This window comes from Mytilus edulis, chromosome 9, assembly GCF_963676685.1.
Source record: "Mytilus edulis chromosome 9, xbMytEdul2.2, whole genome shotgun sequence".
Lineage (NCBI taxonomy): Eukaryota > Metazoa > Mollusca > Bivalvia > Mytilida > Mytilidae > Mytilus > Mytilus edulis.
In genome coordinates, this window is record NC_092352.1 from 60403947 (window position 1) to 60516210 (window position 112264).

At 33.1% G+C, this 112264-nt stretch overlaps 4 protein-coding genes across 7 annotated transcripts; all 4 read left to right on the forward strand.

Annotated features, from left to right (window-relative positions):
* Nucleotides 1–6065: 6065 nt before the first annotated feature.
* LOC139488703 (uncharacterized) lies at nt 6066–24348 on the forward strand. 3 transcript variants are annotated; one of them, XR_011656066.1, is made up of 7 exons: nt 6066–6240; nt 15269–15446; nt 16900–16994; nt 17125–17199; nt 21475–21489; nt 22668–22948; nt 24138–24348. XR_011656066.1 is itself a non-coding variant. In XM_071274521.1 (6 exons), the coding sequence occupies exons 1-6, from the start codon at nt 6186–6188 to the stop codon at nt 24281–24283; spliced, it is 564 nt and encodes a 187-aa protein (XP_071130622.1). In that variant the 5' UTR covers nt 6067–6185; the 3' UTR covers nt 24284–24348. The 3 variants fall into 3 exon arrangements, 2 of the variants coding, with proteins under 2 accessions (XP_071130622.1, XP_071130623.1); XM_071274521.1 differs by lacking the exon at nt 22668–22948 and having other exon boundaries at nt 6067–6240; XM_071274522.1 differs by lacking the exons at nt 21475–21489; nt 22668–22948 and having other exon boundaries at nt 6067–6240.
* A 20970-nt stretch (nt 24349–45318) lies between these two features.
* Nucleotides 45319–47698, forward strand: LOC139488714 (citrate synthase-lysine N-methyltransferase CSKMT, mitochondrial-like). 2 transcript variants are annotated; one of them, XR_011656067.1, is made up of 2 exons: nt 45319–45459; nt 47055–47190. XR_011656067.1 is itself a non-coding variant. In XM_071274534.1 (2 exons), exons 1-2 carry the CDS (start codon nt 45869–45871, stop codon nt 47678–47680), a joined length of 708 nt encoding a protein of 235 aa, XP_071130635.1. In that variant the 5' UTR covers nt 45827–45868; the 3' UTR covers nt 47681–47698. The 2 variants fall into 2 exon arrangements, 1 of the variants encoding a protein (XP_071130635.1); XM_071274534.1 differs by lacking the exon at nt 45319–45459 and adding an exon at nt 45827–45950 and having other exon boundaries at nt 47055–47698.
* A 1370-nt stretch (nt 47699–49068) lies between these two features.
* LOC139488709 (ATP-dependent RNA helicase DHX58-like) lies at nt 49069–69134 on the forward strand. Its single transcript, XM_071274529.1, has 14 exons — nt 49069–49163; nt 52809–53466; nt 54207–54242; nt 54897–55178; nt 55774–55932; nt 56143–56231; nt 56729–56995; nt 58329–58491; nt 59475–59570; nt 60355–60545; nt 61934–62078; nt 63252–63476; nt 66888–67055; nt 67895–69134. The coding sequence occupies exons 2-14, from the start codon at nt 52833–52835 to the stop codon at nt 68491–68493; spliced, it is 3054 nt and encodes a 1017-aa protein (XP_071130630.1). The 5' UTR covers nt 49069–49163; nt 52809–52832; the 3' UTR covers nt 68494–69134.
* Nucleotides 69135–80787: 11653 nt separating this feature from the next.
* LOC139488710 (ATP-dependent RNA helicase DHX58-like) lies at nt 80788–109098 on the forward strand. The gene is made up of 13 exons (XM_071274530.1): nt 80788–81438; nt 82245–82280; nt 85225–85506; nt 86137–86295; nt 86438–86526; nt 87245–87511; nt 92780–92942; nt 93340–93435; nt 95059–95249; nt 96235–96379; nt 96963–97187; nt 106836–107003; nt 107669–109098. The coding sequence occupies exons 1-13, from the start codon at nt 80808–80810 to the stop codon at nt 108265–108267; spliced, it is 3051 nt and encodes a 1016-aa protein (XP_071130631.1). The 5' UTR covers nt 80788–80807; the 3' UTR covers nt 108268–109098.
* The last annotated feature ends 3166 nt before the right edge of the window (nt 109099–112264 follow it).

The following is a 112264-nucleotide window of genomic DNA, read 5'->3' on the forward strand; positions in this document are numbered from 1 at the left end:
AAGATATAGTTTGTCTACATATCGTAAATAAATTAACAGAGAAACATATTCCACTGAGTATATATATTTATTCTACCACTGCATCTCGTATAATACGATAATTTTTCTCTCCCGACAGTGACATTTCAATATTTTAATACATTGGCAAGCCTTGCGTTTCTTCAATATGACCATTTAACTGTCTTCGCCCCTCTCTAAACTGTCTTTGAGTGAAGACATATCATATCACACGCGATGCAGTGATGAAATCTTTAGTATATCTCAAATGTGCCATATGAACTAATGAAATGTTACCTGTCACTGAATCTGAATATGACAGGTATCCAGCCAAAAGCTTATTGATAATCCATGTTAGTGTATAACAAATAAAGGCGATAGATATTATACAAAATTCATTTGACCTATCACATTACTACCATATCCATATGAGTAGATGGTACGAATACATATCTAAGCCATTTGTTTAAAATTTATTTTTTTGAAAGTCAATGAATTCGTGTAATTAGTTCCAGATACAACACAGAGCACTTTTTTTTAAACATTGTCAGCATTTAATTGCAGATTTCATAGATTCTAATGATTTTTATATTATTCATTGGCATGGGCTATGGATTGGGTGCTTATTGAGGCATACACTAGGGTACAATATAATGTCATTAATACATTACGTGAAAACTTCAATAATGTTTATTAAAGTTAAGTTGTGGGCTATTTAAGTTCTATTATAGATGCTTGACAGGTCTATGTTTATGTCAGCTGATTCTCTTATTCATACTGTCAAAAAATGACCGTAGAAGAATTTTGCTATTATTTTAAGATTTTGTTTGGTCAAAACGCCAATTCCATCACTGCATATGTTTACGTCTCGTGCTGTCAAATGTTTACGTTTCAGCATTTATGATCAAAGTCAATCTAAAACAATCGCATCGTGCACACGAACTATATAAAGAGTTTTTTTTTTTCGATTAACGATCATGCACACATTTTGTTGTTGAGAAGGCGTACCATTCCGTTTTCCTATCAGGTTCGAAAATCATATACCCATTTGCAACGGCGACATTAAATAACTGTATTCGATTCTTAATTATACTGAGGTATTACAAAGTTGAAAATTAACAGTCGTTGAACACAATACATTATACACCGATTGCTCATTTAGATCTTCTCTACGCGTTACACGAATGAATTCGATCAGTTAGAAATACTGTGAGCATAATCCCAAAAGACCCCCTTCACCAATCATAATCATAGATAAAATAGATAAGAATAAATAAAAGATTATACTCCGTTTGCCGTAATTATGTTTCACACATCGTGGTACCAATTGCCACAAATCATAGATAATTTGGCAATATTAAGCCTACCTCAAGTTTAGTAGTTATGGCCTTTTTTTTCAATGAGGAATCGTCAAAAGTGTGAAAACGAACAGTTTCCAACAAATAAATTTCCAAAACTCTGTGACATGTGTAATGTCATATCATAAATTAACGAAATTTCAATAGGTATAAACAAGTCAACAAATTTATAAAGTCGAAAGGGAACTTATGTTAGTACATAAAAACAATTCAATAAACTTTCATGACAATTTCTCATGGCATTTTTGAGCTCTAATCAGAAAACTACAAAATCTCCCTTTTTCAGTAAATAAAATGACATAAGTCGGAAACGTAGAAACTGATTTTGTTTTTAATTGAATAGGAGCTTACGTCAAAAGCAATTTACAAAATTGCATGAAATTTGGTGAAATTATTTTTAAGTTCTTGTCCGAAGTACTGAAGACACGCAGACGGACAACATTATACCATAATACTTTCGACAAACTGAGTATAAAAAGAAAGGACAAAAGGACAAACAACAGTATACAAAACACAACATAGAAAACAGAGTAACACGAACCCCACCAAAAACCTAGGTGATATCAGGTACCCCTTACAGTACTTGATAAATTCTAGTTCACTCGTACATTTAGGCGGGAATTAAAATCATTTAACGTGTCTAAACTGATAACATTTAATTAATGCTAAATTCTGCTTGAATTTTATGTTTTCTTAATGTTTGGGAAGGAAATCCAAAGTTCGCCGGAAAGTGCTTCTGCAAGAAGTCATTATAGGCGGGAATTTGATAGTACCACAAACAACTCTACAGCTGATGATTTCTCGTTATTTCGAGTCTTAAACCAACCCACAAGTAATCCTGTCTTTCAATTCAAATTTGTTAACCATACAACATTGTACAAAGCAGTGTGAGTTGACTATACTGTGGATTCAATTATTTTTGTTGGTACCAATTTTCGTGCATGTTCGTGGACAGTTATTTTTTTTTATTTTTTAGACACAAACGAGTATGAAAACGAGTCAGAACAAGTTTAAAATGAAAAAGGTTCACTTGAACATGTTGTAAATAGTTAACCTTTTGGGCAAAAAATAATCTTTTATTTACCTGAAAGTTAAAAAAAGTTTTACCTATACTTCAATCTGTAATGTATGTTAACCGATATTTTTGAAGAAAAAGATATCTGCTTTTGCAGACAAAGATTTTGTTAAACGTACAAAATTTATATTTTTTAAATTTTTAGCTATTTATTGGAAAGTAGAATACTTCAGCTACATAAATATGGGCTGTTTTGACAATACACTGCACACATATCGTGTACTAGCATCATTAAGTCATGCTTAATTACTGAAATTCGCTCATCAGAAGACAAAACAGAAATCAATGAGACAACAAAATTATGTGTCCACACTTGTTATTCAAAAACTAAAAATTTACTTACAATTGTTTATATATTTTTTTAAATGAAATTATGTAATCAAGGACGTTGTAATGTGCAACATGTTGGGAAAGGACACTAACCTTAACTCAACTAAGGTATACAAAGTTTTTGTTAACATTGTCTACTGAATTTATTTGGTATAAGCGAACAGTTTGGAGCAAGCAATATGCACTCAAAAATGTTGGTATATTTGATGTTCTTCATGTTTGAAATTTCTGCAGGTAAGACATTAGTTTAAATTTTTTTAATTTCAAAAGAACAATTTGTTTGTGAAATATATGTCTATACAAATAATCAATGTGTGATTTGTTCGATCTCAGTTCTTCGTTGATCGAAATTCAATTATGATGTCAATTGATTTTGATTTACCAATATGTTGCTATTGTTCCCATGTCCGATGACATCACATATCTCTAACTATTTGTTTTTGGCAGTTCATTGAACTTGTTGAAAGGTAAAGATATAGTTTGTCTACATATCGTAAATAAATTAACAGAGAAACATATTCCACTGAGTATATATATTTATTCTACCACTGCATCTTGTATAATACGATAATTTTTCTCTCCCAACAGTGACATTTTAATATTTTAATACATTGGCAAGCCTCGCGTTTCTTCAATATGACCATTTAACTGTCTTCGCCCCTCTCTAAACTGTCTTTGAGTGAAGACATATCATATCACACGCGATGCAGTGATGAAATCTTTAGTATATCTCAAATGTACCATATGAACTAATGAAATGTTACCTGTCACTGAATCTGAATATGACAGGTATCCAGCCAAAAGCTTATTGATAATCCATGTTAGTGTATACAAATAAAGGCGATAGATATTATACAAAATTCATTTGACCTATCACATTACTACCATATCCATATGAGTAGATGGTACGAATACATATCTAAGCCATTTGTTTAAAATTTATTTTTTTGAAAGTCAATGATTTCGTGTAATTAGTTCCAGATACAACACAGAGCACTTTTTTTAAAACTTTGTCAGCATTTAATTGCAAATTTCATAGATTCTAATGATTTTTATATTATTCATTGGCATGGGCTATGGATTGGGTGCTTATTGAGGCATACACATAGGGTACAATATAATGTCATTAAAACATTATATGAAAACTTCAATAATGTTTATTAAAGTTAAGTTGTGGGCTATTTAAGTTCTATTCTAGATGCTTGACAGGTATATGTTTATGTCAGCTGATTCTCTTATTCATACTGCCAAAAAATGACCGTAGAAGAATTTTGCTATTATTTTAAGATTTTGTTTGGTCAAAACGCCAATTCCATCACTGCATATGTTTATTTCTCGTGCTGTCAAATGTTTACGTTTCAGCATTTATGATCAAAGCCAATCTAAAACAATCGCATCGGGCACACGAACTATATAAAGAGTTTTTTCGATTAACGATCATGCACGCATTTTGTTGTTGAAAAGGCGTACCATTCCGTTTTCCTATCAGGTTCGAAAATCATATACCCATTTGCAACGGCGACATTAAATAACTGTATTCGATTCTTTATGATACTGAGGTATTACAAAGTTGAAAATTAACAGTCGTTGAACACAATACATTATACACCGATTGCTCATTCAGATCTTCTCTATGCGTTACATGAATGAATTCGATCAGTAAGAAATACTGTGAGCATAATCCCAAAAGACCCCCTTCACCAATCATAATCATAGATAAAATAGATAAGAATAAATAAAAGATTATACTCCGTTTGCCGTAATTATGTTTCACACAACGTGGTACCAATTGCCACAAATCATAGATAATTTGGCAATATTAAGCCTACCTCAAGTTTAGTAGTTTTGGCCTTTTTTTCAATGAGGAACCGTCAAAAGTGTGAAAACGAACAGTTTCCAACAAATAAATTTCTAAAACTCTGTGACATGTGTAATGTCATATCATAAATTTATAAAATCAAATTAACGAAATTTCAATAGGTATAAACAAGTCAACAAATTTATAAAGTCGAAAGGGAACTTATGTTAGTACATAAAAACAATTCAATAAACTTTCATGACAATTTCTCATTGCATTTTTAAGCTCTAGTCAGAAAACTACAAAATCTCCCTTTTTCAGTAAATAAAATGACATAAGTCGGAAACGTAGAAACTGATTTTGTTTTTAATTGAATAGGAGCTTACGTCAAAAGCAATTTACAAAGTTGCATGAAATTTGGTGAAATTATTTTTAAGTTCTTGTCCGAAGTACTGAAGACACGCAGACGGACAACAGTATACCATAATACTTTCGACAAACTGAGTATAAAAAGAAAGGACAAAAGGACAAACAACAGTATACAAAACACAACATAGAAAACAGAGTAACACGAACCCCACCAAAAACCTAGGTGATATCAGGTACCCCTCATAGTACTTGATAAATTCTAGTTCACTCGTACATTTAGGCGGGAATTAAAATCATTTAACGTGTCTAAACTGATAACATTTAATTAATGCTAAATTCTGCTTGAATTTTATGTTTTCTTAATGTTTGGGAAGGAAATCCAAAGTTCGCCGGAAAGTGCTTCTGCAAGAAGTCATTATAGGCGGGAATTTGATAGTACCACAAACAACTCTACAGCTGATGATTTCTCGTAATTTCGAGTCTTAAACCAACCCACAAGTAATCCTGTCTTTCAATTCAAATTTGTTAACCATACAACATTGTACAAAGCAGTGTGAGTTGACTATACTGTGGATTCAATTATTTTTGTTGGTACCAATTTTCGTGTACGTAGGAAAACTTGCATGTTCGTGGACAGTTATTTTTTTTTTAGACGCAAACGAGTATGAAAACGAGTCAGAACAAGTTTAAAATGAAAAAGGTTCACTTGAACATGTTGTAAATAGTTAACCTTTTGGGCAAAAAATAATCTTTTATTTACCTGAAAGTTAAAAAAAGTTTTACCTATACTTCAATCTGTAATGTATGTTAACCGATATTTTTGAAGAAAAAGATATCTGCTTTTGCAGACAAAGATTTTGTTAAACGTACAAAATTTATATTTTTAAATTTTTAGCTATTTATTGGAAAGTAGAATACTTCAGCTACATAAATATGGGCTGTTTTGACAATACACTGCACACATATCGTGTACTAGCATCATTAAGTCATGCTTAATTACTGAAATTCGCTCATCAGAAGACAAAACAGAAATCAATGAGACAACAAAATTATGTGTCCACACTTGTTATTCAAAAACTAAAAATGTACTTACAATTGTTTATATATTTTTTAAATGAAATTATGTAATCAAGGAAGTTGTAATGTGCAACATGTTGGGAAAGGACACTAACCTTAACTCAACTAAGGTATACAAAGTTTTTGTTAACATTGTCTACTGAATTTATTTGGTATAAGCGAACAGTTTGGAGCAAGCAATATGCACTCAAAAATGTTGGTATATTTGATGTTCTTCATGTTTGAAATTTCTGCAGGTAAGACATTAGTTTAAATTTTTTTAATTTCAAAAGAACAATTTGTTTGTGAAATATATGTCTATACAAATAATCAATGTGTGATTTGTTCGATCTCAGTTCTTCGTTGATCGAAATTCAATTATGATGTCAATTTATTTTGATTTACCAATATTTTGCTATTGTTCCCATGTCCGATGACATCACATATCTCTAACTATTTGTTTTTGGCAGTTCATTGAACTTGTTGAAAGGTAAAGATATAGTTTGTCTACATATCGTAAATAAATTAACAGAGAAACATATTCCACTGAGTATATATATTTATTCTACCACTGCATCTCGTATAATACGATAATTTTTCTCTCCCGACAGTGACATTTCAATATTTTAATACATTGGCAAGCCTCGCGTTTCTTCAATATGACCATTTAACTGTCTTCGCCCCTCTCTAAACTGTCTTTGAGTGAATACATATCATATCACACGCGATGCAGTGATGAAATCTTTAGTATATCTCAAATGTACCATATGAACTAATGAAATGTTACCCGTCACTGAATCTGAATATGACAGGTATCCAGCCAAAAGCTTATTGATAATCCATGTTAGTGTATACAAATAAAGGCGATAGATATTATACAAAAATCATTTGACCTATCACATTACTACCATATCCATATGAGTAGATGGTACGAATACATATCTAAGCCATTTGTTTAAAATTTATTTTTTTGAAAGTCAATGATTTCGTGTAATTAGTTCCAGATACAACACAGAGCACTTTTTTTTTTAAACATTGTCAGCATTTAATTGCAGATTTCATAGATTCTAATGATTTTTATATTATTCATTGGCATGGGCTATGGATTGGGTGCTTATTGAGGCATACACATAGGGTACAATATAATGTCATTAATACATTATATGAAAACTTCAATAATATTTATTAAAGTTAAGTTGTGGGCTATTTAAGTTCTATTATAGATGCTTGACAGGTCTATGTTTATGTCAGCTGATTCTCTTATTCATACTGTCAAAAAATGACCGTAGAAGAATTTTGCTATTATTTTAAGATTTTGTTTGGTCAAAACGCCAATTCCATCACTGCATATGTTTATTTCTCGTGCTGTCAAATGTTTACGTTTCAGCATTTATGATCAAAGCCAATCTAAAACAATCGCATCGGGCACACGAACTATATAAAGAGTTTTTTTTCGATTAACGATCATGGACACATTTTGTTGTTGAGAAGGCGTACCATTCCGTTTTCCTATCAGGTTCGAAAATCATATACCCATTTGCAACGGCGACATTAAAGGGAAATTCCGCGATTTTTTACTTATCATCTAATTATGTTCATCTTAACATAAAAACACATTTGCAAAGTTTTAAATTCATATTCCTTCTAATAACGGAGAAAATCAAGTATTTGTAACTTTTTTGGTTGAATTCTGGAGTGGGTCGTGACGTATTAGCCCGATTTATTGAATTCTGGGAAAAAATAAAATCTGTTTAACTCTTATAGCTTATCGACAATATACGTAATTAAAAGCGCACAGCTGACAAATGGTCGAAGTTATGAACCACAATATAAGAATGAACGAAAATGAATATGCATATACCGTTTTGTATTGATTGAATTAAACTCCTATAAAATTATCTCTAGTAAATGTTTTTGAATAAATTTAATTAATTATTGTTGAGATTTTTTTCATAAAATATTTATTGAACATTTTTACTGATATTGAACTGAAAATATTTCAGTTCTATTTACCGTTATTGTTTTGATAATCATTTCAATGCAACTAATGTGTGAGCAGAGTGTGTATATTATTTTGTAAAGGTCACTGTATATTTCTCGGCTTGAGGTCAATTCGTTTACCTTGTAGCTATTTAGCCGCAGGCCAGTGTGAGTTCAAGCGTACACAGGTATAAATGTTGTTATTTGGAAAGGATAAACAGAAAGGATTAGAAAGAGTATGCTGTCACGATGTTAATACACTAAGATTTAATACACGATGAGAATAAAGATACAATAATTAAATTGTGTAAATTAATTGAAAATAAAATTCAGATTCGTAATTCCGAAAGTGTATAAAAATAAAAGGAAACAATTTTTGATTACTTTCTTAGCGGCAATTGGCGTAAAGATTCAAATATGAAGCAAAAAATAGTAGTTTTAATCTTTTATAAAAACTAAATGCAATATTACCAAATTTGATATACCATTGTACATCTGTTTGATATCATTGACTTTACCGGAATTTCTTAACTTGTATTCAAATCTGGCTGTGTTTAAATGCTAATAAAACTATTGCAATTTTAAAGTTTTTAATTGACAAAAAAATACAACATACAACATGCATGATTTTTTTTTAGTTTCTTTTTAACATTTTATTCTTACATCATTAAATTCATTTGACAATCATTTACACGAACTTTTTGTGAAAAGAATATCAATTATCTAAGCTAAGGCATTATTTCTTTTGAGGATTTTTGAGGATTTTTTTTTAAATTCTATGATAATATTTGTGCAATGTTGAACATGATAGCCGTCATTAATCCAAATAAGTAATACAGTAGTTGTAATAAAAGTTATATTTTAGTCATGCATAACTGATATTGACGAATTTATAATAGTTCGTCCATACATCGTTGTTCTTGAAACAATCATTATTAGTATACATGTAAGTTTCCTGACGTATAAGAGCCATTGAGGATGAGCTCCAGAGAAATCAGACTAGTGGCGTTTCGTTCGTTTGTTTGTTGGGAAAGGAGAGGAAATGCAACCGCTTGTACAGATAAACGACAGAATTACCATACAATCATTTATAGTCAACACAATCAGAAAGAGTTCCCATCGTTAGACGGGGAATATGAAGGCTTCCAAGAATGAACAAGTGACATGTCTAACTCTGAACAGTTAGAAAACAGACTATCGACATCGACCGCTTGTTCTTAATATTTGAAACTGTTTCTGTTTCTGTTATTGAATACCAAGAAAGAAAATAAATCCCGAAATTAATTTGAAACTTTGATACTCAAAAGTTTCCCAGCAAAATATTCACATTCCCTGGGGATAATTAGTGCTCGTCCAGTGGCATATATAACAATTGTGATGACGAATTACTTCCTTTGTTCGAGAACAATCTTATTGAAATATAAATCTGTGATTTTACTAGGTCCACAGCTTCAATGAACCAAAGCAAAAGTTATACATCGACCTGTATTTAAATCAAATTGGTTCTCTTCTTCTTCTGGTATACAATAGTCTATCGACATTCGATGATTACATACTGTTGGCATACGTGGACTAGTCTATTTACAACACTTTTACCCCTATTTATTTAAAATATATGTTTTTTTCTTATGTTCAATGTATACATGTATATATTTTAAATTGCGCTATAGTTCCGTAACTTTCTATCCAGTCGTATAAACGAATCGTCGGCAAGTGCGTACATTTTTTTAAATCAATATTTCTGGTCTGTTCCAATCTGTCCTTCACTATTGACAATGACTATATATTACATTTTCCCAAATTCACCCTTGGAAAAAATATTTAAATAGATTTTAATTTCATCAAATCTTATTTTTTGGGTATTATTTATATGTTTATGAATTATATTCTTTACACCAGAAATGTTATTTATAAACAAGCGTATGAGTTTAGTAATGACAAGTAAGACAGAGTTGTATATTATTCATCTGATAGTTCAAAATAGAAAGTTATAAGTTATAAGTTATCAGCCCTGTACACTGATCAATACCTGCAGAAGTGAAACGATGCATGAACTTGCAAGCCCGACAGGAAATCGCTTGAATACCTGGACGTGTCACCTCACAGCCCTCACAATACCTTTGGAAGTAATACCTTTAGCCATGCTGGTGATCAGATGAGGGAAGATCAAAATATATTTGTTTATTACTTTAAAGAATTATGAACAAATTAGATTTTCGAAAACAATTTTCACGGAACACTTATTTATGATTTCAACTTTGACTTTTCACCTAATTCCAATATCAACAGTTTAAAAACAACAGACCATGGTAATTTAAAAAAAGTAAGAATATTTTTCGTTTTTTTAGTTAGTTAGTCGGATAAAACAACCGTACGATTGACAAGATATCGACACGCAATTACGACTACATCGGTTACTGTAGTTTTGTTTCTTTGTGGTTTATAGACATATCGTTTTTATTAATCGGGAAAGAAGACAAAATGGCGGATCGCAGAGAATTGATACTCTAAATTTAAAATCGATGGTGATCGCTTATCTAGCGGAATAAAACTTTAATATCTATGAATTTGAGCATTTTTATACAGAATAAACATAATATCAATTTTTGATTTTTTTGCGAAGTTTCCCTTTAAATAACTGTTTTCGATTCTTTATTATACTGAGGTATTACAAAGTTGAAAATTAACAGTCGTTGAACACAATACATTATACACCGATTGCTCATTCAGATCTTCTCTATGCGTTACACGAATGAATTCGATCAGTTAAAAATACTGTGAGCATAATCCCAAAAGACCCCCTTCACCAACCATAATCATAGATAAAATAGATAATAATAAATAAAAGATTATACTCCGTTTGCCGTAATTATGTTTCACACACCGTAGTACCAATTGACACAATTCATAGATAATTTGGCAATATTAAACCTACCTCAAGTTTAGTTGTTGTGGCCTTTTTTTCAATGAGGAACCGTCAAAAGTGTGAAAACGAACAGTTTCCAACAAATACATTTCCAAAACTCTGTGACATGTGTAATGTCATATCATAAATTTATAAAATCAAATTAACGAAATTTCAATAGGTATAAACAAGTCAACAAATTTATAAAGTCGAAAGGGAACTTATGTTAGTACATAAAAACAATTCAATAAACTTTCATGACAATTTCTCATGGCATTTTTGAGCTCTAGTCAGAAAACTACAAAGTCTCCCTTTTTCAGTAAATAAAATGACATAAGTCGGAAACGTAGAAACTGATTTTGTTTTTAATTGAATAGGAGCTTACGTCAAAAGCAATTTACAAAGTTGCATGAAATTTGGTGAAATTATTTTAAAGTTATTGTCCGAAGTACTGAAGACACGCAGACGGACAACAGTATACCATAATACTTTTGACAAACTGAGTATAAAAAGAAAGGACAAAAGGACTAACAACAGTATACAAAACACAACATAGAAAACAGAGTAACACGAACCCCACCAAAAACCTAGGTGATATCAGGTACCCCTTATAGTACTTGATAAATTTTAGTTCACTCGTACATTTAGGCTGGAATTAGAATCATTTAACGGGTCTAAACTGATAACATTCAATTAATGATAAATTCTGCTTGAATTTTATGTTTTCTTAATGTTTGGCAAGGAAATCCAAAGTTCGCCGGAAAGTGCTTCTGCAAGAAGTCATTATAGGCGGGAATTTGATAGTACCACAAACAACTCTACAGCTGATGATTTCTCGTTATTTCGAGTCTTAAACCAACCCACAAGTAATCCTGTCTTTCAATTCAAATTTGTTAACCATACAAAGCAGTGTGAGTTGACTATACTGTGGATTCAATTATTTTTGTTGTTTTCGTCATGTTCGTGGACAGTTTTTATTTTTTTATTTTTAGACACAAACGAGTATGAAAACGAGTCAGAACAAGTTTAAAATGAAAAAGATCCACTTGAACATGTTGAAAAAAATTAACCTTTTGGAAAAAAAAATCTTTGATTTACCTGAAAGTTAAAAAAAAAAAAGTCTTACCTATACTTTAATCTGTAATGTATGTTTACCGATATTTTTGAAGAAAAAGATATCTGCTTTTGCAGACAAAGATTTTGTTAAACGTACAATCGAAGATATGATATGCATGGAAGTCGCTAAGAAAGTTAGCACGGTTCCTGTTGCTGTTTATCGTTTATTGATGTCGGTAATCTCGTGTGGCAAGGAAAGGCTGAGTCTTTACCTGAGAAATGCTAATGAGTACGAAGTGTTATCTAAATGTAAATATCAGAGTATAAAAGATACCGAAACGTATGCAGCAAAGAAAAAATTACATGTAAAAGAGTAGGTGCAGTAAGACCCCATTTTGGCCCCAAATATAGCAGTTTTACAAAATTGTTAAAATATAAATTTTTAGCTATTTATTGGAAAGTAGAATACTTCAGCTACATAAATACGGGCTGTTTTGACAATACACTGCACACATATCGTGTACTAGCATCATTAAATCATGCTTAATTACTGAAATCTTCACATTCTAGCATTTGAGTAAAATTTCAGACGGTTTTCGTCTTAAATGAATGTGGCCGCATTCGTCTTAATTCTTAATATTTAAATATTAGTTGTATTTGATGATAATACATAACATATATACAGGTTGAGAGTGAACACGGATGCGGCCATTTTCATTTTTGACAAAAACCATCTAAAAAGTTACATATTATGGCATATTTGATAGATTTTTCATATAAAGCTTGAATTTAATCGTCTGAAATGACTAGAGGAGTTCAAATCTTTCACATAAACTAATTACATCGACTGAAGGGGACACTTTACTGTTTAAAAAGTGTCCATAATCTTTCATCTGATGAACCTGACAATTGGAGTCAAAACGGGGCCCTACCGGACGTACTCCTTTGTTTTTTTTGAGACACGGGTGCCATCATATTGTTATGCATGTTGAATCACAAAATTTTCTTGGGTTTCCATGGCAAAGTGGCAATAAAGTTAAATATCACACTTTTACAGCTTTACCTTATGGGTAAAGATCAGATTGTATTTTGTTCATTAAAATGGAACTCGCTCTAATTAATATTGGTGTAGTAAAGGAGTCAAAATGATAGAGTATCTAGATGATAGTCTTGGATTTGAAGATTTTATTGTCTGCTGTTTTTTTTCAAAATTATAAAAACAACTGTTTGGAAGGCACAAAAGAGGTAAAATTGTCTTGGATGTGCATAAGATCTACTGAGGGGTATTTCAAACTCAACCGAAATCAAAATGTTCAATGTGTTTAGCTTTATCCATGTTTTTGCTTTAGTACGTCCTAGTAAATCCTAATAATATGACTGCAAGGAAAAGTTGGATAACCAACAAAACATGAAAAATGGTTGATGAAAGAAAATTAAAAATAAATTAGGAGGTGAAAATAAGAACGATTAAAAGCGAGATTAAATGGTGAATACAAACAGAAATATAAAGGTGTTAATAAAAGTAAGTGGTACAATATGATGGTTGAAGATACAGAAAAAGCAGCTAAAAATGGCAGGAGCAAAGAGCTATATAACATCATTAAAATTAAACAGGTGAAAGAAAAAGGCAATACACAGGAGTAAAAGTAAAGAAGGAACACTGACAAGTGAAATAAACGTTATACTGGACTCTCTTCATCCAATTTCAGAGGAAGATGTAGATCTGCCTGAAAATATAATAGACGAGATTGAATTAGGAGAATGGACAGCTGAAGTTAAAAGAGCATTGAAAAAGACACAAAATGGAAAGTCAGCAGGAATAGACAGTGTAATTACAGGGCTTATAAAGGCAGACATCAACCTAACAACAGAGAAAATAGCAGAAATATTTAATAGTCTATGGGAAAAAGAAAATGGCCATCAGATTGGAGAAAACGTATGATTTTAAAGATCTTTAAGAAGAGCGATATGACAGATGATAATAATTAGAGGGGAGTGTCTTTTTTACCTGTTTTCTGTAAAGTAATATGCAGAATGCTGATAGAAACAATAGAAGAAATAGACAAATCGTTAAAGAATTAGCAGGCAGGTTTTAGAGCAAATAGGGGAACAACCCAACAGATTTTTATCCCCCGAAACATACACGAGCAAGCAATGAATAAAGGTCAGCTGTATTCATACTTTTTATAAGAGAGAGAGAGAGTCTATGAAAGATCATGAAGAGCTATGGAATACGAAATAAGATCATAAGAACCATAAACGAAATATATACCAGATTTAAGTGTACCGTCATCAATCAGGGAGAAATATCAGAATGGATTATGATAAAATCAGGAGTGAAACAGGGTTGAGTAATGTCAGTGTTTTTTCTCCCTTCTAGAGATAGACGTAATCATGCAAACAACAACTGCAGACAAAGCCAGAGGGATAAGAATAAACTTTCATACTGTTCTAAATGACATCGACTTTGCTAAAGACATAGCACTTCTTTCCCTAAAAACCTAGCGCCATTTACGAGAAATTAACAACAGAAGCTGAAAGGATTGGCATGAAACTAAACCCCAAAAAGTGTAAAACTCTGAGATCCAGGCATACAAAGAGCAAAGAGCTGATAACATTGTACAACGATAAAGAGGAAGATGTAAACAGGTTCACATATCTGGGAGCTGTTATTGACAAAGAGGGAGGAGGAAGTAGCGACACCGAGAACAGTATACATTAAGCAAGTGGGACATTCCATCGCTCAAGAAATATATGGTATACGCAAGGAATTGGCCGAATTCAAAAATACACCTGTATAAATCATTAATTGACCTGTATTAGTGTATGGATGTGATACAATCGTATGTTGACCCAAGACAATTAATTGAATGTTGAATTAAAAGCAAAAAGATGAAAATGTCAGTTGTCGTTTTGCTAATCTTTGTTGTATCATGTCTTCCGAATACAGGTTAGTCTCGAAAGAAAATTGTGTTGCCTTTACGCAATGTCTATTAAGTAACTTTTCATTTTTAAATAAAGTGTGCCAAAGAATTTAAATTCCGACAAAATCTACAAGAAAAATATGAAGTAGAAATAACGTACCGCAATGAGGTGGAGGTCACTTTAAAAAGAACAGGTTTTTGGTAAGAATTTAGGTGTGTCACTATTCATAAAATAGAAAACTGTACAATACTTTTATGATGTTGATAAAATATGGATATGTTCATTACTGAAGCCAGTAGGAAAAGCATAATTGCCTATAAACATTTTCTCACACTTGTTTTTATTTTATTCGTAGCTCGAAAGTGGTAAATAAAAGACATAAACGACAAGGAAAAGTTAATACATATTTTATATTTCAGTGAATACATACCCATGTTTTTACCCATGTAGTAGACAAAACAGAACATTCACAAGCTTAACCGACGGAATGACTTCAAATTTCAGCACTGGAGATCCATCAGTTTTTGTATCAAGGAAGCAGAATACCGTCTTTTACTTTGAATGCTATGAACGTTCCGGCCCATTTATCATAATACGGTACATTTTAATATAGATCATGTTTATCAGCAAATACCATTCGTTCTCATACCTTAAGCGTGTGTATTCCTTTGTAATGACATACATATTTTGCAATGTATCATTTTTCATTTTTATTATTCTGGTTTATCATTCAACTTTAACTTTTGGAAGCACAGACCTTTTACTTATATACTTTGTATATATAACATCCCAATTACCAAAATAAGGTAAATTATTATTACTAGAAAGACCACACTATCTACAAATATAAAAAGATAAACGTTTGCAAAGTTTCCATAAAAATGATCAATTCTTATGTGTAGCATATGCATTATGTAGTGTTTTGCACAATTAATCATGCGTCGATTCTGAAAACTAAAAACTGTATGTACTAGTGTAAATTATTTTTTTATGTGGGTTGAATGTTTAAGTATTTTGCCAATTCCGGTCTGTGATTTTGTCAGATGAATTTTTGTTTGGTATCGATCTGATGAGTTTCAATTGATTTTTTATAGTTTTTACTTTTGTTGTATTGGTACACAACTGACACAAGTAATATTAATCTATAGTTCTTAATTTCTATGTATTTCAGTCTCTTGTGGAGAGTTGTTTAATCATACCCCATTTTCTTATATATATAGTCATATGATACTCAGCTCAATAACCATCGTTCATGGTACAAAACCAACAAAAACTGTCCTCTCACGAGACATCTTCGCTCATAGGAACATCCTTTTGATAATATTACTTTCCAATTAACAGAAATCACTGAGTGGTACACCACGGCGTGAAGGAGACGAGAAACTTTTGGATCGACCAGTTCCACACTTTAGAACCTGATGGTCTTAACGAAAAAGACGAGAAAAGATACAGGAACGATAAGAGTAACCAAATACACAGCACCGTCCTGTTTATGCTGTAATATTGGCCAATGGACGTTGCAAACTTCAACCACCATTTTGTAAACAATCTTGAACTTCATCCAAACTGTGTATTATTTACAACACAGCTAAATTCGTGTGCGACATGTACATTGTACATGTACATTGAGCTGCAAAAGTTCTTAACACAAACAGGAAAAATTATATAAGTCTGAAAGATTGTGTAACAATACCGATAAATAGATGGAAAACAAAACACTAAAAAGTGTTGAATATCATTGCACAAAGATGGAAAAACTGAACAGATGATATAAATTATACAATAATTGCAAATATTTCTGCTCAACAAATGGCCTTCTTCGATGACAAAAGTTTTAACAATAATGATATATAATGTATAAGGTGTAAACATAGATCAGTAATAATACAGGTAAGTTTTGGTCGATTGATTTTAATCCAAAATCCTGAATATAATATATGTATGTACAAATTAATCATATTATATCATACTGAGAATTGAATCCAATCATCAAACATTTCAGCAAACACAAAATCAAAATCAGACTTAAACCAATAAATTAATTTTTCAGTCGTTTAGTTGATGGCAGACATGAATACAGATGTCTAAAAGATACAGCCTTCGAAACATCGTACGACGTCGTTGTTTGGTATGAAACTGAATGGAGTGAGTATAATTATTGTCATGTGAATAAATATATTAGGCATCTATAAAAGTAGAAAATGTATGAGTTATCTGTAATTATACATTATATATGAATAAGCCTTAGCTGAAATGAGTCTTTCTTTTTATTCAGAACATTTCCAGTTGCCTCCTTTAATATGCGATGTTTGTAATGGTACAGGATTTGGAGATGTTCGTGTTTTTAAAGGTAGGACTATTGCATTACCTTTATAATAAATACTGTATAATTGTTGTACTAAGAATCCAATCTGACGACGGTAAGTTAGATTCCAAAACGACAGTTAATTCTTATTGCCTCAGTTCGATCTAATTTCTATTTCTTTCAAATATAAGTCCAGATCCTTGGTATTTAATCGACGAATTTTTTTCTTGAACATGGCAATGACACCTTTTCAAAGTTGCAGATAAAGAATTAAGAAGAATATAGATAGGACCACTTTGTACAAAAATGAAATTTACAACTACTAGTGAAAAAAAAGGAAATTTACAATTATTAGTAAATTAATTACGACTTAGTCGCGTCTTTAAAAAAATCATGCATGACATATATTAAGGAGACTTTTGATAAAAAAAAATTATGCCGTTCAAAAAAGCCTTTGAATATAAGCACAATTATGAGATAAGTTTTTTAAAGAAGGTATTTACTAAAATAACAATAATTGACCTCATCTTATCCTGTGATTGTACTTGTTTTATTTGGTCTTCTTCAATCTTGATCTCTTTTCAAAACATGTAATATTTTTTTCAAATAAATAAAGTAACCATAAGTCAATATCGTTATGTAAAGCCTTTTTTTTTGTCCAAAGAATTATAAAATTAAATTGTAATTTGAATCGTTTAGACCATATTCTCAAGATGAATATTGGTAATAAGTTTTAGTATTTCAACTTTGCGTCACAACTTAGAACGTTTGTATTATTTACAACTGCAGAAACTGCTGAAAAGCATTAATTTAAAATCATTCTTTTAGTAATGTGTGATATTTTATTCTTTTGAAGAAAAGGGAACATTTTTTAAAAGAATATAAACGGGTTTATTTTAATTCCAATTGTGCAAACTACAGGTTATTTGCAAAGTTTTAAATATTAACATGATTAATAAGCACAGGATATTCAAACCCATGACAGCTAAATGCAAAGATGAGGATAGGATGAGTTCTTAGTTAGAATTCACTAATAAAGATTGAGGGTCGGATCATTATTATGGGCCGGCACTAAGCCAGTCTATTATATGATATGGGTTTGAGATTGTTACATGAGTTTCTGCGGATCTACATTATTACTTTCTGCGATATATGAAAATTAAAGATTTTAAGTAATTGAAATAAACACATTTTTTTTAAATCAAATTTCATTAAAATTTAGATACCAAATATTTATAACAATGAATGTTCATTGTTTTATTCTGCACAGAATGCATGACCCGTATTTGGGGATATCCCAAACCATGTTATTTTTAGAAATGTAAAGAAGGTACCACGTTCTTACAACAACTCGCCGTCGGAACAATGGAAATTATTGATAGTTAGCGTTATTTTCTCAAAATAGTCATTTTCTATTCAATTTTGATTATTATATATACAGTTTTCATCATTCAGAAAAAAAAATCATAATAAAGATATCTTTAATTTCAACGTAAACGATCTTGGGAGTTTTTATAGGTAACATATCATGTTTCAGTAACTGAAAGTGATTTTCAAACCTCTCTCAAATATTCACTTATTTTTTGTTAATACTTTGCAATTTTCCTGCAGAATTCATGGTTAAATGTCATACAAAGCTACATTCCTATTTTTATGACTGTTTGTTGATACTTTTTAATTACACTAAAACCGAATAGAAATGAAAACATTATGTTTGGGATTTCTCAACATTTACTGAGATGAATTATTTGAAATGTGTTTGCTCTAAGGTTTTTATATCTTATGTCAAACGATGTTTGGGAAGACATATAGTGTTTTTTCTGTCCATCTCAAAGTTAAAGCTCATCTATCTAGTTTAAGCATATTTATTTATAGTGGATTTGGAAACAAGTTATTGTAACTTATATAAATCACTTTCCACTTTGCGGGTGCAAGTGCTGTCTTGTAGCGGCATTATACTTCTCTTTTTTCGAACAAGGGTTTCTTTTACGTGCAAGACATATGGCTCTCTTTTAACACGGGTCCGCCATTTATCGTCACCTTCTCCCCGAAACGGTAATCGAACCAGGAACCTGTGTGTAAGTAGTCAAATGCACGAACCACTACACCACGGCTCTCCATTCATAGTTCATGAGATTTTGTTCATAGATGTGTCTTGAGTAACCTTTGAGTCTTCATAAAAATAAAGTTATCTTGACCTACATTTCACATATGAGTGACTCATTGAAATTTGCGTCCATATCTGAGATACAACTCGTGGAGAAATAATATTTTGTCAGTAGATGCGTCTGTAATAGTCAGAATCGAGGGTCCGGAAAAATATGTCATCTTTACATGCAATTCATTGATGTGTAAATGAGGGGAAAGGCTGCGTTTATGTCCATATCTGAGATGAGCAATACAAACATTTTGTTAGTGGATGCAACTTAATTTGATAGCCACGAGTTTCAAAATCAAGTTTTGAAAATGAATTAGATGATATTCCATTTCATTAACTATTCGATTCCATAAACTGCACAATTAAGTTATATTTTATAGCATTATCATTACTTATTGGATTGGATCAGTTTTCTTGAGGATTAAAGTCAATTCAATATACCGATTGTTTATATAACATTTTGCACTTTTTTCACACCAAAAACCTCCATAATTTCCGGCCAAAAAATTTGGTGCGTGCACCATTAAACTCTCCTGTATGCAATATTAATAAGTAAATATATTTGCAGGAATAAATACCCGATTAGCCATAGTAGGATATTAGAGAACTTTTCCAAACATCTGTGTTGCTCTTGTTCATCGTCTAATTACAAATAAAGCCCCGCTGGACATGTTTTATCAAATACTTTGGCATCAATTTCACAATTAACAACTAAAGAGTTTCTAAACCTCGGTTATTGTATAGAAAGGTATATACTATGAAAATTTGAGCGAGGGGCTTTGCCCCAAGCTCTTATTTTCATAGTATATACCTTTCTATACAATATCCAATTTAGCAAATATTTACAACTTGAGTATCCTGTAATTAGTCTATTGATATGTTTTGGCTGACTGGATGTAGCTCATTTACGTACGTAGTTTTGTAAATCTACTCACTATAATATCATGGTAAAAATGGGATTTCAAAAGGCCCTTGACTTTAGAATGTAAAGAAGGTAGCTGCTGGTGTAAGTATGTTTATTGATATGAACGAAGCATTGTTTTACTATACATGTACTAATTTACATGGTAAGATGACAAAATGAATTGACCAAGTCTCTGAAGAGCAGACAATTCTTAAATTGCAGTGAAAGCTTTACATTCTCAGGATCTTAAAAATAATTTTGACTGAAGCGGTCCGGAAACTCCATATGAGAGTTATTTCCCCTTCTGTATTTAAAATAAGTAAAATGTAATTGTTATTGGTAAACCATAAGTGATAGAGACCTAGGTTCTTTTGATTTGATGTCCTTGGTCTAAAAAAAAAAAGAAAATAGGGTGAAGGTTAAAGGTCAAGGTCATTCAAAATTTGGATTTTGGCTTATTTTCACCTCTTTTCAAACACGATATAAGATATCGACAACATATTTTTACTTAATTGTTAGTTGCGACATGCCGTAACATATACATATTGGTTTAAAATGTACGCTTACTTCTAATTAGAGTTGTCTCCCCTCTTTTATTTAAAAATATGCATATGGTGATATAACTCATGAACCAAAAATAAATAAGACCTAGGGTCTTTTGATTTGAGGTCCTTGGTTGATGACCTTGAAATTGAGCTCAAGGTCATAGGTTAAATTGACGTTCTAGATTTTGACCTTTGCTTTTTTATATGTATACATGATAAATCCATGGGACTTTTTGCATTAGGTTTCAAGCCATTTAACCTTGGAAAAGCCAACCGGAGGTGGCCTTGTGTAAACCGGAAGTAGCTCTTTTTTGTACTTTATTAATATAAAAGTATATAAAACGAGATTTTTTTGGAATCAGTGTCAAGTAAACTTTCAAATAATACCAGAAGAAACATTTTTCAAACCAGAAGTAACAAATTATCTCCCTTATTTAAAAAATATTTCATAGAAACCCTATATTTTTGGAATCAGCGTTCAATAAGCTATCATTTGACGCTAGAAATTACAGTTTAAACCGAATTTTACTACTTCCATATCAAAATACATGGTTTTTGGTGGAAAGACCTTCAATTATTCTCTAAACAATTGGCTTTTAATTGTTACTTTTATTTGTTTGTGTTGTTTGTGGTTTTTTTGTTGTTGTTTTTTTCTGATATAGAAATCAATGATTGAAAAATTATTTTAACAAATATCATTTTGTGTGTTTTAGCGGATGATGCTGCTGGTGAGTTAGATTACATTTCAATATAATAAAAACATGTAAATATCTGTGTTTGGTTCGAAACAAGTTAAGGGCATCAATTTTACAACAGCAAAATTTCATCCTTTTTGGGGGGCTAGAATACATACGTCTGTGAAACCTGACATGGTAAAAAATATGTCAGTTACTAAGTACCACTCAATCAACATGCTATATAAAACATATATTGTGTTGCCTAGTAATGATGTTTCTTTTTAACTTTATATTACGGCATAGTTTGCAGTTGTCTCAGTTAAATCGTTATAAAGATACCAGGATATGATTTGATACGCAGGACACGAGTGTGAATCCTTAAGGTAGATCATAAGTATAGACTTTTTGAGACAGAAGTTTCTTATAATTTGCCAGAATGAAGATTTTACTATGCTTTTTTCAAAAATATAATAAAATGTATGGGTCACCGTGCTATATTTCAAGCTATGAGTCGTTTAAAATTGCCCAAATTGATTGTTTATGAAAAAACTCATTTGTGTGCATAGAAAAATTCTATGAGACAGAATTTTGAAATAAATTGTGAGAAAATAGGTTTTATTATATGTTTTAAGAAAATAAAAAGAAAAAAGGGTGTCACCAAACTTGTTTTCTTGCTACAAGAAAAATTAAAAAAAATCTTTTTAGTCCAGTATAATTTATTTACCATGAATCTACCTTAAATGGCGCCCGAGAATAAATATTATGAAAGACAAATCAGCAACACAGTCTATTGTTTGATCATGGGCTTTATACGTGTTTAGGTTGTTCTAACTCCTTTACAATTTCAAATAATTGTGTGAGCGTTCCTCAAGTATTTGAATATATATTACTGGGATCAACGACTTACAATTACCGGAGATACACGATTTCACTTCGTATGATACCGTTATACATATCGAGACGGGGTATACCGGATAATTTAAAATGTTTGTTCATATACAGTATTGTATTTGCATGGTTTTATGAGAATAAACTATCTATCTAGTAAGATGAACATGATGATGAAAAAAAGGTATCAAGTTTTTGTCCGTATAAGTTTTTACTAAATAATAAGTTATTTCTATTACAATGCCTTTAATGATTATCATGATTATAAGCTTTTAAAATGCAATCTTTTTTAAGATATAATTTGAATATCTAATTTATCAATTTTATTGGTTTTTTTTCAGAATGCAAAATTGGTAAGTTAAACAAAAACATAACAAACTGCAGTTTATCTTATTACCAAAAAGTATTTCAAATAAATTTACAAAATATCATCTATACTTAAATACACATTTGTAATGAGTTCTTCAATTGCATTGAGGATTTAGAATAACCCAATTCGATGATTTAAATAAAACTAAAACATGAAATTTTAAGATAAAATATGAGAAGATAGCTCGTATTATATGCTTCCAGACAAGAAATATAGACACCGCACAAGTTGTCTTGCCACGCAAAACAATAGGTAACTTCACAACACATTCTATCACATAGTAACTTTATCTGAGTTTTCTCCCTTTAAATCTCAGTTATCGCGCCTTCTAAGACAGAAAGACACCCCATCTACCTTAAATGAGTAATTACTTACTTAAGCAGCTTCCAGTGCAAATATTAAATATATATGCAAGTCACATTTCTTAGATCTTAGTTATTCTTTAAATAGATATTGGTCAAAATGGTTCTATATTAACGATTTCTTTTATACGTTTTCATTGTTATTATAATCTTATAAATAAGTTTTATTTGTAGTAATTCATACTGGTAAGTAAAATTGATTAAACAATTTAAGTAATGACTACATTATTTGTGAGGGGTTACATTTACATTAATTCAAAGAGCTCGAGGTGTATGTGTAATAAATATAAATTACAAGCTAAAATAAATGTTAATTACTTTAAAATTCATCAAAATTACTTTATGACAAACAATAACGTCGAGATTATTTTTTATACTGCTCCACAAACAGTTTTGAAACATGATTCAATCTGTGTGATGTTTAACGCATTTAGGGAGCTACCATTTGATTTTTATGGGGGGGGGGGGCTAGGATGAAAAATTTTGTCCTGCATTTTTTTTTTAGTTGTAATCTCTGTCCTGCCTTTTTATTTTCACTCTGTTCGGTCCTGCCTTTTTTTTTTTTATAGTTTATCCTGACTTTTTTTTACCTAAATTGTCGTCCTGACTTTTTTTTTTGCAAGTGTCTCATCCTGACTTTTTTTTTACTCAAAACTCCTTCCTGCCTATTTTTTTCAAATTTCATCCTAGCTTAATGAGTAGTTTTATATCATTTTGCATTGAAGTAACAAATGACAAAATTATTATATAATAATATATTTAAATTCATAAACGAATTTGATCTCTGAAATCATACACCCATAATAATCAAGCAATTGAATTACATCTATGACGAGAATAGGAATAAGAATTACAATAGTTCAGTTAGATTTGCTAAATTAAGGGTCATACAAAAAGTTTTCGAATAACAGTTCTTTACTTTCAGTAAGATTTATTTAAAGTACTTGTCATTTATTATAAGAATAGATCCCTTCCAAATTAGTTGTTCAGTTGGTGACATTGGACACACATTTTTTTTTTCAATTGAAATCATTATTTGATTTTGTTTGTTGTTAATTTGTTACTTTTTTCTTTTCCAGAATTGGGATGCAATATTCCAAGAATATGCCCAGTCACAGATCCAAACAGACAAATTCAATGTACTGGATGTGAGGCTTCAGAAAGTTCGGATGATGGATTGTGCTGCCATGAAAAAGGATATAACAGCGGCGGCAAAAGTGACTAAAGCTCCATCTTGACTATAATTAAGACTTTCAATCTAAAAAAATAAAAGCACATTAGATTTCATAATACTTAGTTATTATTTATAGCCAGCAATCGTATAGTAGTTGTTGAATAACAAAATAGATTTATGTAAATTTCAATTACGTCGATATATGATATTCTAAACCATTTACGACAGAGACTGAATAGACATACATCCGCAATTAAAAAGTAAAATCATAAAAATACCAATATCAAAGGAAAATTCAAAACAGAAAGTCCCTTATCAAATGGCAAAATCAAAAGCTCAAACACTTCGAAAGAAAGGCTAACAACTGTCATATTCCTGACTTGGTACAGGCATTTTCTTACGTAGAAAATGATAGATTAAACATGGTTTTATAGCTGGCCACACCTCTTTCTAGTATGACCGTCGCATACAATTCAATTATGTTGATAACAATGTGTGAACAAAACAAACAGACATAACAGGTAAAATGTCAAATATATGGGTACAGCAGTCAACATTGTGTAATCGTAATTCCTATAAAAACAAACAAATATGTAACAAAGAAACACAAAATGGCATATAGACAAATCACATTAGCTAGAAATGAAAGACAAGAATACAAAAAATTGCAATAACACAATGACGGGATATAAAAGTACAGAGCCACGTCATATGTACCCAAAAGAAACACAAAAAGACATATAGACTATAACGCATGTATAAGCACATTTAATAGCAAAATGAAAGACAAAAAAACATACCTTGACGGACTTAAAAAAAAAACTAAACACTAAATTATTCTTTTTGATTTAAATTTTCAAAAATGCAATGCCTATGAAATGAATATATAGACATAAATTGTATTCAGTGTTTCATTGTCTTAATGAAGATTGCAGTGCCAAAATTGAAACGATTACATTACATTTTATGTTTAAAAAGCGTGGTATTCACTGATCACTCTTGACTGGTTTTCTCTTTGACAAAGGATTTTAGACCATAGAAGGCAGAGACTGCTTGAAACCCACAACTAAACAAATGTCAGAAAAATCTACCACTTTCTTTGCCCATGCTTTGATTTCTGTTTTGCTCTATCCGATTTGACCTCTGTCCTACCAATTGCAGTATGTTTTGGTAATTAGACTGCAGGACGTTAAATGATTTTCTACAGTCAAATCTTTTGCATTTCAGTATATTAAACACATTTGTGTGATCAATCTGTCTGCTATCATATCTTAAAACTCGGTTAACAGTGGATGTTGCAGTTACGAACCTGTCTCAAACATGGCGATGTGTAATGACGTCGACATTTTATTTTAGGTTTATTTTGTCATTGGTGGTGGTACGTACATAAAGCAAATCAGTGATCATCAGTGTATGCAGTTGTTAAAATAGTTGTTGAAGTAGATTCTAACATGCAACTGTGAAGCAACAGCATGTTGACGTATCCTGTCTGCAACGTTTGAATGACTTGATTCAAATTCTCATTGCTTTGTCCAGACAATATAGAAAAACAATTTATTTTGACTGATTTAAGTGTTGGTTTGTACTAATAGAAGAGGGACGAAAGATACCAAAGGGACAGTGAAACTCATAAATCTAAAACAAACTGACAACGCCATGGCTAAAAATGAAAAAGACAAACAAACAACAGCACACACGACACAACATAGAAAACTAAAGAATAAACAACACGAACCCCACCAAAAAACTAGGGGTGATCTCAGGTGCTCCGGAAGGGTAAGCAGATCCTGCTCCACATGTGGCACCCGTCGTGTTGCTTATGTGATAACAAATCCGGTAAATAGTCTAATTCGGTAGGTCACATTCAGGAAAGGGAAGGGGAATGTAGTTACGACGTAAGGAACATATCCGATATAATTTGTGATACGGTTATTCCATAACGGTCAACCAACTCGTGATGGCGTCCGTAAAATTTACGAAGGGATGATTTCAACTTCACCATTTGGAACTCTTGGTTTAATAGCTACCTTGTGAGCAGCAACCCTCTATCAAGAAAATCATGATAGGAAATGCAAGCACGGGAATATCGTATCAATTGGGAGATATATACCCCGTATGCAGGTGCTGCTGGAATGTTGCTACTTAAAAATAGATATAACGAAGACACAAAACTGACAAGCTTAAGGTGGTAGACCTTGGTTCAGGGAGATAACTCTTTAAATCAGTTAAGCGTTTGTAAAAGTCAAGTTCATCAATGTATTTTAAGCATTCACCTGAAACAGATTGAAAATAATCTATGTAACCTAGAGAAGCTTAAAATATATTTTTGAAAATAGTTGACACAAACGTACTGATGATTTTAAGAGTTATTTCCCTTTACCTAGGTCTACCTCCTTAAGCATTGGTTTCACATTTTGCTTTTAAAATGTTGTGCGATGACAGCGACCCAGTATGGAAGGAACAGGTTTATTTTTATATGTTTTAAACAGTACAGTGAGAAGTATGGAAAGCATGAAAAGTAATTATATGAAGGTTCCTCATGATGTGGTATAAATCAATCATCAAAATATATGATGCAGGTTTTAAGTTCGTCAGTATATTAGGGGAGATGAAATGGTAATCGATTGTATTATGTTCATGAATACATCATGAAGTCACTTTCACTGTGACTTTCATGTATATCAAACAATAAGATTTTCCTAAAAATCGGTTTCGACTCTTGTGATATAAGATTTAAAACGATTGACGCCATTAACAGTAATAATTAAAATGCGTAGGAACAGGGGACGTAACCGCTTACGAGTGACATAATATATCACATCTTTTAACATGGTATGGGACTATACAAAAGTAATAGAAGTTGATCATACCTTGACAAAACGTAGACTAAAAATGATAGGTCACCTTGCATTTTCTCAAGCTAAATGTCATCCAAAATGACACCTTGTGTTTGGGTTATACAGGAAAAATATCATTAGGTGTTTAGAAGCTAAACTAAATGATAGAATTGTAAAATAAGATATGAGAAGATAGCTTATAGAAAATGCTTTGATAATATCTGAAAATAACTTAGTCATGGTTAAAATTAATATTAGTTAACAGTAACTTCTAAAAATAAAATTTACAGCTATACATCTCAAGACAATTATCACTTCCTTTAACATAATTTTCAAGCAGTGTAAGGGAGGTAATCAAGTAATCAAACATATATATATATATATATATATATATATAAAAGTCTAAAAAAACGACCAACCAGCAAATTTACTATGTACCGGATCGTCTAGAATAGGCGATACTATGCAGATAAGGAAAATATTATATCAGTCTAAAGATATTTTATTATATTCAATATCTTTTGCATTTCAGTATATTAAACACATTTGTGTGATCAATCTGTCTGCTATCATATCTTAAAACTCGGTTAACAGTGGATGTTGCAGTTACGAACCTGTCTCAAACATGGCGATGTGTAATGACGTCGACATTTTATTTTAGGTTTATTTTGTCATTGGTGGTGGTACGTACATATATTATTTATGCAAGGTGACCTATTATAAATTTCAATTGGAATAGGATTACCTCACTTACACTGCTTTTAAATTGTCCTAATGTCCTTTAACCAGAAAAACCCTTGCCCCCCTTTTTTGCCCCTAATTGCTTAATGATTTGATCCATTACCCCCCTTAGCCATCCCTTTGTAGTATGGAAATTTGTGGTATAATAATTAAAATGCGTAGGAACAGGGGACGTTACCGCTCAGAAGTGACATAATATATCACATCTTTTAACATGGTATGGGACTATACAAAAGTAATAGAAGTTGATCATACCTTAACAAAACGTAGTATATATTGTGATATGTTCAAAATAAAAATAAAAATGATAGGTCACCTTGCATTTTCTCAAGCTAAATGTCATCCCAAATGACACCTTGTGTTTGGGTTATACAGGAAAAATATCATTAGGTGTTTAGAAGCTAAACTAAATGATAGAATTGTAAAATAAGATATGAGAAGATAGCTTATAGAGAATGCTTTGATAATATCAAAAGAAAAAGGAAGGGTCAACGTACGTTTTTTTCAAGCTAAAATACAAAATAGCAAAATTTCCTGTAGATTCCTTCAGAGAATGTCTTGTTTCAGAGTTGCATTTAGAGAAAATCTACTGTGAATAAAGTAAGAGCTACAAATAAGTCAACTTGACCAAAGTGGTGAATTGTCCCCTTATGGAGTTATTGTCCTTTATAGTCAATTATTAACAAATTTCATAAATTTTACAAAATATTTCCACTGTCACTTCTGGGCCAATTTTATTATAGATAGAGATAATTGTAAGCAGCAAGATTGTTCAATAAAGTAAGATCTACAAACACATCATTAACACAAAAACACAATTTTGTCATGAATCCATCTGTGTCCTTTGTTTAATATGCACATAGACCAAAGTGAGCGACACAGGCTCTTTAGAGCCTCTAGTTTAAATGTTATAAAGAATATTTTAATTTCACTTTTTGGACCTTAAAATGGACCAATAACAAACAGAAATCAATACTATAATACACAAATTAGTGTTCTGATACATGAACCAGATGCTCTGCAGGGCACAGCTTTATACGACGGCAGTGGTTGAACCATGAACAGTTGGGGCAGCTCGGAATTTGGATATTGATTAAATAGTTGACACAGCATAGGTTTCTGACACAGAATGAATGTGGTCTAATGAACTATAAATATTTTTAGGAAGGTAATCAAGTAATCAAACATAACATTATTCTTTAAATTTCAATTGGAATAGGATTACCTCACTTACACTGCTTTTAAATTGTCTTAATGTCCTGTAACCAGAAAAACCCTTGCCCCCCTTTTTTGCCCCTAATTGCTTAATGATTTGATCAAATGGAGCAATAACAAACAGAAATCAATACTATAATACACAAATTAGTGTTCTGATACATGAACCAGATGCTCTGCAGGGCACAGCTTTATACGACGGCAGTGGTTGAACCATGAACAGTTGGGGCAGCTCGGAATTTGGATAGTGATTAAATAGTTGACACAGCATAGGTTTCTGACACAGAATGAATGTGGTCTAATGAACTATAAATGTTTTTTTTTTGCAATTCACTGTGCTGTTGAATAGTAATCCCCTCAAAAAAAACAAATATTTGAAGAAATTTTCTTTTTAATTTCTGAAATGTAAAATGAGAAAAATTGTACCTCTCCCCACAAATTGTTATCCCTCCCCCCCAATTTGTTTTCACCTCCTCCTTTCCCGTATTCCAAAAATAATCTCAATTCAAATTTCAAATGGAGACTCCGAGTTAACAACAATAACTATTTATTTAAATACATCATAAAATATTAATATATAAAATGTCATACAGTCATGCCTCATGGTTAAAAATAGTAACTTCTATTTTTTTTTTTACAGCTAATCATCTCAAGACAACCATCATTTCTTCATAGTACATAATTCTCAAGCAGTTTAAGTAAGATAATCAAACATATATATATATATAACAGTATACTTTAAATAGAAATTTGATTACCTCCCGTACACTGCTAAGTCTGCTTTTAAATTGTCTAAATTGTCCTTTAACCAGAAAACCCTTGTTTCCCGCCCCCCTTTTTGCCCCTATTTGCTAAATGATTTGAGCCATACCCCCCCCCCCCCTTAACCATCCCTTTGTAGTATGGGAATTTGTAACACAAGTCATTGACTGAAAACTACAAAAATGCTTATATTTTGGGCCCCTTTTTTGGCCCCCCAATTAGTAAGAACCCCAAAACTCAATTCCAGCCTTTCCTTCGTAGTAATAATTTCAGAGAGATCCGTACACTTCAACACAAGTTATTGTCTGTAAACTAGAAAAATGCTTCTTTTTGGCCCCTTATTCCTACATGTTCGGGGAAATAAACCCCAAACTCCATCCCAGTCTTCCCTTTTCTTATATGGAACCTTGTGGTACAATGTCAGAGAGATCCATACACTTACACACAAGTAATTGTCCTCAAACTAGAACCAGATGATCCGCAGGGCGCAGCTTTATACGACCGCAGAGGTCGAACCCTGAACAGTTGGGGCAAGTATGAACACAACATTCAAGCTTGATACATCTCTGAATTTGGATTTTGATTAAAGAGTTGACACAGCAAAGGTTTCTGACACAGAATGAATGTGGTCTAATAATCTTAATTTTTTTGTTTTTTGCTTTTGAGGAATACACTATGCTGTTGATTATAAATCCCTAAAAAAAATATTTGACGAAAAATTCTTTTTAATTTCTGAAATCTGAAAATTTTTACCCCCCACCCTCCCCATTTTTTTTACCTCCCCCAATCACTTATTCCAAAAATAATCTAAATTCAAATTTTTAATTAAGTTGGCAACAATAACTACTCATTTAAATACATCATAAAGTATTCAAATGTAAAATAACTTAGTCATGGTTAAAATTAATATTAGTTAACAGTAACTTCTAAAAATAAAATTTACAGCTATATATCTCAAGACAATTATCACTTCCTTTAACATAATTTTCAAGCAGTGTAAGGGAGGTAATCAAGTAATCAAACATATATATATATATAACATTATTCTTTAAATTTCAATTGGAATAGGATTACCTCACTTACACTGCTTTTAAATTGTCTTAATGTCCTTTAACCAGAAAAACCCTTGCCCCCTTTTTTGCCCCTAATTGCTTAATGATTTGATCCATTACCCCCTTTAGCCATCCCTTTGTAGTGTGGAAATTTGTGGCATGGTATAATATCATACAGATTTATACATTTAAACACAAGTTATTGACTGAAAACTATAAATATGCTTAGTTTGGCCCCTCACTTATTCAAACTCCCCTTGAAGCAAGAGCCCCAAAACTCAATTCCAGCCTTTCCTTTGTAGTAAGAAACCTTGTAGTATAATTTTAGAGCGATCCATACACTTAAACACTAGTTATTGTCTGTAAACTAGAAAAATGCTTCTTTTTGGCCCCTTACTTCTTAATGTTCAGGGATATTAAACCCAAATTGACACCAAGCATTCTCTTATTTATATGGAACCATGTGATACACTGTGATAGAGATCTATACAGTTAAACATAAGTTATTGTCCCAAAACTTCAAAAATGCTTGTTTTTCGCCCTTAATTCCTAGACTGTTTGCCCCATAAACCTTAAAATAAATCCCAACCTTCTACTTAATGGCATGAACATTGTGGTACAATTTCAGAGTAATCGAAATACTTATACATAACTTATTGTTCTGAAATTAGATAAATATATGTTTTGTGCCCCTTTCAGCCCCTAATTCCTAAACCGATGGGACCATAACTCCCAAAATCAATCCCAACCTTCCGTTTGTGGTTATAAACATTGTGTTAAAATTTTATTTATTTCTATTCACTTATACTAAAGTTATTATCCGGAAACCCGCTGTCTTCGGACAACGCTGACGACGACGATGCCGTGATACCAATGCAATAAACAACAGCAACAATTTTTGTGGTCGTATATAAATGCTTGTTTTTGGCTCTTTTTTCCTAGACTGTTTGCCACATAACCCTTAAAATAAATCCCAACTTCCTACTTATGGTATTAAACATTGTGGTACAATTTCAGAGCAATTGAAATACTCATACACAACTTATTGTCCTGAAACTAGATAAATGCTTGTTTTTTGGCCCCTTATACCTAAACCTATGGGACCATAACCCCCAAAATCAATCCCAACCTTCATTTTGTGGTTACAAACATTGTGTTAAAATTTTATGGATTTCTATTTACTTATACTAAAGTTATTATCGGGAAACCATCTGTCTTCGGATGACGCTGATGACAACAACGTGATACCAATATATAACCAATATTTTTTTAATTTTTACGGTCGTATGAAAATGGTTTTTTTTTACCCCTTTTATGTTTTCAATTACTAAACAGCTACAACAATACAAAAATGAATCATATCCCAACCTTCCAACTGTGGAATCGAACCTTGTGCTTAAACTTAATAGTTTTATACAGTAAACTTAACACTCAAGTTTTTGTCTCTTCACCAGAAAAAATATTTGATTTTGGTCCCTTTTTTATCCCTAATTTTTAAACAGTACAGGCCATGAACCCCCTCAAAAAATTATTCAAATTTTGCTTTTGAAGTATGCAACCTTGTGGTAAAATTTCATTGACATCTTACAATTCTTATACGGCTACGACCATAACCCCCAAAATAAATGCCAAATTTCTTATTACCAGTAAGGTATGAAACCTTGTGCCAAAATTTAATAGAGATCTATTCACTTATACATGTTATACTCAAGTTATTGTCTGTGAAGCTGACAAACAGTCGTTTTTGAAATACCCTTTTTGCCCCTTATTACTAAACAGCTGTGACAACAAATCCTAACCTTCCTTTTTTGGTGTTATTCCATGAACCAGTAAAACTGACCTTTTTTATAACCCATTTTTCAAAACTTCCAGATCTATTTAATAGCCCTGTTACACAATACCAATCATCCTTTAATGATATGTAACCTTGTGCTAAAATTTCATTCAGATACAGGAAATAAAACTTTACGAATTGTCTAGGAACCAAAATGTCTACCTCACCTCACCTATCCTCACCTATCCTCTTCATGCCGGTTGGCATTTAAGGCCCTGATACATTGTTTCCATCTCACACGGTCTTTAGCTACTGTTCTTGCTGAAGCCCAGCTGTTCCATCCAAGTGATGTTCGTTCTGTCTCTACAGTCCGTCTCCAGGTGGTTTTGGGACGTCCAACTTTCCTTTTTCCCTCTGGTTTCCATGTCAGTGCAACTGAACATATACTGTTGGCATTCATCCTAAGTACATGGCCAATCCATCTCCAACGCCGTTCTATAACATCATCGCTTAGCTTCTTTGTTCCAGCTCTTATGTGGAGGTTTTCATTTGAAATTGTATTGGGCCATCTTATTTTCAATATCTGTCTGAGACATCTATTTTGAAAGGTGTTTAATTTCTTTTTGTCTTGTTCAGTTGTTTTCCAGGTTTCACATCCATACAGTAGGACTGATATGACTAAGCTGTTAAATAGTCTGACCTTTGTTTTAAAAGACAGTACCGATGATCTCCATATTTTTCTTAACCTGCTGAATTGGCCTTTAGCTTTCTTGAACCTGTTGTCCATATCATTGTCACAGCCACCTTTTGTTGTAACTATTCCCCCTAGGTAAGTGAAGGTATCGACATCCTCTAGGTCTTTCTCATTTAATTTCACCGGGTTGTTATTCGTGGTATTCATCCGCATTACTTTTGTTTTGGATGCGTTTATCTTTAATCCTATTTTGCTGGCATTTTCTTGAAGTTTACTTGTTTTTAACTGTATATGTTGAAATTTGGAAGATAGTAATGCTAGGTCATCCGCAAAATCAAGGTCCTCTAGTTTGGTGGTAAATTTCCATCTAATTCCTGTTTCATGGTCTTTTATTGTTTGCTTCATGACATAGTCAATGGCTATCAGAAATAAGAAGCCAGACATCACGCATCCTTGTTTTACTCCTGTTTTTACTTTGAACCAATCTGATTGTATTCCTTCATCTAGTACTGCACACTCAAATGAATCGTAAAAGAGTTTTATTACTGTGATGAGTTTGGCTGGGATGCGATAAGCTTTTAAGATGGACCATAAGCTTTCCCGGTGTATGGAATCAAACGCCTTTTCAAAGTCTACAAAGTTGATGTATAAAGGAGCATTCCATTCAGAGCATTGTTCTATGATGTTTCTTAAAGCAAATAGTTGTTCAGTGGTGCTTTTTCCCCTTCTGAAGCCAGCTTGCTCTTGTCTTAGCTCTTCATCTATACCTTCTTGTATTCTTTGGATGATTATCTTAGTGAATACCTTACTTGGCACAGAGAGTAGTGTTATGCCTCTGTAGTTGTCGCAACATGTCCGGTCTCCTTTCTTTACAATTTTAACAATTAGACCTTTATTCCACTCCTTTGGTATTTCGTTTCCAATCCATATCATATTGTAGAGCTTTAGCAAATACTTGGTGGTTGTTATTGTATCTGCTTTAAGTATTTCCGCTGTTATGCCATCTATGCCTCCTGACTTCCCATTTTTTAATTGTTTCAAGGCTTTTGTAATTTCCTCTTTTCTGATTGGGCCAGTATCAATCTCTCTTTCCTCGATTTCATAGTCTAAATTGATGTTAAGTGCTATTTCTGGTTCAGGTCTATTCAAGACTTCTTGAAAGTGTTCTTTCCATCTTTTAAGTTTTTCTTCATGGGTTGATAATAAATTTCCAGACTTGTCTTTGATGACTTGAGGTGGTTTCTGTTTTTCATTGCAAATTGTTCTAGTAACCTCATATACTGTTTTCATCATACCATTGCTTGCTGCTTTTTCTGCTTCTTCAATTAAGTTGTCTGTCCATTGCCTTTTGTCATTTCTCATACTTTTCTTTACCTCCTTGTCTTTGTCGCTATACTTGGCATTTAAACTGTTCTTGACTCTTTCTGATCTACTGTTGTTTGTTCTTTCCTTTAGTTGTCTTCTCTCGTCTACAAGTTTCCATGACTCATTGGTGATCCAGGGCTTATGCCCACGCTCTTTGAAACCTAAGGTTTTAGTTGCTGTTTCTTTATAGCATTTTGTTACTCCTTCCCAGAATGTTTCTATGTCCTCTAGTTCGTCTAAGAGTTGGAACCTGTTCTTAAGCTCGATTGAAAATGCTTTTCTTACTTCTGGACGTTGCAGTTTGGTGGTATCAAATCTCTTCCTTGTAGCATCCATTACTATTTTATGTCTTTTAAGTTTGATTCTTAATTTGCATTTGAGGAGTTCGTGATCGCTGCCAATGTCTGCTCCTCTCATTGCTCTTGTGTCCAGTATTGATGTTCTGTGTTGTCTAGTAACAAGGATATGGTCTATTTGATTTTCTGTTTTCTTGTTTGGTGATATCCATGTTATCTTATGTTTGTCTTTATGTGGAAAGATAGTGCCAGTAATAACTAAGTTGTTCCTTTGACAAATATCAAGGAGGTTTTCTCCATTTTCGTTTCTTCTTCCTATTCCATGCCTTCCCATGATGTTCTCATGACCTTCATTGTTTATTCCAACCTTTGCATTAAAGTCTCCCATTACTAAGAGGATGTCATGTTTAGGTGTTCCTGCTATGACTCTATCTAGCTGTTCTATAAAGCTTTCTTTTGTTTCATCTGTAGCATCGTTGGTTGGAGCATATACAGTGATGACACTTATTTTGATGGTTGTTGTGTGAAATCTGGCATACATTAATCTCTCAGTGATTGGCTTCCATTCAATCAGTGCCTTTTTTGCTCGGTTTGACAGCATCATTCCAACTCCTGCCTGATGTAATCCATCATTCCTGCCTGAATATAATAAGACTTTACCATTTTGAAGTGTAAGCTTTCCACTGTCTAGCCATCTGACTTCATTTAAGGCCAATATTTCTATGTTGTATCTGTCCATTTCCCTTTCAACTTCTGCAGTTTTACCTGTGGCATACATAGTTCTTACATTCCAACTGCCTAGAAGTATATTATCTTTTGGTGTACACAAGGGTGTCAGCTTGTGGACTTCCCGTGGGCTTTCATCCACCAGCGTCATGTCCCTTAAACCATGTTGTGCAGCAGAGGTGTTATCCTCATGCTGATTTCTTAATGTATCTTGGGTTTCCGTAATCATCAATTTTTTACTCTGTCTGGTGATTAGCCATACGAGAAACCTACTACCTGTAGGATGGAGTTTTGTTGTCTAGGTTTTCCTTCCCATAGACGATTGCCTACCATGGCTGACGAGTTCAATCTTCCCGGCTTTTCTTTCTGGGTCTGCTCCCATAGCCTTTGATTTTCCCAAAACTAACCACAAGGCAGTGGTACTATTTACCCATAGTTGGGACAAGGTTGATGAGTGCAAGGGCGTATCCACACGCCGATGGGCCTACACACTGCATCTCTAGGGCCCTTGCTGCTCCGAGATCCTCTACAATAATGCCTAGGATGCTAGATCCTAGTTACCATGTGCTGTCGCGAGGAGGCATTGTAGAAGTCTTGAATAGTGTAGAGGCTATGTACTGGCAGAAAGACTTACGCACTCGGCTTTCTGTTCACCTGCAATGCAGGCTAGCCAGCGGTGATAGAGAGCCTATGGCACTAACCACACTAGACGCATACACAATCCTGTGGTACAGACCACCAGCACAAAATGTCTACAGATGCAGACAACACCATAGCATAAAACTTTGTGTGGTCATTAATTGCGGTCATATAATGACCCATACTGTATGGTCTTCCATTAAAAGCCCTTACATGACATACATGTGAAGCAATTCAATCAGAAAACTAACAGTTTAATTCTTAACAAAACAATTTATATGGGGACGAAGTCCCCAATTACGGTAGAAAAATCAATAAAAAAAAAAAAAAAAAAAAAAAAAATCGGGAAAATTTCCCGAATTTTTCATTCTACTAATGAACTCAAAATCGTTAACTTTTTTTTCAGATCTAGTTCCTGTTCCGGTTTTCCCCGCATTTGCGCAGAAATCTGTCTTGTTTGCACGAGACTTTGAAAAAAAAAATATTTATCAGTCTAGTAAAATATAAGATTGGAACTCAATACAGTTTCATTTTTAATGATTGTTTGATTTGAAAAAAACGTTACCTGATGGAAGCGTTTCTTTTGTTTACATTGAATATGACGTCATAACTTAAAGAACGTCACAGCTAAATCCCTAACAACAGAACCAAAATCGGCAACGTTACGGTATTTCCGTATCCTTTATTAACATGTTTGAAGTAAAAAAATAATCCATATACAGACTTCGTCCCCATTCACAGGTTATGCCTGCCTCATATTATGGGGACGGAGTCCCCAATAACAGTAGAAAATTCAATAAAATAAATACGGGAAAATTTCCCGAATTTTTCATTATACTAATGAACTCAAAATCGTTCAAATTTTTTTTGTCGTGTTTTGAAATCCCGGACATGCGCAGAAATGTACAATGTTCTTCCTTTTTCCGGTCTCGTTTGTATGAAACTTTGAGTAAAATATATATTTATCAGTCTAGTATAAAATAGGAAGGAACGCGCAATACCAATTTCATTTTTAATAATTCCTTGATATGAAAAAACGTTACATGATGATGATAGCGTTTCTTTGTTTACATTGCATATGACGTCATAATTAAAATAACGTCACAACTAAATCCCTAACAACAGGACCAAAATCGGAAACGTTACGGTATTTCCGTTTCTTTTTTTTTAAACAAATATTTAAGTTACAAAAAAATAATTCATACAGACTTCGTCCCCATTTACAGGTAATGCCTGCCTCATAATTGAAAATTGAATACACATGAAACATATAGATACTTGTCTATTGTTTAAGTCAGTGTTGCCATCTTTTGCTTTTTTTAGAAGTTGGGTTTCTGTCTCCTTGAAGTTTATCCCCCATCTCATGTTATTTGTTATGGTAGTATTTTTATGCTTGATGTAAGCTTTTATTCATGATGTGACACATGTATCTAATGCATTCTTCGTCACTTTCATACTCAAAAATTGATATATTAAATTGGTCAGAGATAAAAGAGAGTAAAAATACACTAAAGGAACACTCAAATGCACAAGTCAATCGCTGAACATGTGAAAAAAATAGATCAAGGCAAATTTATATAAACTTTTATATATAAAAATAAGATATTTAGGTAAATCTGTTTTTTCAGATTTGTTATGATAAAACTTAGATACACATGTTAATTCACATGTCCTACAACAAGTTCTCCACCATATAAATAAATGTGTGGAATCTGCAGTTACACTGTTATCGTGTAATTATAGCTCTCAATCTGACACATTTCATATCAGTTCCATTTGCTGACTGCTCATTAGTCTCGGACCATTTTGTGCTTGTTCTGCTATTTTTTTAACAGGTAATAACTTTTTCTGATTAACTTAGTCCCAGCAATTTTTCCACCGATGGGTACATCCAATCGTCATCACTAAGATTTTTCAGCTTCTGTCGTAATTGTTTCAGTCTCTGCTCATGCATGTCCTCTGTAAAATACAGAATTTTTTTAACTGATTAATAATATATGTTTCATTGCTTGGTCTTAAGGGGGGGGGGGGGAGAGATCGAAGGGGTCCTGGTCCCGCAATCATGGGCATATAAACATGTAAATCCCAAATTTAAAAAATATTAAATCCAGCCATCCTGAAATTTATAAAAAGAAATCTCGGATCCCGAAAGGGTCATTCCTGAAATTTCAAGCTTGAAAACACCTGATCTCGACGTCTGGAAAAAGGTCATGCCCCCCTCTCTAAACTTAACAAAATGTGGTAAGATTGTCAATGAGACAGCTTCCAGAGACCTATCATAAAATGATGTAGGAGTTAAACAACTACTATAAGTCAGTGTATGTACAGACCATAAAAAAATAGCTGTACAATGGACCACATAGCAATGGGCCATTCTAGTTTATGTCTGCTAAAGGGGGATGGATGGTCCTTTCTGAGGCGTGTAAAAAATTTATACATCTTAGGGGTGTAATTTTCTTTTTTCATTTGACACGTAGATGACCCAGTCAAATATCTGATGGGTACACCCCTTGCAGTAAAAATTCTGATAGGTCAATTTTTCCTATGAAAGCCCATCCACTCAATATGAACAGAAACTCTACATCTGATACATGTAGGTCTTAATTTTTAGATCTGATAGGTAGTTTTTCATGAAGTTTTTTCTGATACGTATACAAAATATTCTCCCCATCCATCCCCACCTGTCAGAAACTAACTGGAATGGCCCAATCTATATGAGGCACTCACTAGACAAATGTAAAACAAGGAAAAACATACAGAGTTAATTATTTACAAAACAACAAACTAATATGATATACAGCATGTACAGCAACCAACAACAAGGCAAGTTCTAAATCTTTCTTTGAGATCTTAATTTTAAATGAATAAAAATCTCTTTGCTCAAGTAAATTTGTAGTGAATTTTCAATGGCATTTTTGGATGCTTAGTAAATACTATAGACATGTATATATACCTTTTTGCATTAATTTTCTACTCATTTCAGTTTCATAATCTATCTGTAACGTATTCATTAAAGACAAGGCTGAACTGCTATCTGAAAATAAAAGGATATAAAATTAATGGGCCAAGTGAGCTTTTCTCATCTATTGGGGTCCATCGTCCTGCGTCCGTAAACTTTTACAAAAATCTTCTCCTCTGAAGCTACTAGGCCAAATTTGATCAAACTTGACCACAACCATTATTAGGGTATCTAGTTTAAAAAATGTGTCCAGCGATCCGACCAATTAACCAAAATGGACGCCATGGCTAAAACTAGAACATAGGGTAAAAATGTAGATTTTGGCTTATAACTCTAAAACCAATTAAAGCATTTACAGCAGTTCTAACATTGGGTAAAATTGTTAATGAGGTGAAGATCTATCTGCTCTGAAATTATCAGATGAATCAGGCAACCCGTTGTTAGGTTGCTGCCCCATAATTGGTAATTTTAAGGAAATTTTGTCGTTTTTGGTTATTATCTTGAATATTATTATAGATAGAGATACATTTTTGTAAACTGTAAACAGCAATAATGTACAGCAAAGTAAGATCTACAAATAAGTCTCTGAAACTACTAAAACAAATTTAACCAAACTTGTCCACAGTCATCATTAGGGTTTCTAGTTTAACAATTGTGTACGATGACCCTGCCTGCGAAACAAGATGGCCGACATTGCTAAAAATTGTACATAGGGTAGGTAACATGCAGTTTTTGGCTCATATCTCTGAAACCACAGCATTTACAGTAAATCTGCTATGGATAAAATTGTTCATGAAGTCAAGATCTATCTGCCCTGAAATTTACAGGCCAATTGTTCATCTTGTTGTTGGGTTGCTGCCCCTGAATTGGTATTTTCAAGAAAATTTTGCACCTTTGGGTTATTACATGTATCTTGAATATTATTATAGATACATTCTTTTTGTAAACTGTAAACAGCAATAATGTACAGCAAAGTAAGAGCTTCAAGTAAGTCAACATGACCAAAGTGGTCAATTGACCCTTAAGGAGTTATTACCCTTTATAGTCAATTTTTAACAATTTTCATAAATTTTGTAAATGTTTGTAAATTTTTACAAAATATTTTTCCAGTCACTTCTTGGCCAAGTTTATTATAGATAGAGATAATTTTAAGCAGCGACACAATTTTATCATGAATCCATCTGTGTTGTTTGTTTAATACGCAAAATAGACTAAGGTGAGCGACACCGGCTCATAACACTTAAATATTTCTTATTTATTTGTTTGGATTTTAGTTGTTTACAAATCATGCAAATTGGGATTAGAAAAATAAAGTTATGGTCATATAGAATAATATATGCATACAGTGGCGGATCCAGCCATTTTAAAAAGGGGGGTTCCCAACCCAGAGTAAAGGGGGGGGGGGGTCCAACTATATGCTCCCATTCAAATGCATTGATCGTCAAAAAAAAGGGTGGTTCCAACCCCCGGAACCCCCCCCCCCCCCCCCCTGGATCCGCCACTGGCATACTCCTTTTCATCTTAATAAAACCTACTAACACAATGAACTTGACTAATGTAAAAATGACGATGTGGATTCATTGGTACATCATTGTACATGCAATGGTCAAACAAAAAAGTTAAAACTGGTACACATGTTGCAAAATTATAATCCTGAACCTCCTCCTTTCAGTTACAATGCATTTTGAACATTCTTGATTTTTTTTTTTATCAACAATGTAAATATATATACATGTGCATGTATTTACTGTTGCCATTATTTTAAGTCTATATGTTCTTTTCTTGTATTGTATTTATAGGGTATCAGTTCAGTTCAAGCCTAATACACTTTCGCCCCCTACATTGTATGTCTGTTCGCAACCTATATGTATGCAGCCAATTTGTATTCAAATTCCAGTTGAAGTATTTATACAGTGTACGATTATAATTCGCTTGTAATGCGCTAATAGGTTTTTTTCACCTCAGTGAACACATAATTACCGCCAAAGACATGAAAGCAATCGATAATCGATTTATTTCAAGGTGCAACGCATACCACGCGTATTAAAAGCGGATAAGGAACGAATAAATAACAGGGTATCAGTCGAGCGCTGAAACGGGTACAAATGTTCTATTAGAGTTATTTCACCTCTAAGAACCGACAGTTACCACCAGAGACACAAAAATATTTTTTTTTTTAAATTGGAACGTATAAAACACGTTTTATAAGCGAATAAGGAACGAATAAGTAACAGGATAACAGTGTACCGCTGAAACGGGTACATAGGCGCTAATAGGGTTTTTTCCCCTCTTAGAACACATAGGTACCACAAGAGACAAGAAAACAATTGAAAATCATTTTCTAAAAGGTGCAACGTATAACAAACGTATGAGACGCGAATAAGAAACGAATAAGTAACAGGGTTACAGTCGAGCGCTGAAACGGGTACATACGCGCTTATAGGGTTAAATCACTTCTTAGAACCCAAATTTACCACCAGTGACAAGAAAACAATTGAAAATCATTTTTTTTAAATGTGCAACGTATAACAGCCGTATTATACGCGAATAAGGAACGAATAAGTAACAGGGTATCAGTCGAGCGCTGAAACTTCTACATACGCGCTGATAGGGTTATATCACCTCTTAGAAACGAAATCTACCACTAGATACAAGAAAAAAATTTAAATCTTTTTTTTAAAAGGTGCAACGTATATCACGCGTATTAAAATCGATTAAGGAACGAATAAGTAACAGGGTATAAACCGAGCGCTGGAACGGGTACATACGGGCTAATAGTGTTATTTCATCTCTAAGAACACATAGTTACCGCCAGAGACAAGAACACAATTGAAAATCATTTTCTAAAAGGTGCAACGTATAATACTCGTGTTATAAACAAGGTATAAGTCAAGCTCCGAAACGATGTACACCCCGCTAACATATTTTATAGCTGACCATGCGGTATGGACTTTGCTTATTGTTGAAGGCCGTATCGTGAACTATAGTTGTTAATGTCTGTGTCATTTTGGTCTATTGCGGGGAGTTGTCTCATTGGCGATCATACCACATCTTCATTTTTATACAAGCGCTAAAAGGTGATTTCACCTCTTCGAACAAAGAACCAGATCTTCAAACATACGAATATAAAACATTTAAAAGGTAGAACGTATAAAAATCAAATAAGAAACAAATAAGTATCTAACGTAGAGCAACAGGATCGGTTGAGAACAAACACATATAAATAGGTCATAAAAAGGTCATTTTACCTCAACAAATTTAGAACTATAACCAGACATTAGAATATAAACAATTAAAAAGGGGGAAGGATATCAAAAATCGAATAAGTAACGAATAAGGAATAAGTAATAAGTAACGAATAGGCAATAAGGAATAAGTAACGAAAAGGTAACGAATAGGGAATAGGGAATAGGTAACGAATAGGTAGCGAAAAGGTAACAAATAGGTAACGAATAGGGAATAGGTAACGAATAGGTAACGAATAGGGAATAGGTAACGAATAGGGAATAGGGAATTAGTAACGAATAGGTAACGAATAGGGAATAGGGAGTTAGTACCGAATAGGTAACGAATAGGGAATAGGTAACGAATTGGGAATAGGGAATAGGTAACGAATAGGTAACGAATAGGTAACGAATATGGAATAGGGATTATGTAACGAATAGGTAACGAATGGGGAACAAGGAATTAGTAACGAATAGGGAATAGGGAATAGGAAACAAATAGGTAACGAATAGGGAATATGGAATAGGTAACGAATAGGTAACGAATAGGGAATAGGTAACGAATAGGTAACGAATAGGTAACGAATAGGGAATAGGGAATAGGTAACGAATAGGTAACGAATAGGGAATAGGGAATAGGTAACGAATAGGTAACGAATAGGGAATAGGGAATTAGTAACGAATAGGTTACGAATAGGGAATAGGGAATTAGTAACGAATAGGTAACGAATAAGGAATAGGTAACGAATAGGTAACGAATAGGGAATAGGGACTAGGTAACGAATAGGTAACGAATAGGGAATAGGAAATTAGTAACGAATAGGTAACGAATAGGGAATAGGGAATTAGTAACGAATAGGTAACGAATAGGGAATAGGGAATTAGTAACGAATAGGGAATAGGGAGTTAGTACCGAATAGGTAACGAATAGGGAATAGGTAACGAATAGGGAATAGGGAATAGGTAACGAATAGGTAACGAATAGGGAATAGGAAATTAGTAACGTATAGGTAACGAATAGGGAACAGGGAATTAGTAACGAATAGGGAATAGGAAATAGGAAACAAATAGGTACCGAATAGGGAATAGGGAATAGGTAACGAATAGGTAACGAATAGGTAAGGAATAGGGAATAGGTAACGAATATGTAACGAATAGGGAATAGGGAATAGGGAATAGGTAACGAATAGGTAACGAATAGGGAATAGGTAACGAATAGGTAACGAATAGGGAATAGGAAATTAGTTACGAATAGGTAACGAATAGGGAAAAGGGAATTAGTAACGATAAGGGAACGAATAGGGAATAGGGAGTTAGTACCGATAGGTAACGAATAGGGAATAGGGAGTTAGTACCGAATAGGTAACGAATAGGGAATAGGGAATAGGTAACGAATAGGTAACGAATAGGTAACGAATAGGGAATAGGAAATTAGTAACGAATAGGTAACGAATAGGGAATAGGGAATTAGTAACGAATAGGGAATAGGGAATAGGGAATAGGTAATGAATAGGTAACGAATAGGGAATAGGGAATAGGTAACGAATAGGGAATAGGCAACGAATAGGTAATGAATAGGGAATAGGGAATAGGTAACGAATAGGGAATAGGGAATAGGGAATAGGTAACGAATAGGTAACGAATAGGGGATAGGGAATAGACCTGTAACGAATAGGTAACGAATAGGGAATAGGGAATAGGTAACGAATAGGGAATAGGGAATAGGTAACGAATAGGGAATAGGGAATAGGTAACGAATAGGGAATAGGGAATAAGTAACCAACTTGACGTCCATGTCAGTTTTCACTGATACTTCTAAATGTTGGGCACTGGGAACACCAAATAGCTCTGAATTATTTATCTCAAACGCTAACCTTATATAAGAGATTTAAATCAACTTATTTGATTCCGGTTTAAATAGGTTTAATTTTTTTTTTGATAGATGCACAACCTTAAAATTTCTAATATGTTTCATATAAAAAAAAACGACTTCTTCTTTTCATTATTTATTTTGTAATTAAAAATTATTTGATATATTTCGCCGGTGCTATTTATTTACAACTAAGAATGATTGTTATCAGTGTTTACAGGTACCCTTCTTTTCGCCCCTTTTCTATTTTTGATATTTTAATCAAAAATTTAAAATAGCAAACCTTCAAAAAGTGAAATAATCAAAATTTCACGTTAGGTTAGTATTTTAAAAGTTTGATCAAATTCCTAAACTATCAAATTTATAAACGATATTTAGAATTTTAATATTTTAATAATTTGGTTAAAATTTCAAAATTTCAAAACTTTTACACAATTTGAAATTTTGATATTTTAAAACTCAAAATCAAAATTCCAAAAATCTAAAATTTCAAAACTTTTTAAAACTTTGAATTAATAAGTGTTACACGGACCAAAAGGAATACATTTTTTAAATCTAAATTAGATGAAAAGGGTGGGGTAACAGAAACCCAGCGGCTTCCTCTATCAATCAAGTATTGAAGTGCCACCGCCCCATACATCCCTCCCCGATATGTTTTATACTGTACCACTTACAAGTACGGTCGAGGAAAAACCCGCCGTTTTAAATACGTCATTGCATGACGTAATAGTACGTAGCTTTCGAAAGAAAAAAATGAAACGTGGATTAGTGGTAGTGCTTTCTCTGTCGATAACTGGATTGCTTTTGACAGGCATGTCCTTGCTAGTTGTTTCATTATGTGTATGGTACAAAGACAACCATGATGGAGATAACATTGCTGTTTCTGCTATATTTATATCACTTGGGATTTTCCAAGCATTTTTTCTGTGGTTCTTTATTCGACACAAGAAAGGGAACGTCAAAGACACAACTTCGAATACGATGAAAAGAAATATCTTGGAAGTAGTGACAATAGAAAGTGTCGTACACCAAGATGAGAATTGTACAACGTTAGACAAAAAACCGGAAGATTTGTAAGTTTAGATATATGTATACTGTATAGTGAGATTAGCGAACAACCATTTAACTAAATAAAAAAGGGGTAGACTATGTCTTTTTTCTCTCATTCATAATTATTTTTGTTGCGCAAAATGCGAACAAGTTTATTTAGATTTTCGACGCTATCTATCACACTATTAGGTATGGGGGAAATATTCATTCAGATTATTTTTTACATCTGCTTGACTAGAATTTTTTTCATCAAAATGGGGATCAAAATATGTTTTGCCAAATTATGCAAATAGAGCTAAGGTTAACCATTATCTATTCATGCGGTAGAAAAGCCTTAGTATTTCTAAAAGATTGAAATTAAAATTCCCGCCACAATAAACTTATTTTCTTAAAAAGGTAGATAATTCATGTATTTGAAGGTTAATATTTAGAATGTTGACAAAAGTATTATTTCGTATTTGTACGGTAAAAACACAAACTATATTGACCTTGGCTTCAGCGAGACACATAACAGGTACTTTTTAAATATTTAATTACTACATGTGTCAGCGAGGACTTGGAAATAGCCAAGGCCCATCACTATGCATCCCAAGTTTGTCACCACTGAAGCCTCAGACTGAAGCTAGCTAAAATTTCCAACATTTTTTCGATCATAAATCTTAAGTTTACTTTTGAATGCTAACATTATGGATATTAAGAGCCTAATACCCCTCCCCAGCCATAGACAAAGGGAAGTTTAGACATCTCCCATTTTATAATATTGCATGACCATGTATGCAGGAACATACATGTACTAGCAGATGTAAATTTAAGCATACAACAGTTCAAAGCCAGAAACCGTGTCCTTTCTTAAAGTTAACCTGCAGTTGTTTATAGAACCTTTAGGGGTTATGTGCAAAGATAGCTAGAGAACAGCATTTCGGCAAAATATTTTATATTAACAGCATTAATTGTCCTTTTCTAATATCCCAGAATAATTACATGAACAACATGGAATGAATTTACGCCAAAAGAGACGATATCATTGTTCTCTTTTTTCAAATTTCCTTTTTTTGTACATAACAGGAGATGTTTCTTCGGACCTTCTTATGGTGTGTATATCTTTACCAATTCGTTCACTATGTCTGCATGTCTGCATGTCTGTATTTCTTTTAAATTTCAACGATCGTAATCTATTCTATTATATATATATATATAGCTGGTTAATTATTAACATGATTAAGTAACATACATGTATATACATTAAGTTAGTTATGAAATCCAGAGGACAATATAACATTATATAGACTAAGTATTCAAAATGATGTGGATGGGAGGTTTACTGAATAGAGAATATTAAATGGGATAAAATATAAAGAATTATAGAGAAAAATGGTGGCGAAAAGAATAGAGAAAATTGAGAAGCTGAAATATAAAAAATAGAGAAAAATGGCCTTGACATGATTGAAGAATGCAGAAATGAAATAAATTTTCCGAGATATCAAATTCCCTGATTCAGTATCAACCTTGGACTTTGTTAAAATCTTTTGTTTTTAAAATGTAGAAATCTTTTTATGATCTTGAAATGTCACAGTGGAAATTGTACATCTTAATTTTGTTTTCTTAACATGTATTTCAGACGACAGCCTGAGTCGATGGGAATACTGGAATCAGAGGTATAAGGAACGTAACGAGGCATTTGATTGGTTGACAGATCCTTATTTGACAGTTCAGTCCGTTTTACCATATTTAGAAGAAACCAAAAGTACAGACATTTTACATTTACTGGACTTGGGTACCGGAACATCGCGATTCCCATCTGAATTATCTAAACATTTAAAAGCCAATTTTAATTTATTTTGTTTCGATTATGTGAAAGAATGCCTACAATTTCAGCGATCTTCCATATTTCGATCAGACTTTCGGGATGCTTCTAATCCTTTTGCAAGAATCATGTTTGTTTGCGGTGATGCAGAAAGTCTTCCATTTAAAGCAGACACGATGAACATAATTTTCGATAAAGGCACGACAGACTCTTTACTCAAAGATAAAATAAAAGGAAAAGAAAGAACTCATTCAGTGCTGTCTGAAGCATTTAGAGTGTTATGTCCGAACGGAAAGCTGTTACAATTTACAGACGAAGACCCGGATGTAAGAATTCCTTTCCTGGAGGAATCGTGTAGGAACTGGAATATTTCAATTAGTTACAAAATTTTAAGCAGTGAAAGTATTGAATATTTCATGTATACTGCAGTAAAAAGATAAATATATATTCGACGTTTATTTACCAATATTATACATTGTACTATAATCTTAATGAGATATAATGAATGTATAGAGTGAACGCTTGTCTCCTTCTATCCATACCAGCTTTATGTGTTGAAGAAGAAGATTTGGAAACTTCATTTCTTGTAAAAGATGTATATGCTCTGTAGTTTCCTTTTAACATTTGACTTTTGTCCTTGGTCTCATTTAATGGTCAAATGGTTGTTGTTTGCTTGGCAATTTTTACCAGCGTAACGAGTACAACAATTTTTGGTAAATATAGAATCATACATTTTTCCCTGACAGGGTTCGCAAGACATGGCTAAGTGATCAACATTAAGTTTTCTTGATTGGATTCGTTTATAAATGCTAGCCTACAATGTATATTTGCAAAATTTCATCTAAAATTAATGCATCCACGAGAGTTCAAATTAAGTGGATGTAAGTAACCGTTCGACCTTCCCCAACTCATACCATACATGAATGGTCCACTTAAAAGGACATATGTTATATAGTAATGTACCAGTATATTAAGACATTAACAGCAGAGCATCATTTTCCTCTCTTTAATTACCACTGTAACACGGTTACGAGCCGGGATTGGTCCATAGGACCCTAGCTGATTAGCCATTCCTATATCAACTAAGCATAAGGTGCAGCGAATAGATTTAGCGATTACACGTATCTAAATGCTTACATACATATTATAGTAGCCCCGGTCAATGGAAGCTTTGAAGTAAACTAGACTTATTGTGGTTTTTTTTTTTAATTTATTTCAGTGGCAAATATTTCATGCATCTTTTGGACGATGATGTAAACTAAAACTCAGCTCAATTTACGATTTTTTGAAAATGAATGAATATGCACTAAATTCGTTTTGGTATTTAACGTATACAGAGGTGCTTATGTATTCGTTAACAAAGAACATATGTCAGTATTGCGGCTTAAGTATAACAGACCAACAAAATAATATGTTATGCGCCCCATTTATGGCCATTATGCTTTCTGATCTGTGCGTCTGTTCGTTAGTTCGTTCGTCCGTCCGTCTGACCCGCTTCAGACTAAAGATTTTAGTCACGGTAGTTTTTGATGAAGTTGAAGTCCAGTCAAACTTAGTACACATGTTCCCTATGATATGATCTTTCTAATTTCACTGCCAAATTAGAGTTTTGACCCCAATTGCACGGTCTACTGAACATAGAAATGATAGCGCGAGTGGGGCATCCGTGTACTATGGACACATTCTTTTCGATTTCAATTTAACAGTAGAATTCCTTATTTTGATACTTTTAAAACCATGATTTAATTCAAGTTCATATAACGTACATGTACATGTATATATGAACCCTATCGCTATGTACTTTGGCATAGTTGAACAAATATAACTTAATTGAAACCACGTGATTACGATGTTTTTCTCATTGGAAATAAATTGGTACATGTATCAACACTGTGTGTATCCTACAGATGTAAACAAACAATCGTACGTATGATTATTTCTTCAAATTAATACTTAAACACACTTTAAATGAAAAGTGGAACAACACATATTTGTTTTGATATCTAGTTTCAGTTTCGGTTTTACCAGCTGTTTTATCTTTCTGTTGTAAATTGATGGTCCGATTAGAGCAGGACAATTTTGATTAGCCATCCTACTTTTTCTAACACCCCTGTAATATAATATATATTTTTATACATCCTTCAAAATTATTGCACAAATTATTATACATGTTATACAATCATGTGCTTGCAAAAACCTGTATTTTTACATTATTTATTACCATTGCCTAGTTCACTACACACAACAGACATTGATATACATCTATTTATTAATAAATTACCAGTGACCTCTGTGGATAGTATACTAGAAATTGATTGTAATTATTAGTAATTTAATATACAAATATACGTTTTTATTTCTAGTATATTAAAAACAAAACGCGAAATTCAAAGAAAAGAAAAAAATACCAATTTTAGAAAAAAGGGCCTTTGGCATAGGCGGATCCAGGGGGGGGGGGGGGCCTGGGGGGCCCGGGCTCCCCCTTTCGTGGGAAAAATTTGGTTGATTATATAGGGAATCATTGAAGCATGACTGGAGCGGGCCCCCTTTTAGGTCAGTCAGCGGGCCCCCCCTTAGGAAAAGTTCTGGATCCGCCACTGTTTGGTAGGCTTGTATGATTTTTTTTTTATTTAAGTTTGATTTATAGATTTCGGAGTTAGTAGCTAGGACGTCCATTATCACTGAACTAGTATACATTTTTGTTCAGGGGCCAGCTGAATCACGATTTCGGGCGTGGGATTTTCTCGTTGCATTGAAGACAATTGCGCTGTCCTCCCCCAAAAATGTACCTATGCAAACTCACGAAGACGTTTACAAATTTGTCAAAAATGTGAAATTGTCCATCTATATCGTCCCAAGTCTAAAACACATGTGGTAAAATCTTAACAAAAAAATCTACAATCTACCATCAACCACAAAAAAACAAAAACAAAAAATGCAGAAAAAAATCCCACTTAGTTATTCCATACAACTCTACTCTGACTAAGGTCATGCTCATGAAAATATGTTGTCCTGAACTGAGTTTTTTTCTATCTAAATTGGCCCCCCTTTTTTCAACTTCCTCTGGCTCAAAGTATCATTTGATGTCCGTTGCCCATCGTTGTCGTTAACTTTATACAATAATCGTCTTTGAAACTCTAGACTAAATTTAACAAAACTTGGCCACACTCATCTATAGATACTCTAGATTTTAAAAAAATGTGTCCGATTCCCGGCCTGTTAACCAACATGGCTGACAGGGCTAAAATTAGAACGTAGGGGTAAAATGCAAGTATTGTCTATCATCTTGAAAACCGCAGAAAGAAGAGAAAATCTGACAGGTGGAGAAACATAAAAAATGATCAGATTAACTTAAATCCGATTACAAGAAAACTGATCAGCAATGCAAGATCTACATATAATTCTTTTTGGAGTAATTGACCTGTAATAACGGTGTTTGTTCTTCTTTTAGAGTTTTTCCTTATTATCTGAAAAACTATAATTACTATAGATAGATCGAAGCTTAGATTAAATATGATCAGCTAATAAGTCAACTTTGTTGGATCTGACGACAATTTATTTACTTTAAAATTGAGAATGGAAATGTCGAATATGTCAAAGAGACAACAACCCGACAAAAGAGCAGATAACAGCCGAAGGCCACATGGGTCTTCAATGCAGCGAGAAAATATGTATACTATATTTCAGTGATAATGGACGTCCTACTAATTCCGAAATCTATAAATTTAACTTAAATAAAAAATCATACAAGCCTAACAAAGGCCAGAGGGTCCTGACGTTGGATAGGCGCAAAAATGCGGCGGGGTTAAACATGTTTTTTGAGACCTCAAACACCCCCTATACCTCTAGCAAATGTAAAAAAAATCACACAACAATACGCACTGTAAAACTCTGTTTTAAAAAAAGGCCGATGTCAGAATAGATAACAAAAGAAACTAAACATAAAGACAATGGTTCATACATAAACAAAGGACTACTATCAGTTGCTGACATGCCAGCTCCAGACCTCAATTAAACTAATTGAAAGATTATGTCTTCATCATATGAATATGTCTGCATATTGAATTGTATTTACGAAGGATGTCCTTGTACCGATGATAAAATTTAGTAAACGTTTTGACTAGTTTGTGCAATTCGAAAACCCTGGTGTAATAATTTTCCACTAATACATAAATTTCTCTCGCTAAATTTAATGCATAGTTACATAAACGAGCGAATCGTACAAGTTGAGATATATAAACACTTTAAAATGTTGACAAGGGAACGTCACCATCTAAAAATGATTATTAACGATTTGAAATGAAAAAATCATCTATATTATCCTTCCCATTAATGATTTAGATATCAAGATGAAGGAAAGGGCAGTAGTCATTGTTAGTATTAGCTTTATTTAAAGTTAGTTCAACAGGATAAATTTCTTTAGTATACATACTGAAGTCGTCATTATTGAGAGCCAATATATCATCCGATTATATAAAAGTATTGTTAAATTTTTGTATCTGATGTTGTTCGATGGGTCTTTGCTGATTTTAGTCATTAATTATAACTCATTACAATACAGAAACAGGTCCGCAACAAGTGGTGTACAGTTAGTCCCCATTGGAATTCCAATAACATGACGATATACGGAATCTCTAAAGCGAACACAATTGTTATCTAATAAAAATTCAGGGGCGATTATAGTATCAAAAGCATGTCCAATTGACATAGTTCTTTTGTTTGTTACTAAAAATGACCTTAAAGAGTTTGAAAATATGTATTCGCATTCTGACTTTTAATGCCCATTTAATTAGGTGTGTGATTTGTTTTTATAAAAATATGAAGCAATGTGGTGAAAAGGGTAGAAAAACCAAAACTTTCAAAAGTAATGAATTCCACTATTTTCAAAAGCCTTATTTGAACAATTAATTATCAGGTTTGTTATTGTACCAAGTGTACTTGGAAGTAGAATAGACAATTTAGCAGTGGAACAATGCCTTGAAGACTATATAAATCTATATTTGTAAGGTGTTTTGTGTTGTTTCGGAATCCAGTACATAGTGGGAACTTTGTGTATATGACTTTTTGTTTTGTCTTTGTTGACATATTTGTTTGTTTTTGTACGTAATGATTAGGCTACACAACGATGACTGCTGTACCACTTTTTTTGATATTTTTACCTTTTATGTCAGCTTGTTTTATTCACACATCGTTGTCAATAATATGGAATTTTATGGGACTGTCATACATGTGAAAGGTTTAGCTAGCTTTAAAACCAGGTTTAATGCACCATTTTCTAAATAGAAAATGCCTGTTCGAGGTCAGGAATTTGACAGTTGTTATCCATTCGTTTGATGTGTTTGAGCCTTTGATTTTGCCATTTGATTAGGGACTTTCCTTTCTGAATTTTCCTCGGATTTCATTTTTTTTGTGATTTTACTTTTGGATTGATACTTGTAGCGTCTGTCTCAGACAAAATCTAATTCCCCCTCCCTTTGAAGTTAAATGGTTGCTCCCTTACATTTTTTATTTTGAATTCCTACTATGTAAAAAGTCCTGCTTTATTGTTTAGTAATCGTTATATTCCAGGAGAAATGACGTTAAATATTTAACATGGCCTCAGTTGGTGGTTCTGTCGTTTCTACAAAGACACACTACGCTCGTCTTGGCCATGCTGCACAAAATCTGATACCCAGATTTCTACAGGAAGTTTTATTATATTATGAAAAACCTAAAAATATTTATTACAGTTGTAATACAAATCATAATCTATTATGCCGTCTAAAATCATCAGACTGGACAAAAATTAAAGAAGCGGTAATCACAGAGTCTTACAAGAATTTTGATATTCCACTAACTTATGCAATTTTGCGAAACATTCATAATTCGACACTAGAACCAACTGATGGATGGGATTATAAAACCGATCCTCAACCGCATCAAATGAAGACAGGTGATGACCTAGAAAGATGTCGAAGGAGGAGAAATAAGATAATACACAGAGGAAACACAGAGGTCAGCGATCAGGAATTGCATGAATATTTTGATGAATTTAGAACAATTGCAAGTAGATTACAGGTAATTTGTAATAAAAAGAACAATGAATTTGTTTCGGAAGTTGAAGATCTACGAATTTGCTGTATGGACGAAGATACAGAACGAAAATACTTGGCAGAAATTGAAGAATGGCGACGTAGAGGTATAGACTATGAAGAACAAATTTCACAATTAAAGGAGCACCTTGCGGGTAAGTTTGCTTTAGGAATTTCATGGCAGTTAAACGGGAGATCCGCGTTTATATCGAAAACGTGAACATTATGGACCCAGTCTTTAGGCGGCAAGGTTCTTTATCGAAATCGTAATACATATTAGGTAAATTAGAATATAATAATTAAATTTCGTATCCATTTTACTCCTTGAATGTCCTATGATGTCTAACAACTAGACTGCCACCAGCAGAGAATTGTCTCAAAGACAATCATGCCACACTGTCTATTTTTGTGCTGGAAATGATTTGAATAATAGTAAATTAATGATTGATAAAAATCGTGCTTTTACACACGATAACGAAAGAATGATACAATTCACATTTTGCAATACTTTTCATACTCTATTCAAAGGACTGCATGCTAATTTATGAATTAATACCGTGTTCATTGGTTTGTGTATCTAATCTATTTATTTCACCATATATGATTACGATTCCAAAGATAACGATACCGAAACCCATAGAATGATACAAGAAATCTAAAAACAAGAACATACAAAACCATTATTATATCGGTATTCAGAATATAGACATTATAATAAAAAACATATTTTCCCTGAATTCACGGTACGTGAGACCCTGTTTCAGCAAAAGAGCAGAACATCAAATGCCAAAATAAATGCGCCAGGTTACTTTCTTTACCAGTGAAACGAAATTTGTATGTTCACACTGTCATCAATAAAGACCTTACATGAACATTGTTTATTTTTGTTGTACAGCCATGGGCATATCAGAAAAGCAAGATACTGAAAACGGTAAGTATTACAATGTTTCGTTTTTTTTTTATTTTCGTTTTTTTCTCTCCAAATTTTGTATAACTATGGCAATATTTGACAAAATTAAGTACTTATACATATTTGACCTACACATTTTTGGTTTTGAGGGTTCCGAATCAATGCAATTTAATAAAAGCAGGATCGGACATACTATCATTATCATTTTATTTCATTTTAGTGTCCATGTGAATAGAAGATACTACTAGTAAAAGTAGTTTCTTTATTGTACTGCGTTTTTCTCTCCAGAAAATATTTCTAGTTAAAATAGATACAAAAAAAAACTTTACGAAAAAACTAATTAAAGACCGCCACACTACACTAAACTAATATTGATCAACGAAAACCCCACACAAAACAATCGGGCAGACCTCATTTCCTCAAAAAGTGTCAGATCAGTTCTTGCTTCATTAGTGATATCTCAGTCTTGCTTTTGTTACAATAAATGTGCATTGGCTTCATAGAAATTATATAGCAAGATATATTAGAGAAAGCTATATATTTCTATAAAAATATAGCAGCATGATGCAATTGTAGCGTATGAAGATACCGGATCTAAATTGTATTTTGAATAAATTTTCCTTATTGTGCCAATGCTTTGTCTGCTTATCAATTATTACCTTTTTTGTTTTGCAGTTGTTTTCATCAAACCTTTGCAGAAGACAACATGTGTTGAAGGCAATACAGTGACCTTGCAATGTATTGTAAGTGGGTCAAAGTTTATAGCAGAATGGTGGAAGAATGATGAGAAAATTGTATACGACCAGAAAAGCAGACAGGAATGTTTAAGTGATATAATAGATGGTATAGATGTCCAAGTCTCCAAGCTTATCATTTCAGAATCTACCAATGAAGATAGTGGAACATATGCACTAAAGCTTGGGGGTAAAAAAAGTAGTTGTGTCCTATCTATCACAGGTGGGTATCATTATCTAATTATCATAATTTCTTACGCAGGAGAGGGGTGGAATATACCAATATATATCATTATGCAGTTGGAGGCGGAATCACAAAAGGATGGTAAAAACGAATAAACAAAAGTCCACAAATCCAACATAGAAAACTAAAGATGAGCAACCCCAAATCCCTCCAAAATCTGGGTCGATCTTGTACTCCAGAAGAGTAAACAGATCCTGTTCCACTGGTTGCAACCGTCATATTACTATAGCAAGTATACATTTGGTGATTGGTGATCAATTTATTTCGGTGATGTAATCTCCGAAGAATAGAGGATATAACTGTGGTTATGACAAGTAGAACATATCAGGGATCATCTGTCACACAGACATTCAAGAATGGTCAAATAACTCGTGATAGCGTCCGAAAAACATTCGTACAAATGACTTCCATTTAATCACTAGCTGAGGGATTGTGGGATATAAACAACAACAAAAATAATATCACAAAATGTTAAGATTAAAGCTTGCTTTGAATTTTGTAGATTGCTATTTCTCTGTCAATATTGCTCTGCAATACGTAATATAATTATACTGTTTTCTGCTTGAACTTGTAGAAAGGAAACCAATTTTAATTGAACTACGAAAATATCAAGAAGAGCTAGTCGAGATAGCTGTCTCAGGTCAAAACACTATTATTTGTGCTGGAACTAATGCAGGAAAGACTTATGTTGCTTATCATATAATTGAAGACCATTTAATCAAATACCCGAATGGTAAGATACATTATGTATACACTTGACAGAAACAAATTCTGAACACATGTAGTTCTAAATGCAATGAATTTCTTATTCCTATTATTAAACAACTGAACTAATATGATAAAGTATAGCTGAAATGTAAATTGTATGATTTTGTTCAAGTTGTTGTGAAAATTAAATTTGGTTTATGTTTCTTAACATATATAATGATTTTTCCTATTGTAGGCAAAGTCGTTTTCATTAACAAGACAAATGTTCTGTTAGAACAGCAATACAACAGAGCATGCAGGACTTTTACAGATCTAAATATGCAGGTATCGACAATCGAAGATAATGAGTTGTACCTCATATTGGTTAATTGTAACATTTGAATTGCAAGCATTGTAGAACTTTCCATTTTAAGGAAATATAGAAAAAAATGCACATAGAGTGGCTCGTCTGATAGATAATTATCATAGAATATACTAATGCATCAATTAAAAATAAGTCATGTGACGATATTTAGATAATGAGAAATAAGTCATGTGACGATATTTTGATTATGAGAAATAAGTCATGTGACGATATTTTGATTATGAGAAATAAGTCATGTGACGATATTTTGACTATGAGAAATAAGTCATGCATGTGACGATATGTTGATTATAAGAAATAAGTCATGTGGCGATATTTTGACAATGAGAAATAATTCATTTGACGATATTTTGATAATGAGAAATAAGTCATGTGACGATATTTTGATTATGAGAAATAAGATTTGTGTAATGCAGTAATCTCTTTATTTAATATGGTAACATATTTAACATTTTAGGGAAAGATTTATAAATGGGACGCAAGTTTAGAGGGTGAATGCGACTCCTTTCCAACCATAATACAACGTGTATCTTTATTCTTCTGTACTCCACAATCACTTTGTAATCACCTGGACGAAAAGTCGAAAAATAAAATCTCGATGGATCTTCTGACGCTGATTATTCTGGACGAATGTCACCATGTGATGGGACGAAATGCTTTCCATCAAATCATGAACTACTACAGAAGACACAAGTTTGAAACGAAATCCGGGAAAATCCCACAGGTTTGTTAAATTAGAATTGATGAATTAAAATTTATATTCACGGTAGTATTATTACAGTGGTGATTGTTTGAAGACGGTTGACACAAATACAATGCATTTAGAATTACCTGTTATATCAACAGTTGGCAGTTGTTTTAAAATAATAAGTGAAAAATCTGGATTTATGGAATAGGGTAAAATGCAAAGAAGACAATGAGTTACAAAATGGTGTTTTCGGGTCCATCATGAATTCATTTGTAAGAGTACAAGCGAAGTTTTAAATGGGAATTAATTTATTGTTAAGTATAGTAGTCCAAGCTTGGTTATTTTATAAAAATAATCATCGACTTACGCTTAGTCACGGGATGATATGTTTTCGGAGGGACGACCAACTGTTATTTAAACTTGTATAGGTATGCCATTTCAAAGTATTTGTATTTATTTAAGACATATTAAGATAGTATTGAAGTTTTTTTCTTCTTCTTGATACTAGTACATCAATTGTTCTTTCCAGGAAATTAGATTTATGAACATGTCAATTTCGCAATGCTTTTTTCCCCCACCCTTCCCGGTAAAAACAGAATCACAATTTTATATTAGATATTCAAAAATATAAATAGGGAAAACAAGTATCCTTTCACGCATGTTTTATCTTTCGCATGGTAATTGAAGGAAAGGCGGCAGATAACACATTGACAACGCAATGAAAAAAACCCGACCAAAGACAAACAGCCATTAGAACACTACACATTAAAAATAAAATAAAGACTGACCTACACGAACCAAAAACAAATCTAGGGGTTATATAAGATGCTCCTGGAAGGATTAGAAATCATGCTTCACTTGTTCGTGTTACTTAAAACACTTCAAATCCTATTTGGTGATTCCACATTCGAACCACGCCAAACAATCGATTAAAGACCGTTTAATTCGTCATATTGGACATTATGCAATATCAAGTGATCAACATATCTATGACAAAAAATTCAACAATTCAAAAATTTCTCATGTTACAAAGATTTTCTATCTTTACCAATGTTGTTATGTATATTGGACGAAATGCTAGCAAAGCTATTGGATGTGCCTAGAATATCAATAATTAGACGTGTTAGATTAGTATTTTTGAGATGATCATTTACTTGAATAACTCAACTCTAGACTTTCCACTTTTAATTGTCAACGATTATCATTTAGCTAACATGTCTAGTAACGGAACATAAGTCTTAAAATGTTGTCTTCGTAAGTTCGTTACATGCATATGGTAAAAATATGATAGATTATTACACAAAGAAAGTACCCCAGAACCAGCCTTTTCCATTAGGTTTTAATTTGACTATTACACTGAACATTTCAGGTTCTAGGTCTGACTGCCTCGCCAGGAACGAATAGAGCAGACGACGGATTTTCTGCTGTTCAACATTTGCAAAGCTTAATGGCAAACCTAGATGTTTCTAAGCTGTCAGTTGTCAGAAAAAATGAACAAGAACTGTTGGAATATTCATCAACACCTACAAACGGTATACTTTGATTGTGTCTATAAAAAAAAAATATTGTAATGCTATATTAGAACTGTACTATAATACAACGGAATCGTATACTTATAACTATCTTATTCTTTTCCAAAATATTTATTATCTATACATATGCAATTTATACAAAAGTAAAATCACAAAAACCCTGAACTCAGAGGAAAATTCAAAACGGAAAGTCCATAATCAAATGACAAAATCAAATGATAAAACACATCAAACGAACGGACAACAACTGTCATAATCCTGACTTTGTACAGGAATTTTCAAATGTAAAAAATGGTAGATTGAACCTGGTTTTATATTGCTAAACCTCTCACTTGTATGACAGTCGCATCAAATTCCATTATACTTACAACGATGCGTGAACAAAACAGACATAATAGGTAAAATTGTCAAAATAGGGATACAGCAGTCATCACCGTGTCCATCACATACGCGGTTGCACATAATTTTGATAACTAGTAATGTAACATATCATACATTGTGTATTCTAATACAATGAAAAGAAATGTATTGATGGAAAAATAACATATTATGCACAATCGCGCAAAACGCCGTCGGGCAAACAATTTCTATCACTAACTTGCATCACAAACGTTACACAATTAAATATTGGAGAAGCCACGCGAATCTCCCAAAAAATATGAAGAAATCTGTAAACATTTTTAGGTTTAACATGTTAAGACATATTAAATGTCCATCATTTCTAGCACACTTCAACGTTAATGTCCATCAGTGCAAACCTAAACAATTCTGAGTAACAGAGATTTTTTGTTTCATTTTAGTGATTAAAGCATTGATGAAATTACCTTTTGTAAATCAGTTAATTATTGAAACGGACGAAAAATGCTAATGTTTGTTTTAAGAATGCAAATGTTATTATTTACTGCATCATAATGTACATTAGGTACTTGTAATACATAAATGATCATGCAAACAAATTTTATGTTTTATTTTATTTTACTAAGTTCAAATTTGTTCCACTAAAAGGCGACAAGACCTTGTACAAGACATTCTTCTTAAAGCCATTCAGAATGTTGAACTTGTATTTAGTGACAGAACAGGTACGTAGCGGTGTTGTTTGCCTAAATAAAAGTATGAAAGAACAATGTAACAATCTTAGCTTATTAATAATGGTTTATGAAATATGCATATCCTCAGGTCCTAGGTCTCATATATCCTTGTTATATTAGACCTTGGCGTTCAATTTTATTAAGAAAAATAATGTTCCAACTCGTTTAGGAAAAATTGACCATATACGAATTTGGCTATTTTTTCACAGGACTTGTTTGTCACTAAGATATTATTGTGTGTGGTCCTATCCTGATACAGCAAGTGACATTTTATGTTCATTGTTTTAACACACTGCTTATTCCATTTTGTCTCTTGTATTTTCCACTTTATAAATAATGTTCTTATAAAGAAGATTGTATTTGATTGTTTTTTATTCAAAAATTGGTCAGTGAGATATATGAAAATTGATGTTAAATTGTTTTTAATTGAGTATTCAAGTTGTTTTTAATATTTTCCCAATTTAGAAAACAATTTAGGGAACGCGACTTTTTTTTCATCTTCATATTGTCTACATTTGCGCTCATTAATGAAGCGATTGTTTTACACGTTTCTCTTCAAAGATAATAAGCGCTACATACGCTTTTCGTGAGTTTAATAAGTTTAATTTGTAAAAGGCGTGCTATATATATAACTTATACTTCTGATATTGCTCGTTGAAAAGGATCTTATCTTTTTAATTATGTCACTTTCATTTAAAATATAACAATATAAGTAAGTATAATGATGTCATTTCATGATTTTATAATAAAATGGTACAATGATTTTCCTTTTCAGTGAGTTCATTTCTTATGGTAAATGGATTAGACACAAAGACTCTGTTAACCGCCCTTGAAAATTCACCAATTAATAAAAGAGAGAAAAGATATGTACATTGGATTAATGAAACAAAACAAAAAACAGAAAGTGTTATGTTAATGGACGCAGATGTGCCTCGCCTAATACATATTTGTTTAAGACTTTTAGAGGTATATTGATATTTTAAGTAAAGATAGTAGGAAGATAAAACATAAATAACCAGCTTGAAAATGATGAAAAATTCACATGTTTCCCTCTAAAGAAAAGTCTAAGCACAACTGATACAATTGAAGTAAAAGTAAATACTGACCAATTTGATCCTCATAAATAACAAGTGGTGAACCCAGGAGCTCTTTGGTGGAAAGGAAGTCTTGTGGTTCCCATCATATACACTATCAACGACAATATTTCTTCCTCAAACATTTATTCTTACCATTTGAGCTACCGAAAGCAACATACATTACGTTATCTTCTATGCATATCGAACCATATTAACGAAATTCTTAGAATCAGACTAATCAAAATGAAATATGGCAAAGATATGGAATTCCAAAGAAAAACATTTACAATATTTATTGTATAGTCATAAGCAGAGGAACAGGGAATAAGAGGACAATGACAAGAACCCCCTCATTTCGGAAAGGCCCTGATAGTACGACAAACTATTTACGTCCTCTAAGCCAAATGTTTGAAAACAATTATTTGCATGTCAAATGATTTGTCGAAGACCAGCACAAAATGTTTAACCTATTACTATTGCCACCCATCTCCACCATCTCCCTTTTTTTTTTAGAAGTATCCGTCCACTTCTCCCACTTAACAAACATGATGGTAAAAGCAGATTAAACTAGAAGCTCTGTTAAAACTATAGGTCACCGTTTGCAAATGAAAAGCTATAAAAGACCATAAAATGACAAATTTAGAGTGCATTACTTTCTAACACAAACGATACAGACGTTCCAGCGACATATGTTTAGATCATTTGATTCTATCATACGTTTGCAAAGTTTGCATAAACTTTGACAAACTATGCACTTACTAAAAATGTTTCTACAGTTTGTCGTTCGTCTGTTGTTAGTACAAATTCTGTATTTCTTTCTAACTTTAACATTGAATCAATTATGTATTCATATTTTTCCCACTAAAAGAAGATTTATACTGACAAAAGAAAAAGAGATATAATCCTGATTCTCATAACTCATAACAGTGTCAATAATTACTCAAATTTAGGTATATTAGGTATTTGCTCTCCTTTCAGTGCTGCTATTTTATATTCATCTGATGAGGACGAAAAACTTTATATGCACATAAGTCCTGTGTGTTAAAAACATCTTCTACAGAAGCTATTTCCCTGCGTAATAAGTTTTTTTTTACATTTTTGACAGTTCAAACAAGGTCAGAAACGATGCATTTGTTTCTTCATTTGTAACGTTTTACAAACTATAACAAACGACACACAACGTTTACAAAACTTTGGTTAGAAAGAAATGCACTCTTAAAACTATAAAAAAAAGTTGAAAAATTCTCTCACCTTTTTTCCTTTCTGATGTTATTGCAGGTATACGTAGAATCTCTTGAGATGAATTCATTACTTGAAATTGCACATGTTACTGAATTGCTGACTGAAGCACATGGACAATTATTTTATGAAAGTCAACAAGCAAACACAATACAAGAAAGACAAATTATAGATGCACTAAAAGGCAAGTATATATTTTTTTATCAGACACAAGATATCTGTAAAAACTTCATTTGTATATCATATATTGACTGTTTAAGTATATTTATACCACACGGAACAAAGTTGCGTAGGGTATAATGTTTTTAAACCCGTCCGTTCGTCAGTCATCACAACCCCTCTGGAACCGCTCAAAGGAATTACATGAAACCTTGGAGACAAGAAAGACATACTGCGTAGTTGTGCATGTCGTCACGAAATTACGATTTGATTTATTTTCTATCAGTTATGCCCTTTTGAAACTAGAATTTCGGCCTAAATATACTTCTGCATCATTTTGTCCCTAACTCCTCTGAAACCACACAACAGAAAATTATAAAACTCTATAGTTATTGAGGACATACTATGTAAATGTGCTTATCTACACAAAGAAATAATAATAGATATCGTCGATGGGCTTCCAAAATGTTGTAAATAACACATTTTTCAAGAAAAAAATATCTCACAAACACATGAAACAGGCTATGAAATTATTTACAAAATGCATGCTTCCAAAATGTCGTATGTGAACATGAACATTTGGATGAATAGCAATGAAATAAAAACTTTGACATTTCTGGGTTATCAGAGAATTTATATTATTTTCACAGAAATAAAGAACTGTACAATTATTTTATTCTCAAAGCCATTATTCAACGATTTTCAAGTTTTCATACAACATTTTGGAAGCAAACTTTACAAACAACTGACATTGGTAATTTTGTAATATGTCTTATTTCAAACGTTTTAATTGGTCTAACTGTATGCTACTTTGTAATACCAAAGATTTTCTTCCGCCCAGACCATTGGTGTCTTAAAGTTTTTAGCCAAAAAAGTCATAACATAAACGACATTTTGGAAGCACAGCGACGATATGTGTCTTTGAACTTAGAAATCTGGTGAAATTTTGTTTGCTTAGGGACAATGTGGGGACGTGGGGTATCTGAGCGTGCTCACTAAGGTTCTGGAATTTTCATAATCTTCTGTAACTCTGATTTAAATTCTTCACTTTATTTCCTTAAACATTTCGGTTTTAAAGATAGCTCAGTATACGTGCAGACACCTTTTATCGTACGTGTAGTATATTACTTAAGTTCTTAATACTCTATAAAATCATTTATATTATAAACAAATATAGGAAAATGAACTCCTGTTTCAGATGTAACATCAGTGTTACGTGAGATGAGACATGAAGTTGAAAATAACCCTGACGTTAATGAAATAATACGCACACTTGTCCATGAGTATGAAATATTAAAGGAGGACTCAAGATTTATTGTATTCGTTAAAACAAGAGCTTCTGCAAAAGCTCTGGCTAAAAAATTACCAGAGTGTTTGAAAGCTACCCACCTGACTGGAAGAACAAAAGCGAAGGATAAAGCAGGTAACAAAATTGTTAGTGAAATAATGTGATGGCGTGCTTAATCGCATATAAAGTAAACGTTTTTCCATATATGTGGGATTTTATGCTGTTATTCCAGAAAATAAACCATGTTATGTGCATAAATATATATAAACAGTATATATACAACTCGTCCAAATGTCAACCCAACAATGTTAGATCTGTAAAGGAGTAGGGGCATTAACGCCTGGTTTTGGCCCAAGAAAATAAAATGTTTGATAACTTTTTTCAAGTTGGCACATAATGTTTGAAAATGCACAGGGTCAAGAAATATCAATGAAAAACATTAACATTTTTATGTAATGACGTCACAATTACGTCATAATATGTAACTGTTTTCATAAAAACGATGAAAACTACAGAATTTATGCAGTTTTCTATCTTTATTTCTGTTGTGGAAACATTGTGCGCAGCCAAGAAACAACAAAATAAATAGAAGCTTTATGATAACTATTGACAAAATCTCACCAAATATAAAGTTGTTTCTCGGGTGCTCACATACTTTATCAATCTCAAATATACTTACAAATTTGATGAAAAACAAAGAAAATCACGAAAAATGATTTCCACGTCAGTTTTAATCTAACGTCGTACTACAGTACATGATATATAAGGCATGAAGATGTTATTTTTACAGATCAGCTAAATTATCTATAGTAAAGGATCCTACAAATTAATATAAGATACAGTCACAGAAAATAATTTTATTTATAAGTACGTCTGAGCCAGTGACAACTCTACAACAGATTTATCCATCGGATCACCAGCAGTGATTGTGATACATGGCTGTGCACATTATGTAGATACAACTCGTCTAAACATCAACCCAACAATGTTAGATCTGTAAATTTGCAAATTTTTTGTTCTTCCCTCGCCGGGATTCGAACCCATGCTACTGAGATATCGTGACACCGAATCGCCTGCACTGTAGCATTTAAACAAAACGCATTTGACTAACAGGTCGAACAACTGGTGGCCAAGATTTTATGCCAACAACATAAGGTGTCAATATTTTTTTAGTACACCAGATCCGGATTTCGACAATAAATGTCTCTTCAGTGATGTTAGGAATCGAAACGGTATTTCGAAGGCCATATAGGATGAACGGATCAGATAAACAGGGGGGAAAATATGATACAAGCCCAAAAGAAAAAATATAAACAAGTCTTAATTGAAAACTACGTTCAAACCTATGATTGCGTTGGATAAAAACCCCAATTTTTATACGTGTGCATGTAAAACAAATTTCGTTGTATTAGGGTCTAAATACAGCACAAACAACATTTTCCAAAAGACCAAAAAAGTGAAAAAGTATATTTAAACAAAACGCATTTGACTAACAGGTCGAACAACTGATGTCCTTCAACCCTGCTGACTGCCATTGGCGATTGCCAAATTAAATTGATCACAAGATGTAACAAAATGAATCTCAATATAAATTTAATACTAAACAGAAAACAAATAACTTGTGCATGTTGTGGCTAAGATGTTATGCCACAAACATAAGGTGTCAATATTTTTTTAGTACACCAGATCCGGATTTCGACAATAAATGTCTTTTCAGTGATGTTAGGAATTGAAACGGTATTTGGAAGGCCATATATAATGTACCCTCATTTTTCGATAGACTCTTGAATTTTAAGAGTCAATATAGGATGAACGGATCATATAAACCGGAGGGAAAATATGATACAAGCCCAAACGAAAAAATATAAACAAGTCTAAATTGAAAACTACGTTCATACCTATGATTGCGTTGGATAAAAACCGCAATTTTTATACGTGTGCATGTAAAACAAATTTCGTTGTGGAAGGGTCTAGATACAGCACAAACAACATTTTCCAAAAGACCAAAAATGTGAAAAAGTATATTTAAACAAAACGCATTTGACTAACAGGTCGAACAACTGATGTCCCTTAACCCTGCTGACTGCCATTGGCGATTGCCAAACAAAATTGATCACAAGATGTAACAAAGTGGATCTTAATATAAATTTAATACTAAACAGAAAACAAATAACTTGTGGCCAAGATGTTATACTACAAACATAAGGTGTCAATATTTTTTTAGTACACCAGATCCGGATTTCGACAATAAGCCCAAACGAAAAAATAGAAACAAGTCTAAATTGAAAACTACGTTCAACCTATGATTGCTTTGGATAAAAACCGCAATTTTTATACGTGTGCATGTAAAACAAATTTCGTTGTAGAAGGGTCTAAATACAGCACAAACAACATTTTCCAAAAGACCAAAAAAATTAAAAAGTATATTTAAACAAAACGCATTTGACTAACAGGTCGAACAACTGATGTCCTTTAACCCTGCTGACTGCCATTGGCGATTGCCAAATAAAATTGATCACAAGATGTAAAAAAATGGATCTTAATATAAATTCTATACTAAACAGAAAACAAATAACTTGTGGCCAAAATGTTATATAAATATATATATATATAAATATTCATTAAGGAAAGCTGACAAAATACTACAAATTCAATTTACACCCAACTGTTGCTTGATGTTGCTGATCGACTTCATACATATTACCCGTCGGGCAATGATAAATACGGAATCTTGTGACAAATTAAAGTATGACAAACGAGATGATTTCAACTTCTAGTATCCAGTATTCAATTTCGATTACTCAGCAGAAATATACACTCTGTACCGTCATATGGCATTAACATACTTCAGTAAAATCGTTATGGTCATTCCTGTTATATTATACTGATGGAATTAACATGGATGTGCTCTTTACATGAAAAAAAACCGACAACGTAGTTATGTGGAAAAAAGATAGGATTCGACACTACATAAGTTTTAAGGTCACCATCACAAACTGGTTGATCGATAAGATATGTCATAGTCTTTACTCACAAAATTCATATTTTCAAAGTCTTATACATTTGGATAGAAGAATAGTCATGCATATATATGGTAAACCAACTAATTGTCGCGAGTAGAAAAATAACGCGAAAATAAATCGTCGCGAACTTGTTAAACTTGGATCCTTCCTTATTTAATAACATCAAGTAAACTTGAAAATCGCGAAATTAAATTGCCGCGAAATTGGCATGAAAGGACTATAGTATCCGCGACAATAAGTTGGTTTACAGTAGCAGGACACTGTTTAACCCCTTTCCTATCTAAAAAAAAAATGCGCGAATTATCAGAGTTCCCAGCCAATCAAATAGAAAGGTACAGTTGATGACTAGTCACAAAACTTTGTCTGTAAATATATCTGATGATTGAAAACATTAATTATTACTTTTCACTGAAAGGTCGATATCAGAATATAGGTTGAAGGAAGGAATTACAGATGACACAATGTCTATCATGCGAGTTTATTATTTTATTGGTAAAACTAAAAACCTTCAATTTACTTACAGGTCTTCACATTGAACAACAACTCGAAGTTATGGAACGTTTTAGAGAAGGAGAACATTTATGCATTGTTGCAACTTCTGTTGCATGCGAAGGACTTGACATCCCACAATGCAATTTGATGATTAGATACAAGTTCAGAGCAGATGTAATTAGTAGCTATCAAATGCGAGGTAATAGTGAAAATGCTTGGAATGAAAAAGGACAAACGATATTTCTTATGAAATGTTCCTGGTTGATCTTTGATAACTAACATACATTACTATCCAAAGCTCTATTTAGCAGTGAGAAATATTTGATTTAGTTCTCACAAGTATTTTGTAAAATCCTAAAATAAGTTTGTGTGACCGTAAATAAGAAGGGTGATACCAATGGTGTAATCAAAAACTATGAGTCGAAAAAAAACAAGATCATTCAAAAGAAAAACTATATAAAGACACCCAAAACAAACAGTTCCGAAAATACTAAATACTGAACAACAAGAACATTACCAAAACTAGTTTTAAAGTCGGGTGTTCCAGTAGCGTTATCGGTCGTGTTGCCCACTATAAGTAAAAAAAACTTATTACAGATATTACAATTGTCATGTTTTATCATCTGACTTAGTCAAATGGACTTGGATATACCAATTTATTATTGTTGGAATAGTATGTGAAGCAAGTATATGAACTGTAAAGCTTATTAAAACTTGAATGATAGAATTTTTGAACGATGAAAAGTCACATGAAAATAATAAATTAAAACAAAAATAATGAACTCCGAGTCATCTTTAAACAGCCGAAGTCCATAAAAATTGACAAATAAAACGAAATCAATAAACGAAACAAGTGAAAAACAACTGCTATATTCCTGACTTGGTGTAAGCATTTTTTGAAGAATATAGTTATGTCTTAAAATTTGGAAAGCAACGTACCAGAAGTGAGATTTGAAATATTTCTTCTTTTATTTAGTTTAAATATTTCAGTGATTTTGTTTTAAAATGCATCGTTTATATCTATATTTTTGTTGTTAGGGCGTATTAGAAACAAAGGTGGAAAAGAAGTCATCTTGGCGTCATCAGAAGATTTTGAAAGAGAAACACAAAATATTGTTCGGCAATACTACATGAAGAATGCAATTGAGCAAGTGATAGACCTTGACCTCTCTGCAAATATAGCAATATCAGAACAAGGGATATATGCGTCCGAAATTCAGGAACGGCTTATCCAACAGCGTCAAGCAGATAGTAAATCATTAGGAGCTTTTACTGTTCATTGCAGGCTCTGTGGAATACCAGTTACTGATGGAGATTTCATTAGACACATTAATAGGACTCACTACATAGTATATGACAAAACTATTTTTTCACAAATAAAATGCAAATCTTTTGAAAAGGTAAAACAAATTGACAAGATAAAAAAAACTCAAAGTGTGGATGGCAAAATTTGTGGTCACAGTTGGGGAGTAATACTTGTTTATAAGGAATGTGCATTTTTAGCAATTGCAAAAGCAAAGGTCAGTTTCTTTGACAAAAATTCCAAACAATTGGTTAAATTCAAGAAATGGGCTGAGTTCCCTTATCGCATTGATGAAGTTACAGACGAAGAGGTAAACAAATATTTTTTGGAATAATGAAAATAACTCTGAAATTAAGTATCAGAAGAATTTCTTCATCAAATTTGACATATTTTCGAAAGATTAAAAATTTGCAAAATTATTCGAAGGTTTTTAACCTAAATATTATCGGCTAAGAAATGAGCCATCATACATTCAAACTAATACTATATCTCGAAGTTGACTGTAAAAGGCAAAACGTGTGGATATGTTTATATATTCATAGATTGAGTAGTCTATTGATAACACACTAGTCGTCTCTTCTAATGATAGACACCATAAATTTCACAGAAATCTAATTAATTATATTTTGTTAAACTTGACGCAACGTATTTCTCTCTGAACTAAACTTTCCGTTTTGAATTTTTCTCGGAGTTTGGTATTTTTGGAATTTTACTTTTTTCAATCTATAATCGTTATTATGGAAGTCTTAGAATGTCAATATGACAGTTGTACTATACTTGTTTGATTAATATTTTTCATCGCTTTGAATAAACGATTGTTTGTCACTTTGTCGATTTGCTTTTTATTGAATTCAAAGAAAACTATTTGAAAAAGATGTTCTATATACCTGGTAATGTTCACTTAGACCTTCTCCAACAATGGCCATTTCGGAATTCCTACATTTTTATATTAATAAAAACATAATTCATATATAATGTGATCATGTTTGTTCAATTTATCTATCTAAGTGAAGCTAAGTGATTTTGTTTTTGAATATTCTTGTGCCGCTTATTTTTCGCATATATTTTTTGCCAAAAATATACAATATTGGTAAAAGCATTAATTCCTAGGTAAAATTGACGGACAATTGCGGACATATTGCCTCATTAAAAGACCCTACAAACCAGTAAACGTCTGACATGGCTTACATCTGTACTCGACTGTACCCGACTATGCTGAATTATTAAAGAAACTGCATAAAATTAATCTTATATAGTTTTTGCCAAGGTGATTTCAATTTAGGGTGAAGGTTTGCGAATGTTAAATTAAACGTTTATACCCGCTGCATTTGTTTGCATCTATCATGAATATTGTACCTGGTGTTAATTGGTTGTCGTTTTTTCATGTGGTTAATAATTGTTTCTCATTTCTCCGTTTCTTTTATAGGTTAGACTGTTGGTTTTCCTATAGATATTTGAATTGTTTAACATTATGTGGCACTTTATAGCTTTCTGATGTGAGCCAAGGCTATGTATTGAAGGCTGTACTTCGACCTATAAGGGTTTGTATTTTAACACATTGTGACTTAGGCGGAGTGTTATCTCATTGCACTCATATCACATCTTCTGAATTCTATTTGTTTAAAATACACAACCACATGCACATTGGTTAAATTTCTCATTCATAAGAATTAATTCCTAGAATGACTTGACGGACATTTGTAGCTATGTTGCCTAATTAAAAGACCCTACAAACCAGTAAACGTCTGAAATGGCCTACACATGTACTCGACTGTACTGAGTTTTACTCGACTATTCTAAAATGGTCTGAAATTTACTCGACTGTCGTCTTGACCATAATTAATTGAACTGGTACTCAACCTTTACTAGATCAAGACTTAACCATCAACAAGGGTCTTATCAATACTCGACAAAGTCTTTTTAACCCTTCTCGACCAAGTATGAAGCTATGCCGACCTATTATGAACCATTCTCAACCTACTCTGGGTCATACTTGACCTAGTCTGAAACATACTCGACCTAGACCTATTTCTTTATATATTTATTTATCAATTTGTGGTTATTTTTAACAACAGTTTTTTTCCTAAAGTAGAAATATTAACAACTATTTGAGATGACCCAAAGGTCCAAGCAAGCTTTTCTCATCTAATTCAGACATGTAAGAGTTGATTAGTTTAAAATGACCATTTCAGTAGAAAAAAAAAGTTTATAGTGCTTGTTTTGTCATGCCGTGACATTTGACATATATAAAGTAGATAACTTTAAAGTACGGCAATGAGGTTCTGAATGCAGTTCAATTACTAACATTCACATGATTCATCTCATCTGTTATGATAGTTATGTGTTGTCACAGTAGATACAATCCTGCAACATCTCGTTCCTTGTTTTCAAATTAAACACTGATTTGTTTCTAGGCGAAAGGCTAAAAAAATGCCTGTACCAAGTCAAGAATATGAAAGTTGTTATCCATTCGTATGATGTGTTTGCACTTTTGATTTTGGCATTTGATTAGGGACTTTCATATAATATTATTCATTTGATTAAAAATGGCTAAGAAGAAATGAAAAGAAATGTAGAAGAGATTTAAAGGAAAAAAGGTTTCTAAATTCTACGCTACAATCCAGTATAAAAGATTGAAATTGAAAATCGTGACATAATTTATAGATATAGATTTCTTTGGTCAGTAATCGTATTGTTTAGTGTTTCTACGATTAAAGGAACACAACATATATTGACTTTGGCTTGTACAAGACACAAAACAGGTATATTTGTAATATTTAGGTAAATACATGTGCTAGCAAGGACCAAGAAATATATAGTCGTCATTTTCACGTACGACATGTGCATGATGTGATACTCTGTTCTTTCACAAGGCTATGACCAACTGTTTCGACTCTTTTTTTATTTTATTTTTTTATCATAAATCGAACTTTGAACGCTAATATTATGAACCAACACAGCCGAACACAAAGGTAATTGTATTTATACATCTCCTGTTGTATATTGTTGTTTTACTTGTTTTATTTGATTGTTTGCTTGATAATAAGTTTGTTTAGTTTGGAATGTTGAATATTTTTTTTGTTCACTCGATCATAGTTTGAACGGAAAACAAATACAAAGTGTTAAAGTAGCAAATAGGACAAATACGGTAGGCAGCTAGAAACACGGTTTGTTATGATCACCAACGATAGAAGAGGGGCATTATGTTATACGGTCTGTTTGTTCGTTCGTCCGTTCGTACGTCCGTCCATTCGTTCGTCTCAATCTGTTGATCCGTCTGTCTCGATTCAGGTAAACGTTTTTGGTCAAGGTAGTTTTTAATGAGTTGAAGTCCAATCATGTCTCGATTCAGGTAAAAGTTTTTGGTCAAGGTAGTTTTTGATGAAGTTGAAGTCCAATCATCAACTAGAAACTTAGTACATATGTTCCCTATGATATGATCTTTGTAATTTTAATGCCAAAGTTGACCCAAATTTCACGGTCCACTGAACACATAAAATGATAGTGAGAGTGGAGCATCCATATACTATAGACATACAGTCAAACCTGTTTAAGAGACCACCTGTTTTAAACAAAAATCTGTGTTAAAAGACCACCAATTTTAGATCCCTTTATATTACATTTCATATATATTAAATTGAACCTGTAATTTATATAAAAGACCGCCTGTCTTAAGACATTTAATCGACTGTTTTCTTGTTTTGTTATAAAGTTGATCTCATTTAGCAATTGTAACTGAGATTTTAATTGCGATCCTCATCTAAAATAAATATGATATCAATATAAATAGTTATTAAAGGTACCAGGATTAAAATTTAATACGCCAGACGCGCATTTCCTCTACATAAGACTCCTAAGTGACGCCCAGATCAAAACACTTAAAAAGCCAAACAATAACATATAACACAATTTAAAGCCAGAAACCGTGTCTACTAAATAGAACATGCAGTTGGGTTGAAAACCCTTTTGTGCAAAGATAAAGAACAGCAAATTGACAAAACATGGATACACTTATAGAGGAACCCCTTTCCCAAAGTGTCTCAAACAAATCACCAACTAACAAAAGGAATGTTCAATTACATAATCACGGCTCATCCTCAATCGGCGTAAAATTGTTCATGAGAAGATATGAATATTTCATGTATACTGTATTGAAAAAATAAATATAATTCGACCTTAGTTTACCAACATGAGATGGTATTACAATACAGAATCTTATGTTGATTTACAAGTAAAGGTGCACATTAACTATCCAATTCTAAACTTTTCATTATTCAATACTATGAGGATCTGGATTGGGAAGGGCGGGAAAAAAAAGGAGATGCTCTTACCTTTTTTCTTCTTCTAACTTTTTAGACTGTTTTCCTGTTTTCACCTTATGTTGACCTTTATGTTTATTATTTATACTTCATCACCCTATGTTTGTTCCTCTTTTTTTTTTTTCTTTTCTACTCTTTATATTTGTTTTACTTTATTTTGCAGTTTTTGTATTAATTCTTTATTCGGTAAACACCATGCAGACCCTCTACTATGCATGGAATGTTTTTTGAACTAATTGTTGACCGTTTGTTTTGCAAAGTCGATCTTTGTCGATTCTTAATTATTTGGTTGATCCCTTTGTGTCTTCTTATTTTTATTTTGTTTCATCGGATACAAATACCGTCAATTAGCAAAATTTAATTCCCTTTGGATTTATAGCTAATATTTTATCGTCCTGAACTTGTTTGAAATATTTACCTCTGGACATTAAGGAATAAAGACATTGAATCAAATATTTATTATGTTTAAAAGGAAATTTATTTTATATTGGTCAAACAAAATGTAAATAACAAAAGAACAAAAACCTCTACTTTTTTTTTTTTTTTTTTAATTTTTTTTAATTAATTCAGAATTAATTTGCATTTTTATTTTCATTTTTCAACTATTTGATTCACACCCGAGTACAGTGTAACATAAAAAGTAAAATAACGAAAATACCGAAATCCGAGGGAAATTCAAATCAAAAAGTTGGTAATCAAATGGCAAAATCAAAAGCTCATACTCATCAAACTTACGGATAGCAGCTGCATATTCCTGATTTGGTACAGGCATTTGCATAACGTATTAAACTTTATTTGTTTTCATGATTATATTTGTAAATGTGGTAATAACGGACGAAGAAGTTTGTATCCGTTTAAAAATGGATTCTTCTTTCTGTGGATATTGTCATGGCCAACGTTGTATATATCGCTTAAAACAGGGGATAAAAAAAATGGGACCAAACTCTTTCACCCGCAACTGTCGTTTTTTATTTACAAAAATAAAAATGCTTTCATATTGATAACGTGCCATGTCAGATAAGGAAAGGTATAAAATAAAAGGTCTGACTCAGTTGAAGGATGGAAAGTTTGATCTGGCACTATAAAATGAGGGTATGTTGTACAGACAGACATCTTGCCTTGATACAGACTATCAATGTATTCATGCAGAAGGTTATTTATAAGACATTGAATTTTACGCCTCTATACCGACCAGCCATCGCTGCGTATTTATACATCCCGCATTAACCAAATGGTATGCCCCACTTTACCAAGGGTTTGACTGAAGTTACAGTGAAGGGAAAAGTCCAAGAGAGCACCATATTCCTATATCTAGGTCAACCCCTTTAAAATAAGTGGGTTTCGTTGAAGATTGTAGTGCCAGATTCCAAAACTGAGGTCAAAATGAACACTACAGATCTTTGTACCGTGACTGTTTTAGTTTAATTCTTGGATTAATTAGCTTCCGCTTTTGAGAAGGCAATGATAGTATTAATTTTTTTTCTATCAGAGGTCATTGAGGATTACAATGAAAAAGCTTTTGCCCCGGCCGTTGAATCTGCATGACATATTCTACTCTAAAAAAATAATTAAAAAAAAACCAAAACAAAGCAAACATAAAACTTTGCGGGTAACAATCACCTTTCAATCTTGTATTGCTATTATTATCAGAACTAGCAATCCCCGTTATTTTTTTATTCTTCAAATATTCTGACAAAAAATAAGTTAAACTTACGAAAGTGCACCGTTCTATGGTCGGACCTACATGCATACTTGTCCGACATATCGCGTTCGGAATGTGTACAAACATCTGCCGCTGGACGTTTAAAAACAGCATTTTATGGTCAACAAAATCAGAAAATATATACAAGATATGTAGAAATAAGAATGTGGTACGATTGCAAATAACTATAGGCCAGTCGAAAGGCTTTAAGGTGGCTGGGGCGTCTTAAAAAAAATCCATAGAATATTTTAATGATTTGTCAAAATGAAGTTTTTATAATGCTTTTTTTTTTTTAAAAAGTATTGGTCAACGGATTTTTTTGCACGCTACAGGTAAATGGAAAATCCAATTTTGTGCGATAACAAGAAAACTACATGATAGAATTTTACGTTAAAATGTGAGATGATTGCTCTTATAACATGCTTTCAGATATAGACAAAGACAAAATGGAGTCACCGAACTTGTTTCTTGCTACATGATTATTGAAATAGGTAAAATTCGCAACACCTTCTATTATAAAATTACTTTATTGGAGTTATCTCACCTTATTTGGCAAAGTTGAAAAAAAGGAATCAAATACATATTTTTAGAAATAACAGCCGTAAAGATGATATGGCACATATTTGTTTTTATATCTACTTCAAATGTCTTACACATGAATTACTTACTGCACATTTCATTAGACCTACTGTTATCTGTTTCTTCAAAATCGAAGATGGAGGAGGACACCCTAGCCACCTTAACATGGTTAGGGTATTTTCAAATCTTTAATGTACTAGTATCTACAAATGTCATATTTTTATTATTGTATGAAATTTGTATACATGTTCAAAGTGAAATCCATATGCAGGTTTTTATTTACCAGTTGCCTGTATTATATGCAGTTCTTTTCTTTAATAAATGTATTATATATGTTAAATGTTTAAATCAACTCAACCGTTCAAATCTGTCCTATAAGGGCATAGTGATTAGTCAATGACATTATTTGTGTGAATTTGTTTTGTTATATATTATGCAATGTAAAAATGAAAATACATGTCACATGATTTCTGTTGTGGTAATGGCAGAGACATAGATCTATGTTCATTTTAATATGGAGAAATAATATTACAACTGTAAGTAGCCTGTCATACCATACATATTTGTAGTCTGTTAAGTGAGCAATTGTACGAATAAATTCTTAACGTTATATATTGATGTGTATATATTTTATAAATAAAACGGTGAAAGAAAAAAGTTAAAATGGTAGTACATTTATATATATTTACTTTCACTTTCGTTTTTAAGCAGATTTTCCGGAAATTCATTCTGTCACATTCACATTCATATTCACATTCACATTCGTCTAACTCAAATGTTTAGAAACTTGATATTAAAACATCTTCGTTATGACGTGAATGTTAAGACATACATAATAGACAATAACTTTTGAGTGTCTTCGAATATCAGCTGTGTTTATCCTGAAATTAATATTGTACATTGTATTTGCTTTGGAAGACAGAAAAGCTTGCATTTATTGCATCTATTTTCCGTTTAAAATCCTTTGGAATATTAAAAACTAGAGGCTCTCAAGAGCCTGTGTCGCTCACCTTGGTCTATGTGCATATTAAACAATGGACACATATAAATTCATGACAAATTATGTTTTGTTGATGGTGATGTGTTTGTAGATCCTACTTTACTGAACATTCTTGTTGCTACAATTATCTATAATGATCTTGGCCCAGTAATTAAAGTGAAAAATATTTTCTAAAAATTAAGAAAAATTTATAAAAATTGTTAGAAATTGACTATAAAGGGAAATAACTCCTTAAAGGGTCATTTGAAAATTTTTATCATGTTTGACTTAATAGTAGATCTTTCTTTGCTGAACATTATTGCTGTTTACAGTTTATCTCTATCTATAATAATATTCAAGATAATAACCAAAAACTGCAACGTTTTATTTAAAATTACTAATTTGGGGGCAGAAACCCAAAAAGGGGTTGTCTGATTTGTCAGAAAATTTCAGGGCAGATAGATCTTGATCTGATAAACAATTTAATCCATTATTGTCAGATTTTCTCTAAATGCTTTGGTTTCAGAGATATAAGCCAACATCTACATTTTACCCCTATGTTTTATTTTTAGCCATGGCGGCCATCTTGATTGGTTGTCCAGGTCACACCACACCTTTTTTTAGACATGATACCCCAATGTTGATTTTGGCGAAGTTTGGTTAAATTTGGCCCTGTGGTTTCAGAAGAGAAGATTTTTAGAAAAGTTAGCGACGACGGACGACGACACCGGACGCCAGGCGCCAAGTGATGGGAAAAGCTCACTTCGCCCTTTGGGCCAGGTGAGCTAAAAACCATCACACAATCAGCTGGTGACTGATACGCCTAAAAGAATTTCGCATGACCATCAATAGTAAATCGCTCAAAGTTAATAACTATTTATCATAACATTACAACTAATTGCAACAGTAAAAAGAAATAATAAGTCAAAGCATTATCCTGTTTAAGACAAACATGATTGATTTGTCGGACGCTTCAGAATTTCGAACAGTCCGCGCCTTCTCTGATTTTTGCAATTAATCTATTAGTTATTTTGTGTGTTCCACATTTTTACATTTAAACTTGAAGACTGGGGCCGTCGAAATTGAGATAAGAATAATAATTTTATTTTCAAAATACACCCATTTAGGTCAAGCAAACACATATACAAAGATATACAATACAGAAAGTGAAGATCTACAAATGTAAGAAGCTGTTAATCTTTCTTTTCGTGTTTGTCTATTAGCAGAAAGGTGGTTGCGGTTTGGAGACTAGAACATTCTCAGAAAGAGCAATACGGCAATAGAATGCGATAATTGCAATACACATTCTGAAGTCACAAAAGTTCATACAACACTCGTCAACAATAATACACTTAAACAGTCATTGAGTTGGCGGAGCTATAAAGCGATATCTGTTTAGTATACAAATACAGGCCATAGCGATATCTATTACGATTATATCGAATGGAAAGTATAATGAAAGCCATGTTTGCCCCTGAAACCATAAATATATTTAACATTATGACACCAAGGTAGCACTGTGAAGGTATATTGCCATTGCAAGCAAGTATATACATGGATTTTGGCTGGACAGCTCCAACTCGTCTGCGATTGCTGACATTCAAATCTTTCGTAAATATGTAAGACTCAGATCGACGTCCAATCTCTAATCGACGTCCGTTCCCCAAATCGACGTCCAAATCTTATACGTCACATTAAAATATCTTTACAAATCGACGGCTGATTTTATGCCTATCTAGTCGACGTCCATTTTTTGGCTTCTCTAATCAACGTCACAATCGTAGTTTCTCTAATCAACGTCCAAATCTTAGCTTCTCTAATCAACGTCCGTTTTGGACACATAATACAAAATTAACAAGAACCGACATCAGCTTAAACTTTAAATTTAGACTTTTAAATATTGTTTGTGTGACAACTAATAGGTTAAATTTAAAAAAATAAGTTTTTTTAAAAGTTTTTTTAACATACTAGACTAAATATGTTAACAGGTTGTGATATCAAATTTTGAATTTTAGAGATTACATAAAAATAAGGAGATGTGGTATGATAAGAATAATGTAAACAATTCAAATTAGAAAGTTAACGGTCTTATTTATAAAAAAAACAATTCCGAAAAAAACAAATATGACAAGACATTGACCATCAAAAACCACTGCACTACAGGTCATTAACTTGAATAAAGCATATGTCGGGGTTTAACATGTGAGCACTTAACCTAGAACAGTTGTGCACAACATAAAACATAATGCCAATTTCGTGCGTTTTTTTTTTCATTCCAGGTGTTAAACTCAGAAATTTGTTGAAAAATATCTTACAGAGTCCGAATTTTGTATCTGTGCGTCACACATAGGTCTTGTGTGGACAAAATATACTTCTGGCGTATTAAAATTTTGAACTTGTTGCCTTCTGTTGGCTGTTGTTCGTGTGATTCTTTGTCTATTGTGTTCTCCAATTTATTTATATTGTAGTCCTGTGTTGTCATTTTGATGTTATATTTCACATGACCATAAAAGTGCGAGGTTTGGCATGCCACAAAACCAGGTTCAACCCACCATTTTTTCCTTTAAAAATGCCCTGTACCAAGTCAGGAATATGGTCATTGTTATATTATAGTTCGTTTCTGTGTGTATTACATTATAACGTTGTGTCGTTTGTTTTCTCTTATTTTTTAGTGTAAATTCACATTGCGATAAGACGTGTCACGGTACTTGTCTATCCCAATGAATTTGGTTTTGATGTTATATATATATGTTATATTTGTTATTCTCGTGGGATTTTGTCTATGTGTGTTACATTTTAGTGTTATGTCGTTGTTCTCTTATATTTAATGCGTTTCCCTCGGTTTTAGTTTGTTATCCCGATTTTGTTTTTTGTCCATGGATTTATGAGTTTTGAACAGCGGTATACTACTGTTGCCTTTATTTATAACACTAAAAATAAGAATTGGCTGTACTTCTTTATTTTGTCTATTGTTGAAGATTAAATAATTCCATCTAGATGTCGTTTGGTTTTCTTTGTCGTTAGGTTGTTTTCTCCTTGACATACCCTCACATGCATGTCTTTTATTCACATGGATAGGAATGACCACAGGCACTTGTCTCAGAAAAAAAATCCTATATACCTTAAAAAAGAAATTCTGAGACAAGTGCCTATTATGTAGATCGATTCGATTAACTTTTTATCAAGATAGACTTAACAAGATAAACTTAACAAGATAAAATCTAGATATTTATATGGAAAGTATGTATAAATGTTTGAACCTAACTCGAATAATTACAGCGCCCCCTTACGGTCATTGTCCCCCAGAGGTTAATGGAGTGATCGAAGTGATCGTAATATAACGACTGGATTATTCGGGTTAGTTTGAACCCTACAAAACATGTACATGTATAAGTCTAAATAATAAAGTTCAGTAATGTATTATTTATTGATATTGAACATCAATTTTAAAAAGATAACTAAAATCAATCGGACGTAGTTTTGGCAATACTTGACGTCGCATTTGACGTTGATTAGAGGGGCAAAATATTGGACGTAGATTTGAAAATGGGACGTCAGATTAAAACGTCAATTTGAGAAACGGACATCGATTTGAGGAACGGACATCGATTAGAGACCGGACGTCGATCTGAGTCTAACAAATATGCAAACATATTTTACAAATGCTCATAAACGTCGTGATCGATTTGATATTCCAATTGTTTCAACATGAGTTCCAATGACGAGTTTTGTTGAGAAATCAGGCCAGGGCGTCTGGCTACTAAATTAGGAATTTAGAATCTTTGACATTTTCATTTCACATATTAAGCAAATAATTTTTATTTTTGACAGAAATTAATATAATATAATCATATATCGATTTAAAGTTAATTTTTTGACTTTCAGATTAGGTAGAGGTAAGTTTGTTTTCTTTTAATTTGAAGTATTGAAAAAAGTAGTGAAAACATTATTGTTTCATCTGGCCATAGTTAAGACGAAGAAACCCCATATCACTTGAGATTAAACAAAATTCGTATACCATGTCCCAACAATCAATACCTACTGAAGGTGATATCGTAGCAACTATAACTAGTTTAAACTTCCCTTTGTTTAGCAGTAACAAACCCTCAGTCCGATCATATGTCGTTTACACATATTCAATTGATATGTTAAACTCGTAAATAATCACCATATATGTAACACTGTTGTGTTCCTTACACACATCATGAGTTATGAGAAGAACGACTGAAATAGACACTAAAAAAATAAAGGCAGCTGTAGTATAGTAATACCATGAATACCGCTGTTCAAAAGTCATAAATTGATAGAGAGAAAACAAATCTTGATTACTAACTTAAACCGAGGGAAACACATTAACCACAAGAGGAAAACAACGGAGCATCAGTAACACTGAAGTGATCTTAAGTGCAACAAAAACAAACGCTGACATATAAAGAAATGGACAATTTGATAACAAGTGCAATGTTCCTGACTTGGAACAGGACATTTAAAAAAAAATTGGTGTGTTGAACCAGGTTTTATGGCTAGCTAAGGAAACCTCCCATATGGCAATGATAAACAAATAACAAAAATGACAACACTACATGACAGGAATACAATTAAAATAAACGCACAAACTCAACATTGAGAAACGCATTTAAATGATTATATAAAAGTTCGTTAATAACATGCATATTCCATAATTTTTACGATCAGCAACACAAACTAGTTGACAGACGATGATGTGTCTATGCCTTAACTCCATAAGCAACACGTTTTCCCGGTCCTTATAGATGTTTAGAGACGAGAAAAGTCGCAAAACTCCGAATTTTACCGACAGTGTGTGGCACTTTTATGGAATGTTGATTTTCATGGCGGGTGATACCTGCTTATAATTAGACGCTTAACCTTCGACGACTCACCCAGTCTCGAGATCACTTCTACTGAAGTTCATGCGATTTCATCGTGATAATTCACAAGATAATTTGATTTGCTTTAGTTATTTCTTCAAATGAAAACTTCAAAAGGTCTTTCTTTTTTTGTTTTTTATATATATATTTTTTCAGGAAAAACAATGTTTTTTTATAAATATGGCCACATTGGGTAGTTCTGGAATATATGATAAGACCCATTATGCCCGTCTTGGGCATGCAGCACAAAATTTGATACCCCGGTTCCTTCAGGAAGTTTTGTTACATTATGAAAACCCAAGGAATATTGATTACAGCTGCAAGAAAAATTATAAGCTGTTATGTCGCCTCAAATCGGCAGACTGGACAAAAATTAACGATGCAGTAAGCAAAGGATCTTACAAGGATTTTGATATTCCTTTAGTGTATATGATCCTTCGAAATATTCATAATACACTAGTACCATCCAATGGATGGGATTATCACGTGGACCCACAACCTCATGAAACAAATACAGGTGATGACCTAGAAAGATGTCGTAGAAGAAGAAATAAGATAATACACAGAGGAAACACAGAGGTCAGCGATCAGGAATTAAATGAATATTTTGACGAATTTAGAGCAATTGCAGGTAGATTGCAGGTGATTTGTAATAAACAGAACAATGAATTTGTGTTGGAGGTCGAAGATTTACGAACTTGCTGTATGGACGAGGATACAGAACGAATATACTTGGCAGAAATTGAAGAATGGCGATGCAGAGGTTTGGAGTATGAAGACCAAATTTCACAACTTAAGGAGCACCTATTGGGTAAGTGTTACTATAATGCAAAATTGTTAGATACACCAAAAGATAAAATGTTCGATAAATTTGTTTATGATTAATATCTTATTAGGCAGAACTGTGTTCATACATTATTTTATGAATATGAATACAGTGCTTTGTATCTACCCATAAGGTTTTGTACACTTTGTGTAGCATCAATATAGTCCTTACATCTGACTTATATAAAAGTTAAAACGAAGACATAAAAATATACAGAACTTGAACAAAACTTACAAAATACAATCATATATGAGTAAAAATATAGAAAAAGTGGTTGTTATTAAAATAATTAAAATGAAATAAAATGATTGTGAATGGATAATAAAAAACGGTCGATGGAACATTAAAACTACACAAGTGGATGAAAAACTTACAGAAATCCATAATTGATTACATAGAAAACTAAAGACTGAGCAACATGTATCTCACCTAACCGTCGTTTGTCTCTTGATCTACTGAAGGATCAGCAGATTCTGCTCTACACGTGATATCCATCATGTAGGATAATAAGTCATATCAAGTCATTATGAAACACGCAAGAGTGAATTGGAGATTGACTTTTTTCTATCATTAGACATTAGCAAGCAAATTCATATACCATCGGTCATCGACTGCACATAATTTGCATTATATTTTTTTTTCGTTAAGAAACATAGCAGAACATCATTGAAGAGATTCGTGTCACTGTTCATTCCTTCGTAGAATTTTAAAAATTTCATTCAATATGTTCAATATGTTGTTCTTCTTTAGCCAATGTGACATACATTAGAATTGTGCATTTATAATTTCAGGAATGGGTATATCAGATCGACAAGAAAATGGAAACGGTACGTATCACAATGTTTTATATGCAAGACTCAACATAATTTAGTTTTTTGATCTGTATGATGTAAAAATGCATTTCAGTTACTGCTCATCCGCATCTTTAAAAGCAATTACTTTTATATCAAATAAAAAAAAAGAAACCAACGAACTTCGTAAAGAGATCTAGAAGGCAGACATGACTGGTGCAAAACACGGAAAACGAAAGTCACGCTCGGATGAATAAGACACGAGAAACATTGGCATAACTATAACAATTGAACCTTTTCTGTCTGTGAGTACATACAACGTACATGAACCGCTTTCACTTTACATAACACTGAACAAACAAACCATATACAGAGTTGTCGCAGTAATAGTTGCTACCATCTTTGGTAGCCACCCTTAGAGGATTAAGATTGAATTTCGGATCCGCGAGGTAAAAGTTTTCATTGGTCGCAGCTGTAACTGGCTGCTTCCAATCAAAAAGCACATTAAAGGGGATCACGTGAAAATTTTGAAGGATTGCCAAGTGTTAATGGTGCAACAAGTACTTACCTCAATAACATAGGACGATATTAAGTGACAAATTGAAATTCCAAATCAGGTTCTAGGTTTGTCTCTCGAGCAAATGTTGGTGAATCATCGTATATTTTCGATTTCTGCTTCACGAAATTTGTAAACACTAAAAAGCACCATGTAAAGGGTGCCATTGGCAAAGAATGGTGTAGTCGGAATCGGCATGACTTTTGTCTACCGGTGAATAGCACATCATTGTAATCACAAATGCTGGCTCAATCTGCCATGGATGGAGATGAGGGGTCTGGATCGTAACCATTGTATAGCGAAGGTTATTAAGTAGTTGCTACACAGGTCCTAATAAAATTGCCTTTTGGTGAATAAGGATTGCCCCATGCTACCGATATTTAGTATAAAATCTCAAGTATGGTTTATATCATCAGAATATTCATCGTGCAGCTATAGATATTTTTCTAATTTCTTTCCTTTAACTGTAACAAATTTGAGCTGAGAAATCACAGCGATAATTGGATTTATTTTTCGGCTTGACAATTCGCATGGGTTCAGGATTTAGGCGTACCTCGTACGCAGTCTCATTGTTGAGATTAGGCGATTGTCGATCATAAGATAGAGTTAAAGTTATTTTCTGTAAATCTTATGAAGTACTTATGCATTATGGTCAAATATACCAATAAGTATAATGATTCTATGACGTGATGGCATTAAATATTTCAGTCACTTGATACCAAATTTTGTTATTTTGTGTTAGAAGTTGAGGGCTAATGGTGGGCTATGATAATCGTTATTTTGATCGCCATAGTGTTGTCGTCTTTTACCTGATATCTTCTGTGTTTTCGTATTTAAGTTTTGTTTTAAATAAAATAAACTTCGGAGCGTAAAATTTCTTATTTAACAGCAAAGCGTATTAATAAACCATCTTCGAGGTCATCCGTCACCAGAAAAGACTCATCAATTATACGCGCCTTAATGACGTCATTTATCAGATAGAGGGGATCGCCTGTATCCCTGCACTATTAATTTTAAGTGTCTTAGTGATCGTCATTTGACAGGATAAGCTAGAAATAGTATTTGTTTTGTAAGTACTTAATCACAATTCCCTTATGACAGCAGTGCTGATTGTCAATTATGAGAATTTAATTTGCCAAATAATTCGTGCAATATAGCATTATTAGTTTTGCAACCACTCGCTCAACATTGGAGCGGAAGTGGCGCTGCCCCTAAACGCACGAAAGATGTTCACTAAAACCAGAGTTTTTGACGGAAATGCACCGAACTCGAGAAGTTGTTTATTATTGTGGTCCGTTATTTGGTCCTTCAAATTGAACACTCATGAAATTCGTCAATCCCTTTTTTATTGACATGTGTTTATGTATATGTAGTCTTTGCTAAATAAGGACACATTTCGTTCGTCATCAATTCACCTTGGCGTAATTAAATAGACAATAACTGTTTAATGTCTTTAAATATCAGCTCTATTTGTACGAGGCTAAGAAACAGGTGTACTTTGGCGAGCTATTACTCCTGTTTCGAGCCGAGTACAAATACATCTGATATTTAAAGACACTAAACAGTTATTGTATTTATCCTGCAATTAATTCTGTATATTGTTTGTGCTTTGAAAGACACCAAAATTTATACATTTTTTGCATTTATTTTCGATTGAAAATCCCTTGAGGCCCGCGTAGTAATATTAAAATCACACATTCAGCTGGAGACGGGTTCGCAAAAGAAGAATCTCGAATAGTCAACAATAATACGTCGCTCAAGGTGAATAATTATCTGTTTCAACATAACAATTATTTCGACAGTAAAAACAAATAACAAATCACTGACCAATTTGAAACAGAAGTGTACGGCTTGTCCTACGCTTCAGAATTTTGAACTGAACTGGGCATTCACTTAACATGCATGCTGACATTGATATGGTTGATTTTGTTACACATGTAAACATTCAAGTTTTAAAATCGATGATTGTCGTCGTAGAAAATACTGATGTTCATGTTTGTCTGTTATCACAAAATTGGTTTAATTGTTATTGCTCAAAAGAAATCTTTGAAAACCAACAGAACGTATAAAAGTAATCGTGAATTCGATAAGGCCAAATAACACGTCATTGGAATGCGACTGCAATACACATTCTGAGGTCACGCAGGTTCATACAAAACTCGTCAAACGTAGTCCGGCAGTGGGCGGCGCTTTAAATCGATATCTGTATAGTATACAGATACAGCATACCGATATCTGTAGGGCTGTATCTGTATAGTAAGACACCCAATTGCTAGATAAAATTGTATAAATGATATACTAGTACATTGTACCGTCCTTTAATAAAACGGTATATGTAAAGGATTGTTCCCATATTAAGAATGACTGTAAAAACATCACCTCATCGTTCTCATTCAAATCATCTCTGTTTGTTTACTTTTTCAGCTGTATTCATAAAAGCTCTAAAAGAGACGACATGTATTGAAGGGAACACAGTAACCTTACAATGTATTGTAAGTGGATCGAAGTGTATAGCAGAATGGTTAAAGAATGATGAGGAAATTGTATACGACAGGAAAATCAGACAGGAATGTTTAAGTGATATAATCGATGACATACATGTCCAGGTCTACAAGCTTATCATTTCAGAATCTACCGACGAAGATAGTGGCACATATACCTTAAATCTTGGTAATAAAACAAGTAGCTGTGTCCTATCTGTCACAGGTGCGTATCAAGTTTGTGCATTATGAGTATCGCATTTATATTTGAGTGATAATTTATAGTACAAAATATTGCCACTCAATGTCGATGTATATTTACCAAAGTTTGCGTCACTTTCTGTTGTGGAGAAAAGCTTGAATAACTTTCCTTAATCATATAAAGGAGGTTTAAAATAGGGTCAAACTTGGAACCTTTTCTTGGTAAATATTAAAAGTATTGGATTAGATAGCTATCGTTTGAAGCATATCAATATATAAATCGATTGAACATTGAAATAAAAACTGATATCAGAAGATTGATATTTTTTTTTGAGTTGCAAGTACAAATAAAACAAGCTACAATTTATACCAAATCCAATAGGTTTTCAACACGTACATAATATTGGTTTCCCATCTAAAACAGTCAATGACAATAAGGACAATCGTATATTTGAAAATGATGCATTCATGGTTCATTGAAAGCCACTAGCTAATATGGATTAAAAAACACGCGTTAAGTAAAATATAGAAACAATAATCTTCTTTATACAGTAGACAACGGTAAAACAAAAGCCCTTTTCAAGTTTTACTAATCCTGCAAATTTTGCTCTGCAGTAGTTGTTAAAATTGAGCTGTGTTTTCTCTGAATCAATAGAAAGGATACCAAGTTTAATCAAACTGCGAAAATACCAGGAAGAGCTTGCTGAGATAGCTGTGACAGGACAAAACACTATCATATGTGTCGGAACCAATGCAGGAAAGACTTATGTTGCATATCATATAATTGAGGACCATCTGATCAAGTACCCGGAAGGTAAACTATTTTAATTATACCATAGACCGAAAATGAAATGCATAGTTTCAATAAATATATATCATTAAATGAGTGTCTTGTTGTTTATAGAAATCTGGAGTTGAAGTCTTTCTCATTTCAAAACTATATTTTTCAATTGTAGGGAAAGTCGTTTTCATTAACAAGACCAATGTTCTGTTAGAACAGCAGTATAGCAGAGCATGTAAAGTTTTTAAAGACTTAAATTTCCAGGTATCTTTTATTGATTTTTTAAAGAAGTTCTTCGTTTTGTTGAAAAACACATTTAAGCATAAAATGAAAAATGTACAAAAACAAAAAAAGGTTACCATATGTAAGACGTGCCTTCACTGTACAATAGATTAATATTAGCTCGAATAAAAGCAGTTGTATAACATTGTTATTATGCAGTTGAAAACATTGAAAATTTTAAAAAGTCATGGAGCTCGAGGTAGAAGAATCTTAGCGTTATAAATGATTGAATCTATTCATTTATTTAAAACCAAAGCAAAGCTGCCGTATTAACAATATTTAGTGTCAGCACAGTTACATTTACCATTATGCTGGTGATACCCAAAAAACATCAAACGCGCAAAATCAGATGGATACAATAACGGGATGTAAAACTACAAGATTTAATACTCCAGACACGTTTCGTATACTAACTAACCATTAGTGGCATCCCCAGCAAAGCAATGATATCTAAAAGTAGTATTATTTATTCGACATGGTGGAAGAACACTAAAAACAAGTCTATCAATTTTGCAATTAATTTAATTTCATTAATTTGTCTTTTAGTAAATAACCCTCTGATAATAAGTTCTTTTATCAGGTAAAGATATACAATTACGATTTTGCATCGTAACAATTTCCGCAGCTATAAAATTTTTTTTTTTTGTATTCAAACAATAATAATAAAAAAATCATTTGAACATAATATTATTTTTTTCAGGGGAAAATCTATAAATGGGATGCAAGTTTGGAAGGTGAATGTGAACCATTTCCTAGCATAGTACAACGTGTAACTTTATTCTTCTGTACTCCTAAATCTCTTTGTAATCACCTGGATGAAAAGTCAAAGAATAAAATCCCGATGGATCTTTTCACACTGATTGTTTTGGACGAATGTCATCATGTAGTACGGCGAAACCCATTCAACGAAATTATGAATTATTACAGGAGGCATAAATTTGAATCGCAATCAAGCATGATACCACAGGTTTGATAATTAAGATCATTATTTTTTCAGTATTTTTCAGGCTGTATCATTACAGAAGGGATCGTTAAGGAGACATTAACGAATAATGAAGAGCATTACAAGTTTGTTTTTAAAAAGTTATTTGCTAGAATGTTGAAATTAATAAAATTATTGTTAGAGGGGATACATTTTTTAACAATAAAATTGAGAATGGAAATGAGAATATGTCAAAGAGGCAATAACCCAAACAAAGAGTAGAAAACAGCCGAAGGCAACCAATGGGTATTTAATACAGCAAAAAATCCCCCGACCGGAGGCGTGATTCAGCTGGCCCATTATCAAAAAGATGTATTAGTTCAGTGATCACGGACGTCATACTAAACTCTCACATATATAAATGAAACTGAAATTAAAAATCCTACAACTCTTACCACGCTCAGAGGCTCCTGACTTGGGACAGGCACCCAAAAAAGAGAAAAAACAAAACAAAAACAAGTATGATTAGGCCGTGTTCAGGATTACAATGCTTAACTAAATTAATCAACCTTATTCAAGAGCACATATTTACATATATACTTTTCCAATCAGAAAACCCCAATTGCAACAATTTGTAAATACATGTATATGAGATATTATGATTACTTTAATGTGAGCATACCAAAAAGCATTAAAATTATTCAAAGAACACATACAAAAACAACGTATAGATTCCCAAAAGGCACATGCACATGCAATGTTAGTACTCTTTCTGCTTTTTAGATCTCAACCCATTAACAATTTAAATTCGACCAGTAACATAGATTTACAAATTAATATCAAAAGAATGTAGAATCAAAATCATAACATGATATGAACGTAACATGCTAAAAGTAGACACGAGTTTGTAAAAAATCAATATGTTTTAAATCGATACTTTCGCAAAATGAAGTTTACATCATGTGTTTTTTTTAATAATTAAAGGCAAAAAATACCTCACCGAAGAAATTCATGATACATACAAAGTACGTGAAATTAGCATACCATGAAAAAAAACCCCGAAATAATGTATTGTTTTTCTCGAAAGTTCAATCTTTTAAGATGAACAAACTATTTGATTTCCATCAATATTGCTTTATTACAATTCAAGAAATTACATATTTGAATTTCAAACACATATAGTCCGGCCGATTGGTGCAGATATAGAGCAGAATTGCTCACTTGATGAGGAAAGCATGAAACTTTGCATAGTAGTTTTTGGTTATATACCCTTTGATTTCAGCTATGGACCCACTCTGAAAAATCCAATATGGCTGCCATTTTCAAGATGGCAGAAAAAAGGTATAAATATCAAGATTGTCCTAAAGGTATTCTATATAATTTCGGAAATTAAAGTAATGATTCTTTAAAAATGAACTTCATGTTCTTGAGTTTGTTATCATTTAATTTCAAAATATAAAAAAAAATGGTTATTTCTATAACACATACATTTCCAAATATGGCTGCAAATACAAAAACATATAGTGAAATTCAAAATGTTAATCAATATGTTACATGTTATTGTAATTGTTATTTAAACTCTTTCAGGTTTAATGGTTATAATTAATTAGGTTGAAACGAGTCGATTGAACGTTAATATAGGTCGGTTAAATGTGGTGGAGTAGTAGGAAACTCATCTGAACACCTTGTCTCATGTCTCTTCAATGCCACGTCTTACGTCACTTATCTGTTTGTCTTTTTCTTTTTTAGCCATGTCGTTGTCAGTTTATTTTCGATTTATGAGTTTGACTGTCCCTATTGTATCTCTCGTCCCCTTTTTATCGCGTTTTCATCTGCCGTACCCACTACATCGTCAAATTATTCTATGTAATCAATAGGTGTACCTTTCTTCAGGCGGATTAGACGATTGCCATCATTTAAAATGGTTAAGGGGCAAATATTTCCTTTTCCAACTACGTGCGAAACCAATTCGCAACTATTCAGCAAGCATGGTCCTAAAATGCTTTCCTGGTCAGCACTTTTATTAGTTTTAATGGTAACAGTCATTTTTGAGTTTGGCGGAACTGTGATAGTTCGTTTTATGCAAATTTGTTGAACTGAAATCTCGTTTCCACTGTTAACAAACGCCGCATTTATAACTTTATTGTTGATGGTAATTGTGGGAGTACTCAGGTTTATCACTGCGCTCAGTGTGTCCAAAATATCTAGCCTAAGTATAACATCGTCTGTTAACGGCTCTTTGCACACGTCCCATTGTATGTTGACTCTTTTAATGTCGAGAGTCGTTCTTTATAATCTTCCCAATAACAAGCTGTTAACCCAAACCACGTAGCGTTACGTTCTCCAAATCTCCGTTTTCTGCCGGAATCAATTTCTCATTTACTAATGTTATTATTACAGCAGTGTCCACAATCATGTTCACATTCTGGTCATGTATAGTACCTCGTACTGCTAAGCTCTTTCAAATGGTTCGTCTGATGACAATATCGGACGAGGCCGTGGGCCTCTGTCCGATTTTGTGATGAGGTGATGTTTCATGGCCAATAGACTTTGGAATCGTGCGTTGACCTACTGGCCCGACCCTTTGCTTTTTAAAGACTCGATTGTTGGGGTTGCACTTTGACTTGCTCCGTATCTGGTGAAGGTGACCGTTGTCTGCAATAACCGGGATTTCTGGAGTTTGTCCATGGAGATGCTAGCCGTTTAGGGTTAATCTTTAGGGCCTATATGATCTCTAGCTTAGTGGGGGTGTTGCTGATCGATAGGCATTAAGCTTGAATGTATTTCTATCTGGCGATCTACCGCGATTGTATTGCTCAGGAGATCTTCCACGTGTATACTGATCAGGTTATCTACCATTGAATTGGAGATCTTCCATGATTATTTGATTAGAAGAACCGAGGTTATATTGATCGGCCAATCCACGGTTATGCTGATTAGTTGAAAGCATAACGTCAGCTAGTTTTGTGACAAGTTGGGTGAGGTTAATATGCACCTCATTGTCCACAGGACTTCTCATATTTCCTTTATCGGTCGGTGATACTGCGCCATCAGCAAAGTAGACTTGTCGATGGTCATAATTGGCACTTTTTGATCCATATATCGCCATCTGGTTTTCAATTGAATGTTTCTGAGTTTCTCTCTATTACATGCCTTGAAGAATCTTTGTCTGTACATCCTCGACGGAATGCCTCGGTTCCAATCTGGTTTTATCGTCTTTCTTGCTGAAGCGCTGCTCGAAATGAATGTTTTTTGAAGGCCTTGAAATCATCTTTTGTGTTTACCTTGCGAGCGTACTAAAAGCCAACATCGGCCTGGCAATCTTGGGCCTACACACATTTTCCCTGTTTTCCCATTGTCATCTACCGGCAGTTAGTTCAAATTGGTAAATGAACGCCTCCCAAGTCAAAGATCCTTTTCAATTGAGTTTTTGCATTTTTGGGAGCTGTGGGCTTCGGCTTCGGTGCCTTGCACCAAGATTTTCTTGCCATCGGGTATATTCTCTCTCCACAGAGGAGTCTGAAGAAGAGGTGTTGTCACACTATTTTGGTTTCCTCTGACCTTTCCTGGATCGGTCAGTGGAGTTAGCTTGCTGTTATGGGAAGCCTGTTAGAACTTTAGTAGCTGACGAGAATGTCATAATTGGAGTGATAAATGTGAGATTTGACATTGACTCGACGGAGATGATACCGTAAGTAGGCACTGCATTCAGCTTTGGAGAAACTTGATAGAATCCTTGCAGCCAATTGTTTCTGTAATGGTGTGCTGCTATGACCCAAATATTATTGACTCATAGTAGATGGTAAGTGTGCGAGGAAGACACATAAGCCTTTTGCCTTTTATCCTTGATTAGTACTAGAGCATGTAGAGGTTTATATTATGTTCTTAAATGGAGATTGTTGTTGAATACTTTGAACTGTCTCATGCAGGGCCAAAGGCCCTGACATAGGACTTTTGACTTAAGGCGAAGACACTTTCAACAGAGTTTGCGCGGTTGATGGTTCATGCGAAGTACAATTGGGGAAAGACACAGGGCATGGATTGTGTTGTGTACTTTTGGTAAAATTGTGTTTTACTGGCTAAGGTCAAATTTTGGCTTAAATGATTTGTCCATTGCAGGAATTTTAACTTCTTTATTTCAAATGTCCAGTAATTCATTCACAACAGATGCCAGTTGTTGGAAGGTACCCTGCTGATCAAATGAATTTTAAATTGAACTGTGTCTCCTTCCTCAGTTGTTGTCAGCTTGTCCATTCGTCTCACCACAAAATTGAATATGTTATTGGTCTGACCACCAATTCAGCCAAGCAATTATTACTAGCCTTGTGGTCCATCCTGTCTTCAGACTGCTGAAGTTGCTGAGATATTTCTCTCATCTGTTTATTATTAATATTCATTGCCTCTTTCAGTACAGCTTGTAACGTAATGAGACCAACACATATTTTATCAATTTGCGCTTCGCTCTGTTTTGTATTGCGTAAATCTCAGCTGGTTTTTTTTAGCATTATGTTTTCTATCTGCTAAAAGTTCTTAGTACAATTGTTTAATAGTCATTCTCCAGCTGTTGTTTTCTCCATATCCCCAAGTGATTCAGTTTCTGCTACAATGTTCTTGTCCTTGTTGTCCTCAATTCCTGCCATTTCACTGATGTGTGTTTAAATGATTCTCAATTCACAGTTTAATATCTCAAATGGCAAAATATTGCGACCCAAGAAATAAGATAAGCACTGAATTATATCTTAAGGTAGATAAATCCCAAATCACAGCTTTTATGTGTGACCCAATACAACAAATAGTGCAGCTTTTAATGAAAGCTACTACTTTGTGTATGAAATGACAAACAAGGCAAAATAAAAAAGGACAGAACTGGGACAGATATTAAATGACACTATACATCAATAAAATGCTTATATTCAGGTCAATTCCCAATAATGAATATTTGCTTATTTTTCAACGCGGCCTTTTGAAAATAGCCACCATTTTGTATTTCATAGATAGATCAGAACAAAATCTTGCTAAGTACACCAAGTATTTCAAATATGTTGATTTTTGTGCTTCCAGCATCAAATCCACTGTGGTTTGTGCAATACTGGAAAATATTTAAGAACGGACGGCAGCCATCTTGAAATAAGCCGCCATATTGAATTTTGAGGGTGGGTCCATAGCTAATATTGCTCAGTACACAAAAATGTACCATCTTGCAAAAAAAAGTGCTTTCCTCATTATTTGAGCAATTTTTTCACCGATCGGCCGGACTAATAACTGATATACACAATTAACGCTCTGATTGTATGTCTTAACTAAACATTTCAGGTTTTAGGTCTGACGGCTTCGCCAGGAACGAATAGGGCAGACGATGGATTTTCTGCTGTTCAACATTTGAAATGCTTGATGGCAAATATGGATGTATCAAAGTTGTCAGTTGTCCGAAAATATGAACAAGAACTGTTAAATTATTCATCAACCCCAACAAAAGGTCTTATTTAATTATGTGCTATTATTTCATATTTGTAGTGTGATAATATCTGCAATATGTTGCCTCTGCTTCGGAAACGAGATTTGTTTATCAACATTATCATACAATTATTCAAAATGACAAACATTACTATTGCGCAATAGTTTGAACCAAACCTCATAAAAAAATTCGACTACTGATCAACAAATACGTGTGACACAATTAAGTATATGCGTTAAATAATACGTACTATTAAGAAATAATACTAAAATATTAGATTGGTACGAAAGCATTGAATAAAGAACTTTGAAAAACTAAGTTATTTCTTTCTTTTTTAATTTTGTAGGGAAAAGCTACAATAGATATTTTTGAAAGTTCATTTGATCAATCATCATTTGTTTGTTATATTTTATTTTAGTAAAAATTCAATCTACTGAAAGACAACATGATCCTGTAGAAGGCATTCTTCTTAAAGCCATAAAAAGTGTGGAAAGTGTATTTACTAACAGAAAAGGTAATTGTACTATCGTGTTTAAGCATTTTCTTATCCCAGGCATAGATTACAATAGTCGTATTTGGCACAACTTTTTGTAATTTTGGATCCTCAATGCTCTTCAACTTAATACTTGTTTGGCTGTATATATAACTATTTTGATATGAGCGCCACTGATGTAGACGAAACGCGCATCTGGCGTTCTTAATTATAATCCTGGTACCTTTGATAACTATTAAAGAGCTTAGCAAAACATTGTAGACCAGTTCATATATTGTCTTAAAATATCTAATGTTTGTTTACAACTTTGCTGTATTTATAGTGCACAAAAGTAGCAGAAGAATACCAAGTTATTCGAATTGTTCTTTTATTAAAAAATTGATAAAATAAACGTGCACATTGCATAACCAGTATATCTTTCATGAACTGGATCTTTTATTTTGCAATTATTTTAAAATATTTGACTCTTCTACTGTTTACATAAGTATTCCACTTGAAAGAGTTGGTCTTGCTTTGTTTCATCAACACATTTTCAAGGTAGATACTTGTATATTGCCATAAGGAGGGATTCATCGTACTCTATAAAAATCACATTTACTCAAACAAAACATTCTCTGAAACTGACATTATCAACTTTGAAGGTATTTGATTTAACGTATGTTTAAGGTACGGTGATGTGTTTGTAAAAATCAATTGAAATTCCCATGGGAACGAAATGTGCTGCTTTTCTTGCAGTCTTTTTCTGTATTCATATGAGGGTGTCATCATATAGACATTTCTAGAACCAAAGAAAGAAAGTAAGCAGTTCCCTTTAACTCCATTTTCCGTTTTATAGTTGATGTTCTCTCCCTAAACTATTCACAACTTGTTGACTATGTTGAATGCATCCATCCCATCGAACTTGAAATTAAGGATACAACAGACACATTTAAGTCTGCCTCATATCATGACTTGCATCAAGAAATAAAATTGTAAACATTTGTTTACGATAAAAGAGATGATTTCAACCTCCAAATTATAAACATTCAAGCAGCGCTTGCATACAGAGTATATATTTCTCAAATGCTTCGATATTTTCTACCATGTTTTCCTTAATAGAGTGTTTCTGCTCACAAGACAGCTATTAAATTAAGAGTTCCAAATGCTGCAGTTGAAATCATACATTTGTAAATTTAATGGACACCATCACGAGTTGGCTTACCTTTATTGAATATCAGTTTCATAGATGACAACTGATATGTTTCCATTGCCGTTACTAAAATATTAATGCTGTCCCTTTCCCCCCCGAATGTAACCTACTGCATTAGACATTTCACTGGGTTTGAACTAATTTGAGCAACACGACGGGTGTCACATGTGGAGGAAGACCTTCTTGACCTTCAAATGAGATCCCCCTCAGTTTTTGATTGGGTTCGTGCTGCTTGGTCTCTAATATTCGGCGTTGTTTTTATATATTATATTGTTTGTCTGTTGGTCATTTTCTTCTTTTTTTTTGCCATGGCATTATCAAATTATTTTCGACTTTTTGAGTTTGAATTTCCATTTGGTTTCTTTCACCTCTTTGTTATAAGACTAAATCATGTAAACTATATGTTAAGATGTTGATATTTTGTTAAATTATTGAACATTGATTTAAATTTCCAGTTACTTCATTTCTAATGCAAGATAGCATCGAAACAAAAACTCTGCTATCTGCCTTAGAAAGTCCACCGTTTGATAAAAGAGTTACACGTTATGTACAATGGATTAGTGAAACGAAGAGAAAAACAGAAAGCGTTATGTTAAAAGACGCAGATGTGCCACGTCTCATACATATTTGCCTGAGACATTTAGAGGTATGCTGATAGTTTAAATACTCCTGGCTGTTGTGCAAATTCTTAAAACAAGTAAAATGATCAGAAACTATACAGTGACAAGCAGTAAGTCAAAGACAGACTGAATAGAAATACTGTGGATTCATTATTAATCGTTTGATACTTGTTTTCATGGATTTCGTGGGTACATGTGAAACACGATCGAGTTCAAATGTTCAACGAATTACGAATTTTATATAAGCTTTGTATACACAGATTGATAAACCTTCAAATCAAATATCCACGAAAGTTCAAGTTTTACTCAATCCACGAAAATTGATACCCACGAAAATAAATGTATCAACAGTATACAGAAAACTAAATTTTAGGCAACAAGAACCTCAACAACAACTTTTTGTGAAATCAGGCTGTTTGGATTGAGAAGAAAGTCCTGCTCGATCTAGGATATCCATACATAATGACTCCTTTTAACGATTCTCTTTTGTATATATATATATTTATTCTAAATGTTTCTGCTATCAACGCAACGTACAACACATCAATACTTTTGCAAGATATCTAATCAGTTGCATACACATAATTAAAGAACATACAATTACTGAGGAAAATACATTAACAAGCTATATAGGCAAATACAACATGACAAATATATAGAAAAACATAAAATTCATTGTCCTTTCATTTGCCACTTTTTCCAAAAACATTTAGCAGAACAGAAAACGTTTAGCATTGACCTAAATTAAGAAGATGATGGTACAGTTGTTCGATCAGCTTTTAAAATAAAAACTCGCATTCTTATCAGTTTTTGCAGGTCAAGATATTTGTAGACGATTTCAAAAAACGATAGATCATCAAACTAGAACTGTTCCTGAACCCGTTTCTGTCTCATATTGATGAAAACATCATATGTCAACACAGAATATAGTTCAGATAAAAATAAACTCAAAATGCAATGAAAATAAATAATGTTCATTATTACTAAATTTCCTTAAATATTATATTGCAGCTATACGTAGAATGTCTGGAAATGAACTCATTACTCGAAATTGAAAATGTAACTGAATTGCTTACCGATGCATATGGACTATTCTCATATGAAAGTCAACAGGCAAGCACTATACAAGAAAGGGAAATTATAGAAGCACTCAAAGGTAAGCTCCAAAATTAGGTTCTTTTTATATCTGATACAGGATATTTTTATTCTTTTCATAATTATAGTGTCATATTTTTCAAATTGCAAATTGAAAAAAAATGTTTGTCGGAAAATTTGACATAAAAAAAGTATTGACAAAAATACCAAATTTCAATGTAAACTTCAAAAAGGGAACATTCAATAAAACCTGACAAAATCTAATGGGCTACTATATCTATCAACAGAAAGATTCCAAAACAACTGTCATATTTCTGACTATGTACATAAGAGAAAATGTCTGAATAAACCTGGTCCAAATAAAGGTATCTTTCTCAAGATTCTTTAGCCTTGTTTCTGTCAAATACGATTCATATAGAAAATAGCAATACCCTTTTTTATTGAAACAAAAATATACTCTCTTGATCATTATAGGAAATTTCTTTTCTATCTTCACATGCTTCATTTTAAGTTAAAAGTTAGAATTTTTTAAATGTTCGCATATATCCCTATTGTATTCCCAAACACAGTCATTTCTGTAAGTATAATTTGATAAATATTAAACTTTAAATTATTATACATAATGACATTTGGTAATATTGTAGAGGTGACAACACGTCTACGGGAGATAAGGCACGGCGTTGAAGGTAACCCAGACGTTAATGAAATAATAAAAACACTTCTGCAGGAATATGAAATATTAAATGACGATTCAAGATTCCTGGTATTCGTTAAAACAAGAGCATCTGCAAAAGCGCTAGCAAAAAGGCTACCACATTGTCTGAAAGCTACACATTTGACCGGGGGAACAAAATCAAAGGATAAAGCAGGTAACTTTATTTTTATTAAAAAAATGTGATTGCATGCCAATTAACATGTCAAAAAATAGTTTATAATTGTTAGTTTGAGGAGTTGTTTTTCGTATGATCATCACACTTAAAGATATTGAATTTTCGAAATATTGTTTTAACTTGTGAGTTTGTGATGGTGAATATACTACTGTCTATTAAACATCCAGAAAAAAACTTAAAACGAATACAATTCATTTATTTTTACTCAAAGATAATATTTCCAAACCTTCTGGATGCTCTTGTTCATAGTCCCATCCAAATGTAGTGATACTGGCCATGTTATATGTAAACAACTCGTATATTATGAACTGTTTAGACAGTTGTTTGGTACGAAAGCCGAGAAGGATCATTCAAAATTCAAAATTCAGAATTCAAAATTCAGAATTCAAAATTCAAATTTCAAAATTCAAAATTCAAAATTCAAAACTCAAAAATAAATATTGCAAAATCATAACACGTGTTTCCGGTATAAAGAACTGTCATCCTGACACCTTTTAGACAGTTTTACCCTAGAACAGTTTTAGACAGTTCTACCTAGAACTGACCAAAGTTTTAGACAGTTCTACGACTAGAACATGTACAGTTCTACGACTAGAACATATACAGTTCTACGACTAGAACATGTACAGTTCTACGACTAGAACATGTACAGTTCTACGACTAAAACAGTTTAGAACTGATTTGGTCAGTGCTACTGATAGAATTAGTCAGTTCTATTCATAGAAAAGTTTTAAGAACTCTTTGTCTTAACTATAGATAAGTCAAAAGAATATAATATATTTTGCGTGTGGCTTTATCAACGATAGTTATAACACTGAATGGTGACCAGTGAGATGTCCTAACTGCAGTGACGTCATTTAGAACTGTTCTACAATCCTGACAGGTTTGGTCAGTTCTATGCTAGAACAGTTTTTGACAGTTCTGCTGACAGTTCTACGGTTAGAACTGATTTGGTAATTTCTGATGACAGTTCTACGACTAGACTGATTTTGGACTTGCAGTTCTACCTAGAACAGTTTTAGATAGTTCTACCCTAGAACTGATCCTGGCAGTTCTACTTAGAACAGTTCTAGGGTAGAACTGTTCTAGGTAGATATGTTTTAGGACAGTCTAGAACAGATCTATGACAGATTATTCTGAGAGTTCTAATGAGAGGTTAGAAGTGATCTCCACTGTACAAGGGCAATAACTTTAATAAACTTTTGTTCTTTAACACTTTTTATTAACATCTTGAAAGCTTCAGAGCAAAAGCTGATGACCAAATATTTACACAAAATAGACTGACACGACCGCAAGATAAATTAGATTAAAGCTAGATTCACACTGCTGATCAGATCAATTCTATACCCGATTACTCAAATTTCCACGATCAAGCGTAACCAATTTTTTGATCGGGACTGTTTGCATTTGGAGTTTCTATACCCGACTGCTACCAGACCGCAAAAGACTCAAACTCGACCTTTAACCCTTCACGACTTCTTCGCGACTGATCATGGAATCCAGCCACTAGTTCAATATCTTTTTGATGATCCCGACCAATTTACGATCCTTACATGATCTTTACTCGACTTTCTCAACTAAGTACCCGGCCACGTCCACTTGTATTTTTGTCCATCTGACGAGTTAAGCCTTTTTCAACTGATTGTTATAGTTCGTTCTTATGTTGTACTGTTATACCACTGACCCAGGTTAGGGGGAGGGTTGGGATACCGCTAACATGTTTAACCCCGCCACATTATTTATGTATGTGCCTGTCCCAAGTCAGGAGCCTGTAATTCAGTGGTTGTCGTTTGTTTATGTGTTACATATTTTTTTCGTTCATTTTTTTTTTATATATAAATAAGGCCGTTAGTTTTCTCGGTTGAATTGTTTTACATTGTCATATCGGGGCCTTTTATAGCTGACTATGCGGTATGGGCTTTGATCATTGTTGAAGGCCGTACGGTGACCTATTATAGTTCTTAAATTCTGTGTTATTTTGGTCTCTTGTGGACAGTTGTCTAATTGGCAATCATACCACATCGTCTTTTTTATAAATCAACAATACTCGATCTCAACACGATCCTGACTAGACCAGATCGACATGATCGTATAATAGTATTGGTCGCAAAAATAATCGGTATTGGTCGGTTGAGAACATATTCAGTATAAAACGTACAATGAATAAAATGTCTTATTTTCGAGCCCCCGCCACTAAAGAGGAGAAAATTAAGTCTTACCCTTGTCCGTCTCATCGCCCGACAGTCCGTACGCTGTATAACTCTAGTTTCCCCCAACCAATAGTATATAAAACTTATATGCAATACTTTGCACCACAAAACACAGAAAAAAATAATCTGGGTTGTGTCAATTTTTCCGTTCTATCGTTATGCCCCTTAAGAAATGAAAAAAATAGCCGATTTTTTTGTTTCCATTTTCTAAATTATGTTTGCCTCAACAAAATGTTATGAAAATTACAAATACTTATAACCCAAAAACTCAGATCAAGATGAAATAGCGGGTCATCATACATTTATGTGTCCCGTGGACTAAACTTGAATTGTGGCGAAAAAAATGAAAATGAAGCAACGACGCCGAGAAATATGTGTGAGGCTTCGGTTAGCTGACACGTCCATTCTTGTTCGAGAGGCCTGTGAGACAGTTGCTGGATGTTTTTTTTTGTTTCTTGTAGAAAAAATGCCTGATTTTGGCAAAAGGGTCTAAGAGAACTGAAAATTGTAATGCAGGAAAATAAATTCTTCACAAAGCACAACATAATTGAAACAAGAGATTCTGAAGAGCTTGTGTCGCTCACCTTGTTTTTTGTTTTGGGAATCATGTAAAATAAGGTGAAAATCACAACAAATAGTACAAGATACCCATATAACGATTAAGACCAATTAAGTGTGGTTTAATTTGGCCTAATAGTTAAATTAATAGTAGGTCATTCCTGCAGTGTAGTCTTACATTAGTTACTGAAGACCACTTATTATTTTTAGCTCACCTGGCCTAAAAGGCCATGTGAGCTTTTCTCATCACTTGGCGTCCGTCGTCGTCGTCGTCGTCTGTCGTCGTTAACGATTTTTCAATCATCTTCTCCTCTGAAACTACTGAATGGATTTGAATGAAACTTAAAATGATTGTTCCTTAGATTATCCTGCACAAAGTGTGTGCTTCGATTTTTGATCCGTCAAAAAACATGGCCGCCCTTACTTTAAATAGAACATAGGGGTCAAATGCAGTTTTTGGCTTATATCTCAAAAACGAAAGCATTTAGAGCAAATCTGACATGGGGTACAAATGTTCATTAGGTCAAGATCTATCCGCCCTGAAATTTTCAGACGAATCAAACAAACCATTGTTGGGTTGCTGCCACTTAATTGGTAATTTTAAGGAAATTTTGCAGTTTTTGGTCATTATCTTGAATATCATTATAGATAAAGATAAACTGTAAACAGCAAAAATGATCACCAAAGTAAGATCTACAAATAAGTTAAATATGACCAAAATTGTCAATTGACCCCTTAAGGGGTAAATGTCCTTTAATGACAATTTTTCACAATTTGTTCATCATATTTGCTAATTTTAAAAAATCTTCTCCTCTAAAACTACTCAACCAAATTCAACCAAACTTCATTTGAATGATCAGTAGGGTGTATAAAATAAAGTTTGTGTTTTATTTTCTATTTCGTCAAAAAACATGGCCGAAAGGCATTGTTTACCAGGTTAGCGATTCAGGCTCTTGAGAGCCTCTTGTTTAAATAAGTGTTCAAGATGTGACCATTTGAAATTTTTTTTAAACATTTTCCCATGGACTTCTTTACAGAAAACCCCTATGTTTATTTTCGTCCTGAACATGCATGAAATATTTGCCACTGGACGTTAATAATCAAATAATCAATCGATTTTTAGCCATGACGGCAATGTTGGTTGGATGGCAGGATCATCGGATACATTTTTTAATCAAGATACCCTTCTGAAAATGGTGGCTAAGTGTAATTCTATGTGGCCCTGTTGATTGAGTGAAGAAGATATTTTGTAAAAGTTTACAAAATTTACAAAAAATTGTAAACAATTAAGTATAAAGGGCAATAACTCCTTAGGGGTCAATTGACCATTTTGGCTATGTTTGCCTATTTGTTGATCTTACTTTGCTGAGCATTATTGCTGTTTACAGTTTACATGTATCTCTATCTATAATCTTATTCAAGATAAACCAATAACTGCAACTTGTCCTTACAATTACCAATTCAGGGACAGCAACTACGGGTTGTCTGAGTTGTCTGGAAATTTCAGGGAAGATATATCATAACCACATGAAATTTTGAAATACTAAGGCTTTTCAACCTCAGGCATAGTTTACCTTAGCTGTGTTTGGCAAAACTTTTAGGAATTTTAGTCCTCAATGCTCTTCAACCTCGTACTTTATTTGGCCCTTTTAACTTTTTTGGATTCGAGCGTCACTGATGTATACTCGTGTATGGCCGAGTAAAGATCGAAGAGTGATCGAATGTGGTCGCGTAAAGATCGGGTTTTGGTCGAGTTGGTCTGGGATGAAAAAAATATAGAAGTCGCAGTGATCATGAAGCGATCGGCATTGGTCGAGTTAATCTTGACCACATATCTTACAGATTGACGTTGATCGAGAAATGATCGGATATTAGTCGAGCAAAGATCGAAATGATCGAGTACTGATCGGTAAACTATTTGTATTCCGACCTAACTCGATCTCTACACGATCCTTTCCCGATCAATTCGATCACTACTCGACGAATTATTGATCTCTTCTCGAGTGACTGGCTTCTCGATCCTTACTCGAATGTTTTTGACATGTCAAAAACTCTCGGGTAGAAAGTCAGATCGATGACGACCCGAACATTCTTGTTGATTGAGACGGACCAGACTCCCGATCGCTTAATTTGTCTTGATCGAGATTGATCGAGTTGGTCTGATCGGCAGTGTGAACCTAGCTTAAAAATGCGCGATTCTAGTCGGAGAGATTGCGATACGATCTCAAAACGACGTTACTACGACCTCACAACGACCATCTCGTTCTCTCTGCGACCCAACAACGCTTCTTCTACGACTATACCACGATTATACTACGCTTTTCAAGACCTTAGTACGATTCTAGCACGCTCATGCAGTCCTCATCCTACGACCTGATTACGTTCATACTACAACCATTTCGAGTTCTAGTAATGCTCATTGTCATTGTCTTTAAAATACATAAAAGCTCCTCAGGTTTTGATTTTGTATCAGTACCACTGTTACTTTATGAAATATCGTTACTTGATCTAGATGGATTAGCAATACGTTGATTCAGGTTGGATTGTTGATTCGACATCTCTACTGGATAAGGATTCGTACCAGAGACCCATCTGACTCAACTACTACCCCTACCACCACGCACACAAGTTCTGGTGGATGTTGGTGGCATGTCAGTGTTGTTTTCTGGAATTCTACTTATAAATGACAGTTGGAAGGAATGGAACAGTATTAATATGGAATATGATGTGGATAGTATTGATGAGAGCGTAATTGGATCGCGGTATGCACTTGCTAAGATCGTATAATGATCTTGATAAGAGAGTGCTATAGTTGGAGAAGATGCGTGGTAAGATCGTTTTGCAGTCGGATTAATCGTGGTATGTCGTAGTGAGAACTTATTGAGCGTAGTAAGATCGCGATAATCGTATTAAGGTCGCAGAATAAGAGTGGTAAGAACGTGGTATAATCGTAGCGGGATCGTTGTAGAAGCGTAATGAGAACATAGTAGCATCGTAGAAACAACAAAAAATCCCATTTTCATGCCGCTCATACCGCGACCTCACCACGATCTGAATTTATTTTAGATCGTGGTGAGCGTAGTGCGATCGTGGTCTAGTGTGACTGGGGCATTAGGGGCTTATTGACAATAGTCATTTGACTTATTTGTAGATCGTAGTTTTCTTAACATTATTGCTGCTTTCAGTTTATCTTTATCTATAATAATTTTCGAGATGATAACCAAAAACATCATAATTTCCTTAAAATTGCTAATTCAGGGGCAGCTACCCAGCAACGGGTTCTCTGATTCGTCTGAAAATTTCTGGGCAGATATATCTAAACCTGATGAACATTTTTATCTTGTCAAATTTACTCTAAATGCTTTAGTTTCAAAGATATACTGAAATTTCATTTGTTTTCGATGGTATCAATTTTCGTGGATTAAGGAAAACTTGCATATTCGTGGATACTTACTTTCGTGGTTTTGTGGAAGTCTGCGTACACGCCTAACGCCTATATAAAAATTGACATTCGTTGATCATTTAATTTCATGGTTCACTTGTACCAACGAAATCCACAAATATATGTATCCAACGAATAATAATGAATCTACAGTAAGCCTAAGCTGCATTTACCCCCACGTTGTATTTTTAGCAATGGCGGCCATGTTGGTTGGCAGGCGGGGTCGTCGGACACATTTTTTAAACTAGATATCCCAATGATGATTGTGTCCAAGTTTGTTTTAAATTTGCCCAGACGACGACGACAGATCCAAATGATGAGGAAAGCTCACTTGATCTTGACCTTTTAGGTCAAGTGAGATAAAATTGAATATCTTGATTAGATTGTTCTTAAACTAAATGTAATCAATATTGAACTCTACGCCAGGTCGACTGTTGACCTCAATTTACCTGAGAATGCAGCCGCACATATCTTATTGCGCCGACAACAAATTTGCTTGAAAGGTGAATCAATTTGAAATACGATCTAATAAGAAATAGTTGCGGCATGACAAGCTAGGGGATCTAGGATTTTGGAAAGGGGGCGAGGTATAATAAGATCTTTTTTAAACTTTTTTTTTGGCTAAAACAACATAAAATAAGTGTAAAATGCACTTTTGCAACAGTTCCTGTATATCTTATATTTAAAGTGTAAGGGTTGGAAATGTTTGATGCCGTATTCTCCCAATTACTTGTCTATAATAAAATTATTGAAACCTTTTTTTTGGCTAAAAAAACATAAAATTTGTCAGTAAAAATGTACATGGAAGATTTTCATTTGTTGTATGTTTAGGTAGCATAACCTCACAGACTTCTTGTTGTAAACTAGATATAAGCCGGGCTATTCAATGAAATTACTATAATAAAATTAAGAATGGAAATGGGGAATGTGTCAAAGAGACAACAATCCGACCATAGTGGAGACAACAGCTGTAGGCCACCAAAGGTTCTTCATTGTAGTGAGAAACTCCCGCACATGAGACAAGATAGACAAACAAGCAATGTTTATCCGACACGAGTTAAGAAAGACAAACAAGCAATATTTATCCAAAAATGTTTGACACCCAACAAGGGAAGTGAGGGATTCCAAAACAACCAAGGCTACGAATGAGTCTGAAATGACAACGAATTTATGAATGGCGGTCAACAAATGGAGACATAAAGGCCACACCCAGCAGGAAGGTTGCAGTCATGCCTTAAAAAAAGAATTCAATATATCAGTCCGGCGAAACAGACACTCTGGTCAGATATGGGATTTGCATTCGAACCGTGAAACAAGCCTCCCCCCTAACAAAATACGCCGTTGTTTATTCATCATGTTCATTTATTGCTAGAAATGTTTTTTTCTAATAGCCAAAAAAAAAAACCAAAAAAAAAACGGACAAGATTATTGTTTTCAATGCATATATATACAGCCAGAATCTTTGTTTAAGGCAAAACTCAGACTGCCTCCGTAAATCAAAAGGTTCTTACCTTAGAATCAAAATCTATCTAGAGCTTACTGACTGGGGATCATTATTCAGCTATGTTATTAATAGACTGGGGCGTGTGGGGTTAAACATTGCTTTCGTAGGTAAATAATATTAACGTGAAACTTTTTTCACAAGAATGTAATAAAGTATTACATGTACTTTCTGTTTAGTGAAATTGTGAAATAGAAGTCTATATGTTCTTGCTAAATCCTTTGTCGGTTTGAAGGTGTCATGCTTTTTATCCTCAGCCTAAGCAATGTGTTACTGTAGTTTGAATTTCAAAATGACTTGAGTAACACTTTTTTCGACGCACGAGTCGACTCCACCGTAGCAAATCACATGACTTTGACATAATCCATAATATATTACAGTAAATACGAGCGAAAAATATCTTTATAAGTAAAGAATTGTCGCATGAAAATTAGATACACGCACGGGAAATCGCGCTCACGAAGTCTAGTCTGATTAATCATTGTACAAAAAACAAAAGTGCAAACAAAAAGGGGGGCTACGCCCTCTACGACCCCTCTGGATCCGTCACTGCAACCACAAAATAGGAAAGAAATGCTGTAACAGAAAGGAGATGTCATGAGAAATGACCTTGAAATAACTTATTGAAAGAAATACATTCAATATTGTAACGTGACCGAGGGGAGGAACGACACCGACACAGACGGACAGACATAATCATACTATGGCACAACAATACGACAATGTATCCTATGGTAATTCCCATGAACTAAATAATACGTTATCTGTTCATTCACAAATTTACATTACTTCAGATGCATTGACAAACTACGTTACAAAGTTTTAACATATAAACTTTAAAAACCAAGTCCTTCAGTAGATCTATACTGATTAAAACAATCAAGGAAAATTCTTACAGTCGTGACAGTACTACAGCTTCTAGTATCTTGACCAACTGACCTTTATCATAGAGTTTTATTACTTTCTCTTTAGACAAAACAAATAGGCATAACTAATTTTATTACCCTACACCCCAAAACATCGTTACTTGTCTTAATTAATCTGACAGTTCAACTTTAACTGCAGATAATAAAACTAGCCATTTGTCAAATAAGCCTTGCGTCATTAATTTTCTATGTACACAAATAAACAGTTATAAAGCAAATGAGTAAGAGGTTAATATTTACAAAACATAAATATTTCAATACCGTTTTTCAAAGAGTCCTATTCATCCTATATTTGTTTTGGTGTAATTGCAACAAAATTGTTAGCTAATTTTCTTTAGCCTTTTTCTAATTATTATTCATTACTTCAATTAATAAATTAGTATACCTTTCTAAACATTATAATAAACACTATAACATCTTAACCAGCAGCCATCCTTCACCGAGGTAAGTCGAGGCACAGAGACCACGTGACAAAGAAACGGCGGGAATCGGAATCGGAATTCTTTGTGTTTTGAATTATGAATTATGAATTTTGAATTTTGAATTTTGAATTTTGAATGATCCTTCTCGGCTTTCGTAGTTTGGTTATCACCAAGCTAATGATCCGAAAAATCGTATTCTCGAAACCGTTATATTTAGTTGGAAATTAGATTCTTTATCAGAATGTTTGTCATGTTTTCAAAACACTAATATTTTGTTACGAATATGTCAGTTGTATGTACATGTTCTATATCAATAATATTTCGAGCCATTTGAACCATAAAAATGGAAAATTCATAGAAGGGAAACTGATGGCATCACTTTTGTAGTTAAAATTATTCTTAATAAATACTCGATGTCAATTTATTGATGTTTATAATTTATCGGTTGACTTATAAAAAGTACTCCAAGTAAACCAAAGATAACACATTCTACAAATGTTGTTCCCTCTTGTTTATATTTGTGTTTTTGCCTAACAATGGTTGTCTAACAATTTTTGTTGACTTTCAGGTCTTCATATTGATGAACAACTTGAAGTTATGGGAAGATTTAGAGAAGGAGAACATTTGTGCATCGTTGCAACTTCTGTTGCATGCGAAGGGCTTGATATTCCACAATGCAATCTGATGATAAGATACAAATTCAGAGTAGATGAAATTAGTAGCTATCAAATGAGAGGTAATAATGGCAATGCTTCAAAATAGAAAGATAAGACAGAAGTATAAACTAACATGAACCTGATTAAGCATTTATGATATAAATACTTCACTGTTTTATTGAGCATTCACTATGTTGTAAACTGCTGCCTGCTTGTGCACTGCCAGTCCCTGATGGTATCAATTTTAAATGTTCTTGTTTATTAATTTGGAATTTTTTTTACGGTTATCTTATAACGAATTATATTATTCATGAAGTTAAATAAATAAATCTCGTCGAAAACACACCAACCGAAAATAAAATGTCTTAAACATCAATGGTAGAGTTTGGTGAAAAGAAACATTATTTTGCATCTTAGTGTCAAAATTATTATGAACATTTAGCTCGAATTTCCAGTGAAACTCTTGTAAGTTCCTTTAGTATCGTTCGCCTGTCGTTAACACTTATCAAAGGCTAGTACCTCGTACACTATAATACATATGTCAGCATTAATAAATAAAAAAGGGTTTAAGTTGTCATTTAAAATATATTATACATGCTATTGGAGGTCTAACTTAGTGGTTTTGATTTTGATTGAAAATATAGAAATGGTCGAAAGTACTCTTTATTGTTTCATATGTCTTTTTGATATATCATGTATATATCATAAACATGATAAAATGTATTATATATTATTTTATTTCTAGGACGAATTAGAGACAAAGGAGGAAGGGAGGTAATCCTGGCGTCTTGTGAAGATTTTGAAAGGGAAACAAAAAATATTTTAAGGCAATACTACATGAAAAATGCGATTGAACAAGTGATCGAACTTGACCTAACTGCACATATTGCAATAGCCGAACGAGGGATATATGCGTCCGAAGTTCAGGGCCGACTGCTCCAACAGCGCCAAGCAGACAGTAAAACAATAGGAGCTTTCACAGTTAATTGCAAGTTCTGCGGGAAACCAGTAGCTGATGGTCAATTTATCAGAAATATAAAAAGAAAACACACTATAATTTTTGACAAGACAATTTTGACAAGAATAAGACGCGAACCTTTTAAAAAGATAACAAAATTTGACACGATAAAGAAAACGGAAAGAGTATTTGGGAATATTTGTGGTCACAACTGGGGAGTAATACTTGTCTATCAGCAATGTGACTTTGTAGCAATTTCAAAAGATAAGGTCAATTTCTTTGATAAATTTTCAAAAGATTTGGTAAAATTTAAGAAATGGCCCGAATTCCCTTATCGCATTGACGACGTCTCGGATGAAGAAGTTCAGCGTTACTTGTCACAATGATGAAAATCACTACATAAGTAATTCGTAGCGGATATCAAAATCAAATTGACGTATTTTCGTGGTCTATTTTGGTTTCGGTCATACATATAACGTTTTGAACAACAATACATAAAAGCATTGTCCTTCAATTGAAAGTGATTGTAAAAGTTTTTGACAGGTGATTTGTTTTTATAATGAATAATTATTAGCCTAGTGATAACGTTGTCATTCCTCCACACGTGACCCTATAAAATTTCCAGGAATTTATTACACTACTTGTATGACATGCATGAGTTGATAAACTATTTGTAACACAAATGTATTCTCTTTTTTTGCAGAATAGTATAGTTATCACAATCATTTCAATGCAATATATTCATTTTGAAAATCTTAAAATTACAGACATGATCGATGCAATTAAGAAATGAATGCTTCTTTTTGTAAATTCATTGAGCCGTAAACATGTAAAAGTGTTGACTGAAGGACAATTTGTAATAAGCGCGGAAGCGCTTCATTCTTAGAATGTACGAACGATCAATGCTTTTACAACCCTATGACATTTACCGAAAGAAGCATTCAATACTTATACTTACATTTTTTCGGTATGACCATGAAAGCACGAATACTGGCAAGTTTTTGTTTTATTTATCTGTGCACTTTATTGTGGGAACGTTTGTCATCCTTAATGTTACAATTAATTTTTTGAATGTGGAATGACGCGAGACTGCTGTTAGCCAATGAAAATAACGTATAATAGCGTAATAATTTTGTATTTAATGTTAAAGGACCGTAGATCGTTTAGACATATCGATGGATTTGTATTTCACTGTTTAATAAATTCGAGAAAAACGATTTCAACAGTTTCTACTTGAATGTTTGCCAAAAAAAAAGATTTGGTAAAATATCCGTATGAATTGGCAATTCTTTTGTAAGGAGATGCTTAGTGACTTCTTGACCAACGAGTTGACTGACACGATCAGCTACGCGACGTCTTTTTAGATCTTCCTTTGCTGATCATGTTTGCTGCTTGAAATTTCTCTTGATCTAATATAGTTTTTGCACAACACACACAACTTTGATACAAACTTTATTCATAGGCAATACTTCCTTTAAGTAGTTGACTGATGATTTTGTTTTTTTTGTATTATTTACACATCAAGTTTTGCTATTCAAAGTTCCTCTATATCTAAGTATTTTTCTCAAAACAATAGGCAAAATTGAAAAACAAGTGATGATTATAACTCATAAAGGAATCGGCTGACCAGTTATCGGAACAAAAAAAAAACTTACAAGAAGATCTAACTGATAATGTTAGATATAATAATTTTTGTCTTTCTATTGTAGTGCTCATGATTCTCATAATTATAACCCATTGAACTTATTTTATACTGTGTGAAACACATTCACTGAATTTCAATATATCATCAGATTAAGTCTAATTATCATTATTTGTGTAATGTTGTTTATTTCCTTATTAATTAAAATACAAATAGAAATGACATTCACTCGATGAAATGAATAGTATAGACTGCTTTGGGTTTGTTTTCCTTGTACTTTGTTATGGAATTATACAGAACAATGTGAATGGAAAAGGTAAATGTTTCCTGTTTAATAAAAGTACAGTAGTATATACTGGAAGGTTGATAGTTAATTTATTGTTTTATATACGTTTTTATTTATTGGAGTTTCGAACACATTAAGTCGAAAAAAATTAATAAAGATATAAAAAAAGGTTAGAAATAATTGTTTTCATAACATGTCATATCAATTGTTGTAAAACACCTGATGTAATCTAAGAATAAATATTTTTTGCCAAACACATGTTTGAAACTAAACTTAACTACTTATTTATTTAACTCAGTAAAAAAATGTATCGCGAATATGGAGGTAGTTTATTAATGATGTTTTGTAGAAATAATAAAAGTTCAACTTGACATTAACACTGGTTGATTGTTTGTTGTAGATTATTTCGTTTCTTTGGAAAGTTGTCTCATTGCCACTCATACCACGTGTTCTTAATTATGTTACGGTCAAACCGATGATGTGGTCTCGTAGTAGCGTGCTCACCTTAATAAATCATGCTTTGTTAAACTACAGATTTCATAACTGGTATTTTGGTTCCCCCTTGGTCATGCAGCAATAAAAAATCATTGTAAAAGCTGTAACCTTTGAGTAAGAATAATGTGTTAAGGTGTTTATTATATGTACTTTATAAGTGTTTCTCGTTTCTCGTTTTTTATATAGGTTGGACCGTTGGTTTTCCCTTTTGAATGGTTTTACAATACTAGTAGTATATTTGGGCCTTTAGTAACTTGCTGTTCAGTGTGAGCCAATGCTCCGTGTTGAAGGCCGTACCTTGACCTTTAATGGTTAACCCTTATAAATTGTTACTTGGACGAAAAGTTGTCTCATTTGCACTCATACCTCATCTTCCTATATTTATATATCATGTACGATTACAAGTTATCCTGTTGACTTTTACACTTTAAACTAGCGCGTTAAAGAAAGGCAACAGTAGTATACCGCTGTTTGAAATTCATAAATCGATTGCGAAAAAAACAAATCCGGGTTACAAACTAAAACTGAGGTCAATGCATTAAATATAAGAGAACTACGACACAACAGAAACACAACATTAAAATGTTATACACAGAAACGAACTATAATATAACAATGGCCATTTTCCTGACATTTTATGAAAAAATTGGTGGGTTGAACCTGGTTTTGTGGCATGCCAAACCTCCTGCTTTAATTGCAATGTTAAATATAACATTATAATGAAAACATTGCATGTCAGGACTACAATACAAATAAATGGGAGAAACATGAATAGATAGCGAAACACACGAATATTAGCTAACAAAAGGTATACCGGTGTAAAATTTTATACGACAGACGTGCATTTCGTCCACACAAGACTAACCAGTGACTCTCAGATGAAAAAAAGTTTGAAACCCAGATCATCGTGTCACTGTAGTACAAAGTCTAGAAATCGGACACAAGTTCAATAAATTTCAATTACCATGATCAGGATTTAAATTGTTTTAATATCATACAGGAAATTACACAGACAAGCGCATCCTGTCATTTATCATAAAATTTACACCAGAACATCAGGATATAAACATTAAGTACAAACAATTAAATCTCAATTGTAATTACTTCCGTGAATAATATATATGCCTATACAAAGTCAGGAATGTGATTATATATTGAACGCATGTATCTAATCGAACATAAGATAATGAAAACAACAAATTCAGCACATATCTAACGCATGTATACTACAGGAAATGAAATAAAGAAAACAACAAATACAGATCAATCTTCCTCATATTCTGAGTTACATCTAGACTTTAGCATTGAACAAAGCCTTACGACAACAGAGATGATCTCAGTTCCCAATTGTGAACCGTCCATTTCTATATAATAGTAATATTCTATAGCGCCTGAATACGGTTTTTCTGTTTACAAAACTTTGAATTTTTCGATAAACTAAGGATTTTCTTACCCCAGGAGTAGATTACCTTAGCCGTATTTGGCACAATCTTTTGGAATTTCGGGTCCTCAATGCTCTTCAACTTTGTATTTGTTTCGCTTTTTAACTATTTTGATTTGAGCGTCACTGATGAGTCTTATGTAGACGAAACGCGCGTCTGGCGTATAAAATTATAATCCTGGTACTTTTGATAACTATTTACACCACTGGGTCGATGCCACTGCTGGTGGACGTTTCGTCCCCGAGGGTATCACCAGCCCAGTAGTCAGCACTTCGGTGTTGACATGAATGTCAATTATGTGGTCATTTTTATAAATTTTCTGTTTACAAAACTTTGAATTTTTCGAAAAACTAAGGATTTTCTTACCCCAGGAGTAGATTACCTTAGCCGTATTTGGCACAATCTTTTGGAATTTCGGGTCCTCAATGCTCTTCAACTTTGTATTTGTTTCGCTTTTTAACTATTTTGATTTGAGCGTCACTGATGAGTCTTATGTAGACGAAACGCGCGTCTGGCGT

Excerpts from the sequence above, each read along its gene's own strand:
- LOC139488703 (XM_071274521.1), top strand. The coding sequence starts at position 6,186 with ATGCACTCAAAAATGTTGGTATATTTGATGTTCTTCATGTTTGAAATT. Across the intron at positions 15,447-16,899 it reads GGCCCATTTATCATAATACG|TCGTTTAGTTGATGGCAGAC; the intron begins GTACATTTTAAT and ends TTAATTTTTCAG. Across the intron at positions 16,995-17,124 it reads TTGGTATGAAACTGAATGGA|AACATTTCCAGTTGCCTCCT; the intron begins GTGAGTATAATT and ends CTTTTTATTCAG.
- LOC139488714 (XM_071274534.1), top strand. The coding sequence starts at position 45,869 with ATGTTGACAAAAGTATTATTTCGTATTTGTACGGTAAAAACACAAACT. Across the intron at positions 45,951-47,054 it reads TTCAGCGAGACACATAACAG|ACGACAGCCTGAGTCGATGG; the intron begins GTACTTTTTAAA and ends CATGTATTTCAG.
- LOC139488709 (XM_071274529.1), top strand. The coding sequence starts at position 52,833 with ATGGCCTCAGTTGGTGGTTCTGTCGTTTCTACAAAGACACACTACGCT. Across the intron at positions 58,492-59,474 it reads TTCATCAACACCTACAAACG|TTCAAATTTGTTCCACTAAA; the intron begins GTATACTTTGAT and ends TATTTTACTAAG. Across the intron at positions 60,546-61,933 it reads TTTGTTTAAGACTTTTAGAG|GTATACGTAGAATCTCTTGA; the intron begins GTATATTGATAT and ends ATGTTATTGCAG.
- LOC139488710 (XM_071274530.1), top strand. The coding sequence starts at position 80,808 with ATGGCCACATTGGGTAGTTCTGGAATATATGATAAGACCCATTATGCC. Across the intron at positions 82,281-85,224 it reads TCGACAAGAAAATGGAAACG|CTGTATTCATAAAAGCTCTA; the intron begins GTACGTATCACA and ends TTACTTTTTCAG. Across the intron at positions 95,250-96,234 it reads TTTGCCTGAGACATTTAGAG|CTATACGTAGAATGTCTGGA; the intron begins GTATGCTGATAG and ends ATTATATTGCAG.